Here is a 137,519-nt window from a genome sequence, read left to right as displayed (position 1 = left end):
TTAATTAGGTATAATTATCCTAAATTAGCAGCTACGGTTAAAGCACTAGAGAGTATATGGTTATAAAAGATCTAGGAAGTATAGGCCGAGGATCTAGACTTAGAGCAATATAAGTACTAAGAAGCCACGTATGTGCTAAGGGGAGTTATAAAAGAATTTATTAGAGAATTCTATAGAGGAATAATATAAGGACATAATAGAGTATAAGGCTTAGTGTTAAGACTTTAAGAAGAATATATTATTTAAGGAATCTAGGGACTAGTAAGATAAGTTATAAAGGAATATCTAGATTGCTAGAGAAATAAACTAATAAGGTATAAGCTATACGGGGGGCTATAATCTATTAAAATACTAGAAAGACTATAGGAGGTTATATTATAGGACTTTATTATAAAGTTGCTAAAATTAAGAGATCTTATTACCGGATAAGATTATAATATAATCTTAGTAATAGTGGATAAGTTAACTAAATAGGGCTACTTTATAGCATGTAAAGAAGAAATTTTAGCGGAAGATATTGCTAGAATCTATATAAAGGAAGTATTTATAAGATATAAAGCACTAATAAAGATTATATTGGATAGGGATCTAAGATTTATAGTAGTATTTTAGGAGGTATTCTTAGTAGAATAAGGGGTTTAAGCAGTAATATTAACTATATACTACCTATAGATTGATAGTTAAATAGAAAGACTAAACTAGACACTAGAGCAGTATCTAAGGCACTATATTAACTACGTATAGAATAATTAGGTATTACTATTACTAGTTATATAGTTTATATATAATATAACACTATAAGAAGGAATGGGTACGTTACTATTTAAGGCGAATTATAGATATAAGCTAAGAATATTATTATTACTACAATAAGTAAAGAAAATAAGTAGTATAGCTAAAGAAAGAATAGAAGATTTAATAAATCTTTATAAGAATCTTATAGAAATAGCTAAGCTAGTATAACAAAGAATGAAAAGATACTACAACGCTAAGAGATCTGAGGGACTAGATCTTAAGGAGGGGGATAAAGTATAGCTACTATACAAAAACTTTAAGAGTAGGAGACTAAGTAAAAAACTAGACCATATTAAACTAGGACCCTTTATAATTTAACAAAAAATTTTAGAAGTTACGTTTAGACTTAACTTACTAGAGAAGATAAAGATTTATCTAGTTTAATATATCGCGATGCTAGAACTAGTACACGGAGATATAGAACTACCCCTATATAAAGAGAGTATATATAAAGGGCAGGAAGAAGATAAATAGGAAGTTTTAAAGATTATTAGTTACGAGGATATTAATAATAAAATATAGTATAAGGTTAAGTAGATAGGCTATAATAAGACTACCTAGGAGCTACTAGATAACCTAAAGAACGCTATAAGAAAGGTATAGGAGTATTAGAAGAAAATGGGTTAGGTAATATTAATAAAGAAGGATTACTAAAGAATAAGTTACCTAAGGGGGACCTAAGAGGAACACCTGCCGAGGTATTTAGAGTTGTTTCCCTCTTAGCTAGAGGAGAATCTGTTCTTTTATTACTAAGTTCCTATAGACCTTATTTTATAAGTTTCTACTCCTTAAAATAGACCTTCTTACGAACCTTTTTAAGACGAAGTAGACGAGCTAAGGCAGCAATACGAGCCTCTAGGGCCCTCTGTTCTATATTATAAGAATATTCTAAATCTACTAAGGCTTAGGTTAGCTTACTATTAAGCTTTATAGCGGTAGATTAAACCTAGAACCCTAGTAGTAATTAATAAGGGAACTTAAAAACTACTAAGAGTAATAGGATATAAATACTTAGCGTTAGAAACAGAACGAATATCATAGCGTAATTAAATATTTACCTTAGTGCACTCTAAATAAGAGGAAGGTTGCTAAGATAAAGGACTTGCTAACATAATATAAACTAACCCTTCTTTTATATAATAAGAATAAGGAGATAGTATTATTTTACTAAGCGATAATATAGCAGCAATAGTATGGGTATAATATTGCGCTTATAAGGAAGAGGATGCTTTAGGTATAATAAGTAATAATATTAACCAAATTAATTAGGCGGATATTATACCTCTAGTAAACGACTTAGAGATATTAAGGATCTTTAAGGACGAAGATAAAAAGGAGGGAGATGGTGTTATGGACGCTTTAAGTATAATATTATAACTACTTAGAGAAGAGTTAGAGGAAGCTAGTTAGTTAAGGGAAGTATAATCTAGGATAGAGCCGGTAGAACTATATAACGAGGAATAGTAAGTAAGATTATATAATATTATACGCGATATACGCAGTATATAAAGGGAACGTACGTATAATATGTATAACACGTACTTTACATATAAGGAGGATTTCCTAGGAGTATAGATGTGTATTTAAAGGACTATAGTCCTTACCTAGATAGTTCCTTTCCTTATAGTAATTCTTAGAATATAATTAGAGTTAATCTATTAACTACTCTACCAGTTATTATAAGTTGTTAATTGTTAAGCGTTACCTATATACCCGGCCCAATAACAGGACCCACCGTAGTATTCCCTATAAGGTTCTGTTATATTTAATAAGTTAGTAGATCTTAAGCTTATAAGAGCTTTTAAAGATATATATTATATACTACCTCTAATAGAAGAAGACAAAGAATCTCTATATGCCTTTTATATTAAGTATCCTATAAAGTCTAATTAGGATATTATTAACTAAGTAGAAGATAGGTTTAATACTTAGGAGGTATTTAACAACTTATTTAAAGACTTATTTAAGGAAGCTGGCGATAATAGGTTTAAAGACTTTATAACTAAAAGGATTACCTTAGCCTATTATAGCACCTTCTTAGTAGGAAGGAAGTTTAACCTTAATAGTCAACTTAATAATAGTAAGCTAAAATTAGGCAGAATATGCGATATCAGACTATATAGGAAGAACTTATCTCCGCTACCTTAGTCAATCTAAGACCTTAATACATCAGGAAATTTTTTTTGGGGCTCGTTGTTGCGGTTTGCGGCAAATTGCCACAAACCGTACGGTTGCGGCAGGTGGATATGGTCGATAGCAATTTGCGCAAAACGCACGTTTTGCAACAAGTTTGCAGCACCCTAACAGCAATTTGCGTGTTTTATAATAAATTTATAGCACCTAATAGCAAATTGCGGTAAAATGCTACCCTATAAATAAATAGTGCGCAAACTGTACGAATTATACGAATTGTACGAATTGTAAAAACTGTACGAATTGTACGAATTGTACGAATTGTAAAAACTGTACAAATTGTAACTATATAAATTATAATTATATTATATAATAACCAAATTATCACATATTTCCATAGATTTCTGTAGTATACTTTTAAATATATTTATATTATAACTATATAAAATGTAGAGCTATCTACTTTAGGCGTTAAGGGGAAGCCTCTCGCGGAGGCTCTAAATCATCTGCCTACCTAACCTACCTGCCTGCCTGCCTGCCTGCTTGCCTACCTACCTACCTACCTACCTACCTGTCTGTCTGTCTATGGCCTACCTATCTGTGCCTACCTGTCTGTGCCTACCTGTCTATGTCACCTTGATTCGATCGATCGATCGAATCGTTATCGTGTTCGCTGGCTGGTCGTTCGAACGGTTGTCGTGTGCTCTGGCGACGGTCGTGTGGCGATGACGACGGTCGTCTAGCTCTGGCGACGGTCATCTGGCTCCGCGACGGTCGTCTGGCTCTGACGGTCGTCTAGCTCTGGCGGACGGTCATCTGGCTCTGACGACGGTCGTCCAGCTCTGGCGACGGTCATCTGGCTCCGGCGACGGTCGTCTAGCTCTGACGGTCGTCTAGCTCTGGCGACGGTCATCTGCTCCGGCACGGTCGTCCAGCTCTGGCGACGGTCATCTGGCTCCGGCGACGGTCGTCTAGCTCTGACGACGGTCGTTCTGCTCTGACGGTCGTCTAGCTCTGGCGACGTCATCTGGCTCCGGCGACGGTCGTCTAGCTCTGACGACGGGTCGTCTGGCTCTGACGGTAGTCGTCTAGCTCTGGCGACGGTCATCTAGCTCCGGCGACGGTCGTCCAGCTCTGGCGACGGTCATCTGGCTCCGGCGACGGGTCGTCTAGCTCTGACGACGGTCGTCTGGCTCTGACGGTCGTCTAGTCTGGCGACGGTCATCTGGCTCCGCGACGGTCGTCCAGCTCTGGCGACGGTCATCTGGGCTCCGGCGACAGTCGTCTGGCTCTGACGACGGTCGTTCTGCTCTGACGGTCGTCTTAGCTCTAGCGACGGTCGTCTGCCCGGGCGACGGTCGTCTGCTGGCTGTCGTTCTGGTGTCTCCTAGGTAGGGAGGATGTAAGGAAGGGTAAAAATGAGGTGGCTACCTAAGGTGTATATAGGGGGTATACTGGCAGAGGACGTTAGAGGCTATCGGGAATATAGCGGGACCCGATAGTAGTGTGTCGCGCGCACACACACAAAGCTTTGTGTAGAGCTTCGTGTAGAGCCTCCGTATGCAGAGCTTCGCGCAGAGCCTCGTGTAGAGCTTCGCGCAGAGCCTCGTGCAGAGCCTCTATATGTAGAGCTTTGTGTAGAGCTTCGTAGAGCTTTATGCAGAGCTTCGTGTTAGGCTTCATATAGAGCTTTGTGCAGAGCTTCGTGTAAGCTTCGTGCAGAGCCTCTGTACGTAGAGCTTCGTGTAGAGCTTCGTGTAGAGCTTCGTGTAGAGCTTCGTGTAGAGCTTTTGTGTAGAGCTTCGTGCAGAGCTTCGTATAGAGCTTCGTGTATAGAGCCTCTCGTGCAGAGCCTCTGTAACCTAGAGCTTTGTGTAGAGCCTCGTGTAGAAGCCTCGTGTAAAAGCTTCGTGTAATAAGCTTCGTTGCAGAGCTTCGTGTAGACTTTTGTGTAGAGCCTCTGTTACGCAGAGCTTCGTGTAGAGCATCGTGCAAAGCTTCGTGTAAGAGTATCGTGTATAGAGCTTCGTGCAGAGCTTTCGTACAGAGCTTCGTGTAGAAGCCTCGTGCAGAGCCTCTTGTTACCCAGAGCTTTGTGTAGAGCCTCGTGTATGGAGCCTTCGTGCAAAGCTTCGTGTAAAGCTTCGTGCAAGAGCCTTCGTGCAGAGCTTCGTGTAGAGCTTCGTGTAGAGAGCTTCGTGTAGGACGCTCTGTACCGCAGAGCTTCGTGTAGAGGCATTCGTGCAAAGCTTCGTGTAGAGCATCGTGCAAAGCTTCGTGTAGAGCTTCGTGTAGAGCTTCGTACAGAGCCTCGTGCAAAGCTTCGTGTAGAGCTTCGTGTAGAGCTTCGTGTAGAGCTTTGTGTAGAGCTTCGTGTAGAGCTTCGTGCAGAGCTTCGTGCACGAATTCGTGCAGAACTTCGTGTAGAGCCTCGTGCAGAGCCTCTGTACGCAGAGCTTTGTGTAGAGCCTCGTGTAAAAGCCTCGTGCAAAGCTTCGTGTAGAGCTTCGTGTAGAGCTTCGTGCAGAGCTTCGTGCAGAGCTTCGTGCAGAGCTTCGTGCAGAGCTTCGTGCAGAGCTTTATGTAAAGCCTCATGCAGAGCTTTNTATAGAGCCTCATGNAGAGCCTCTGCATTAGGAAATTTTTTTTTAGGCATATTGTTGCAAGCGAAAATTGGGGTCTGCAAAACCTGCGTAAGTCGCAATTTTGGTAATTTNTGGCGATTTGCAGCAATTTGCTACAAACACATAGATAAGGCAGGCGCGTGCATAGGTAGCCTATGTGTTTGTAGCAAATTGCTGCAAATCGCCGCAAATTGCCAAATTTGCGACTTACGCAGGTTTTGCAGACCCCGATTTTCGTTTGCAACAACGTGCCCAAAAAAAAATTTCCTGATGTACGCACCCTCTTTAAGATTAGTTCTAAGAGGCTTAATAAGCCTACCTCTAATCTTATTATTAAATAAGGTCATTTTAGGAAATAGATAAGAAGCATGTAAAGGGATAGTAGGTCTTTAGCTTAATATAGGTATTCGTCTATAAGACAGATAAGTATAGATTCCTCCAGAAATATAAGGCACGCTTAGTAGTATATAGAAATTAATAGGCTCTAGGAGACTTACCTATAAGAGCTACTATATTAGCGAGCATAACCTTCTAAACCCTTATAGTAATTACCATAAATTTAACCTAGAGACGATACAGATAGATATAGTTAACGCGTTTATCTATTACGATCTTAATAAGGTTATCTATATAAAGCTACCGCTAGGGTTTAATAAAGGAAAGATAGATAAAGTACTACGCTTAAGAAAAGCCCTTTACGGACTATAACGATCCCCTCTTTTATAGCAAAAGAATCTTATAAGCTTGTTAAACGAATTAGGTTTTAAAGAGGTTCCTTAAAAGCTATACGTTATACTAAAAGGTAGAATAGTCGTCTTCTTCTATATTAATAATATTATCTTCTACTACTAAAAGATAGATAAGAAGAAAGCTTAAGAAGCTATTAAGGAGCTAAGCAAGGAATACTAGATAAGTACCCTTAGAGAGCTAAAATAGTTCCTAGGAATCTACGTGCTACGTAATTATAGCTAGAGGCTCCTATAGCTATCCTAGGAAGCCTATATTAAGAAGATAGCTAACTAGTATAAGATAGATCTTAAGGGGCGTCTTCTAGATACTCTAATGGTAGAATTAAAACTCCTCTCTACTAATTACTAATTAATCCGTTTAACGCGTCCGTCCCCTAATATAGACCTATTAGTCCGTCCTATATCCCTACTAGCCTCTATAATACTATATTAGAGAAAATTAGGTTTAGTACTCTATATAGCCACTATAACACGTCCAGATATTACCTTTATAGTATTACGGCTAGTAAGGTTTAATTAGAACCTAGGTTAAAAGTACTATTAAGCGGTAGATAGAGTTATCTAGTACCTATATAGCACGAGGAGCAGAGCAATCTACTATAGAGGAGATAAGGAAGGAATATATGGTAGAGGGAGAGATAAAGGAATACGCGATAAAGGATAAGACAATAGAAGAGACGGTAGAGGCAAAGCGCAATCATTTATCTGTGCTAGCGACGCATTATTTACAGATAACTCCATTAATAGAAAGAGCTTGTAAGGATATATTATAAAGCTATTTAGGGGACTAATTACCTAGAGAGTAAATAAGCAGGGTATAGTTATAACGTTAAGCATAGAAGCTAAGTTATTAGCCCTATCGCAGACTATAAAAGAAGCTATCTTTATTAGTAGGTTATTTAAAGTAATAACGCTACATCTAAATAAGCCCTTAATTATTAACTGCGATAATACCTAGATACTCTAACTAATTATAAAAGATACGGTAAAGCTAATTACGAAGCTCTAATACGTTAACATCTACTAATACTAGTTACGTTAAGAATACGTAATAAGATAATATTAGGAAAATGTTTATGCCTCCTAATAGTACTAATAGGTTCCTAATAGCTCCTGTTAGGGCTGCTAGGAGCTCTAGGAGACACTTATACTCGGCTTTCTATTAGGAGGTCGCTCGGACCGCCTAGACTATTAGGACCTTTAGGACCTCTAGGACCTCTAGGACCTTTAGGACTATTAGGACCTCCAGGACCTCTAGGACCATTAGGACCTCTAGGACCTCTAGGACCATCAGGACAATTAGGACAATTAGGACAATAATTAAAATTAAAAATTTAAAAATAAGGTATATTAATGCTCTAGTATTCACAGCTAGCTAATAAGTATAAAAACCAGTTTAATTTTAGGCGTTATTCTATATATAAGGAATCTAAATAGTCTAAATTAATCCTTTCTGCCTACTACCTGTGTTTGTGTCTGTGTCTGTTATAGGAGCCCTACGTCGTTCTAAGGGGACGATCGCTCGGGCGTCGAGCGATTGATTGAGGGGGAAGCCTTCGCAGAGGCTCTAAATTGTCGATTGGCGGTATTCCCGATAATCTGCCGGTCGTGTACTGATTTCCTAACTAGGCCTAGTGCCTGCCTGCCTGCCTGCCTGCCTACCTGCCTGTCCTACCTGTCTAACCGTCTTACCTGTTTGTGCCTACCTGTCTATACCTACCTGTCTATATCTGCCTGTCGGTCCTACCTGTTTATGCCTACCTGTCTGTACCTACCTGTCTATGCCTACCTGTCTATGCCTACCTGTTTATGCCTACCTATCGTGCCTACTTATCTATGCCTACCTATCTGTATCTATTATTTGGGGGAGAAGTCGGCCCGATTAAAGGCTCTGCTTAATTCGATTGTGATTGATTGTATTGATTTAAATCGTTCTCTATAGGCGTTTGCTGGCTGTACGTTTAAATAATAGTCGTCTGGGGTGCCTCTCCAAGAGGCTCTAATTCGATTTGATTTGGTAATAGGGTGATATTAAGGCTCTGGTTCAATTCGATCAATTAATTGAATTAATTGTAGTGTTCGCTAGCTAGTCGTTTAAACGATTATCGTTTGGCTCTAGCGACGGTCGTATAGTTCTGGCGACGGTTTTCTCCTACCTGCCTACCTACCTACCTATCTGCCTACCTACCTATCTGCCTGCCTACCTGCCTGCCTACCTATCTGCCTGCCTGCCTACCTGCCTATGTTAGTATCTAATTCAATTTAGGGGAGGGGTCGGCCCGATCGAAGGCTCTAATTGATTTAGATCGTTCTCTACGGCCATTCGCTAGCTATATATTCGAACGGTGGTTGTCTAGGGTGCCTCCCTAGGAGGCCTTGGTTCGATTCGGTGATAGGCCAATATTAAAGCTCTGGTTTAATTCGATCGATCGATTAATTAAATCGTTCGTGGTATTCGCTGGCTGGTTGTTTAAAAGGTCGTTATCTAGTTCTGGTAATAGTTGTCTGGTTCTGGTAATAGTCGTCTAGCTCTAGGACGGTTATCTAGTTCTGGTAACGGTCGTCTGGTTCTAGCGACGGTTATCTAGTTCTAGCGACGGTTATCTAGTTCTAGCGACGGACGTCTAGTTCTAGCGATAGTCCTCTGCTAGCTGCCGTTCTAGTACCTCCTAAGGTAGGGAGGATGTAAGGAAGGGTAAAAAATAAGGTAGCTATAAAGGGGGTAGCTTGGCAGAGGTATATGTAGGGCTATTAGGAATATAGCGGGGACCCGATAGTAATGTGTGTTATGCGGAGCTTCGTATAGAGCCTCCGTATATAGAGCTTCGCGTAGAGCCTCGTGCAGAGCCTTGTGCAGAGCCTTTGTACGTAAAGCTTCGTATAGAGCTTTATATAGAGCCTCATATAAAGCTTTGTGCAGAGCCTTGTGTAGAGCTTCGTGTAAGCTTTATATAGAGCTTTATATAGAGCTTCGTGCAGAGCTTCGTGTAGAGTTTTGTATAGAGCTTTGTGTAGAGCTTCGTGTAGAGCTTTATACAGAGCTTCGTACAGAGCTTTATGTAGAGTTTTATATAGAGCTTTGTGTAAAGCTTCGTGCAAAGCTTTATATAGAGCTTTATGTAGAGCTTCGTGCAGAGCTTTATGCAGAGCTTTGTGTATATAGAGCCTTATACAAAGCCCTAGTAGTGTTGCTTAAGGGGTATGCATAAGGTGTTGCTTTGGGGGGTATCCTGCTAGGAACCTAACAGGATGATTAGGAAATACTAGTTTCCTATTAGGAGCCTGTCAGGACGATTAGGAAATATTAGTTTCCTATTAGGAGCGTATTAGGATGGTAGGGTCCTGTTAGGAGCCTATTAGGACGACTAGGACGTTTAAGACGTTTAGGACGTTTAGGACGTTTAGGACATTAGGACGTTTAGGACGTCCAGGACGTCTAGGATGATTAGGAAAATTAAAATCCTATTAGGAGCCTATTAGGAGCCTGTTAGGAGCCTATTAGGACAATTAGGACCTCTAGGAAAATCAAAATCCTGTTAGGAGGTCTCTAAGATCTTAGCACCCCAATAAAATGCTAATAAAGTGCTATTTTAATAGACAGCGATAAAGGAGATAATTGCTAATAGACTTACGAAGGCCCTACCTAAGCAGAGGTTTTAAAGCTTTGTTAATATAATTGGAATAGTAGATATTAAGGAGTAGCTAAATAAGGAGAAGCAACTAGAGGACCTAAGGGAAAAGATTAGAGCGAGACGGAAGGATTTAGATAAGATTATAGCTTATTTAACGCATTAATAGATATAAGAAGGTGGTTAGCTTCGTCCTCAAATAGGTTAAAGCTAAGGGGGTATATTAGATAATCTGTATTCTCTAAGGCGTGGGTTATATATATAAGTCACGTGCACTATAAATCTCTCTATCTTAGCTTAGAGCCCGAGGGCCCTAAGTCCAAGGTTAATTAACGATCAAGTTAAGATTATTAATTAATTAACCCATTTTATTAATGAATAGCTCTATATGCATTATCTAACACATCTAGCTTAGCAATGTTATGCTCTTCCTAGCATTTCCCTTTAACAACCTGTGTTCTAAAGCTGCCGTAAAGCTGTCTAGTCTAGCTGCATATAATATTCCACGCTATAGCCCAGATTGTATACAACCTTGATTACTTGGAGTTATAGAGTGTATAGTTGCCGCACTTAAAGTGACCGCAATTAAGATAAGCACGGAATAATTCCGAGTTTATAGGTCTATCTCCATAGATGCACTTAGTTAAATTAGAGATATACTTTTATTAACTACGTATTTTAACTTACATAGTACTATGCAACTAACTGTGGCATAGACTTATACGGAAGGAGAAAGCGGGGCTCTTAAAGGATATAAAGTAAAGGGAAAATAGTAGCCTTAATAGGAGAAGAAATAAGAGTATAAGTCCCGTACTTTTTGTGCCTTACTATAGGCCTACCTTAGTTATCTTTGGTGGGATAGTGTGCGTAATTAGTGGCTGTAGCTTTATTTTAGCAACCGTAAGTATACTATATAATGCGTTAGGACAGAATAATATAAATCTTCTTTACTTTTACGCAAATCTATAGCAGTTTCTGTGCTAAAGTGAACATTATGTAATACCTAGGAGGGTTTGTTGTAATACTAATAGATATTAGGCTAAATTAACTAAATACTAAGCGGGGCTAAATCCTAGAAAGATCCGCAGAATAAGCCTTACTATAGCCTACCTCGCAGCCTTACTAATAAATTATATCTTCGTAGTATATAGGAATTTTTATTGCCCTATTAGATTTGGAATATCTAATTAGACTTTTATAGGAGCTAATACTTACTAAGGCGTAGTTCTAAAAGTAAGCTAATTAAGACTTTAGACTTTAACAACTTTAATATAGGGTATACTCTAATAGAAGCGGCATACATTGTGTAGGCTATTATTAATAAGGAATTAGATTAAATATATCTCCGTAATAAATAACTAATATCTATTATAAATTGTTTTCTTAGCTAATATAATAACCCTTAATAATAGTGGTCTAGTAGGATACTAGGATAACCTTTTTACCTTACGGAAAACCTTTAGATATAAACCTAAGGATAAGTAACTCCTCTCTACTTAGCCTAACTCTCTTACTAATAAGAGAAAGTTGCTTATAAAGTTTTTTAGGGCGGAGAGAAACTCTTTATATCCGCTAGACGCATTTAAATATCTAGCTTTATACCGTTTCTTTTAAGATAATAATAATATAAGTAGATATAAAACACTATTTTTAACAAATAGTCTAAATAAGGTAATTCTTCTTAACGAGCAGAACGATTTAAAGAGTAATAGGAAATCTCTATAAGTATAGGATTCTACTAGAGAGGATGGGTACTTCTAATATCCGCCTATATTAGGAAATTTTTTTTTAGGCACGTTGTTGTAAGCGAAAATCAGGGTCTGCAAAACCTGCGTAAGTCGCGATTTTAGCGATTTGCGGTAACTTACGGCAATTTGCTACAAATATATAGGCTACTCGTACAAATTACTACAAATTACTACAAATATACAGGCTACTCGTGCAAATTACTATAAATTACTGAAATCGCGGCTTATACAGGTTTTGCAGACCCTAATTTTTAGCTGTAATAACGCGCCTAAAAAAAATCCTAATACTATAACTATAAAGCTCTATATAAAGCTCTGCACGAAGCTCTACACGAGGCTCTATACGAAGCTCTATACAAGGTTCTACACAAAGCTTTACACGAAGCTCTGCTCGAAGCTCTATATAAAGCTCTACTCGAAGCTCTGCTTAAAGCTCTATATAAAGCTCTACACAAAGCTCTATATAAAGCTCTACATAAAACTTTACACAAAGCTTTACACGAAGCTCTGCTTAAAGCTCTACATAAAGCTCTGCTTAAAGCTCTGCTCGAAGCTCTATACGAAGCTCTATACGAAGCTCTACATAAAGCTCTGCTCAAAGCTCTGCTCGAAGCTCTATACAAAGCTCTACATAAAGCTCTATACGAAGCTTTACTTAAAGCTCTGCATAAAGCTCCGTATAAAGCTTCGCACGAAGCTCTACACAAAGCTCCGCTTAAAGCTCTGCGTAAAGCTCCGCTTAAAGCTTTATATGAAGCTCTACACGAAGCTTTGCATAAAGCTCCGCTCGAAGCTCTATATAAAGCTCTGCTTAAAGCTCTATATAAAGCTCTGCTCGAAGCTCTATATAAAGCTCTGCTTGAAGCTCTACATAAAGCTCTGCTCGAAGCTCTATATAAAGCTCTGCTCGAAGCTCTGCTTAAAGCTCTGCTCGAAGCTCTGCTTAAAGCTCTGCTTAAAGCTCTATATAAAGCTCCGCACGAAGCTCTGCTTAAAGCTCTACTTAAAGCTCTATATAAAGCTCCGCACGAAGCTCCGTACAAAGCTTTATATAAAGCTCCGCTTAAAGCTCTACATAAAGCTCTGCTTAAAGCTTTATACAAAGCTCTATACAAAGCTTTGCACGAAGCTCTACTTAAAGCTCTATATAAAGCTCTGCTCGAAGCTCTACATAAAGCTCTACTTAAAGCTCTGCTTAAAGCCTACACGAGGCTCTGCTCGAAGCTCTACGCGAAGCTCTACTTAAAGCTCTACACGAAGCTCTGCACGAAGCTTTACATAAGGCTCTACACGAGGCTTTACGCGAAGCTCTGCGTATAGAGGCTCTGCACGAAGCTCTACTCGAAAGCTCTCTATAAAGCTCTATACGAAGCTCTATACAAAGCTCTATATATAGAGGCTCTGCACGAGGCTCTGCGCGAAGCTTTGCGTACGGAGGCTCTGCATAAAGCTCTGTATGATACATTACTATCGGGTCCCCGCTATATTCCCGATAGCCTCTACACATATACCTAGGTAGCCACCTTATTTTTTACCCTTCTTTCCTTATATCCTCCCTACCTAGGGAGGCACCAGAACGGCAGCTAGCTGAGGACCGTCGCCAGAACCAGACGACCGTCGCTAGAACTAGACGACCGTCGCCAGAACTAGACGACCGTTGCTAGAACTAGACGACCGTCGACCGTCGCCAGAGCTAGACGACCGTTCGCCAGAGCCAGACAACCGTCGCCGGAGCCAGACGACCGTCGACTATCGCCAGAGCCAGACGACCGTTGTTAGAGCCAGACGACCGTTGCCGGAGCCAGACGACCGTCGCCAGAACCAGACGACTAGACGACGTCGCCAGAACCAGACGACCGGTCGCCAGAGCTAGAGCCAGACGACCGTCGCCGGAGCTAGACGACTATCCGACCATCGCTAGAGTTAGACGACCGTCGACCATCGCCAGAGCCAGACGACCGTCGTTAGAGCCAGACGACTGTTGCCGGAGCCTAGACGACGACCGTCGCCAGAACCAGACAACCGTTCGACTCGTCGCCGTAGCCAGACGACCGTCGCCGGGAGCCAGACGACCGTCGCCAGAACCAGACGACCGTCGACCGTGCTGTCGCCAGACGGACCGTCGCTAGAACCAGACGACCGTCGCCAGAACTAGACGAACCGTTGACCGTCGCCAGAACCAGACAACTAGACGACCGTGCTGCTAGAACTAGACGACACGTCGCCAGAGCCAGAGCCAGACGGACCGTTGCCGGACGCCAGATGATCGTCGACCATCGCCAGAGCTAGATGACTGTTGCCGGAGCTAGACGACCGTCGCCAGAACCTAGACGACTGTCGACCGGTCGCCTAGAGCGCTAGACGACCGTTGCTGGAGCCAGAACGACCGTCGCCAGAACCAGACGACCGTTAACCGTCGCCAGAACCAGACGACTAGACGACTGTTGCTAGAACTAGACAACCGTCGCTGTCCGCTAGAACTAGATGACCGTTGCTAAAACCAGACGACCGTTATTAGAGCTAGATAACCGTTGTTAAAGCTAATATGACCGTCCGCTAGAACTATATAACCGTCGCTAGAGCTACCACAACTCGCTAGAGCCATACAACCGCTGCTAGAGCCAGATAATAACCGTTTAAACAACCAGCCAGCGAACACTATAAACGATTTAATTAATAGATTAAATTAAGGTAATATAGATAGGTAGGTATAGATAAATAGATAGATAGATAGATAGATAAACAGACAGATTAAATAGGTAGGCAGGTAGGCAGGCAGGTAGGTAGGTAGGTAGATAGGTAGGTAGGTAGGAAGGTAAGTAGGTAGGTAGGTAGGCCTTAGCAGATTGTTAGGAATACCGTTAATTAACGATTGGAGCCTCTATAAGAGGCTTTCCCCTTTACCTAAGTAGATAGCTCTATATTTTTATATAGTTATAATATAAATATATTTAAAAGTATATTATAGCAATCTATGAAAATATATAATTATTTAATAAATTTAGAAAATATTTATTAAGGTATTTTTTTGTTGCAAAACGTGCGAAATATGCGAAATATATAAAACGTGCGAAACGCATAGGCTTTACGTAAGGTACTGTAAAACGCATAGGCTCTGCGCGAGGTGCCGTAGGCTCTGCGTAGCTCTGCGCAGGTTGCTGCAAAACGTATAGGCTCTGCGTAGCTCTGCGCAGGTTGCCGCAAAACGTATAAACCGCTAACGACCATATACCACTGCCGCGATTGTATAGTTTGCGCAACTTGCCGCAAACTGCAACAATACGCCTAAAAAAAAAATTCCTGATGTACTAGTAATATTAAAGAGTTAAAAGCAATGCGGCTACCAGAGCTATTAAAAACACTATTAGCTTCTATAAGTTTATATAAGAGCTAGTTTTACTTTTTAATTTTACCCTTACTCTATAATAGAGACTAAAGCGGAATATTAATTAGTAAATAATATATGTTTACCATAGGCGGACTATTATATTCTCCACTTAAGTAATAACTTTTATAGTTTTATACTAAACTTATTAAGAGATTGCGTGTTAGTGCTAGCTATTACGGCCCCTATGCAAATAATACCGTCTCTCTAGTTATACTTTAAGTAACATTTATAAATACGGTCTTCCTTTAGTGCTAGGATTATAAGCTATACCTAAATTAAGACTAGAGACTAAGAGAATAACGCCTTTACTAACTACTTATAAGGGTGGCCACTTATATACTCTTAAGTTTTATATTCTATACTACGCTATATGTTATAGACCATGTATTACTAATATACGTAAATTAAATGGCAAACCATTAAGAGTATTAAGGATTCTCCCTTTTACTATTAGTAATAGTGTAAATGACCTATACTATTACTAGGCTTAACTTTCCTTCTTAATTACAGGAGTTAATAAGTAGCACTATACTAGCTATTGCTGCGTAGATATATATTTTGGCAGTAAACCTAACTACTAGGTATACTTAGAACCGCTAACACCTATAAAGCTAGTATTAGGAAGGCTACGAGAACTGGAGCGTCCCCTATGGAATCTATAAGAATTCTTTATATCTTATTATTTTAAATTAAGTAAGCAGTTACTAAGTCACAAGCGCTTATTAACTCATTTAAAGAAAGGATAAATGCCTATATAAGTAAGCCAGACTTCTTAGCTGTTAACTTTAAGATATTAATCCATATTTAAAGCGGGACGAAGCTTTAGGTTTTTTCCTTAATAATAAGAAGCTTAGCAGAACAGAAGAACTTATACGAACTATTTTTACGCTTTAGCGCTTCTATAACTGCTATACCCGTATAATATAAGTATAAGAGGTTTTTAAGCGTAAAGAGATTTAAGCATTCGACCTATGGGGGTTTAATGCTCTTTGTTTTTAGTAGAAGAGGCACTTATCTAAGATTAAAGGGTAAATCGCTAATCTATAATCTTGCACTATTTATCTTTACTAGCACTTTGTGCTTTTTAACGGAATAAAGGCTAGAGTATATGTAGTGTATTTATATACAGGAAATAAGGTCTAATAATATTAAGATTATAGGAGCATCGTCGCTAAGAGAAAGTGGCGCTTTAATACAACATAGCAATTTCCTTAAAGTCCTTACGCTAATAACTATGGTATGCAATTATATTTTAAGTGGCGCCTTACCTTAATTCTATAAAATTCTAACCTTTTTGTATAGGTTTACCTACCGTTAAGCTTAACAACGGTAATAATAGTATTTATCTTTAGTACTTTAAATTCTATTAACTTTAGTTAGGGTATATTTAGCATATTAATAGTTCTAGCTAATATCCACTAGTAGTGGTTTCTTGTTCTCCTTATATACTTATCTCTAGTAATAGCTTTAGGGGCGTTATATATTAACCTTTTTTAATTTCTTAAAAAAGCTATAATACCCTATAGCGTAAATAGAATGTGCTAGGATATAATAGATAAGAAAGTAGACTAAGTAATTATATTATTGCCAACACGGTCTAAGCGAGTCCGCCCTACTACGCGTTAGACAGCGGCATGCGATATTAAAACTCTTTATAGTGGGTAGTCTATTGCTTTTAAGGCTAAGGAGAATAAGACGATGCTGCTAGGTTATATATAACTGTTATAGGCGGTAAGGAAGTAAATCCTTATACTTAAAATTCTTAAGTTTATTTATACTTTTTAGAAATTAAACTCTTATATAATAAGATTATTCTAACTAATTACTTCTTTTTACCTTAATTCGAATCGGAAATTATCGTAGGCGATAAGGCGTTTATTAGTAACGCCTCTTTAAATCCCTAGCCTTCCTAGGTATTATCTTAGCCTTTAGGTCCTGCTTAACGTTAGTAGGTAATATATAGTTAGTAGTTAGCTTAGTTGCGACCGTCTAGGATACTAGGAGTAGCATGGAAGGATGTATTAGAAAGAGGAAAGGAGAAGCAAAAGCGCACTAATTATTAGACTCTAGGATCAGCATTTATAAGATATTTAATTAGATTGTCGTTTTTAATACCCTATATACTCTTAATAAATCTAAGCATATTGGTGCTAGTTCTGTTTAATAAGCCGGCCTAACTATTGGCATCTGCCGGCTCCCTATTAGTTAATAGACGAGTAGTAGAGAGCTATAAGTTGCTAAGCTGCTATAATTGCTTAGGATCTTAGACGGCTAATTATAGTAAGGTATCTGGATGTTAATAACTTATTCCTCTGCTTTAGATTACTTAAACGTATCCCCCGTAACATTGTCTTCTAAATGCCGCACTCCTAATAATAGTGCCGCCTTTAGTCGGCTGTACTCCAGGTAAATGCTCTTTACTCGGCACGTAAAACGCCGGTTGGCCGTTATATAGTCTTTTATTAAGAGCTGTGGCGCGTTTTCGACGTAATAGACTATGCGAGAGACCTCGTCCCTAAGCTTAACCAAAGGTGCTATAATCGGCTTAAGCTCGGAAGCTACGTCTGTAGCGGCAAAAGAGGAAAAGTGTTGGCAACCTAGACAAAGGATTCTTAGCGGGTGGCTATTTATAAGGGTTGAAGGTGCTCCTTAGTCCGTCAAACTGGGGTGGTAACAAGCTAGGCCGGAATGCCTCCTTCTCGCTGTCGCTAAAGGCATCCTCTTTATCATTGTCCTTATCAAACCCCGGTTGTCTCCTAGTCTTCTCTATCCGCGTTATAAATTTCGATTCTTTCCAGAGGGAATCCTTGGCTATGAGATTGTGCTCGTCTCCCAATCTTTAAATTAAGTCCACTGGCTTATTATAATGCGGTTAAGCTTCGCGATTAACGTGCTTGTCGATCTTGTTATTCTAGTACTTGTCCACGTCTGCCTGGAGTTGATAGCTGCAAGGTTCTCCACCACATAACGCAAGAATAGATGTAAATGCCCGAGTTGGTTTCGAGAGACGTTGAAAGTCGCGATTGCGGCGACGAAGAGATGCTGGGCTTTAGCTAGTCCTCGGCTGTCTAATGCGGGACTTGCTTACGGCATTAGTTTTTGTAACCGACTACGGTACCCCGCTAAACCACCACTGTTTTACTAATGTATCACCTTGACTCGCTCACCAACTCGCTTACTGACTTGGTCAATTACCCCTTTATTGTCTATACCTTTTATGTATATATTCTACCTAATTTCTATAAATTTACAATCAAGTCGCTTATTTAATTCTCCCACACTATAAAGCTTATAGTTTTAGTTTTCCGTTACCTTGACTAACGCTTTAGGTGCCTTTAAATTATCTACAGCCGAAGCGTCCTATACGTCTTAAGTTTGCAAACTCGCGCGATCTCGAGCTTATAAATTTAGCTCTATAGTCGTCACCTAGATATATGCCGCTTCGCTGCTTAAGCTGGCTAGGACGTTCCTAGGGTAACCTTTTACTTCGCGCTATAGAATAGTCTATTCTTTAGGTAACCGAATACTAAATTTACCTAGCTTTAAGCTCTATAAAGGCCTAAGTAGGGCCCCGAGTATAAGGGTGGAAAATAGATCGGATAACCGTCTCCTCCTTCCTCTTTTTCTTCTGCTACGTACCTGTTAGTAATAGTGTGTAAGAGGATTAGGTCGCATTTAGTTAAATAGCAAATAACTTACCTGTATATACGCCCTAGTCGAGCCGCTTTTAGTCGGCCTACCTAGAGTTATTGCTTGTCTTTGGTCTGCGGTTAAATGGTAATAGCATGCGTAATATTAAAGCGGATGGAAAGTAAATCGCGACTGACTTACTATTACTCCATATCCGCTGCGAGTAGCTTATTGAGCAGACGCTTATAGCGCTCCGCGCGGTACTAAACACAGTATAATTAAGTGATAGTAATACCCCTCTAATTATATCGCCATAGAGACAGCAGCGGACGCCTAACGAGTATATACTGTGGACCCTACCTTAAGGAATACGCTGGACGCCTTACTGCGCAGTCCGTGAATTATACGGCAATATATTAAACGACTACTAAAGTGAATATAATATAGTTTTTACGGCGAAGGCGGCGTTGTGCTATTAGGGTGGCGTCTATAATAAGACGACTATAATAACTTTAAAGAGTTCCTGGCTCTGTGGTCGCTGTTATAAGGTAGGGCATATCTCTCCTGCCTTGCTTAGCCTCGCTTTTATATTATTAATTAAGCTAGGTAATAGTAGAAAGAGATCCTCCGCTATCTGGTCGAGGCATTTACTTAATTAAGGCCTTAGATCTGGCGCCCATTCTGAATCTTGGGCAAGTTGTTTAGTCAATCTAAAGACGCCTTTTTTACCGCCCTCGTATGGAGCAGAACGCTAGAATCTACCGCGTGTTTCTAGCGGTTTTACGTTAAGAAGAACCTGTTGCTTAAGGGTTGTAGAAACTTTCTGACGCCCCTTTAGGTTTAGATATGTACCTAATTCGGCTAGAACGCGTCTTTCTACCGGTTTTTCTGTTCTAAAGCCACCAGAACGATCTTAACACTTTTTATAACTAAATAACCCCTAAGTCCTTTAGATTCTGGCTTGGCATTAATTACGCTATATAGATAATATAAAGCCCCAACATTCTACCGCGACTTACTATATTCCACGTTTCTACTTTATATAGCCTCCCTACGATATCTCAACTCTATAGATTCTTATACGCTATATAGCCGCCTATTACTTCAATTATTATAGTATAGCGTTAGTTGCATTCTAAAATCGGTCTAGATTAAAGATAGTCAAGACTAAACCTATTAAAGAAGGGCTAAAGCCTTTTGTAACTCTATTTATTTAGTTTCTAGGGAGCTAAACATTCCCAGTTCCTTATAAGTATTAGATTAGATATGTATACTTACTAAGGGTTTGTTTTAGAGCTCTTCTAATGCGTATGCTGCCGTAGTTGGCCCTTATTTAATAGCAGGGGTAGGTAAGTAACGAATAACTACATACGGCCAATTTATGATTAATTCTCGCATCTTTAAGGCAGGTAAAAATTATACACTCTCTTTCCGTATAGGATATCCTGTTACCTACTATTGCCTATTATCGGCGGCCATATTAAAATGTGTAAAAGTAGCCTAGTTAAAGAGATATACCGTCGTGGTCTGGCCTTACACGTAAGAATCTAATTAAAATTTTAAAAAGCTTACTTAGTATTGGCCCGCAGCTTAGTATCTTCTCTACGCGGCTTATAGATACCTAATATTCCGTAATCTAGATATATAAGAAGTTTGTAATGGACCGTTCCTAGAAAGCTCGCGCGGTGTCGAGCTGCCTTCTATTAAGATAGGCCTTCTAACTCATTCTCTTACGATAGGTACTGTGAAGCAGCGAAAGCGTTTAAATATATACTTAAAGCACGATTCCAGAGAACTACAGCTGAGATTAGACAAGGGGTTCTTAAGTATATATAGTAAGAGAAGCGGGTCTACGGAGGCTTCTATATACCTAATTCCTATAGCAAATTTTATCCTAGGTAGAGAATTTCTAGGTTTAGTAAGCTTGGCTTTTCAGAGCAGTTAATAGGCGAGATATTTTAGTGCTTGGATAAGTTTAACTAGGCTCTTAAGGGCAAGATTAGCGCATATATAGTATAGCGGCAGCTTACCTTACTAGATCTAAATAAAAGTATTATCTTTATTCTAGGGTCTTATACGCCTTTAGCTGTATTAGTAGTATAAGTAGTAGAGGATTAAGGAGCGTAGGAATATACCGATAATACTGTAGACTTAAATAGGACTTTTGTGGACCTATAGCCTTTTACTAGGTTAACTTATTAGTCAGCCTCGTTTAAGGTAGAAGTCTTACCTAGAGTAAATATTAAGGATTCCTAGGCGATGTCTAGTAATGCGCCGCACCCACTATCTCCATAGAATGAAGAGACTCTAATAATTATTGCGAAGACATTAAATTCTCTATACGTATTAACTATCTTAACTAATCCTACCAACTCCCTAACTATAAAAGACGACTAGAATAAAATTACTAAATTACTTAAGTTTATTCTTTCTAAAACGTATAAAGGGTTTTATAAGCAGGCATACTCTCTTATTTACGGCCTTCCTATTCCTTTCTACATATCTCTAGGATTATTGGCTAGATTCTATACTCCTTAGATCTACCTAGAACTAACCTATAAACGCGCTTATTCCTTAGCTTTTAGTACTTCGTCTATAGGCTTTCTAGCTTCTAGCGATGTAGATATAATATTAGACATTAAATGGGTTAATATAGATAACCTATATTTGCCTAAGACCTCCGAATAAATCTACTAAATATTTTTTAAAAAAATTTATTAAATATAAAGCGTACTATTATATTTATCTACTATATTAATTTTATAGAAATTTATTAAATATTAGGCTATCTAGAGGTAGTAGAAATATAGGGCGACCGTGTATTATATAGGACCGTGCATCAGATAATAAGATACGGTAATAGTACTATAAAGATGGAAAGAAGAGAGGGAATGTATAGACATAGTAAAAGTAATTCTTTTTAGGACTATGTTCTCTTGAACTAAAAAGGGGCACCGTTTAAAAAATAGTCGCCTATATTAGGAGCCGGTCTAGCATATAAACCCTTACAAGTTCTTAATATACCAGCAACTTTAACCGGGGGGCTGTGCTATGCAGCTAAAACTAGCAGCTAATAAGCGATTAAAATTGGCTCCGCTACTGCCTTTGGCTTACCTAAACCCCAACTAAACTTTACCCTGCTTACTCTAGCCTCACTAGCGCCCTTTTTTAAAGCGGCCTTACTTACCTCTAGAAACAGAAAGAGCCTTTAGTGAGGTTAATATCTGGGTTATATTTAATATGTAATATACTAGGGTTGGCGCGGCCACTTTACTACGCGAGGTGGTAACTTGTAAGAGTATACATATTGGGTCCCGCAAGTGTCGCGATAGATTCGCGATCACTCTCTGTCTTTTTGGCCGTATGGCGACGTGGAGCGGGACACGTTACATAACTCTCACTGTTTGCCTTATTGATTTTTACTACTTTATATACTGTCTTACTGTCACGGGACACCTCCGTAACACCTTACACACGTCCACCTGTTTCCACCAACTCAGCAAGAAGAGACCGACCGCGAGACGGCAATCTACGGCAATCTGCCGCATTCTGCTATATTCTGCCAAGTCCACCGAATTCTGCCAAGTTCTGCCAGGACCACTACCCAAATCCTATTCTATCCCGTGCACGTGTTAACTAAGCAACTAAGCTAACAATATATACCCTTTCTTCCCGTTTTCTTACCTTCTTTCCTTACGCAACGTCTTAACTTTATTATACAGTTTATATATATAGCTTAATAATATCTACTTCACTACATATTATCGTCGCTTATACTCACTCCGTGATACCTACCTTTTATATACTTTTTTTTTACCTTAATAGCTATTAATATAATATTTAATATTACTATAGTAATTATATAAGGAGTTACTTACGAGTAGAGCACTTAAAACGACACTAACTATTCTATAGGTTATTACTTTACTTAATTATAGAGTATATTCCTAATTCTTACAGACGCTAAAGAGCCGGCCTACCGTTGCGATAAATACCCTAGCGTTTTCTTCTAAGATAACCTCTTTAAGCGATATAAAGAGCGTTATAAAATAAAGGCTATTACTAGCTATAGTCGAGCCTTATAAAATTCAATACTAGTTATAAGGCGGAAATTACCACTAAATAAAAATTAATGCCTTTAATACTCCTCTAAGAAAGTTAAGTATAATAGTAGTAGTAGTAAACCTTGCCTAAGGTGTTTACGGGCGGGTTTATAATGCGTTTATAAATTATAAGTAAAAAGGAAGAAGTATAACCCGGAGATTTTCCTAAAAATATTAAAGGAGGCTAGAAAACTAGTAGTAGAAAAGATAGATAGGAGAATAACGGAAAATATTACGGTACCGTAACGGATCTAGTCAGGGGCTCGGTTAAGCCTTAGCATATATATTTAGACGTGTCCTCTTCCACCTTCAGCTCCTTATCTTAATATTTAAGTCTATAGACTACCAATTATATAGGCTTGCGCTCGTTGTATTAGAGTGCTAGAGTCTTAATTGATTAAGTCGCCGTTATAGAAAATAAGGAGGATAAATCGATGCTAGAAGTTTAGTTCCACTCCGCGTCTTTAAATTTATCTACCCTCCTACCTTCTTTAAAATCCTCTACGACCTTACCCTAATAACTACATTATCCGGAACTAAATTTTCTCCCTAGGCGCATCTTTTAGTGCTGTATTTGCTTATATATCCAAAGTTCTCTAAAAAGACCATAATATCGCCATACGGATACGGCTACCTAAGTAACGAGCATTTTGGCGATATAGTAAAAACTCCTTATAACGATACGGTTTTTTTTCGCCGTCCGTATCGTTATACTAAAAGTGTTACGGCTCGTACAAATGCCTCTAAACCAAAGCTTGTAGAATGCTGTATTACAAAGATACTAAGCTAAAGAGAAGGAAAAGGGGTCGCCAGGACCGATGTAAACAAATATATAGGGTAAGCCGCCAAGGCGCTAGCTTTAGGCGGGCCAATCGCAGGTCGGCAGAATATGGCAGAATTTGGCAGGTAACGTGCGATAGCGCCGTTACATCACCCCCCTCTTTGAAAGAAAGCCTGCCCTTAGGCTTAGTTAGAAAAAATAGGGTAGCACTAGGCTTACAAACGTAGGATTACAAAAATATAAGATAAGGAGACAAAAGGGGACACGAGTCCGTCCTAACTAAGTACAAAGGGCGATTATAGGCTAAGTAGAAGCACTAGGCTAGAAAGAGTAGCCGCTAAAAGTCTTAGCACGGATCTAACCAATTAGACAACTTTAACCGGCGGTCGAAGTTCCTAAACATCTGAAATTTTATGGTACTGGTAGAAAACGGTAGAATATGGCAGAATTTGGCAGATAGCTATATTAGGGCTTTAGGGCGTTTTTGTCCCTATATTCTTCCGGTAACTTATTGTCTTTATTATACCAGCATTCCATCTATTCGTCTAGGTACTTCGGGGGTCCAGGCGTATTAGGGTATTAGTTATAAAATTCTTTAAGCTTCTAGGGGCAGCCTATAAAGTTCCACGCAGGGTACTAGGTTAGGTTAGGATTATAGCCCTTCCATTAGATACGGTATTTTAGCGCTCCCCGTACTATCTTATAGGCCAGTATTTTATTAACCTCCCATTTATTATCACCGTTTACTTAAACTAGTAGGGGAGGCTCGTTCTTTTGTCCAGGTAATGGGTCATTTACAGCTTTCCGTAACTTGTCTAGCGAGAAGATAAGGTAAACCCTAATTAAGTTTGGGAGCTTTATCTTGTACAAGTTGCCTATCTTCTTAAAAACCTCATACGGTCCTGCTATCTGGTAGTCCAGCTTACGGCTAGGTCATTTAGTCCTTTAATTCCTTATTATAACCTAGACTATATCGCTAGGGGCAAAATTAGGCTCTTGACGGTGTTTGTTTGCCTACTGTTCCATTAACCTCTAAGCTTTTTCCAGGTTCTCGCGGGCTACCGTCCAGGCCTCCTCCAATCATTTAGCGTACTGTTAGGCCTTAGCATAGAATAGCTTCTCTCGTACAGTTTAGGGTTCTTCTAGCCTTTTCTAGTTAAAGCTTATACGGGGTAAGTATCCTATTTCTAGCTAAATCGGGGCAAACCCTGTGGAGTCATAGGGTAGGGTTACTTGCGCGTAGTCTATTAAGGGTAGTAGTTTAGACCAGTTGTCCTGGAAATAGTTAACAAAGGGCCTAAGCCTCTAGTCCAGGTACTAATTTACAATCTTTATTTAACCATCTATCTAGGGGTAATAAGCCGTAGAAAGCTTTAGCTTAATGTCTAAGATCCAGGTAAACTTATTCTAGAAGGCTAATATAAACTGCGGCCTATAATCGGATATAATAGTATCTAGTGGTCCGTAGATTCGGTAGACGTAATGGATATATAGCCAGGCTGCCTCTTTGGCATCAATATTCTTATAATATAGAATTAAGAACGGGCGTTTACTAAAGCGGTTAACTATAACTATAACTATATTATATCTGTTATAGTCCCTAGGTAGTTTATAAAAGTCTATAAAAATATGCTGCTAAGGGCGCTCTGGTATTAGGAGTGGCTTAAGTAGTCCTGGGGTCTTATCCCATAGGATTATAGCTTTCTAGCAGTCTTCGCAGTTCCGTATATATTAATTGATATCCGCAACCATTCTTAGCTAGTAGTAGCGGCAGTTAATAATTTTACGGGTCTTGTTCTTACTAGGGTATACCGTAGAGACTTAGTAATAAGCTTCGCGGATTAGTTTGGTCCGTAGATTGTTAATATTAAGGACTATAAGCCGCTCCTAGTATAGGAGCAATCCTTCCTCCGTCTTAAAATTGGGGTCTCCTTTCACGGCTTGTTCGCAAAGGGCCCTTAGGGCGTCAGCCGTGCGGTTTGCAGTTAGGAGGCGGTTAATTAGCCCTATTAGCTTATCTAAGGACTCCTCTATTGGTGCTAGCTCGTTTTGCTAAAAGTCTAGCTCCTTAAGGATCCGTAGGTCGAGCTGTTCTAGATAGAGGAGGGCGCGCGTCCAATATTGGGTTTTTAGCTTATCCTAGGGTCCTACGTCTTATTCTCTTCGGGTTAGGGCATTAGCCTTAGAGTTTTACTTGCTAGAACGATATATAATTATAAAGAAGAATTAGGAGAGTATTTCGGCCCACCGGGCTTATCGCCCTATAAGCTGCTTTATAGTTATAAAGTACTCTAGGGCTTTATAATCTGTATATATCTTAATTTGGGAGTTCGTACCTTTAAGCTCTATATACTATTAGGAGAGTGATCAAATAATAGCTAGCATTTCTTTGTCGTGTACTTCGTAGTTATATTTAGCCAGGTCTATTATCTTTAAGAAGAAAGCTATAGGGTACCATTTGCCGTCTAGATATAACTGTAATAGGATTTTTACTATAACCCTATTAGAGGCGTCTGTTTCTAGCATTAATTTAAGGTCCGGGTTATAGTGATAAAGGATTAGGGAAAAAATAAGCCAATCCTTTACCTCTTTAAAGGCCTCTATGCAGCTATTATTAAAGATAAAAGGCGTGTCCTTCCTGGTTAGTCGTATAAGAGGTTTTACTATAATTCCGTAGTCACGGATAAACTAGCGGTAGAAATTATAAAAACTAAGGAAGGACTAGATTCCTTTTACTGTATAAAAGGGCTTCTAGTTACGGATTGCCTCTACCTTCTCAGAGTTAACCTTAATTCCTTCCATAGTTATAATAAACCTAAGGTATTTTATACGTTTTACCCCAAACTCGTATTTCTTGATATTAACTTATAAGCCCGCGTTCCGTAGTCTCTCCAGGACCTTCTTAATATAAACTTAATGCTTAAGTTCGTCGTCTAAGTATATAAGAATGTCGTCTAGGTATGCCGTGCAGAATTCGTTGAGGTAATTAAAAAGAACGTTATTTATATACCTTTAGTACGTAGCCAGTCCGTTTATTAGTCTAAAAGGAAGAACTTTGTATTTATAAAAACTATAATAGGTACGGAACGTTATTAAATCTTTAGATACAGGGTCTATCCTAATTCAGTAGAAAGCTTGGCGGATATTAAGTTTGGTAAAGATCTTTGCCTAGCTTAGACGTGTAAGGGTCTCGTTAATTAAAGGAATAGGATACTAGTCCTTTTAAGTAATAGCGTTTAGCTTTTAATAGTTAATATAAAAACGAAGGCCTTTATTAGGCTTTTTTACGAATAGGATAGGGGAAGTAAAAGGGGCTTAACTTGGCTCGATAAACCCTTTATCTAGGTTGTTAATTAAGTACTACTTTATTGCTTTTAGCTTATCTATTAATTAATAGTAGAGGGGGCTATAGCCTAGCGAGTTATGGGCCTTTAATTAAATCTTATAATCGTATATCTGGTAAAGGGGTAACTTGTCTAAGGCCGCCTTTAAGAATACATCCTTATAGCCTGTATAAATAGTAAAAAGGAGGGGTTCGACTAATTCCTTATCGGTTTCCTTATCTAGCCTTTCCTCTCTATTATTAATAATTTAGTTAATCTTATATAGGCTCATTATAAAGACCTTATTGTCCTTCCGGTATATATTAAAGTAAAACGCTACAGCGCTAATTGCGGCAATGTCTACGGTAGGGGGGTTAACTGATAATAGGGGCGTATATGACTTTAGGGACTTCTAGGGTACTAGCGTTATTATTACTCCTTTTAGCTCCTGTTGTATCTTTCAGAGGTTATCCCTTATATCTTATTAATACGTTCTTTTCTATAACGGTTGGATCTGTGCGATTTGGACATTATTTACATTATTATCTATCCCGCTTCCGTACGTAGAGTCCTCTTTAAATATAGCGCTTTAGGAGAGTATCTTTATCAGTACGGAGTTCTTTCTAGCTTTATGGCGGGCGTCCTCTTAGGCAAAGGCTAGGTTATGGGCCCGGACATCCTACTAGTAGGTAGGGTTAGCCCTTACGGCTAGTGTCTTGCGGTTAGTTCGGATCTCCCTAACAAAGGAGGATAACCTTAGTCTATCCTCCGGCTAGACGAACCGTCTTTTTTATATATTTAACCAAATATTAAAATAGGACATCCATTTTCGTCTAAGGATTATATTATAGGACCCTAGGTCTAGGATGTAAAAGGGGATACCATATTAGCGTCGTCCGTTAAGAGCGATATATAACTTTAAGACGTGGGTAACGGGCCGACCGGCTTAGCTGTTGTAGCCCTTTACCTAAACAGGCTTCTCTAGTTAGATGGCTTCTACATTTAGAAACTTGGCAATATCATTCATATAGGCAGTATTTATAAAGGCGAAGCCATTTGCTCTAGTGTTAATAAGGGCGGTTATATTAACTCTATATCCATTTTAAGATACTGTACATAGAACTATAAAATACTTTCCACCTATTAACTAACTAAGATTAATCTCTTTAAGATCGATAGGGTACCCTAGGGGGGAGTCTTTCCCTAGGGTTCTTCTTTTCCCGACTTATCGGACATTTCTCCTTCCTCTATCTCCTTAATATCGCCTATATCCTTTAGCTCCGGGTAGGACGAGGTAAAGTAACCTTACTTATCGCAGTTAAAGCACATAGCCGAGGCAGGGTTGATTAGAGTATTACGGCGAATACTAGTTAATAGTGTGGTATATAGCTAGTCAGGCGAGGCTTATTAGTGCATAGTTATAACCGCCTTTGGTATAAGAGTAGTCGTAACTTATCTTCCTACTCTAGCTCCTGTAGGTATAGCTAGTAAGTTCCGATTATTATAGAGTTGCTTCTACCAATTAGGGTAGGCGTTAATCCGCTTTAGTTCTAAGTTTAATAATAGGTAATAAGCTGCAAGTCTTTTATGGGTTAGTAGGTTATCTAAGGTTACAGCAATCTTTTCTTATAGCCGGATTGTTAGCTTATTATATAGGTCTAATTAATAGTTCTTAAGGGGAACCTAGCCTTCTCCTGTAAGGTATAGGAATTGAGTTTAAAATTTGGCAAAGGGTTGGTTTAGTTTTATTATTAGGTGATTATAGTTATAACGGGCATCCCGTACTTTATTTAGGTTAATGTAGATAGCCGCTAGGTGCCGTATTATCTCATTAATAGATATAAATTGGATAGGGAAGTCATCCTTAAACTTGGCTTAAAGGTGCCGTTAGGCGTCCCTAGTGGTTCGACTAAAGAGGTAGAGCATTTTAGCTTCTTTAGAAAGGAAATAGTTATAGTTAACACGGAGCTTTCCTTATACTTAAATCCTCTAATTCTTAAAGGTAGGGTTTATCCCGTTAGATAGTGGTAGGGGGTTAGGGAGCTTAACGGACTTTAATTACTTCGTTATTATATCCGTACTCCCTGGTGTATTATATTTAGTAGAGTGAACAGGTCAACTAGGGCTTTAAGAAGGGGAAGCTAGGCTATTTTATAGGGCCGCAAGGCTTTCTAGGATCTCTTATAGGGTCTCTTATATATTTCTTACTTTAAGACGATTAGCTTCTTAGCTGGCTGCAAGGGCGCAAATCTACTCGCGTATGTTTACAATATCATTATTGTCTTCAATTTCTGATCCTAATTAGATCTTAGGTTCCTCTCAAATAAAGGCAGCTCTCTTGGATGAGCTTGCTTTAGGTGCCATTATTAGCTTCCTAAGGTTCGTTAGTATTATACGCTTTAGTTTTAATTCTAGGGGTACAGGTCCAGTCCTGTCTGGCTTATAAGGTGGGATATTATCTAGGCCTTCCCAGGCAATGTAGGGTTGTTTTGGTATCTAAGTATAGCGCGTTAATACGTCGTTACAGACGAAGTTTCTTTAGGGTGGGATATTATTAAGGCCTTCCCAGGCAAAATAGGGAGAGCTTAGTATAATGTTACGGCTTGTACAAATGCCTCTGAACCAAAGCTTATAGAATACTGTATTACGAAGATACTAAGCTAAAGAGAAGGAAAAGGGGTTGCTAGGACCGATGTAAACAAATATATAGGGTGAGCCGCCAAGGCGCTAGCTTTAGGCGGGCTAATCGCAGGTCGGCAGAATATAGCAGAATTTGGCAGGTAACGTGCGATAGCGCCGTTACAAAAAGTATTATTATATTTAGACTTTGTACGTAAAATATACTAAATGTTAAAATTATATAATAATATTGCATATCTATAAGCCCGAAGTTAGAATTAAGCGATTAGCTCCCCTAAAAAAAATAAAAATTATTGTCTACTTAGTATTTTAGAGTCGTCGTCTTTAGATTTAACGCTCGTGCCTTAATAGAGTTGTAATAACCTCTCTCTTACTATCCTCCTATTGCTCCTTATATAGACGAAGCTTTTATAAGGCCTCTATTACCTTATTAAGTTTAATTTAAGGTTATTAGGAGTCCTTCTTATCTATTTCTATATAGCGATCTAGCCTAGTATAGAGCTCCGCTACGTGCTTAATAAGATCTTTAGTAGAGTCTACTATATCTTTGCCCGGAAGATAAATAAAATTCTAAATATTTATAGGTTTACGGATCCTTTTGGTAGCACGTAGTTATTTAGCTATCTCTTATACTATATTAATAATTAGATCTATATAATTATAAAGGTGAGGTAAGAGGCCTTCTCTTAAGCTAAAGAGCGTAGATTTAATAAATTAACTGTTAATTACTTTTAGTATAACTTCCTTCTAAGCTATAATTACCTATTAAATAGCCTAAAGTATATATATCTACTTAATTGGATCTTAATCTTAGAGGGAGTACTCTTCTATAAATCTAAGCTAATATCGTCGATAGTATAACTTAAAGTTTGCTATAATTCCTTAATTAAGTAGCTAGTATATAGAGGTATAATTAGGAGAAAGAAACTCAACCTATATATTCTTAAGAGTATTATTTTTAGTAAGTGTTTAAATAGCTACTTTATACGCGTTAAAAATATTAAATAAAAGGAGTACTCTTCTACTATATATCCTTTTATTAAACTAGGTAAGCTATTTAGTTATAATTACTATTATTATCTAGGCCTTCTTATTACTCTTCTATATAATATTAAGCGAAGTAAATTAATATAAGCTTTTATAAAACACCGTGGCTAAGCTAAGGATCTAATTATTTAAAGAGGAAGCTTATCTAAGCTATCTACGTTAGAGCAATTAGCTAGAAAGACTCTTACTTTCTATTTCTTTATTCTAAGAGAGCCTTAGTAGCTAGTATAGTATCTAGTATAGCTTTCTAAAAGAGCCTAGTTGTAACGTTTCCCGCCCCAACGTCGCCATACGGCCAAAAAGACACGAGTGCTTGCGAACTTGTCGCAAGCGCGGCGGGATCTAATATATGTACTCTTACAATTGCCCTCCCCTCTGCGCGTTCGTCCTCGAACGCCAAGCCGCAGGGGGTCCACACTAAGAGTCGCACCATATATTAGGAGTCCCCAGTAACGTAAGCGATCGGAATCTCCACCGACGCCTCATCGCACGGATGCGCGTTAGACTGTACCAGAGCGAAGTGACCGCTGGGGATCGAACCCACGATACCTGGCCCCAGTAAGTTCGCAAGCACAATTGTAACGTTTCCCGCCCCAACGTCGCCATACGGCCAAAAAGACACGAGTGCTTGCGAACTTGTCGCAAGCGCGGCGGGATCTAATATATGTACTCTTACACTAGTCTTATCTATATTATAAATATCCTTTAATAGAAAAGATATAAAAATTACACGAAGCTCTATTATGCGATCTTTAGTACCTTCTATATTAACTAACACAGCCTTACTATATTACTTCCTTTTATAAATTCTATTATAAGATTTAAAACCCTTTAGCTACCTAATTAACTACTTTAGCTTAGGCGATTAAGCTAGTAAAGGTATCCGCTACTATAATTAAGATGCGGTAGTACGTATAAGATCGCCCGTAATAGGAATGCGTAAGATTTATAAGCGTTAGTACCACTTAAAGAGAGCTTCTTTAAGGAGAGGATGTTCGCTAGCTCGCTATCGCTCTCGCCCGCCGTATCCGCGTGGCAATTTAGCTAAATTAAGGTAGTTAAATTTATCGCTTGGTATTTCTAATATTAAGTATTAATTAATCTTTTAATAGAGGAAGTCGCTTGCCTATAAAGTAATTTATTTTTATAATAAGTAAGGGTGTTTTATATAGTAGGCGTATATTTTCTAATACTTAAACTTAGAGAATCTATAAAAACGTTACCTTTAAAGCTCTAGCCAAAGCCTTAATACTGTTCGGCGTGCATAGAGGCTAGCAGGAAGACTTAAGTAGAACATAAGGGACGTCGGAAGGCTCTTTTAAAAATATCACCAAATACTACAAAGAAACCTCGCGATAGTAAGGATTTGCAGAGGCGTAAGCATGCTCCAAGGACTCTATTCGGCTGCAGTGTTTGCGAAATACCGTTCTGTAGAAATGACGGCTGCTGGCTACCACATATTGAGCGACTCAACTCCAAAGATTAAGCTTATATATCAATTTGTATAATATTTGAGCAATACTACCAGCCTCGAATTCCTGAGCACGAGTTGTTGATTCTATTGATTTGATTGGCTGCCTCTTATCGATAACCGTAGGGCGAATTTCATCGTGCTAAGGGATAAGAGTTAAGCAATACCAAAAGCTCCAAATATCTGACCATTAGGGGGGAGTCTCGTGTTTTGATTGGTCAGATTCTTAGGGCGAAAACCGACGTTGCAAGGGATAGTTTTAACCAGTAGAACTAATATAGTCCTGGGGTAACTTACCGCAGCAGAAGAAATATGTATACGACGAAGTTTTCCCTAAGAACTAAACGGGAATAGCAGGAATTCTTGTGGGCGCCAAACTCGATAACGGTAACTTCCTCGGGCCGTTGGATTTTTTAACTTCATTAACAGCGAAGCTATTATCTCATAAATCAGACCCCCGGGGAGAAATTGCGCCACGGCGCAGCGCTACTCCTTAGCACCACACCTGCGAACTCCTGAGCCAGTCAGACAAGCGCACTAACTCCTGCCAAGTCCTGCAAGCTCCTGGACCAATTAGATCACACCAAGAGGAATTTCTCCCCAAGGGTCTAAGAGCTTATAGGCGCCCTTTATATGCGAAATCATTGTTTCTTATTAGGCGATAACTCTTCCATTATAACGCTCTATCTTAACCCTTTTATAACGTCTAGTTATTATAAAAATACTATAAGGTAGGAGCTCTTTAATTTCTCTATCTATTGCAATAAATAACGACGTCGTAGCTATATTAGTTAGTCGTATTTTCGTTGGTTGTATTTTCATTGGTCGTAAAAATCGTCTGTTGTAAAACTCGTCGGTTGCAATCTTACCTTACTGCTCTGCTCGAAGCTCTGCACGAGGCTCTGCTTAAAGCTCTGCACGAGGCTTTTCTTGAAGCTCTGCACGAGGCTTTTCTCGAAGCTCTGCACGAGGCTCTGCTTAAAGCTCTGCTCGAAGCTCCATACCTTATATACTTCTCTACGTCTAATTATCTCTAAAATACTACGAGCTAAAAGATCTTTTTGTTCTCTATCGCCTCTATATTATAGCAATATCATAGCTCTATTCTACGAGAAGTTAGATATAGGTAGTCGGTCAGTTTTAGTCTAGTTTTATTACAATTTTGCCTTACTGCTAAAACTTACGTACTTCTCTTGGTCTAATTATCTCTAAAATACTACGAGCTAAAAGCTCTTTGTCTTCTTTATTGCCTCTACGTTATGGCAATATTATAGCTCTATTGTGTGGAAAGTTGGATATAGGCAGTCAGTCGAGTTTTAGTGAAGATTCCGTTGAGAATCTAACTTACGTTTTGCGACGATGTATCTCGCCCCTTAGTATTCTAGATATAGGGTTATAGTATATATTTATAAAGATATAATTACCTAAAGAATCTATTACATTAAACATATATATTATAACTATTATGGTTGGGATATAGCTCGTAGAAATACACAAAATTCGATTTTTAAAACATTCATTTCGCACTAAAGCGACGCCCATAAGCTCTTAGACGCTTGACTCAGCATGCTCAGACTAAGAAACCGATGAATATCCGCTGCGCGGATTATCGAATATCCGCAAGCTAACCTATTCGATCGATCCATCTGTTTCTTAGTCTGAGCCACTTTGGTAAGCTTTTGGAAGCCGAGCCGCTCTGTTTATATGAGGCAAACCATTAACTTTAACGAAATTAATGTAAGCAACCGCCACGTCTATTATCCTGTTAATACTTGCATTAGAATCGCCTTAATCAGCTCTCTAATTAATAGATTTTCCAGAACCAACTGCCAGCTATGGGTGCATTTAAAAGGCGTCAAAGAAACCCCTCTACTTCATCTAGCAGGAGCCAGTCTTAAGCTTTTGATTGAACGGTAGATATCTGGGACATCTGCACTGTGTGCTAGTACAACTAGAATTTGAATTTAAGACGTTAGGTGCGCATCTTTGGCGTATAAGCGGTCTTTATTAATATCCGTAAGCGTTATATAGAGTTAATTTTGCGACCGTAAGCATCAGGAAATTTTTTTTTAGGCACGTTGTTGCAAGCGAAAATCGGGTCTGCAAAACCTGCGTAAGTCGCGATTTGCGGCAATTCGCAGCAATTTGCTACAAACACGCAGCTACTTATAAGTAGCCTATGCAAATTGCTACAAATACGCAGCTACTTATAAGTAGCCTATGCGAATTGCTACAAATTACCGCAAATTGCTAAAATCGCGACTTAAGCCAGCTCTGCACGAAGCTCCGCACGAAGCTCTGCACGAAGCTCTACACGAAGCTCTGCACGAAGCTCTAAAGCTCTACACGAAGCTCTACACGAAGCTCTACACGAAGCTCTACACAAAGCTCTATACGAAGCTCTACACGAAGCTCTATACGAAGCTCTACACGAAGCTCTACACGAAGCTCTGCACGAAGCTCCACATAAAGGCTCTGCACGAAGCTCTACACGAAGCTCTACACGAAGCTCTATACAAAGCTCTACACGAAGTTCTACACGAAGCTCTACACGAAGCTCTACATACAGAGGCTCTGCACGAAGCTCTGCGTACAAAGGCTCTGCACAAAGCTCTGCACAAGGCTCTACACGAAGCTCTACACGAGGCTCTGCACGAAGCTCTACACGAAGCTCTACACGAGGCTCTGCACGAAGCTCTACACGAAGCTCTACACAAGTTCTGCACGAAGTTCTACACGAAGCTCTATACGAAGCTCTGCGTACAGAGGCTCTGCACGAAGCTCTGTACGAGGCTCTGCACGAAGCTCTACACGAAGCTCTACACGAGGTTCTGCACGAAGTTCTGCACAAAGCTCTATACGAAGCTCTGCGTATAGAGGCTCTGCACGAAGCTCTGCACAAGGCTCTGCACGAAGCTCTACATAAAGCTCTATACGAAGCTCTGCACGAAGTTCTACACAAAGCTCTGCACGAAGCTCTGCGTACAGAGGCTCTACATAAAGCTCTACACGAAGCTCTACACGAAGTCCTACACAAAGCTCTACACGAAGCTCTGCACGAAGCTCTACACAAAGCTCTACTAAGACTCTGCACGAAGCTCTGCACGAAGCTCTACACAAAGCTCTACACGAAGCTCTACACAAAACTCTGCGCAAAGCTCTTATACAAAGCTCTATACAAAGCTCTACGTACAAAGGCTCTGCACGAGGCTCTACGCGAAGCTCTGCGTACGGAGGCTCTACACGAAGCTCCGCATGACACACATTACTTCGGGTCCCCGCTATATTCCCGATAGCTCTACACATAGGTAGCCACCTTATTTTTTACCCTTCCTTCCTTACATCCTCCCTACCTAGAGAAGGCACCAGAACTACAGCTAGCAGACGACCGTCGCCAGAACCAGATAACCGTCACCAGAACCAGACGACCGTCCCCAGAGCCAGACAACCGTCGCCAGAGCTAGACGACCGTCGCAAGAGCCAGACAACCGTCGCCAGAGCTAGACGACCATCGTCATCCAGACGACCGTCACCAGAGCTAGACGATCGTCGCAAGAGCCAGACAACCGTCGCCAGAGCTAGACGATCGTCGCCAGAGCCAAACGACTGTCATCAGAGCCAGACGACCGTCGCCAAGCCAGACGACCGTCGTCAGAGCTAGACAACCATCGCCAGAGCTAGACGACCGTCGTCAGAGCTAGACAACCGTCGTCAGAGCTAGACAACCGTCATCAGAGCTAAACGACCGTCGTCAGAGCTAGACGACCGTCGTCATCCAGACGACCGTCACCAGAGCTAGACGATCGTCGCAAGAGCCAGACGACCGTCGCCAGAGCTAGACGATCGTCGCCAGAGCCAGACGACTGTCGTCAGAGCTAGACAACCGTCGCCAGAGCTAGACGACCGTCGCCAGAGCTAGACGACCGTCGCCAGAGCCAGACAACCGTCGTCAGAGCTAAACGATCGTCGCCAGAGCCAGACGACCGCCAACCGTTCGAACGACCCAGCCAGCAAACACTGAATGATTCGATCGGTCGAATCAAACCAGAGCATTATTATTAGTCTATTACCGAATCGAATCGAATTAAGCCCTCCTATGGAGGCACCCCAGACGACTACCGTTTAGAGGTAGTATAGATAGATAGGTACAGACGGTAGGCATAGACAGGTAGGCATAGACAGTAGGCATAGACAGGTAGGTACAAACAGTAGGTATAGACAGGTAGGTACAGACAGTAGGCATAGATAGGTAGGTATAGGTAGGTGGGTATAGACAGACAGACAGACAGATAGATAGATAGGCAGGTAGGCAGGCAGGCAGGCAGGCAGGTAGGCAGGCAGGCAGGCAGGCAGGTAGGCAGGCAGGCAGGCAGGCAGGTAGGCAGGCAGGTAAGCACTAGGCCAATCGACGATTTAGAGGCTCTAAGTAGATAGCTCTATATTTTATATAGTTATAATATAAATATATTTAAAAGTATATTATAGCAATCTATAGGAAACGTGCAAAATATATAAAATGTATAAAACGTGCGAAACGTACGAAACGTGCAAAACGTACGAAATGTATGAAATGTACGAAACGTACGAAACGTGCAAAACGTACAAAACGTACAAAATGTGCGAAATGTAAGGGCTACGTACAGGCTTCGCGCGGATTGCCGCAAAAAATATAGGCTTCGCGCAGGTTGCTGCAAACTGCCGCAAAAAATATAGGCTTCGCGCGGGTTGCTGCAAACCACCGCAAACCGCACAGGACCATATACGACCACCGCAACCGTACAGTTTGCAGCAAATTGCCGCAAATTGCTGCAAACCGCAACAACGAGCCAAAAAAAAAAAATCCTGATAAGCCCCCTAAACAGAAAATTCTTCTCTAGCAATAGCAGCATTATAGCCGCGATAGATTAACTAGCTATAAATAGTATTACAATAAGCAGCTATCTACTCCTTAGAATTAAAGAAGATGATTATTTTTAGAATTAGCTGAAGCTAATAGAGTGGGTGGTTGGGGTTAACGCGTTATTAGTACGGATATTGCTAATTGTTTACTTTAGCAAACCGTGTTACAGCTATTTTGAAATTAATGTTAGGAACGGGAAGGTAGGGAGACTTCTTATATAGACCATTTAATTCGCCGGAGCTTAGTGTATAATTAATGGATTTTTTAAGCTGCCTAAACTTGTCGTAAGAATAAAAAGTGAATATCTGTAATATTAGCTATGCGGATATGCCGACCTGCTTTACAAACGTCGGCCAAAGTGTCTCAGACCATACAGGGACAGATGGCCTAAACTGGTTTAGTGCTATCGGGCCGGGTTTATCCGGCCTCCCATTATAGTCTGAGCATGCTGAGACAACTTAGACGCTCCGTAGAAGATTTTGTCAGGTGACAGGGGTGCGCAGGGGGCTGAAATTAGTGCGCTGTTCTAATTGGTCTAGGAGTTAGCAGGAGGGTCTATGCGTTACCCCGTGTTACGGAACAAATCTTTTGCGGAGCGTCTGATTCATGAGATAACGAAGCTATCGCATATAGTAAAAGGGTTCTGTCGTGTTATAGGCTAGTTTGAAATTAGTCATGTGACAAATTCGTGTCCAGGCTACAGAGCCTCTCCGGTTTTTCTATGGGGACTCACGTTAGGTTCAAAGCCTGTCTTACCCTGAGCGTCCAGATATCTCCATCGCGTAGTTCATATCCGAATGTCCAGCACGTCCATGTGGGCTCACAGCTCGGCGTGGTCCGCAAAAAACTCGGCGTGGTCCAAAAGTTCAACGTGGTCCGAACTTGCAAACCAGCTTTTGGACCACGACCAACTTCGGACCACGCTGAGCTTTATGCATATGCAGCGCATATACAAAAAATTAATTATTTTAGAATTAGTAAATGAATAATATTATATAATATTAAGAACATATGCTTAGCATATGCTAAGTATATACGCTGCATATGCTAAGCATATACTATAGTATAGCCTACTTTATAGAATAGTAAGTATATATATAATGTCTTACGTCGTTATATAGCTATAAAAAAAATAGCAGTTATTATAAATATATTGCAACTACAGTAGGACCTAATATATATACTTTTATAATATACTTACTATTTTATAAGGTAAGTTATATTATTATATATACTTACTATTCTATAATAAGATACACTATAGTATATACTTAGCATATGCAGCGTATATGCTTACTATTCTATAGGTAGGCTATACTATAGTATATGCCTAGCATATGCAGTAGATATACTTATTATTTTATAGGTAGATTATACTATAGTATATGCTTAGCATATGCAGTGGATATACTTACTATTCTATAAGTAGACTATACTATAGTATATGCTTAGCATATGCAGTGGATATACTTACTATTCTATAGGTAGACTATTCTATAGTATATACTTAGCATATACAGTAGATATACTTACTATTCTATAGGTAGATTATACTATAGTATATACTTAGCATATGCAGTAAATATACTTATTATTCTATAGGTAGACTATACTATAGTATATACTAGGCATATATGGGGCATATACTCCTAATAAGCCGTTTAACTATCGCAATATATGCTTTATACTTGTACGTGCATATGCTTAGTATATGCACTGCATATTTAGTGCATATGGTTGCTAAGGTAAATTGTGGCTACCGATGCGCGTTCTGTATGGGTAAAAGTTGAGTACCGCCGACCTTTTTCCGGTGGCTCCATCGGTGACCACGCTCAACTTTCGCCGACCCCATCGGCGACCACGTTCAACTTTTCCGTGACCACGCTCAGCTGCACCCCCCGTCCATGTCCATGCGTCGTTTGTTTCGACGGCGCCGCAAAAGCCCTGCCGGCGAGCATTTGAACGATCCCTCCACCCCCGCAACCGCGTCAACCACAGCTCCAGCTAGTAACCCGTCTACAAAGTCCTTTCCCTCAGGCATCAAGTTACTCCATGAACCGGAAAATAGCATTGTAGAGTGAGTTAGTATCTCTGCCGTCAGAAATAAAGCCCAGTCATTTTCAGCTACTTTTTTATGCTGGAAGTGAGCGGTTACTTATAATAAGAACATCGCTGGAAACTGCTTAAGGCTCTAAATGGCTAATTGATATATTCTGCATAGTATTATCTTCGTCCACGGACTTACTGGAGATCGCGAGAAGACATGGAGGGCAAAGGATACCGCTTCTCCATGGCCGCAGACGTTGTTGCCAGACAAAGTCCCTGACGCCCGCATCCTTACGTTCGGATATGACGCCTCCGTGGCAGACTGGCGGGGAATGGTGGCTCAGAACAGGATCGGAAACCATTCAATGAATTTGCTGACTGCCGTGGCCACATATCGAGAGGACGACGACACTGTAGGCTTTCTATCAACGCAATTCTGCTCTAGAGCTGATATGTGTAGAACGACCGTCCTATCATCTTTGTCGCGCATAGTTTAGGAGGGCTTGTTTGTGAGGATGTTAGCTTTTCTACTCTAACAAGTTATCACCTAATTTGACTTACAAACACTTCAGGCTCTTGTATCCTCAAGACAGCGGCCGGAAAGACATCTGCAGAACATTCTTGACCTAACCCGCGGTATCATTTTCCTCGGCACTCCACACCATGGCTCTGGGCTCGCCAGGTGGGCTGAGATGTTAGCCAAATCGATTGGCCTCATTAAGCAGACGAATCCTCAAATTCTACAAGTGCTTAGAAGTGATTCCGAAGTCCTTGCACGGATACAAGACAGCTTTCATGTCATGGTTAGGGCTCGTAATCAAGAAGGAATCCGACCGATCGAAATAACCTGCTTCTATGAGGAATTGCCTTTACCAGGCATTGGCTCCGTAAGTAAATCAGCCCCTAGGTGGTGTACATATCAGAACACTCTAATCTAATCTATCTATATCTCTAGGTTGTTCCACTTGATTCAGCCATCCTTCCCGGCTACACACCAATAGGAATCCATGGCAACCATATGGATATGACAAAATTCGAGGATGGAAGTGACCCCGGCTTCAAAGCAGTTGCAGGAGAGCTTCGTCGGTGGGTAAGGGGGCTGGATCAGTCAAGGATATCCGACAGCGGGAAAACCACGTCTGCCAATACTGCAGACGCTTCTTGTACGTAGAGGGAATTATCATGTGTTGCGAAACAGAGAGCTTATTATTGTAAATCTGGTAGTGCCTAAACCATCGTTTACGATCCCATTTCAAAGAGATATCATGTTTATTGGCCGAGAAAATGTAATGGCAGAAATCAATAAGAAGTATGAACAGACAACGTTGCAAAATCACACCCGGTTAGCCCTTGTCGGTCTAGGAGGCGTGGGGTAAGCTGTTCCATTCAGCATCGAGCTAGAAGGCAGGCTAAGTCGTGTTTAGGAAGTCCCAGATTGCTATCGAGTACGCCTACAGAGTTAGAGATTCCGCGCCGCAGACTTCGGTGTTCTGGGTACATGCGAGCAATGCTGCCAGATTCGAGAAGGACTACAGAGAGATCGCTGACAAGATTGAGCTTCCGGGGCGAAATGATCCGAGGGCTGACATCTTGCGACTGGTTTCTGGGTGGCTCTCCAACGAGAAGAATGGCCGATGGCTTATGATACTAGATAACGCTGATGACGATGACGTTTTCTTTCATTTCGACGGAGACACAGAACAAATTACGCGGGCAGACAATGTCACCAGTAGGAAGATGCCTCTAGCAAGCTTCCTTCCACAGACTCCGAACGGATCGATCCTTGTTACTTCGCGAAACTTAGCCGCAGCGACGAGTCTAGTAGGAATGGATGACAACGTTATTCGCGTGGAGCCGATGGATGAAGGAGATGCACTGGCACTGCTAAAGACAAGGGTTCCGTTCGACGAGCCATCCAAAGGCAACGCAAAAGCGCTCGTCCAAGCCCTAGAATGCATCCCTCTTGCAATCACTCACGCCGCCGCCTATATTCGGATGAGAGAGCCAAGGGTTACAATTTCGACCTACCTCAAGCTATTCCGCGAAAGCACAGCAAACCAAGCAACCCTTCTTAGCAGTGAAGACGCAAGAGACCTCCGACGAGACCATAGCATACAGCATGCGGCTATCACAACATGGCAGATCTCGTTCAACCAAATCCAGAAAATCAAACCGGCAGCTACTGATTTGCTTGCGCTCATAAGCATGTTCGATAGACAAGGGATTCCGGAGTACTTGCTTCACGACAACACCAACCAGCTGCAATTCGAGGACGCGATAGCGCCGTTAACAAGCTTTGCCCTCGTCCGGGCCCAGGTTCAACAACAGTCATTTGAGATGCACCGTCTAGTGCAGCTGTCGACGAGGAAGTGGCTCGAGCAAAACCATCAACTGGAAAAATGGAGAAAGGAGTCTGTCAGGATTATGGCCAGGGTCTTTCCGAGCGGAGAGCCTGAGACATGGACAGACTGTCAGGTGCTCCTTCCGCACTCAAAGGAGGTTCTAAGCCACGCGTTAAATGACGAAGATAAGGATGAGGCGTTACACTGGGCAAGTGTTGCTAGAGATACTTTGCGGTACTTATACCAGAGAGGTGAATATGCAGCAGCAGAGCAGATTGGTCGAGCCGCGGTAGAAGCAATGGAGAAGGTGCTGGGGCCAGAGCACACGGATACGCTCGCTAGCGTCAGCGAGCTTAGCTCGGCGTTAGAGAGATTGGGCAAGTATAAAGAGGCGGAAGCAATGCATCAACGAGCGCTAGAAGGAAGTGAGAAGGTACTAGGGCCAGAGCACCGGGGTACGCTTATTATCGTCAGCGAGCTTGGCTCGGTGTTAGAGATATTGGGCAAGTATAAAGAGGCGGAAGCAATGCATCGACGAGCTCTAGAAGGAAGTGAGAAGGTACTAGGGCCAGAGCACCAAGATACGCTTGTTATCGTCAGCAGGCTTGGCTCGGTGTTAGAGAAATTGGGCAAGTATAAAGAGGTGGAAGCAATGCATCGACGAGCGCTAGAAGGAAGTGAGAAGGTACTAGGGCCAGAGCACCGAGATACGCTTGTTATCGTCAGCAGGCTTGGCTCGGCGTTAGAGATATTGGGCAAGTATAAAGAGGCGGAGGCAATGCATCGACGAGCGCTAGAAGGAAGTGAGAAGGTACTAGGGCCAGAGCACCGGGCTACGCTTACTATAGTCAGCGAGCTTGGCTCGGTGTTAGAGATATTGGGCAAGTATAAAGAGGCGGAAGCAATGCATCGACGAGCGCTAGAAGGAAATGAGAAGGTACTAGGGCCGGAGCACCGAGATACGCTTGTTATCGTCAGTAGGCTTGGCTCGGTGTTAGAGAAATTGGGCAAGTATAAAGAGGTGGAAGCAATGCATCAACGAGTGCTAGAAGGAATGGAGAAGGTACTAGGGCCAGAGCACCCAGATACGCTTACTGCTATGGCTTATTTAGCGTCAGCATTTTCGAATCAAGGACGATGGAAGGAAGCCGAAAAGCTAGGGGTGCAGGCACTAGAGATTACAAAGAGAGTATTAGGGCAGGAGCACCCAAACACACTAACTATTATGAATAACCTTGCTATTACGTGGAAATCACTGGGCCGCAATAGCGAGGCTTTAGCGTTGATAGATGAATGTGTCCAGCTCCAAGAACAGATATTAGGTTCCAATCATCCTTACACAGTATCTTCACTTCGGATCTTGAATAATTGGAAGACGGAGAACTTGGTGCTAAATTCCTAGCACAATCTGCATAGAAGAAACAAGCACCTCTTAAATTTTAACAGGCTTCTTTGAATGTTAATACTTTTATTGATATGCAATGAGCAGAGAAAGTCGCAAGGACAGCAGCATAGTTTCGCAGCGATGGCTCTTCCTTCTGAGGCTTCCACCGTGGTTGAGAAGCGCTGTAAGAATTCCAACAGCTTCCACGAGGGGTGTCGAACATTGAGGTCACTGTCAAGTACCACCTTATGACTCACACCCTGTTTCTTGCCATCGTATGTCTTACTATCTATTTTCTATTACCTATTTATTACCTATCACCGACTAAGTAGCAATGTCGACCTGGTGGCGATTAAGTAATAGTTCCAAATCGTCGTTAGTGTCGTCGTTAGTGTCGTCGTCAGTCTTTTGCCCTAACGCCATGTATATAGAGAGCTTCTAGAGCCAGCTTCAATCGACAGAGTTCTTATAATTAACTTATCCGTTCGATAGTTATAAGCCCAGGCCATTTACTGCATTATCTTTAATTTGAAACCCTGATTACCCTATTATTAACTAAACAGTAGAAGCCTTAAAATATCCTCTTAATAATCCAAAACCCTTATTATAACGTATATTGTGATCCTAGCAGGCCCAAACAATTAGGACCAATAGATTAGTGTTATTAAGTATAGAGCTAACGGTAAGAGTATATAGGAGTACATTAATTTAGATATTAAGAAAAATAATCTACCTAGATATAGAGCACCATTAGAGCTATTACCATTAGTTATTAATCCTTAAAAGACTACGTTCTTAGCCCTTAATAAAGGCGAGAAGGAAGAGCTTTAAGCTTTATAAAAATAGTATAACCGTGCTTATAAGCGGTATAAGAAAGAGGAAGCAGCCCTTAAGTCTCTACGCACCTATATTATTAGCACTATTTCCCATAACTATATTAACTACACCTTTAAAGGAAATACCGTTTATAATATCCTTGTGTTACTTAAGCAGGCAGTTACTCCAACTAATAACGCTTAGAAGGTTAATTTAGCTACCCAATATTTAAAAATAAAGAAAGCCCCAAAGAGTTAGAATATTAAGAAGTGGCTTTATAAGTGGGAGAAGGTGTATAATAACTATAAGAAGGTTAAACTACCTAAGGTAGACGGTAATTAACTAGTTAAGGACTTCGTGTATACCGTCGAATCTGTCTTATTAGGATAGTTAGAATACTAAAAAAACGAATTATAAAACCTTAAGAGGAAGAAGGAAAAACTACCTACCCTTTAAGTTATCATTAAGGTCTATTAAAATTATCGTTAATTAGACTTATTTTAGAAGGTAAAAAGCCAGTAGGGCTCCTATATAGTAAGCTTTAAAGAAGAGCTAATTAATAAGCCTAAATTAGAAACTAAACCGGAAGCTAAATCTTTAAGAAGGTTAGATAAGGAATAGATAAAGCCGTGCCTATACGGATTACTATACCCGTAAAGGAAATGCTTCTACCTTATTAAGTTAATTTAACCGTTAGGTTAGAAACTAAATAACTTAAAAATATAGTTAGTAGAGTAGAAGCTTACTAAGGCTTTACCTAAATTTAAGGCCTTAATTAACTAATTAAGGAGCTAAGCCTTATCTAATAAGAAGCTAAAGAATATAGAGAATATAGAGCAGAAGAGCTCACCTAGTAAACTATATAGAAGCTTTACAGTTAATTAAGCTGGAGCTTATATTACATCTAATTACGCTCTCCGTAATAGTGTAATTCTTAACCCTATAATAACCCTATATATTATTAACAACCAAGTAAGGTTTATAGGTGAAATCCGACTGGCTAGTGATTAGTTATATATAGGATCCGGTATAGAAACTATTAAAGGCTTTAGAACAGCTAAAGTTACAATTATTACCCTATTAGAAAAGTAGAAGATTTATTTAAATAAGGCTGCGTATATACTAGGATTTTATATAAATCTGGTTTATAATTAAAGACTTAATAAAAAGGGTGTCTTTTGGTATAATAAGGGCAACTACCTTTACCGTTATGGTGGCGAGAAGTTCGTATATTGCGGATATCACCATGGTTAGATAACCCTTAAATATAACGAATTAAAGCCTAGGACGGAGGACGCGTCCTTTGCGGCTAAATTAACGGAACCTTTACTAAATTAAAAGGTAGATAGACGGCTTTGGCACAGTTAACTCGGATACGCAGAAAGTACTATAATTAAGAGATTACCTAAAGAAGTGACGGGGGTAATTATATAAGGCCCTATAATAATTAAATGCAAAACCTGTATAGTTAGTAAGGCTTATAAGGTAATATTAAGAAGGGCACCTATAGATAAGGCGATAAGACCTTTCTTCTATATACATGTGGATTTAATTTAGGGAATTAAAGCCTATAATAAACATAAATACGCAATCTATTTCCTTAACGATTTGGTTTAAATAAATAAGGTTAAGATATTTGTGTAGAAGTTATTAACCACCTAAGCAATTATTAAGTATTATAATGTAGTTAAGCGACGCTACGGCTTTAAAGTTGCTATAATTTATATTAATAATAAGTTATTGCTTAAAAACAAATTCGATAACTAGATAGCTAAAAAGGGTATTATAGTAGAGTACTTAGCTCTAAGTATACTAGAATAGAACGGTCCTGCGGAACGTTTTAGGGGGGTAATTATAACAAAGTCTTAATATATGTGAATTAAAGCACAACTACTAGAAGAACTTTGGCCTAAAGTCTTTAAAGTAGCAGCGTATATAACAAATAGGACACTAAGTAGACGACTTAACTAGAAGACGCCTTTTAAAAAGCTTTAATTAGTAATAGGCCTGTTACTAACTAAGCCGAATATAGCTTACCTACGCGCCTACGGCTGTAGAGCCTACCTACTTAAGTATAATATTCCACGCACTTAAAAACTTGCTCCTAGAGCCTATATTAGGTATCTAGTAGGGTATAATTTAATAAATATCTTTTAAATATATATACTAAGCAAAAAGAAGGTCATTTAAATAAGAGACGTTACGTTTAATAAGCGGCTTGTCTATAATAACAGCTAGCCAGATCTTGCAAATTTGCTTTAAAAAAAGGCCGATTAAATGCTAAAGGTAATTAATATAATTAACCCCAATAGAACGTTTTAAGAGGACTTAAATAAGGATAAAGATAATAAGATTTTTAATAAAATTTGTGTGGACACTAATTAAAATCTATAGGTGGATTCTAGTAGAAATCTAAGATAAATTGTTGATTATAAGCAGCTAGATACTTAAGCTAATAACTTAATTATAGCAGATACCTTAAAGAACGATCCTCTACCTAGCCTTCCTACATTAGAATTAACGCTAGAACCTTAATTAATTCCTACCAATTTAAGCTCTTTAAATACCTTAAGATCCTCCGCTCTATCTACCTGTTAATACCCTAGTTTTAAGTATATTAAAATTAATCCGGAGAAGTTAAAGAAAAAAGACTTAGCTAAGGTCTCTAAGGACAATATTATATAAGAAAGAAGATTAAAGAAGCTAACAAAGTAAAATAAAGCCTATTTAACTTACCTTAAAGAGGTAGATACCTTCCGACCGTTTTAAGCAGCCTTTTATGTAGGGCTTAAATATTAAAAGAAAATATATCGTGATAAGCTTCTACCTCCACCTAAGAATTAGAAGAAGCTGCTAACTTACTAGTATAAAGCAGAGTTTTTAGTAGCTGCTATAAAGGAGTATACAGACCTAGACAATCGTAGAACGTTTAAAGCCGTAAATAAGACACTATTAATTAAAACGGTACCTATTACCTAGGTATTTACCTATAAAATAGATATAGATAGATACCTGATAAAATTTAAAGCCTAACTTTATATTAGAGGTAACCTATAAAAATTAATCTATAAGGATACCTATATAGTAACTCTAGCAGCTAGAGTCTTTAGAGCTCTCGTAGCAATTATTATAGCATTTAATTTGGACGTTTAGTAAGGTGATACTATTAATATATTCGCGAATAGCCTAATTAACGAGATAGTCTACATTAAGTGTCCAGATGGATTTGCTATTAAGGGTAAATATCTACTACTACGTAGAGCTCTCTATGGACTTTAACGATTGCCACGTCTTTAGTATAACAACTTTAGCAATTAACTTATTAAATTAGGGTTAAGGCCTGTTAGTAGAGAGCCGTGTCTCTACTATAATAACTTACTAATTATATTCTTCTACGTAGATAATATCTGCGTTACCTCTACTAAAGAAAATTAATTAGAACTCTAGAGCTTTAAGGAAGCACTTATAAAGAAGTATGAGATAAAGGACCTAGGAGAACTATCCTAGTTCCTAGGAATTTAAGTCTTAAGAGATAGAAGTTAAAGAAAGCTATGGCTCTGTTAAGACTCCTATATTAAGAAGATCGCTAATGTATTTTACCTAACTAATATACGCTTAGTTAGTATACCTATAAGCACTAATAAGCTCCTACTTAACCCAGAGGAAGCTTTAAAGTAGGAGATCTACGTCTACTAAAGAATAGTCGGATTACTACTCTATATGACCTATATTATAAGACCTAATGTAGCTAGAGCTTTAAGCAAGCTATCGGAGTTCCTATAAAACCCCTTACCTCTTTATAACGCCGTAGCTTAATGAGCAATTGTATACCTATATTAGAATAGGACTTTAGTAATTAAATACTTAGGACAAAATATAGGAAGTTAAGCCTTTACGGGGGCAAGCGACGCGGCGTTTAGAGACGATTTAATAAGCAGACGTAGTACGGAAGGATATTTATTTACCCTATTTAGAGGAGCAATTAATTGGCGCTCTATAAAGTAGACGCTAGTAATAAAGTTAAGTACAGAGGTAGAGCTTACGGCTCTATCCCATGTAGGAACTAAGTTAATTTAGTAGAGTTGCTTCTTTAAGGAAATTAAATTGTCCTTAGATAAGGAATAAATAATTAGCTATAATAATCTATAGATAATTAGACTGCTTATAAAGAACGGACAAGAGCTTTCTATAAAGCTTTAACACGTTAATATATACCACTACTAGCTACGCTAAGAAGTACGTAATAGTTAAATTAAAATTAACTGGATACCTACCGCTGTAATAGTTGCAGATGGCTTAATAAAGGCCCTACCGCGCCAGAAGCACGAAGCCTTTGTTTAATAATTAAATCTTATTAATATTAAGGATCTAATTTAATTTAATCTAGATGATATTAGATAAGGTAACTATATGGATTTCTTTAACTTAATACTAAATTGGTATCGTGACTTTTTCTATTTTCTATTTAGCTGCTCAGTCTTGACTAAGCAGCTGGGGGGGTGTGTCAAACATTAAGGTCACTGTCAAGTACCACCTTATGACTTACACCCTGTTTCTTGCCATTGTATGTCTTACTATCTATTTTCTATTACCTATTCATTACCTATCACCGACTGAGTGGCAATGTCGACCTGGTGGCGATTGAGTAATAGTTCCAAATCGTCGTCAGTGTCGTCGTCAGTGTTGTCGTCAGTCTTTTGCCCCAACGCCATGTATATAGAGAGCTTCTAGAGCCAGCTTCAATCGACAGAGTTCTTATGATTGACTTGTCCGTTCGACAAGGGGGAAGCCAGTTTCGCTAGCGACTATACTAGGATACAGGAAATTATGTCGAAAGAAATTTGCTTTTCTGGGGCACTGCCATATGACTTTCGAGTTCGCCCTCCTACCCTGGCTGAATCGGAAAGGTATTATGCAAATGTGTCGAGAGCAAGCTGGTGATAGGAGGAAGATTCTCGCGCCCAGTCCGACACGAAAGAGAAGATGCGTGTCGGAGGCTCGGAGCATCAAATCTCATAAGGCGAAGGAACATTAGCCCACTCTGGCGTGTTGGCAGCCTTCAAGGCACGATACTCCTTGAAGAAGGCCCCGAATCTTTCCTGAGTGATCTCGGCCAGTACCTGCTCTCTGTTCATCGTGATAGGAGAAGGTGCTTCCCGAGACTCATCGAAGTACAGTTTCAGCTTGAACTCACAGAAGAAGGTCAGCGCCTCGACGTGTTGTGGTAGGAGCGGTTTCTTGTCTTTGCGAACCACGAAGACAGTGTCGATGTCCTCTGCCCATCCTTTGTATGGTCTGCCCCACTCTTTCTCTAAGGCAGGGTTGCAACAGAGCATGAGGTACACGGCCGATTCCTCTAGCTTTGGAGCAACCTCGTATTTGACTGCTCTGTGGAATGGTACTCTCGAAACTATTATATCAAGTCCAAGACGGCTGGAGATAGGAGAGACAGGGGAGACGGTCGGATTCGTGAACAGAGGATGGCCTGGTGAGACAAGCAGACGTTGGTACTTCGGAGCATTATGCTTTATTATGTGAAAGTTGCCGTTGATGCGGACGCCTTCGACCTTGCCCGGTGGATTGTTCGACATATAGAAGAGCTCGGAAAGACAAATTGTATGCTTATATGCCGAGAACCACTCTACGATGTGTTTGAAATCGGTCATATTAATGTCCACTAGCTGACCTGTGTCTTCGGATGCTCCTAATTCACCATAAACAATTACCGAACCTCTCCATGGAATTGGTGCAAGACCCTGCGTGGTTGCAAGAATACCGCGGTTAGGCAAAAGGTGCGCAGAGTCACCAGAACCAACGACCAGTTTGCATTTCAAGTCTCTTTGGAGAATCTTGCAGCGCTCGACAAACTGTAAATGGCTAAAACCAGTTTCTTTGTCCCGAAAGGCTTCGAAAATGGGAATATCTCCGTCGTCCTCGTTTTCTACGTACGGAAGCCATACCCACTGGGGCTCATCCTTAGAAACCGGGAACCAGATTGCACGCTTCGTGAGAGGATTTGGCCGTTCACCCAATGTTGCGAACTTCTTACATAACAGCTTGTGAACTGGCCAGTCCACCTTCTGGCACGATTTCGAGCAATATTGAATGCTCCTGCATTTGGAACACACTTCGGATGCCGCTTCATTGCACATTGCACATAGTTTTTCAGCTTGATTTAGGTCTCCATTGGTGGAGGCATCAGTCGAATAATCTATTGCGTCCGCTTGGTCGTGAATATCAGTCATTGTTGCTTCCATCCTAAAGTATGTGACGTGCAAGCTTATTGTGATTGTTTGTGCTGTTCAACCTTTCGATTGCGAAGCTGCAACTGTCAGTGGTGATTTTAGTCATCACGAGCCTCAAGATCTGCTCGCTAATACGTACCAACTGCGAGATCGTGGTGCTGTTTAACTGATTCCTTGAGAGGCGGCCCAAAGAGTAGCGGCGACTCGAAATTGCGATAGCGTGTGAAGAGACTTTCCGCTGCGCCTTGTGGAGGCCGAGGCTCCTATCGACGCGTATTGAATATTCGATACCAGGAATATTGTTATGCGAGATATTTCTTGAAGAAAGTTGGAGGGAGATCGGAACGTGAATCAGCAATGAAATCTTGGGGCCGTTTTGGTAAACGCGGTGAATCGAAAACAATGAGTTCCCGAAAAACAACTTCGAGTGAATTAAAGTGAAGTAAATTGTCACTATCGGGGGGGGGACTGTTGAACAATATGTCCAACTGTCCTTTATTGACTGGTATCACATACATTTATGTGCCAAACCTGGGTTCTATGACTTGCGCGAGGCATGTGCTGGATAGTTGACTAACATCTCGATAGCTATAGAGTAAAGATACTTAACATGTGCCAGAGATAAAGAATGATACGGAAGCGATAGAACATAGAGGAGATAGGATACCGTGGTATACTTCTAATTAAATCCACAAGTTCCGGGGCCATGGGTATGTGGACTGCAAGAGTCCGCTAGTTATGGGATAAACTCTTGTCGACCTGGTGCCGATCACTACTGTATTAGAGTTAGATCAGGGGTGCCTGTGACTCATCCACGTGTATATATAGCGAGAGATATTGTTAGATAGATTATACTTAGGGAGTTAGCTATACTATATGCTAGTATAATCGCATTTAATAAATACAAATGTAGGTAATTCTCTATAATACAAACGTGCAACTATAATCTAGGTGCGTTTGGCACTTAAATAGAGCACCTACCTATTTATTATTAACTCGATATTAAATAGATATAGAAAAGAAAGTATATTTAATATTACCCTGTACAGCGTCTCCGCCTCCTCGTGCTTGCCTCGCTCAGACAGCACCCCCGCCAAGTTGTTCATGCTCTGCAGCGTGTCCAGATGCTCCAGAGTCAGTACCTTCTCCCGTAGCGCCAGCACCCGACTCAGCATGTCTTCCGCTGCCTCATACCTGCCCTAGCTCAGTAGGATCAATCCGAGGATATTTGCGCTCTACAATGTCCTAGTGTCATCTCGACCAAACAGCCCTTCGTGGATTTTCAACGCTATCGCAACCATCTCCTCCGCCTGCACAAACAATCCCTGCCGCCATGCGTACCAGCCAGCGTGACTCATCGACAGCGCCCACTCTTCGTCTCGTTCATTGTCCATCCCCTGCTGCTCCATCGCAGCGAGAGCGTGTGGAAAGAGAAGTCGACATCTCGGCCAATTCGTGTACTCTCCAGTCGGAAACTCCAGAGACATCGCCCGGACGAACATCGAGCGCCATCTGTCCTCTGAACCTGCCGTCCTAAGCCATATCCGTGTCGCAAGCTGGACGAGCCCATGCATCTCGAACTCGTCTTTATCTTCGGCGGCATTGAGCAGCGAGAATTGACGGAGCATAGCTATGTCCTCCTCCAAGTCGACATTTCCACCTGCCAGTCCTGTGCTTAATAAAGTATCTCGTCCGTCTGTGTCTGTATAGTGACGGATCATGAATTCAGGGTATCCCTGCCGGTTGAAGAAGCTCGTGAACGACAGCAAATTTGCTGCTGACGATCGCTTGTTGTGTGATACTCAAAGGAGATCTGCCAGGTGGCGAGCACAGATTTCTGCGCTTCCTCGTCGCGCCTCATATCCGATGCCGCCTTCTGGAGCAGCTGCACCTGTCCTTCAACTCCATGAAGCTCGCTGAGGTACTTCGCAGCCGACATGCGTGATCCTAATCGATTTATGTAAGCCGCTGCTTGGATGATAGCAAGCGGGATGCAGTCGAGAGCCTTGACAAGGTATATCGCGCCTTCTTGCGGGCCATCTCTCAGCTTGTTCTGCGCAAGCGTAACAGCCTCGCACTCGCTCATTGTGCCGATCTCAATGAAATCCTGTTCACGGCCGACGAGTCTCCGTGCAACATTGGTATTCCGCGAGGTGACAGGACTGCTCCATGCTCGTTCTGCGGTAACGACGACGCCAGCGACATGCTCTTCACGTCATGCTGAAGCTCGATCGTAATGTCGTCATCGACGTTGTCCACTATCATGAACCACCGTCCATTTGCTTCATTGCAGAGCCATCTGCGGACGAGCGGGACAGTGTCGGCCGCGATGCCCAACTGAGAAGACAAGCCAACTCTTTCTGCGATCTCGCCAAATGACTCCTTGACCCGCGCTGAGTTGCTTGCGTGCACCTAATAAGGCCAATTGCGCCGACGCATGAAAAGGCAGAACAACTGTTCGGCATGGCCGAGAGAGGTGCATTAGCTTCGAGTGTGGTGTCGTAAATGAAGGACCGAGCTCGCAAAACGCCAAGCGTTGCAGACTGCAGCTGAGCAGGGAGGCTCATCGGCATCACATGCATGCGGCACGAACAAGATGTGGGTGTCTTGCGGAAGAACCAAGACCCATGCCATATAGAAGGTGTGCTCGCGAGGCAGATGAGGCGGCAGCGGCGACGATGCCGCTGTTTCTAGGCCAGAGACGTGAGGAACTCAAACCAAACGTAGCGACACCTTTACCATATATACCTGATGGCAATAGCACCAGCGCGTGACGCTACACGAGGTGTGCATCTCGGTCGACGGCATGCCGGCAAGCATCGACGGCGAGATCAGCGTGAACGGCTTGGACAAGGCGGCGAGCGGGCGAAGAGGCTAGCAGAAACGACATCGAACACCAGGGAGCGATGTGCTGGCAGTGCGTTGTGTGTAGGCCGCAGAAACGTGAGGAGGCGTTGAGGGGTGCGTGGGCAGGCGAATACATAACAGAGAAGAGATGGAAGCAAAGGGTGGGAAGAGGAGTACTATTCAGGGCGAATGAGAGGGACGAGCCGGTCGGAGCAGACAGATGCCGTGTTGGAAAGCTGCCCTTCTCAGAGGGCCATCTGCCGTCTGGTTGAATACAGGGTAATATAAAGTTGAGGTGGCAGGAGTTTTCGGGAACGTGGCTGACGCTGCCGAAACAATTAAGTTTGGCGAATGGTATGTACTTAGGCTTTCAGGCAAACAATCATGCAATATATATTCTCCGATTTATTTATTGCGGCTCTGAGAATATTCTCCACACCACGAAATCGTGTATTCGCCGCATGCACTTTATGAAGTCATATAGTTGTGTTACGTCAAGCACTTCTGAGAGACCATCCACCAAGCAAAGGACTACAAGAAGCTGTCGCTAGTAACCATCGAGCCATTTTATGGACGTTCGGTCGCGGACACTGTGATCCATATATGACAATCTTGAAGCTATGGAAACACTCAAGGACGTTCTCCAGCATCTCATCTTTCCGTGGCTGTTCATGAGCATATCCTCCAGGCGGATTCCCTACACAATTCGCACCCTTATTTCTGAAGGTCGATGGCAGACCTTATTCTGCCTCGATGGTTTTTGTGATGCGCTCTTTGGCAACTTCTGGGCGGTCGTGGGACCGCAAGTCAAGTCAAGCGCCGAAGTGCGTGTGATACCCTTGCTTGAAGGCAGAGTGCGAAATGCCAAAGTGTCGGATCACGTCGTGGGCAAGCCTGTATCGGGGCGAATCTTGGAGATTGGAGCGGGCACAGGCATGTGGGCAGATGTGTTCTTGAGGATCGACACCACTGGGCAACATGCCGGTACCGAGAACGCCAATGGTCCCACGACGCGGAGAAGAGTGGCAACTCGCGGTATCAGCAAGATCTATGGCGTGGAACCGCATGCTCAATCAGTGAAGGCTCTTCGACAGCGCACGAAAGAGCTTGGCATGGAAGACATGTACGAGGCTATACCTGTGGGCATCGAGCAGCTTGATGACCCGCGTGCGACCGGAAGCGCGACGACTATTGAGCCCGGTAGCATTGATTGCATTGTTTCGATATTGTGCTTATGCAGCATACCTGATCAAGAGAAAAACATCAAGGCTCTGTACAAACTGCTCAAGCCAGGTGGTCGGTGGTACGTTTACGAGCATGTCAAGGTCAAGAGAGGTGGGATATTGCTTGGCTGGTACCAGCGTACGTGTTTCACGGTATATTGGCAGCAAGACTGATGTATGGCAGGCTACATCAACTTTTTCTGGGCCTTCTTCTTGGGTTCATGTAGATTATGCCACGACACGACAACGCACTTGAAGGAAGCAGGACCGTGGTCTAGCGTTGACCTAGCACAGCCGCCTGACGAGCCAGCATACAAGATGCTACCTCATATTCTAGGAGTCTTGACGAAATGAGTCTCCTTGGATACCATGAGCAGAGCTTGCTATGCCAGACATTTTCGATTCCTCTACCGTACGGTAGAGGAACCGTTGCCGGATTCCTGTAGAGAACCTAGTGTCCTAAGTCTTGTTCTGAGATATTGCGTTAGCTGTGTGGATATGTCTCAGTGCGCGCTTCCATGATCGCAGAATCTAGCAAACTGAAAGATGAGTCGATCAGGGAAAGACTAATTACATGATTGGCTAGCAAGATATCCTGACCCCAACATGGCACGCACCTGCGCGCCCGAATCAAGTGTAAGCTGCCAAGCTTACCCCGCAATTCGCAGCAGTATATTTGCGCTCCTTCATTATGGTCTTGCCTCAAACTTCAATGTTCATTATGATGGGCTTTGCTAATGAGCCTGAGATGGCTGCAATCGCGAAATCATCCCACAAGCAGTCATACTTTCGATGGATAACTGCCGATTGGATTTGAATCAAGCCCTTGTGGCGCAGGCTCCGCTAGCAAATCTTCTTCGCAACCTACTATCGGACGGAGAACAGGAGCAAATAAAACAACAATTCGACCATGAATGCCGTCGAGACTCCCAGGTGTTGTGGAGTGGCGTACCACGCGAAGTGGCTCAAGCATGGGCGGACAACAGGAAACTACAAACCCTGACAACAGCGATGGGCCCATTAATGGATACACGGCACCCATCCTGCTTGAAGCCGAAAAAGTCACCACGTCAATGGAGTATCTATATGAAGGGCGCTTCTGCTCTGTTTGCGTGTCACATAACAAGAAGCTCCAAAGTCACCGTGCTTTCACCACCTCCACCAGAAAAGCTTAATCCAAGTGGGCATACTAACTACCAACTAATTGAGGAGCCCATCTTGAAGGGAATAATCGGTGGCCACTCCGTAGGATGTATTCAAATGGTGCATCCAACTGTTGGAGGAGCAGAGGAGTTTAGCTACCAAAGCTGGCCGGTCGACAGAACTGAGGAATGGACTGAAAATTTTCCACATCCGACTATAACGCGCATCTCTTGGAGAACAGTGAAGATACAGCCAGAAATGCAGCACATTATAGCAATTGTTGCCGTTGCCGAAAGGTGCCTTTTCTATGCGGAATCTGTGGCAGGTCTCCCATCTCAAGTATTCGCAGAACAGAATGCATCTACAGAAAAGAAGCAAAAGGGAAGTGAAGCCCCAAACAAGTGCCTATCGCGTGTGTATACTAATGCGCTACAGGAGACTAAGCTAGGAACTTCTCAGTTGCAAGATAAGACGCAAGTCGTGAAGAAGAAAGCAAGAGAGGAGAAGGTGAACACGAAGAAAGCAAAGGAAGAGAAGGCGAAGAAGGCAAGGGAGGAGAAAGCAAAACGGAAAAGGGTAAACGAGGAGAGGGAGCAGAGAGCAAGAAAGGAAAAGGCAGAACGGAAAAGGGCAAACGAGGAGAAGGAGCAGAAGGCAAGAGAGGAGAAGGCAAAACGGAAAAGGGCAAACGAGGAGAGGGAACAGAAGGCAAGAGAGGAAAGGGCAAAACGGAAAAAGGCAAACGAGGAGAGGGAGCAGAAGGCAAGAGAGGAAAAGGCAAAAAGAAAAAGGGCTAACAAGGAGACAGAAAAAAAGGCAAGGATGTTATGTAGAGCCGCATTGTAGTAGTTCCCAACCTTAACAAGTTTATGTAAAAGGAGGAGATTACACCAAAGTCATTGAGGTGTTCTATGCCCAGTGGCCGTTAGTATGCGTATCGAGATGTGGAGACCCCACGTATGCCACGAGAGAGAAGACCAACCCTATATCTAGCCAGCATGTTCTTCTTCACAGTAAACAAGCGTGAAGGGCATTGCATTGCTATTTGCAGAAAGAAAGAGAAGAGCTTTTCAACGTAACTCTTCTTCTCAGATAGTGGCAATACCACGCCAGGATTCTCACCGAGACCACGACCTTGCCGTGCTTGCTTTGCTTGGCTGCGACGACCCTTCATCCGAGCACCACGTGTGTTACAAGGTGCCATTACTATCGGAGATATGAAGGCAGCACAATCAGAACAGTTTAGGAGGCGAGCCGATGTATGTGCGGGTGCTGCAGAAGGGCACTGAGGCGCCTCGGGCTCGTCTTGTCAACGCGTATTCTAGCGTGTAACTCGGTGAGGAGAGGTTAAAGTGTTTGCACATCCTCACATGGCATCAAAGTCTAGTAGCTCGCATAGGAATATGCATAGTACCGCGAGTCATTGTCTAAAGCTCTTCGCGCCTCGTGGATACATATAAAAGCTGGCTGTTGAGAGGTTAAGTCTCAAAAAAACCAGCAACAGAGCCAATTTAGTCCTTAGCGGATTCCGCCTATCTCGAAAATGTCCTATGATACAACAATACCATTGACAATAGCCTCTAGTCTATATGAGATAAAAAAAATCAAGACTAACGTTATACCGCCTCAATTCTTGACGCCTCAGTCCCTACCTCCACAGGTATGTTGTCTTCAATGCATCTCTACCTAACAGATGGCTGTAACCATACACTTGTGACTCCATAGTTGCGAACGGATTCAAACTAGCGTGATAATCCGTAGACTGTTTCTGTCGCCTGGCCAAGCTTCTCCATCCATGATTCCGTGAATGTAACCATGCCCGACGAGACGGAAGTTGTCACCGACGGGTGACAATATAAGCGGCATGTTCATGCCCGAAACAACGGCAACAACATCGGCTATAGTAACGCCACCTTAGGCGGTTCCCATTCCCTTGTCTGTCAAAAAGAACTTCTTCCCTCGTGAAACATTCCATGCTTGGTAATGAAACATTCGAAGCTCAGCATCACTTCCTTCTCCGCCAGGGTGGAGAGTCCTGTCGCACCAGATTCTGTTCATCATGTCCCTAAGATCTTGCCTTTCCTCTTTCAGAACCCGTCTATTTCCTTCTAAAAGTGCATCATACCATTTGTTGAAAGCAGAAATCTCTCTGTCGATCTTCCCCGGTTCAAGACGTGAACGACGGGATTCCTTCTTCACGAGAAAATTGGGTGAGTCTTGCAGGACAGTGTAGTAGAATTCGCTAGTGGCATTAGGACGGACGACATTGGCATGAATACATTGCGCCCACTCGCGAAAAACTTGAAATGCTTGCCATCGGTCTTCGGCCATTTCGGGATAAAGATGAAATTCCGGCTCTACGCAGGCAAGGAATGGCGACTTCTCAGAGAACGGCATAACTCGGCCAACCCAACGGATGACATCAACAACCACGCCACGTAGTTTTAGAGTCTGTTGAGTGCTATCTATGTTGAACAGAGGGTCTGGCGCTCCAGCGTTGAACATATCGGCTAACGTTACTGGCGGAGTACTCGAATGGGAATAGCTATGCTCATAATCGGGTACCCAAGAGGGAAGGACTTCATTGCGACTTGGCCTGCTGACTTCGTATAACATGGTAAGACTGGCTTCGTTTTCCATTATAATTTTCGTCACTTCGGAGTATAACTGTCGCAGATCTTTCTGGTAATCAGGTGGAGGCATGTAAAGATCAAGAAAGAGGCAGATCCCATAAAGACCAAATATTTTGTCCCTTGAATCGCTGCATATTCTGTTCCGTCCGTAGCTGACAGTTTCTGATAGTTTTGGCCTCTTGTCGTTGCCGGGGTCGAAGTGGAAAAATTGCTGCGAGGAGTCCATAGACCACGATGAACGCCAGTGCTGTATTTGCGACCGGACATTTATGAAGGCGCCGAGGGCGTCATCTAGAACAGTCCAATGCTCAAATGGGAATGTGCGCATGACTTCCATAGCACATATAATCTGAGCCCACTCGATCTTCCTATCTCCATAATAGAATGTGGCGGAATGCGGACTTAGTGCAATCTCCTGCAGTGTCCATACTCGGCTGAACCACGGATGACCAAAGAATTCTTGCATCAAACTCCACTTATGACCGGACTCAATCGACTTTGGTGGCTTTGAGCCTTCCAAGATATTAGCCTCGTTAACCAATAGAATAGCCGGCTTACTTTTGCGGACATCATCGAATAATTTCTGTAGATCCGGCCGAGCTGTAGTCGTAAGATTATGATTTGCAATCTTCTTGATATACTCAATCGCGAGTAAACCATCTCTTGTCACGCTTTTCCCAAGACACACAAGCACTCTTTTGGCGAGGGTGTACACGTATCCCATGTACTCAATTTGACGCTGCTTTTCCTCGCTATCTGCTTGGTTGATACAGACAGCGTCCATCCATACGTAACGATCTTCATGAAGAAGTCGTACTCGGCGGAGTGCTGCATCGCTGTTGGCGGTAATATCCAACTTTGAAAGCCCGTCATATATGCTGCGGCACCAGATGTAGTGGGCAGGAGAAGGATTTTGCCCTTCCCATGTGTACGAAATTGCCTCATACTCCAATATCGGGCCTTTCCTGTTGTCTAAGTTGGTGACGAAAATTTCGCATCGGAGCGCTGCGGAAAAGTCCCTTGAAGGCTTCAGCCTGATTATTCTGGTCACAAGACCAACCTTTGGCAGAGGAGCATAATTGTATTGCGAGTCCATCTGCTTGGGTCAAGACGTTAAGAGGGTGAATACTATAAGAACATGACATATGGTGGGGTAGTCGAATGAAAGACGAGGGAGGAAGAGAAGTGGTGGAATAAGCTCAAATGAGAACTTACTCGCTGTCAGCCGCCGTCTATTTATCGCAATAAAAGAAAAGCTATTAGGCGCTGTCCGAAGCCGGACAGATGTCCGGTCAGCGACGCTTGAGCGTTATTTACTTTCTTATAGTCAACGGCGATGTGGGGTTTCAATTATCCTGGGTACTAGCTACTTTACCTGCCTGGTTACGCTTGTTGTGCGTATTTGACGTTGCGGAAATCGTTGGGGGCGTGCCGAGTAGGCGCTTTTAGGATAGTCGAAAAGAACGAAATGGAGAGGCGAATGGTAAGTTTAAAATTATCTTCACATCCGCCTACTCGGTTTCCCAACTCTTCGACGCCCTTCAAATGGATGAAGAGGGGAGATCTTGCTTGGCTCGCCGCACGTGGTCACTAGGATGTTGCGCGAGGAAAGGCCACTTTGATTGGAGTCTTTGGAGGGTACCAATCAACGAGAAAAGACGGGTGAAGTTGCACTCTACGGCGGTTATAGGGCTGATGACGACTTCCTAGTTTGTTGGCAAATTTTCATGTTCGAATATGGCCCTCAGAACTTTATTAGGAGCAATGACAGCTAGATGGGGAAGCTATGCAACCTAGGATCTTTTTACGCCATGAAGAAGGACTCAAAGAGCTTGACCACCGCCTCGCGCCCGCTCCCTGGCGCGTACTAGAGTAGCATTCCGACCGAATAAGTCTCTTGCCGCCTCGTACCTGTGATTTGCGGGTCACTGCGACATTGTTCGACAATCTGAGCCCATTGCGCTGCCGTCATCAGCCGATAGCTTCATTGTCTTGCTATAGACCGGATCACTCAGAGCCACCACAATTACATGTCTAGAGTCGCTACAGTAACTTCCTGGATGCCTTCATTTTCTTTCCTTTCGAAGGTGTAGCCCAGTCCCATTCATCACGAATCTCTTTTGTACCCAGCTGCTGCAGTTTGCATGCATCTTCAACCTTGTCGGATAGTGCTAGAGGCTTCGTGCCGCTAGTCTTCGCTGGCAGGTGTGGAGATTGAGGACTCAGGTTGTGAGATGGTATCTTCCGATCTTTTCTCTTCCGCTTTTCCGCTTGTGCTAAGTGAGTTCTCTGTGAAAATGAATGTCAGCGCCGTGATCAAACATCAATGTAGACGATAATCGCGGAAACAAGGCAATACTCTGAAAGATAGATCAATCGGAGACTAAAGCATACCTACAATGATGGGCCGGTGCTTGTTCAGACGTTTAAGATCGCCTAATCCTGCTTCAAGGACTGCTAGCCTCTCAGAGCACCGTTTTCGCTCGGTAGAGTACCCTTCACTCTCCATCGTAAGACGGTTGATGTCCTCTTCCGCCATATCGCATATTGATTCTGGATGGAACAGCGACGGCAGTTGTTTTAGGAGGCAATCTTCAACGGCAAGGACGCCAACATCATCAACGACATTCTTTAGAGCAACCTGAAGAGCATGTAAGCGTGGGCATTTTGGCTAAATTAGACCTGCTAACCTTGTAGTATGCTTGCATGTAGTCAACTGCGAGGTCACTTGCGTGGCGCTCCATATAAACTTCGGTGCGTTCCTCCAAAAGCGGTAGGAGTTTGGATAAATCTACGGATCGAACTCCGTATATGTGGTCTGCGTTAGCGAATTCCTTTAAGATCGTTTCGTAGCCTCGCCGGCGTCTATCAGCTTGAGCTTTTCGCACATTATCCGTTAGGTAATGATTGTATGTGATCGGATGACTGCTGTAATGTGGCTCAAGTAACTCAGTCACCTTTTGATCAAGGTTCTTTTTCAGGGCATCAATACGTTCGCTAATGATCCGAAACATGCCATCTGCAACCTCGTCAACAGCTACATGATTCAAAATTGCCTGTGCCGCTTGAAACACGGCTTGAAGTATGGCGTCCTTTGCCTCTAGCGCGATACCTTTCCATGGATGGCACTGCTCGCTGAAGAGTTCGCCGATGATGAGAGGATTAAAGGTACCTGGGAGTTCGCAGCCTCTGCTTCTTCGCATTAACTCCTTAACCTCGTCGATGTAGTCAGACCGAGATATCTCTCTCGGGGAGGTTTCGTCATCCGGCTCCTGCACCTCGTCCACCAGAGGATCCCTATCGACAATGACGCGCGTCTGTCCGTCTATACGCATTTTATCTTTGAAACTGGTCAAAGAATTCTGCACTACGGCTCGCAGGCGCTTCTGATACCCGTCTTCGGTTTTTGCGCTCCCGAAAAAAGGGTCATTGTAGATCCTGTCTACAGCAGCCTTCATCAACGTCGAAAAGTCATTGCTAACGGAAAGCAGATAGCGACGCCGCTCATCAAAAGTCGTACGGGGAATACCAAGAGTTCCAAGTCGGCGCTGGCAATCTGTTATGCCTAATTCGACATCTCGAATGAGGTTTGGCAGCTGAAGCAGGATCTGGTCTTTCAAAACATTGCTAAGTCGCTGCCGCAGTGACTTAACACTAAGGTGCGCCGAATCCATCTTTGTCCATATTCCCCTGGCGAAGAATTCCTCCTCGTCATTGTCACGCTCGGCCGAGGAAGCATGTCTCGTCTCATAACTTCGATTCTTGAGAACATGCCAGCCAAGTCGAAACACGACGTCTTCATTCTGAGCTAACCTGGAGTATGATGCTTCACTGTCTGATCCAGCACTCAGCGTGTCTGGTTTCGTGATTAGGCCGATCGTCCGTGTTCCCTTCGGATCTAGCTCTTGAGCCAACTCGGTTACGTCTTGCAAGTTGATATCACTTTTCGCCGAGACAACGACCAGGATGATACTTCGTGGTCTCCCCATATAGCTACGTACCATCTCCTTGACTATAGCCGAATCTGCAACCGATTGATCCTTGTTGCCCGCTCGGAAAAGTCCTGGAAGGTCGACTATCGTGAGATGCGGCTGTGTGGGTCCGGACAGCTCCAAGAGTAGGATATCCGTGCTGAAAACCTTAGCATCATATAAACCCATCTCTTCCTTCGCTTTCTCAATAACACTTCCAAGGTCCGGTTTGACGGGGTCAACTTCTGGATGAAAACGAGAAAGTCGCTGCTTCTCGTCTGCTAATCTCTCCGGGCCAGGAATAATCGAGACTTTGATTCCAACAGCATCGTCCCGACGAAGTATAAGCTCCGTCGCGAAACGAGTGCATAGATTATCCTTTGCTGGAAACGACATGCGCAATATCGCCTCAAGCGCAGAACTCTTCCCACTTGATTGATCTCCGCAGACAACAATCTCGGGAAGGTCCACGTATCTGCTCACGCCTCTAGAACGAAGCCTGTCAATGGCATCTAGAAGATCCCGATGGTCCTGTGACTGGAGAGATGTGGTACTCATTGTGAAATATTTGTCGCGTGGGCGATGAGATGGAACCTGAAATGGAGAGCTTGACATAACTTGAGTTCGCCAGGAAACAGATCCAGGTCATGGTGATACGAAAGACGTGTCCTGCGTAACATTTTATCCGAATTGCAAAGGGTCGACTCATGCCCAATAACTTGGTGCACTTCATCCTAAGAGACATTCTCGGGGAGCTTAAAAAATGTGTGGGTGCTTGTCAACCGGGAACAGCAAATCGTGACCGATGCCTAACACTAACTCATACTCATTAGAAACTACATCTCGGAAAGCTAATATTTTTTTAGGACCCATGAAAGGCTGCGGTGCATGCACTTGCCCAAGGAAGACGGGCATGATTTATGGTAACTTACTTAGTGTTTTAACATTGCGCGACCATGGCTGGCGCTGATGACCGAAGCGGTTTTACCTAACGGTGGGGAACCGGCCCGCTTGACTACTGTGGGCTGCAGCACCGAATGTTTAGAGCGAGTTTGGAAAAACCTCGGGATTTCTCAAGAGCCTTTCGCTAGTTTATGGCTCAAAAATTTTCGCTTCTAGCAGCCACTTCGTTTGCTAATTAGTTATTATTTTCATTGTGATCTCTCTATTAGAACTATCATTTCTTCTTCAGTTGCTGTTCCTGGAATTGGCTTAGAAATATACGCGTGAGTGCTAAGATTTTCCCCACCCTAGAGCTACGGTGGGTTTCCGCTAGCACAGTTGTTCACATTTGTTCTTGTGATGCTCTCAATTTTAAAACACGACTTGGACAATGACTGGGTCTACTTTGCAAACTGCTCTTGTTGGTATATCCGCTGCTCGTGAGTACGTTCCGAACCATGTTGTCGTCGTCGCCGCGAGTCAGGCAAAGACATTTGCAACAGAACAAGTGCCGAAGGCTGCTGGTGCAGTGAGTTCACTTCTTGTGCGAGCGATCATAGACCAAGGGTAAATGCTATCGTAGATTGTCAACTCCGCGCGAGAAAATCCCGGTGCTACTGCTGGAGTTATATTAGCTACTACAGGCTTAGCTATTGTAGCGGCACCTGCAGTTGTATCTGCACCAACTCTATTGGTCTCTGGGTTCGGCAGTACTGGTGTTGGAGCAGGTACGTTCTTGTCTTCTGCATTCAAGGCTCGACTAAGCCATGTGAAGGCACAACTGCCGCCGGTGCTCAAAGCAGCATTGGAAACGTAGTCGCGGGTAGTGTTTTCTCCACACTTCAGAGCGCTGGGACAGGCGGTGCCGGATTGGCGGTTGTTAATGGAGTGTACAGCTTGGTGGTGGCGTAATGGCAACAGTCGGTTCAGGCGTCGCATTTTGTAGATCAAAATTGTGAAGTTTGTTGCACAGTTAGTCGGAGAGCTTTTGAGGAGATGGCACGACAGTCAAGAGTTTTCAAGAGTGCGCGAAGAGAGTGAAGCAAGTCGGGCACATTCTGATTGTACTTGTAAGAAGCGACTAGTCGTTGATGATCAAATTCTTAGTTAATCTAACATCACTGAAAGGCTACGGGTTCATCGTGTATACTAACGTTCGTCCATGACAAATGAAAGCCTTATCATCTAGAGTAATATATGTGGTAATGTACCATGCAAACGGCTCCTAGCACAGCAATCTCTTCATCATATGCAACAAACTTAGCCACGCCAATTCCGACCAATCTTCATCCCAAGACTCTGCAGATATGAGAACAGCGAGCCTTTTGCTTAGATGAGGAGGAGGTTCTAGAAACGGGACCGTGAGCAAGACTGAGTAAGAGCATGAGCAGCCCAAGGCAGTTAGATTTGAGCTTGAGTGACCATGATTGAGCTTGAGTTGACCGTGAGCGAGCGTGAGTAGAGCACGAGTTGAGGCGGTGCAAGAGTGAGCTAATTAAGCCGAGGTTGAGCCGGCCGTATTTTTGCTGGGTTAACGTGGCTGTATCAACGGACCAAGTTGGGACATGGGTGCGGTCACTTTGTCCTAAATAATAGCCTCATTTTCTTCGTAGATCAATCTTTACACGAGTTCTTCATTTCACAATCGAAAACTCCAGATATCTTATAAAGGCTGAGGGAATCACGACAGCCAAGGCCTCCCGTAACCTCACATTCTGCTCTCATGCGTTCTATCTGGAGCCATGTTGCGGGGCAACGACTAAGCGAGCTGTCCTCGTTCACTGCAACTCGCACATATTCCTGACGTAACGAATGAGGTGATAGGGCTGGCTTGGATAAATTCAATGAATGGCATAATAGCTGGTATGCATGACTGTAAGGGCCCTCTATATTATCTCCTTTGCTCTTTAAGCGTTAGATGAGAGATGTTTGGGAAATAAACGTTGGAGATTCTGATAGGATGCATTCGGTGACGAGCCGATATCCAAAATTTCCTATTCAAGTTAGCCTGTTTCCTGGGTACGAGCGCCGGTCAAAGTCTGATCTTGGAAATGATACATTTTCCGAGACCTACAGCAATAAATCATGCGGCACACAGCTTGAAGAAGGATATCCGCTCTGTAGCTGTATATGAGGTTGTCTGGTGCTTAATCGGTGATCTTCGTACATTTCCAGCACATAACGTCGAAATGCTCTGCATCGATCAACTATGAAGCAATATAAAAGAAAAAATGGAGATTGATAGTATGCTTAACAATCAAATGCAACCAAAGCTGCAGTTCCGGCACGATAAATTCCCTTTCACTCATTCATTCCACTCCCAAAAACGCCATAAACGCCGCGCTGAAGCCCAGTCCACCAAACCCCACATGACAGTGGTATGCATTTATCAAACTCCTGCCCTTTTCTCAACAGTGCTGATCTCACGGCGAAACGGCCTCCCCTCATCCACAATAACCTGCTCATCCAGTCTCTTCTCAGTCTCGCCATACTCGAGCCGCTTCCATGTCGATATCCGTGCTTCGTTTGCGTCGATCTCGAACACTCTGATGCGGCGATGGTAACCGTCATATCCTCCATATCCTCCAAAGCCAGAGCCGCCGGCGTAGCACATCCACAGCTCGGGACGGCCCGTCTTGTCGTTTTTGGAGAGGGCGCAGTAGTCGTTGACATGGTCATGGCCACAACTGACGGCGAGGATACCTTCTTCGACAAGTGCATCTTTGAAGTGCGAGTTGAATCCCGGAGCGGTGACACCTTCTTTCCATGTTCCAACTATTTCATTGGATTTGGAAGCATATTCAGGGAGCGGGATGTGGATAAATGCCATATCGAGGTGGATGTGGGTGTAGTGTTTATGGGCATCTTTCAGGTTCTGTGCAGCGTCTTTGAACCATTTGATTTGATTCGGTTTGAGCCAGTCATAGCCACGGAACTGGCGTTCATCCGGAGAATATCCGTGCGTGTCCAGGAAATAAAGGGTTAATGCGGAATGTTTGTTATTTCCGTGGGCGAGCACTTCAACGTAGTAATTTCCAACGCCTTCGATAGTATTTGGACCAGCTTCTGAGAGTGAGAAAGGGAGAGATTCAGTAAGAGACATCATGGCAGCCTTAGAAAGAGATCCTTCATCATCGTGATTACCGAAGATGGTCGCGTAGGGAATTTTGCGTTTGATAAGTGGTTCGGCGAATTTGAAAATGGCCTAAGCAGGCGTAAGAAACATGTGGAATTGGATAGATGTGGGGCTTAAAAATTCATGACTTACACTTTGAGCATCCGGGGCCGTATCTCCGTTGACCTGGTCCCCAGAAAGAACGACAAGATCTGGATGTTCTTGATCCAACACCCTTTCAACAAATTCAAGCGTCCTAGTGTCAGCATCACACCTGTCTCCGTTATGGCCTGCAGGTTCAGGATCTCTGCATACACCCAGACCAGTGCTAAGGTGTAAATCGGACACCTGCATAATCTTGAATTTTCCATCTTTTCGAATCCTCGGCACGGGCTTCTCAACCTTATGAGGGGGTCCCCTGCGAACTGTAAGACGAGCTTCCTTCACCTCTCCAGAGGTATCCAGTTGGAGCGCATTCTCCTTAATCTCCCAGCCAGGCCGTGGTTCGACAGCATCGGCGCCGAATAGCACATCGACGGCTGTAATGACGGTCTTGGAGTCGCTAGCATGTCTTTTTGCAGACCTCTTCAACCATACTCCAGCAGGACGTGACTCCCATTTTTCAGCACCCTGGCCTTTCTCACCCATGGCAGGATCTAGCCGGCCGATCCTAACATCAAGTATGACTTTATCTTCATCGGTAAGTTCCTCCTCTCGCTTCCTTTTGATATGCACATATGCCTTTGAAACCCAGCCCGTATTGAGGTAGAGATCCTTCTCTATGCGGTGCCATTTATCTGGGTCGAGTTTACAGCTTGAGAGTGGATTGAGTGTTGAGCATGTTTGGACAATAATATCAGTGATGACGAGGCCTTCGTGGTGGAGAGGAAGATGGCTGTGGATGGATTGTGGAAGCACGCGGTAACGGTTGTCGAGGAAGAAGACGAGAAGAAAGACGATAAAAGCGAGGAGGCCGAGCTGGATACCCGTTCGAACCTTAAGGCTAATTAGCAAATACATTAGTCGTCAAGGGAGTGGTGGGCGTACAATTCTCCTCGTCATGGTGTCGCAAGTTTGCCTGGCTCGGGGGTGAGCTGGCGGAGAGGAATGGAGTTGTGCAGCCTCAGATATGTCAGTGTGCCTGAATCAGATAGCTCGCCATGCTTGATGCCGGCTTGCTTAAGAATATTTTCAGTGTATGTAGAAGAAAGCGGAAATATAGAGGCTGCTTCGTGGTGTCTGCATAAGACCTGTTCCCTTGGCTGACACGCGGGTGACAGGAAATGTGACCTTGGGAACGTCAAAAGTCGCCCAACTCTACGGATTTATTAAGCCACAATAACGTAGGTTCTCCAAATTTCAAATAGATAAAGGCGTTAAGGTACCTTAAAATATTATACCTGTGTTTTTATTATTTTCTATCTTTTATGGTTGTCATATTATTAAGCTGTAAAGAAGATGACTACTTTGAAATACCAGTTTTTGGTCACCCGCGTGGCTGATTACCTACCTACCCTTGTCCACTGCCAAGACAAAGCTTCACATGAAAGCTCCCCTCCCAATCAGGACGACAATAAGTAAATATCTGAACAGCTATGATAAAGTCTCTTCTACCCTTCTCAAAAACATCCCTACGGACCCTCCGGGTATGCAGGGGAAGGCCAATGACTCTCTGCCACCGATGCTTCCGCAATCTTGCCACCGACAGTAGAGTCTTCGAAGGTATGCACGTTGATCACACCGCAGCTTTCTCTAGGGGTCTTCTAAAACCCTCCACCCCCCGCTGACAGCCATCCGCAGAAGGTGATATAGCACTTGTCCGCGACAAACTTGACACCTCACACGATGGCCATCTCTCCAGACCTCTCCATCCTACGAAAACACTTGAAACACACCGAGGTGTTATACCCCACACCGAGATCATAGGCAAACGAGTCCGAGATCTTGTAAAGACAACAAAGGGCCACGAATACCGTATCCATGAACCCACTCTATCAGAGTATGTTCGGTATACTCCGCGTTCAGTCACACCAGTGAGTTTCTATAAATCTGCGATCTGGCACATTTATCAATTATAGATGTAGTGCAACTAGAACTAATCTCCAGATTAGATATACCCTCAAGATGCCAACGTTATAGTCTCACTACTCGACATCCATGTATCTCCCAATAATGACTCCGCGCCGCGAGCGCCTCCGCTAGAAATACTTGAAGCTGGCACTGGTCATGGAGCGCTTACCTTACATCTCTCCCGTGCGATCCACGCCGCGAACCCACCCCTTCCCTCACCTCCGCCTTCCTTCGATAGCGAAGACGGAATGGAAGACTCCGTGTACCAGGGCGAATCTGTCGCTGATCCCCAATACTCCGACCTCGAGGCTTGGAGGAAGCGGCGGCAGGCCATAATCCACACGCTAGACATCTCCCCCCATAACACGAATCGCGCTAGGAATGTTGTAAAGAGATTTCGCAGAGGCATGTACGCGGGAAACGTCGAATTCTACGTTGGAGACGTCTCGGCATGGATCGCAGCGCAGACGAAAACACGCCAGACGTCCGAGCCGTTCTTGTCTCACGTCTTGCTGGACCTGCCTAATGCACAATCCCATCTAGTGAATGTAGCTCCAGCCTTACACACTGATGGGGCGCTTGCGGTTTTTAATCCAAGTATCACGCAGATTGTAGAATGCGTTGAGATGATTCGAGACCTGAAACTTCCCTATTTGCTTGACCGGGTTGTCGAACTCGGGGGGAGTACAGCTGGTAGGGAATGGGATGTCCGGTCGGTCAAACCACGCGCGGCTCTGAAGAAAGAAAACGGATCGGCGAATTCATCGGACTCTCTAGATCTTGATAGCGACAGTTCTATGGGTGTGGATGATCAATCGGCCCATGCAATTGAAGGATATCCTTCTAGGGACAAAGAGATTGCTAAAGATATCAGCCAGCGCAAGTCTGATTGGGCTATGATCTGCAGGCCAAAAGTTGGGTATACGGTGGTTGGAGGTGGCTTTTTGGGTATCTGGAGGAGAATGAGGGAGAGCACACCGGACAGAGACATGGAGACATGAAACTCTTGAAAGTGTTTACATAGCGGGAGAACCTAATACCAAAGTCTGATCTATGGAAGCTTTTTTTTTTTGCAAGTCTTTTGCTCGTGAATAGTCATCTCTCATAAAACACATATCAGGCCCTTGGCGAATCTTTATCCTACTCTAGGTTTCCTGATAAATTCTTCATAAATAGTCTAAGATACGACGATCACTCTGACGGATCAGTGCTTGAGACACCAGATCCGTCAGATGACTAGGCACGTCACTCAAAACTTTACAGAACTAAAGCCCTCGAGAGATACTTCAGAGTTACGCATCGCGCGAACTGAGTATCTTTTAAAGGCCTTTCTAGATTTATCTAGAGTATGGTGTTGCAGCAACGAAACGAATGCCCCTTACCCTTCGTCTCCCCCGCGCCAACCTGGCGCAAAAACCAGAATCAGCTTGAGAAATGTCCTAGAGACGCTATCGCTACTTTCCCTGAAGGGATATCTCTTCCGGAGACCCTCGTACGGCTTCGAGTTTTTCCCGTCCTGTGTCGCATATATAGCAACACAAGGGGGAAGTGAGTTCTGCTACATCAAATGCCGATGGTCGAAGGGACGGGTCGGTCTCCAGCATCCGCCGAATCAGATTTGGAGCGGCTCCGGTGGGAAAACATTTGTAGCGTTCGTTAGCGAAAGCCCCATACTCTACTGCTATACTTGAGATGCTAGATAGGCTTTTTCCCACCAAATCGTTAAAATGGCTTAACCAGGCCTGTACATCTGGGATATTGGCCTGGTATGATATGCACCCATTTGTGTTTTTGGTGCGAAGATACTTCAATTCCTGTAGCATGTCTTGTCCGGATAAAGACCAACCAATGGTGGCAATAATTTCCAGGAAAACGCACCCAAGTGAAAAGATATCCGCACTGGGACCACGTCGTTTTCCCTCAATCACTTCCGGCGCTGCGTAAAGCCGTGTGCAAAATGTAGGAGAGTCCGTCTCAGAGTCCGCTATGGATTGATAAGCGCGGGCGATCCCGAAGTCGGCAATGTAGATCCGATATTTGCACCGGAGGGGTAAATCCTTTGTGATTTGCCGTACCAGGAGGTTTTTTGGCTTGATGTCCATGTGCTTGGTGACATTGGCGTGGAGATACCGCAAGGCATTCGATAAACAACCAATGAATATGAACAAATGAAAACACTTCCAGTGCGAAGCTTCCGATAGGGGATCAGGAGCGGGGTCGACCACCTCGTCGCTAGAGTTTTTTGTTTCGATAATTGAATCTATGAACGTTTCTAGGTTGTACTCAGTCGCGGGGTAAAGAAGAATCGAGAGATCTTTGCCCATGATATACGTGCCTATTACTTGTATCAAATGGAAATGTGAGAGCCGTTGCAGATGCTCTACTTCTGTGACCGCGTCTTCACGCTTCATGTGACGACCGCACTTGATTGTTTTACGAGCAAGACGAATCCTGCGACACATAACGCTTTCAACGACTGCGTTAGCGGTGGTGCCAAGTATTCTTTCAGCTTTTAGTGGTACCAAATCAACTTCATCCGGATTGAATTCAGCATGTTGACCTCGCCCTGACCAGTTTTTCTCATCCAATGGATTTGGTATCATGCCTCTGCCTTCAAGATGGTCGTACCAACTACTGCGAGAAGGTTTCTTCACAATTTGAGGCAAGGCGGGGCGGTTATCCGTTTCGTTATTGCGACTTCCTTCGAGAGTGGAGCTGGCGGTGAAATAGGTTGCAGTGCTGCTAGTGTTTGCGGTGACATAGCTTTTATTGCTCTCGGTTTCTGAAATGATGTTGGCTCCTGAAAGGATGTTGGCTCTTCTGCGTTTGCTCGGTTTTCTAGATCTTTTGGGAGGGCGACCGGCTGCAGTATGTAACTTCGAGAGAGCTTCTGGGTGAGTATAAGTGGATGATCCGAAAGCACTGCAGGGTACATTGCGAAAAAACATACTGGGTATTGATTGGGTACCAGAAGGGAAACCCAGACCGAGGGATTCCGAATAGTCGGTTCTAGCCGACTCTAAACTGGTTTTGCTCATTAATTTCTCCAAGATATTAATGTCTGGTGAGCGATCTTCCACTGTAGGTTGTCCCATATGTTTATGTTGATGGTCCATTAAATCTGTGTGATGCTCGTTTATCGGTAGAGACGCTGTCAAAGCATTCGCAAGATTGTGGGACGATACACTGTCACGAATGGTAGTCATGGTAGTCAAAACTTTTAGATATCGCAAATAAGTGTATCTTCCTCGCGAAGCTGGGGGGCAATTGGCTTGATAATGTCCTTTATAAGCGATGTGAAAGGGAGACAAATGGAGGTTGAAAGACTAATGCGAGCACAGAGGAGGTTGCTGAGTTTCAACCTTGCTGCATGTATTTCTTGGACATCAAAAGGCAATGTAGCTCGACGCACATTTCCTCCACATGATCGTCCATAGTGGAGAAATCTGCCTAGGCTGATCCCCAAGAACTCCGAAGTCAACCTTGCGCCCATGTGGTGTTGGCCTTGTACAGGCGGGTCTCACACTACTGCATGGCCGTATCTCCGCGTTCACCAAGGCTAATCCCGTGCCGGACGAATGGACTCGCACCTTCTCGTGGTGTCCGGTGTCTAGTATCTTTACCTGTCGGAGTGGTGAACCGACTTGTATTGAGAAGCTAAGACGAGTTCGAGTGGACGACGACACGAGCGGCCACGCACAATAGGGGGAGAGAGAGGAAGGCAGTCTCTCATCCACCGATCGNATCGAATCCGACGCGTACACAGGGTCTATACGAACACGACTCGACCTCGATCCGAATACCTCGAACCTCAACGCTCAAGACTACAGCCGTCAACGACTTAGAGGACGGCCGTTGCACTGCTAGCCTACGACAAAGAAAAACCACGTTTTGGTGTCAAACACCGTGGTTTTAGCGGCGCTGAGCTGCTTACCCACAGCCCCTGCCTCTATTAGATTCGCCATCCTTTTGATACAAATACACGCCACGGTACGCAAGAGGTGGAGGCCTCGACATTACTACTTAGGGGATATTTAATTGGGGTGGAGTTGGTATACAGTACGTGTGGCTTTGGATACACTATACGGCAGAAGTCCCCTTAGGGGGGTGGAATATAATAGAGAGAGTGATGGTTTCCTTTGTTTGGTTGAGTTGTTGTTTGTAGGCAAGCTCTCTATATAATTCTACCATAATGGAAGACCTGGCATGGCGCTTGATGGCAGCTAAAACGGTGTATGATTTCAAAAAAAAAAAAGGCTAATCTCGTCCCCCCGATCTTCCTCATGCGCTTCTCAGTTTCCGAGTCTAAAATTTCGTACTCGTAGTTTTTATTGAGATACGTGCCCGCAGTACCTCAAACAGAATGTAGAGGTAACGTGCTCCACCAGCGAGCTGCGAACCCCAAAAACCACCAAAAATTGGAAAAGCTGCACCTTGATATCTCAACAATGGCTTAATAATAAATTCCAAAATTTTATAATTAGCCTTTTATACCTATTTTAAACCTCTTATTAGATTTAAAAAGTAATCTATTAAATAGCTCTAAAGATATTGCAATTTAGCTCAAGATTGGGGGCCAAAACCCGATATTTCGATAGCGGTTAGGCTTGTTACGCTGGAATTTTATTAAAAGTCTTAATGTAGGCACAAAAGGCTAATTATGAAATTTCGGAATTTATTATGGCCACTGCTAGCCATACACCCCCTAAATGATACGCGTACACCCCCCAATTGATACGCATAACCCCCTACCTTATTTGGTTTAGACGCTTCCTTATTAAGTTAGATGCTTCCTCATTAAGTTAGAATATCACGTGCGTTCGACTTGTTTGTGCCTCAAAGTGCGAGCCCATAGTATTTCGCTCAAATGCTGAGGGCTCTCTACGAGTAGATCTGTCAACGCAATTAGCAATTGTAGAGCTAGTTGTAGAGTTAACTAGCCGACCGCCGCGACGCTCTACAATCGCGGGCTCTTGGGTGGGTTACCGGGCGCAGGCCCGGGCGCGGCGCGAAGCAGAGGTGGTAGCACCCAAATCAGTTTGCGCGACGCCTCACAAAGTACTGTGTAATCCAATTAATCGACTTATGCGCGATCCAAATTTAGACTCTACTACTTATACCATAACTAAAATCAAGACTTGATCGTGATGTTGCAGTCATAAAACTTACATGGCGCGTACTTTGATTTTCGCGATGCAGGCGCAAACAAGTCAAACGCACGTGATATTCTAACTTAATGAGGAAGCATCTAACTTAATAAGGAAGCGTCTAAACCAAATAAGGTAGGGGGTGTACGCGTATCATTTAGGGGGTGTATAGCTAGCAGTGGCCTTTATTATTAAGCCATTGTCGAGATATCAAGGTGCAGTTTTTCCAATTTTTGGTGGTTTTTGGGGTTCGCAGCTCGCTGGTGGAGCACGTTAGACCTATCCCTTCAAAATGGGCACTCAGGTTATCGATAAGAACTAACCAATTAGAATAGCTGAAATCGGTGCCCGTGCTTAGAAATTTGGTGGTGTTCCCGCACGGACCACTTACTCTGAGTATCTAAAGCTATTTGCGAGGGCTTAAAGTTACACTAAATCGGCTCAACGGCTTGTGTGACATTAGTCATAGGCCTGGATGCAGCATATTGTAATGTCAGCCCGCAAGGTCAAACTAATGGTTGGATTACTTCGATTTGTGGAGATGCAGCCACCTTCAAGACCCAATATCTGTATTATTATAAGTTAGCATAAGGTCTGCACGTGTTGCGCGTGCCATCCAATAGGTGAGCGTCGGTCATTCTAAGCTAATGTTACGTTTTGTTTCGGAGTGACGTGCTACAAGGGTGAAGCAGTTGATCCACGATACATTATTGCATTGAGTTTAAGCATGCCCCGTGATGTCATGCTCTCATAGATCTCATACCCTGCAGGTCTTCTAGCATTCTCACCACGCTCGGCAAGATCTTATCAGCACTCTCACTACATCTGACTGCCAGACTACCGGTATTACCCGGAGGGACGTCCGAGAAGAACGTCTCTTCGCCACGCACTCCACCAAGATTCAGAATCCCGATCGGCATGCCGTTCTCTTTCGCCCGGTTGACTAGCCTCCATGCCGAATAGGTTGCCAAGCTACTTCCAACAACCAGAATGCGGCTGGAGCTGTCAACGGCTTCCTCGGCAGCCGTTTTAATACCAGGAGGTATTGACTCTCCAAACAGAACGACAGCAGGTTTCAAGATGCCACCCGTCGAGGTATCCATCCAAGCTCCATCATTATCCACACGCACCTCAGCCTTGCGACCGCCTATGAGCGTCGGCGGGTTTTCTAGACACGTAGGACAAGCTGCATAGCGGAAGGAGCTGTACGGCGCGTTTGGGATATCGACGTCGCCATCCGGGTTGGTTTTGAGGCCTCCCTTGCGGCGCTCCTCAGGATTTTCGGTATCCAGGGCACCACTGGCGATGATCTCTTCAAGAAAGGCAGCCCAAGCCGGATTGAGGTTCGCAAGCTGCCTCTGAAACGCCTCTCTGGAGTGTTCGTTGCGGCAGGTAAGGCAGACAATGGAGCGCAGGTACCCGTGCAGCTCGAGCGTTGGAAGCTGCGGATGCGCTCTCGGATGGAATGAGTCGACGTCTGGTTGCTATTGTTAGTCGGCTTAGCGCTGTGGCTGGGAGAGAGGAAATACTTTGCGTTATGACACTGCTCAGTCGCCCCAGCTCCCCAAACCTCTTGACTGCCCAGTGGGCTTCATTAGGTTTCGCCTTATGTAGGTTTGTCCACCCTAGGAAGCTGCGTGCCCAGTATCTCTTCCGTGCTTCGTGACTTGTGGTGAATTCGTGGTAGTAGACTGGCCGATACGCCTTGTTCAGCATATAGGTGCCGTTTGTACCACGATAATCGGCAAGTCCTGACGCTACCGAGATACCTGCACCAGTAAGGAGAAGTGTCTTATCATTTTGGGCCTCATAGTTCTTCAGCTGTGGGGAGGACGGTGCAGAGAGGAATTCGGTGAGGGCGGCAATGGCTCCACTAACTGTGCTCGCGCTTTGAGGGATTATTTTTGGCAACGGCAGGGGGTCAGTGTACGGCACACGCAATAGTGGCATTCTTGTGGGTAAACATGTTGGTGTTTGGAGCAGGCAGCCAATGTACGTTGAAGGTGGGAGCGTCATAGAACGCTTGTTTCGAGATAAGCGTTCTAAGTGGCCGGCAAGGCCGAGCTTCAGCCGCATCTTTATCAAACTTGAACCACATGCAATTTCAATATTAGGTGTACAACCTGCAAAGACTCCGCCCCAATGTGCCAATCTAGCAGCAGAAAACCAGCGATAAACCATCGCCTGCTGGTACTCATACAGTAAACCACCCGACCGTTCCCTAAGTTGTGCAAGAAAAATTCGTGTCGACATCGAAATCAAGAAGCAGGAAATTCGTAAACCAGCCTGACCAGCAGTACTGGTGCATTTCAAGGCTGTTGTGGATATGCCGGGGAAAGCGATAGCATTGACTGAATGCTTGGCCCGCCCCGCTGAAGCGAATAGCCTTCCTGGGCCTGTTCGACAGATTGCGCCGCGTCTGGATGGCCTTCATCTAATTCGTTCTCAGCGTCCGAACAACCGATGCCGCTGTCGCCCTCATAAATACCTCGCTCCTTCCTCTGCGCGGAACGATGGGCTTGCTGGAGATTCTTAAATCCTTTCTCCATGCACTGCAATTGAGTTAGTGCCATGCGCCAATGATTAGTTCCAATTGTAGGAAGGGAGAGCAATAGAACATTGAATACATACCTTAGCTTCCACCGTAGTCCATTTTTCGCCAACCCGACTAGCCAATACGCTCCACATCTCGCGCCGCACATTCATGTATTCGCTTGCAAGGGTCTCCAGCTTCACTCCTTCCCAGTCCTCTGCATTCCTCTTCTCCATCAGGCGTTCGTGTCGTTTCCGACACGCATTGGCCGTTTTTGAAGGAAAGTGCTTGGATGCGATGGGCTGCCAGTTAAGCCCAGACGCTCGAGCGTTCATAAGAGTTTCGTCGTCCTTTGCGGACCACGCGGCCGCCGACCTTGTAGAGGCAGTGCTTGCGGCGGCGGTGGCGGTTGTCATTGATGCAGGTCGCTGAGAGTTCGCCGCCTTGACTTCCTTTGGCATGCTGATCATGAGGACTAACGGGAAGCGAGAGTGGGATCGGTAGGGTTTGTTGGTCTGGACTTAGGGAGCGATTGAGGCGTGTGGGAGGTTTAAAGCGAGAGATACTCCGGTAATTATGATTAAGTTGAAGAACAAGTGAATGATTAATCCCAAGGCCAAGGAAATGATACTATGAAACGGTAGGAAAGAAGCGAGAGGAGGTGATTGCTGCTGTTATGTCTGAGGCATCTGAGGCCCAGCTGAGGTCGCGGGCGTGACTTTATAGAACTATCATAGCATTCACGACACCCAAACAAGAGCGCCAAAAACGGTCAGGATTCCAATGCCCGCCATCGGAGAAAATGATGAAACAGCGTCAAGTTTCTGTAATCGCCGATGAGATTTAAACATCGTGGTCGAAAATCCGTGAAACAGGGCAACGTAGGCGCGCTACATGGCCATCACTGGCGCTTCGTCGAAAGCCTCTGGGGAAAGCAAATTCAGGTCTCTTGAGTGGCCTGCGACGGATCGCGGATGGCTTCCCGTTCCCCCCGGGCGACGGAAACATCTGGCCAGGCGAAGCGCCAGTTTGAGGATCTTCTGAACAGTATTGCGGCTGTAATCTAAGAATATAATGCTTGGCACATAGAGTACGCTCGGCGGCTAACGACCGACCATGTCTCTGAATGGCCGACAAATTAAGACCGCCAGCGGCCTGCACGCAGGGGTAAAAGGAAGAGACGCTGAGTGGCACTTTGCCGAACACTGGGTCTCTAAAAAGAGGGTGGTCTGTAGGGCTGAGACCATGTTAGGCAAAAGGCGTATGCGGCTCAGTTNCATGGTCCATTGGGCCAAGACCCATCCAAACCGTGATGCCAGCAGGAACCATTGTCTAACCGCGGAATTGCCAGGCTAAGTTCATGAGGGTGCAATGACCGAGACATGATCGACAGCTAAGGGATGCATCTGCTGATGTTTTGAATCGAGCTGCGGTGCAGATGCGGAGTACGTGCAGATGGCGATGGCGATGGTGTAGTGGTGTTTCCTGTTTCGTGCCGACAAACAAAGGCACGTGGGGACAACACCCAAGGCACCATCACAGACACCTCGGGAACCGGCTCGAGCGCCGCATCCTAGACCAACAAATGTCCCAGCCTCTAACGTGGAGACGCAGGAACGCTGTTGAACGCTGATGACAGCCATCTAAGCGCCTTTGTGGCACAGCAGACCTGCCTCGCTACCATTTCGAAACGGTTTTACTTTGGGTCGCCTTCGTTACAGGGCTGCACCATCTGCACCTTCATCTTCAAGCTTGATATCTACAGCCTGTTTAGCTCATCATCTCCCCTGGCGTCCTCATGAACGAAGTTACTGGGTAACAACCAGCAGTGAATCATAATATAACAGCACAGTCACAGCAAAAAACATTGATATGTGCAAGGATGCATGCCATTGTAATCGCACGGGCTGGACAATTCTGCTAGAGACATAAATTTGTGCACACGCACCAAGAGAGGCAAATCGTGAAGCGTTAGGCAAACGCTTGCCGATCACTGTCCACCTCGTCTCGCCGTTGTCAAGAATATTTAGACTTCTATAGTCAATATGAACCAACGGATTCCAGGATCCGCTCGAAACCCAACCTGCATAGTAGCTGCTCTTATGATTTGTCTTTGAATATAGCGATCAAACCGGTGTGCTCTAAATCTGTGGTTTGCCACCGGCAACGATACACTTCATGCATAGCAATCAGGTTGGGGGCCATCTGGCCATCCTTCGACCTCGCTCTTTACTCAGCCCCCCTGCATCTTTGGAGACCACTGGCGCCTCGTGTCAGATCGATAATTTTGGATTCAGAAAAGACTAAAAGCGGGATTACTTGCAGCCTTTAGTTGGGCATCACGCTGTCTCAAGTGTTGAGCCTCCAAATCCAAACGTGGACTTCCGAAAATCCGAGCAGAGAGATGAATATCGCAAGTAGACCCAGCATACCCAGGTGTATCTTCAATTTTAAAATCTTATTGGTATCTGCATGTAATGATTGGAGCTTTATTTTCACACATGGCTAGACATTCCAAACCCTCTAAACCCTCCTTGCTGGCTAACCCCTCCTCGCCTCCCGGATGGTGAACCTAACGGCTGCACGAGCTTGACCTCTTGTTCTCGGCTCTTCATCAGTAGCTCAAAGGCTAACTCCGCGGTGTCTTTAACTGCTTCTTTAATCTCTGGCCAATCAAGAAGGTCCATGTTCATGGAAAACATATCCACAACAACATCGCGCAATCCCCTATCCTCATCGACAGTTGTTTTATAGACTGTCCGAATAGCAGTCGGAAATTCCTTAACTCTGCAATTTCCCTTGGCGCGGTTCTGAAAATGGTCTTGCGCGAAGGCTTTCATGCCTCGAATATTATACTTGTCGGCTAGGCTGTACATCTCGGCGTGGAATACGAGAACTGCTTTTTCTAAACTGTCTTCAAAGTCCGGAAGATCGTATTCGAGATGATATAGATACTGTATCATAGCTTTGACAAGGGCAGGTTTGTCCTCTTGTAACCGAATTTCTCCGTTGGTGGCCTCCTATTGACGTATCATTATGTTAGGATTTCATATATTTAACCCTAGCGTATCCTATATCTATCAGACCCAGTCAGAGCGAACTTATGCACACCTGGCCGAATCTGCATGCAGCAGCGAAGAAATCAGACTGCGAGCAGACGATCGCTTTGTGGACCTTGTGTACATCGTTTCCGCAAATAATTTTGAAGTCGGAGTAGTCAGAAGACTTGTATAGGCTGTAGTGGCGATGTTGGCAGCATGCTTGTCAAGGCACATACGGGAGAAATGAGAAGGCGCAGTACTTACGCTTTGAGGCCTTGCACGAGCTCCGCTTGTTGTATTGAGACAACCATTTGACTCAAAACTCTTGAAGTTGGAGCTGGATAGGTCCCGTAGAAAAAGGCGGAACACTAAACCTCCGCAAACAATGCTGATATCAAATAAACAATCCTAGATAAGGCGTGACGTCGTGATGCAGGGTACCTAGTTGCGGATTGTGGGGTCCCGCTGGCAAGATTGCGGCACGCGTAAGCGTGTTTTGCGCTTGAGGTCACTAGAGAATGCCGTATCTCTTTGGTCACCTTATCTTCTGCTCTCTAGTGCCTCTTTTCCTTGTGCTTCATGTCGTTGACGGCCTTAGTATCTTATTTGACTACCCTAAATATCAAATTAAGACAGGAGACAGAAGGTCATTGCCCAATAAAGTGAATAGCAGCTGAGTAAATGCATATAATATTTCGCACCTAGGTATCACATTCCCGCCCCGCGGCCACCCCAAACCCAAAGCCAGAACACTCCGAAGATGACCCCCTTTGAAGCAATAGCTTTCAAGCAAAAGCAGCAGGCAGGGTTTACTAGCCCCTCATCTATCAAAAAGCCGCATTCTATTCCGTTCATTTTCAACAAAGCGCCATCTTTACACGCCAAGTTAAATATTTCCACATGAAAGAGAAAGAGAAAGAGATTCACGACGCCGCGCCCCTACCCACGCCGCAGATGCAGGAAAAGAAAAGGGAAACCCGTTCTGAGCTGGTTATGAAAACTGCGTATTATCGCCTCCCCCCTGTTGGTACACCGTCGGGTACTGCGTTTCGTCCGGCCGGAACAAGACGTCCCTCCGCCGCGCGCTTGGCGGATACGCGCCCAGCTCTTCCTCTTCGGGCTGGCTGGGCGGCAGCATTGCCTGCATGTATTCGATGTCCTTGATGATATCGTTGAAGGCCACTGTGACATTGTGGATAACGGAGTTGCGGTTCCACTGGCCGCGGTTCCTCCAGATTGTGTCCATGAGCGCCGAGTTGACCTGTTCCAGCTGCTCGACGGATAGACCCGAGCTGCGTCGCACGAGCTCTTGGTGTAGATCTTTGACTTGGATATTGTCGATGATGAAGCGTGGTTGCTCGTTGTTGAGGATTGATGATATGGCTGCTTGGCGTGGTGGTGCGGGCATTGAGAACTGTTGCTGTGAGGATTGCGATGGCTGCGAGTTGGACATTTGACTGCTCAAGTATGTGTTCTCTGTAGGAGTATTAGAAAGGGATTTATGTATATCAGGTCTTTCATCGGTGAACTCACCTTGCGTATCAGGGATCTGCGACCCGCCACTCTGAGGCGCCATGCTTGCGAAGTCGGGAAGCTGTGCCGAAACGCCATTTGTGCTCTGAGTGTTGAAATTTTGCGGTCCAGATGAGCGGTTTGATCCACTCCTTTGGCCTGACGTTGTCGTCGAAGCACTATTGTGATACTCCCCTGGATGGGAATTTGGTGCCACAAAAGTCCGGCCTAATACTTGAGACCTCTGCGTGCCATGTCCACTGGGCGGCTGGAAATCGTGGGACTCGCGTGGGCCAGATCCAAGATCTTGACTGTCCGTCATATGAGTGTCTTCATCGCCACGTGTGGCTACTGTTGATCCGTTGCTCTGGTGTCCGTAGCCATCCCCAGTGCTAGTGCCGTTGGAGAGCAGGCTCTTCTTCGGATAACGAATTGGTGTTATTGGTGTTACAGGGGGTAAAGTCTGGGGTCCTGGAACTTGTTCTCCAAGCATCACTGGCCCTGAAGTCTCAGTTGTGGTACCTGAGACCTGTGGAGGAACATTGGTTTTGATAACTGGGACTTCTTCGCCCGCAGCTGTGCTCTGTTGAGCTTTCTCGAGCGCCTTCTGAGCTCTTTTTTGTTCTCGAAGAAAAACTGCTTCACACTCTGCTGCCAGAGCTGGATTGGTGCTCACGATTCCTGCCGTATCTACTTCCACATTAGACAGCATCTCGTTTGCTTTAATTGTCCGATCGGGATCTCCCAAAATCCTTGCATCCTTTGCTAAGGTCTTGATATCTGTCAGGAAGTCCTTAGCCCTCTTATAGTAACCGTTGGAAAGACGCTTCTCTATGATGGTCAGATCTAGATTATAGTAGAAATTGCCTGATTCAGTGTGCATTAATCCTGGGATGCCCTTGCGATCCTTGGCAAGCTCAAAAGGTCGGTATATGCCCTGTTCTTGATGCTGTTCTTGTGGCAAGTCTGTGCCGACAAAGTTGGGGTTTTGTTCATCGTACAGGTATAAAATTTGGCTCTCATCGATGATAGGCTTGAAAAACTTCCGGTAAGTCTTCTTGAGCTGTTCCATGATTGGTTGAATCTGCATTTTCAGCATATTCAGTGTGAGCCTATCCTGCTTCTTTTGCTGTTTGAGTTGGTCAGCGGAAAGCGGTGCCTCCTTGGCGGGTAATGCTGGTGCCACTTCAAGTTCGGGGAGTTTTCGTTTTTTCCTGTTGTCTGGATCGGGGAACTCAGTTGGCCGCATGCGAACGTATGAGATGAGCCCTTCAAAGAACTCTTCACGTGCTTTCTGCAGAATTGTTAGTTCTGTACGTGCGCAAGCTTGATCAGGAGTGCATACCTCGTTGGGTCTTTCGAGTTTAAATTGGTTCTTTGTGGAAAATCCAAAAAGATCGCGCAACATTGCAGGATCGGGCTTGTCGGAGTCGCTCGCCAATTCTAATATACCAAGGACAAGAACGGGATCGTTTGGCGGTAGAGTACGGAGAATACTTGTGAATGTCTTGATGACTTTGGGCTCAACAGTCTGGTACCAAACATCCACATTGGGAATGTAGATTACGCTGGGTTTATGTCGCCGGACTTCTTTGAATAGTTGGATAACTGCAGCTTCAGGAGACTAATAAATGATCAGTACTGCGTCAAAGAATAAAGGTTCACTAGACAATTTACCCTAGCAGAGTCCTCGAGAAGAGTAGGTAAATCGAAAGATTGCACGTGAAGACCCTCGAACTTGTTGAGAAGAGCCGAGCCGAGATACTGCTGGCCCATGCCTTGCAACCCGGTGATTAATAGTCGTGGTCTGAAAACTCTGGCACTATCAAAAGCTGATTGGATGTGTTAGCGTACTATTCTAAACAGAATGTTTTGCAGCTCACCTCGCTGCATCGTCTCACGCTCAAATCCTTTCTCATCATCGCGATCATCGAATTGTGCTTCTTCCAATGCTGTGAGTTTCTTCTTTTGAGGGATGATCTCATCCAGAATCTTCGCAATCTTCTCCAACGGAGAGCGTAGCAAAGGTGCGATGCCTTTCGATAATGGCGCGGCCCCGGACGATACTGTTCGTTCTGATGAAGGTATCATTTTACTGACTGATATCATGAAATCCTTAGCTAGCACCTTGATAGTGCTAGGATCGATGACGAGTTTCTTGTCGGATTGGTAGATTTGCGGGTAAGTTCCTTGGACAGCATTGAGAGCTGCTTCGGTGCAGAGAGCTCTAAGATCTGCACCACCGTATCCTTTCGTGAGTTCAGCAAGTTGGTCTTTAAACTCAGGTTTCAGCGGTGGGTCCCAGTTCTTAGTATGGATGTCTATGATGGCGCGTCGACCCTCTACATTGGGTAGAGGGAAGTAAAACTCTCGATCAAATCGTCCCGGGCGCCGCAGAGCCGGATCAACGGAATCAGGACGATTAGTAGCGCCAATGACAATGACTTGTCCACGACCGTCCATGCCATCCATAAGAGCCAAGAGAGTTGCCACAATTGAAGCATGGATCTGTTCCTGCTTACTCGAGCGAACAGGAGCAAGACCATCGATTTCATCGAAGAAGATGATGCTAGGTTGGTTCTTCCGTGCTTCTTCAAATAGGAGACGAAGTTGTCGCTCGGCTTCACCAACCCATTTACTTAAAGCATCGGCACCTTTCCGCATATAGAACGTGACCTTTTTGCCCTGGGAACTAACGCTTGATGCAAGAGCGCGCGCGAGCAATGTCTTACCAGTACCCGGGGGACCGTGGAATAAGACACCTCGTGGAGGAGTGACATGAAAGCGCTGGAATACTTCTGGGTAAAGAAGTGGAAGAGCAACCATCTCTTTAAGTTGGTTAATGTGACCGTCTAACCCACCAACTCCCTCAAAATTGACATTCGGGTCCACGCCGAGGGGGTCAGCGTCAGCAAGTGCTTTCTTGTCTTTCACTTTACCGAAATTAGCTGGCCCTCCTCCAGAAGCAGTCGCCTGCTGTGGATCGGCATTGTGAGACTGAGGAAAGAGTATGTGGGGGGCTGCGGCTGTTGGTGTCATGCCAACAGCCCCTCCCATGCCGCGTGGCACACGTTGTGGCATATCGTCGTCGCTGCTATCCGAATCGGCCCCTCCTGCTGCACCTGCTCCCTCAGGTCCAAACGGTACTGATTCACCCCCTCCACCAAACGGTCCTTGAGTAGAGAAAAGACTCCGGTAAGCTGTGCGCCCACCCTTGGTTCGCGTAATGGGTATTACAGGGGCAGCTTCTTCGTCGTCAAGTTGCTGAAGAGCCTCTGGGCGGAAAATCCGATAGTCAGGTGGAGGTTTATTGTTACGGTCACGTAGTTTAGGTGCACCATCATAAATGAGGTGGTCGTCTGGTGGATGGCGTCGAGAAGTACGGGCTCGCTTCCTAGAGGTGAGTTCTTGGGCTTCCTCTGCTAGCTCTTCGGGATCGAGTTCGCTGTCATGGCCGCTATCTGAGTTTCGCCGGCTACGTTGTGAATTTCGTGTTCTGCCTCTTAGACGGGCAGATCTTCGTCCAGAACCACTTTCGTCTGATGAACCTCCACTCCTATTCTTTGAGTGGTCAGAATCGGAAACATCTTCCTCTCCTTTCTCTTCTTCCGCAGTAGGTTCGAAATCGCTGCTTTCGTCTACGCCATTCTTTCGCCTCCTAGTCGATCGCGACGATGGGGGTGGTTGTTCCGCTTTTGTGCGAGACTAAGTAAATTGTCAGCGAATTTTTCGGGCAAATGAGAACCGAAAAGGAAAGGGTGAATGAAGATCAACCTAAGCAACCGGTGGGGAACTCACTCTCAGATTACGGCCACCCCGTGTGACTGGACCCTCATCCGTGTCTTCAGCCTCGCCTTCATGATCGGACTCCTGGATAACGGCATCCATCTGGACATCCTCATCCACTTGCACCTGAGTCTCAGATCCGGCGCGAGAACCTGGCTCACTTGCTTGAACCTGAGCGTCGTCTGCGATAATATCATCTATGATGTCATCTAGCGGGCCTGGAGTATCTTGATGTTCCATGGAAGGGCCGGAATTTTCTTGAGAAGCTTCCATAATGGCACTTGGGAGTGTCTTCATGCCTTTGCCTCCTCGAGTGTGACGCGCGGATTGAGGTTCAGGGCTACGAGTTCCGGGGCGAATAACAACCGTATGCTTCCCAGAGTCAGTAAGAGCGAGGATCGGCTCCTCCTGGTCATGAGAAAGGCGACTGCTACGTCGAGCACCTGTTATTTCTGGGGTTGTTCCACGGGCCAAGGACCTGCTTCCCGTTCGAGCCCGCGTTGCGCGGGGCGGAATATTGCGCTTCATTGGTATCTTTATAATCAAGGATTTCCTTGGCCGAGCTTTACCTTTTGGAGTGGGTGCAGGATCGTCGTCGTCTTCCGGAGTTGCTTCCTCGATTTCGTCGTCGCTCGGCTCCTCGTACTTGATGTTCTTCTGAGCTGCGCGCCGGACGCTTCGTCCAGTATTGGGATTGATTGGAATATCCTCTTCGGAAGCTTCCGATGCAAATGAATCGTCATTTATCTCATCTTCATCATCTACTATGTCATCATCTGAGTCGTGATATTCCCGACGTTGTCGTTTATTCGGTCTCCTCTTTGCACTTGAGGATGGCTTCGATCGGCGCTTTTGAGGTCTTGGTGGAGATTCCTGGCCCCAGTCTAGGTCTTCGGGATCAGAAGCGGTGGGATCAAGTTCTTGTCTGCGTTTGTTACGGTGCGACATTGGAATGGGTTCGCCTTAGAGAGCACGAGGTGAATTCGTATCTGCACCACGCGGTCGTTAGTGAAGTGCGATCAATCAAAACAATAGGGCATTCTAAGCGGATACGGCGCAACAAACACCGTAGAAATGTCACAGAAAAATTCCGACTTTATATTGACTCACTCTATGCGACCACTTTCTCGATGTTGCAGACACCAGGGGAATAGACGTACACGACGCCCTAGGAGCGCAGCCCCAGCGAGCGAATGTTGATCGAACGGACTGACGCGCTGCGCGAGCGGAGAACGAATAATTTACAGCCCCAGAATCATTACAAACAGTACTACAAGAGTATTTGAATGACAAGATGGCCGAGGGAGAGATGTGTGTCGGATGGTGATGGATGGGGGGTTGGACGGGCAAGTTTCGTTTTGGTGTTGGTGACTGGGTTGCCTTCGCAATCGCGCTAGCAACGCCAAGCCTCCTATCTTCTGCCGCCTTCAAACCACGGCCCAAATTCGCTCGTTGCATCACAAGAATATGCTCTATTGCAATTTGATCACCACAACGCTGAGAATATTGAAATTTCACCGCTTTTGACTCCGAATGACGTTTCCGCTGCAATGCGATTTGAATGCACGCTTCAAGCAGTTAAAATCCCAACTTTTTCGACCTCCCTCCGGACTTATTCAATAGCATCTAGATGTATCAGTACCACTCTTTCACTTCCCAAGTTGCCCGTCGATCACCTGCAGGAACCGCTGAGGCTTAAAAGCTTAATGTCGTTAAGGCTCGTCGTCGTCGTCGCTGGGTTTGTGGGGAAGCTCCAAAGCACGTGCACACACGTGGTTCTGGCAGCCGTCCTTCCGTCTGTCAACCCGCAAACAAAGCTTTCTGCAATAAAATTTGTAACCCTTATGCCTCTTTACTGCTACTTGATGATATTTTTTGAAGTTTTCAATGCGACATGAAAATTGCCGCTTTGCACACCGGAAGGAAGCTCCGCGATCTTGCGTCTTGTTGTCATTTCACTCCACACTTAGGTCATCAGCCCGTGGTGTCGGTGCTTTTGCGGGATGATGGCTCACTCATTTTGGAATTAATTAAAGTCTGGTGGAGGTGGATGACTAAGATGATTTGGTGTTGGTGTTTGTGTTGGTGCTGTTAGAACCGAAGTTATCGCAGGAATCGCACTCACCGACCCCGCTCCCACAGGTCAAGATATAAGGCAGGGTATTTATGCCTATCTGATGATGAAATTGCATGCCATGACTGCAATAATACTATTTTAGAGTTAGAGCAGGGCTGAAACTCTCATATCCTTGACCTTATATGGTCAAATATTCTTCATATATATTTTGGGCGTGGTGTTGTATTCTACTTGTACACATAGGAGGTGAAAGAGAGCCAATTTACGAAGCCAGGCGTCTCTTTTGGAATATATCACAGAATCTAATATACAATCATTTTTATATTCTTCGTTAATCCTCGAAATTTTCATGGGGCAACGCTTTCCGATCTGCAGAATGCCTTAGGCTTGGAAAAATTCCCTGGGCTGTAGCCTTGCACCAGAGGAAGGGCAAACACTCCAACCAAGTACACGCATTGATATATATCAGTTGTTGGAAACGCTTTCATGCAGGCCTCATGCTTTTATGGTAATTTTACATAACAAATATCTACGGAGAATCGCAGTGACATGACTTAATCTACGAAGTAGCTTATTGTGTATCATAGCGCAAGTTACGCACATCCGTGAGCATTTCTGGGTCCCAGTTTTCTTGTGAAGTACAGAACTAGCACAGAAGATTTCCTAACTCCTTCACCTCGATCATCTTTTCAAAAGCTAAACTCTTTGGAGGCCGAAGTTTAGACGTACTTCCTTTCCCCTAGCTCTGGAGACTTCGGTTTGTCTATGTAATTTGAGCTAAGTTATTAAGCCTTCACGGCCTCAAACACCTTTGGTGGTAGGTTTTAATGCAAAAGAAGTATCAAGATCTTTTCGCTTTTTCTTCAGGGATATACATGTGGTTTAGCATTTTGATTGCAGCGGCATTGTGAGAGTTATCGAATAACACCGGGCTGGTTGACCAAACTATTCCATCAGTCTACATTGATTCTTGGTCTTTTGTATGCTTATATATATTTACAGTAGTAATGCGAATCATAGTGTTAATGCACAGTATACAGTGCCTCAAAAGGCAAATTTTACATTAGCAAGCTAAACGTGAAATCGTACAATCTCTCAGCTTTTTTGACTGCTATTGGGTGAAGTGAGCTCACAGCGCTAAGTATTTATTATAATTTGAGCCACTTTCAGGGAATGGGCCAAGTCCGGCTTAGCCCACTTCAAACTATACCGATTAGCTTGTCGAGTACTGCAAGTTCATTAGAATTTGTAGGTAATAGTGGAAATAAGTGGAACATACCTCGTCCCTCATCTAACAGCCAACCCGACGTGTCAACCTTCCATCTTTTATTCCCAACATCCAAATAAACAACTCCAAACCTCGTAAATGCCATGCGCGTATTAATGAACCACTTAAACATCAGGCGGCTAAGCCACCTCCCTGTTATAATAAAGGGCCTAAACAGCACAAACTTATTCTCCAGCCCAACCCTCAAATTCCGCAATTTTTGCTCGTTCACAGCGCGGAACAGCAGCGCCATGGGCGCAACTCTCGCTGATAGAATTGCTTCTCCCCTCTCCACCACCATGATCTGCGGCCTTGTAAAAGGTATAGGGATTACCTTCGCCTCGATTCTCAGTTTTACGGGCGTGCCAGCCCGACCGGGTACGGCTTGGATCGACCGCACAAGTCCTACAGGAGACGCAATAACGTACATGCCTAAACCAGCCAGCAAAAAGGCAATGACACCGTAAACAGGCCCGACCCAGAAGGGCTGCTCTGCTGGCAGATTCAAGTACATGTTATTGAACGTCCACACCGCACCGCTCGTGAGCATGAACGCAGCCGAGTATGTCGCCATTATCAATATTCCGCGGGGCGGCGCTTCATATAGCAGCGTCGGGGATTTCTGGGCTTCGACCGACCGTAGCACAGGATTCGAGCTAGGGAAACGGGGTGGAGGGGGGTTGGCAGGCTTGCTTTTAGCGGCCTGCTTGGATGCAAGTTGCACTTTTTGAGCGCTTCGGGCAGGCTTCAATATAGTCTTCGGGGAAGCCAATTGCCTCAAGATTGAAGAGGAAAAATAGCGAGCTTGATCCGCTGGATAGGAAGTCTGTGCCCGACATGGTAGAGCAGCTATTCGAAGGGAAGGCGGGAGGTGGAAGTAGGATTGTCGAATAAAGCCTACACAGCCCCGGGAAAACGCGGGCATTCTACGATTTAATTAGCGTTTCAATTGATCACAATTATTGAGCACTGTGTGTACCTGAAGTTACGCACGGCAGTAATGACTGTGATGTTGTAGCAATGCCTCGTCCCAAAAAGATCAGCTCGACTTTCGATCCGGCCTACGGCGGCCGAGATTGTCCCGCGCGGACCTCCGAAAGTGCCCAACAAGCTCACAGCTCTTCAGCTTCTCTCCTCAACACGTTGCGCCATCCACCCTTTCTTCCAGGTAGCTCTCAATCGGCGGGTCTCTATGGCCTCAATTGCTACGGCATGTAGGCTGTCAGCGCGAGTCGCGGGGCGGCAGCTGCGACAACATGGCTCGGCCAGAGGTAAGGGTAATCAGTTTCGGGATTGTATTCAACGCTGACGGGAAATTCACAGCATTCCATGCTGCACCTGCGAGTCTGGCAGCTCATAGTTTCACCATGCCTGCGTTGTCTCCAACAATGACCGAGGGGAATATCGCAGGTTGGAAGGTCAAAGAAGGTATGGAATGACTGATAACAGCATCTCATTATAGGAGTAGCTGAGACATGCCACGCGCAATCGAGGAATTGTCTAACACGTTGTAGGCGACTCCTTCGTAGCTGGGGATGTTCTTCTCGAGATTGAGACGGATAAGGCACAAATGGATGTAGAGGCCCAAGACGATGGTATCCTGGCAAAGATCACGGTAGGATGCTAAATTACAAAATTCAGATGGACTGTGCTGACCAATGCTTTAGCAAGGAGATGGTGCGAAGGGAATTGCGGTCGGGACTAGGATAGCTGTCATGGCTGAGCCTGGGGACGATCTTAGTTCTCTAGAAATTCCTCCAGAAGAGGCTGCATCTCAGCCAAAGGCAGAGGAGAGCAAACCGAAAGAGGAGGCTGCACCACCCTCACAGGCACAGAAACTCTCCGAAACCGCCGCAAAATCTTCATCGTCTAAACCCGGCGCGGAGGGACTTGGAGGCAAAGCCCAAAAACAGACGTACCCTCTGTACCCCTCTGTACTACATCTCCTTCGTGAGAACGGGTTACCCAAGGAGGAGGCAGATAAGATACCCGCCAGCGGTCCCAATGGACGGTTGCTTAAGGGTGACGTTCTTGCCTACCTTGGCCATATTGAAAAATCATATCCAGCTGAACAATCAAAGCGGATAAGTGTACTGGGCCACCTTGACCTCTCCAATATCAAAGTGGTTCAACCAAAGAAGGCACCAGCACCAGAGGCGTCTGCTCCAGCCGCAGAGGCTCTTCCAGTGGAAGAGTTGAGTACTGAGATTGCAGTCCCAATATCTCTCACAGCTGTTCTAGCGTGTCAAAAGCGTATCCAGGATTCGGTTGGAATCTTCTTGCCACTGTCGACTTTCATTGCCCGGGCTACTGAGCTTGCGAATGATAACCTACCCCGATCAAAAACAGCCAAACCATCCGCGGATGAACTTTTTAATGCTGTATTGGGTCTTGACAAGGTTGCTGGAACGAGCCCCTCAAGAGGACGCTTCATCCCACAAGTCACCGCTCTTACGCCTACTTCCTTGCGGGTTACGAAACCGGTTGCGTCAAAGGCTAAGCCTGACGTTATGGACATCCTTTCTGGAAAGAAGACGAGAACCCGTGCTTCAAAGGCAGCATCTGTTATCGCTGGTGAAGGTGTTGTCGCTCCAGTAAACGTTTTCAGCGTTAGTGTACCCAAGGAAGATGAAAGGAGGGCGAGAGTCTTTTTGGAGAGAGTCAAAAGCGTGCTTGAGGTCGAACCTGGGCGTCTTATTTTGTAAGCGGGAATTTTGGAACTCGCGATGTAGTCTCTGCTGTATAATACTACATGATGCTTTTACATGCGACGCCACTTGTAGACAAATTTTGGGTTAAATTTTCATATTTACGGCGAAAGGGAATATTCTTGATATGTTTGCTTGGTTGCCAGTTCCTAGATGTCATTCAGAACGCCATATGTGCTGAATAAGTGATTGGCTAAGAGCTGGGGATCACTTCATGCATAGTGCTCTGCATTCTGCATGTGTTTCAGCTCACTGCGCAGAAGCCCACGATTTACATAGTGTTTCAGTCTGACCATTTGATACCGCAAAGCGGCTCGTACCGCGTCGCCCGAAAGTTGCGGACTTGCCCGATGAGGTATTTCGAACATCTCGCAAGGCTGGTACGATCATGTTTTCAGGATCAAAGTTCGTCCAGGGCAGGTAGAGCCGGACAGTGGCTTCTTCCACGGAGCCGAACAACTCCGCCCTATTTCCCAGAGCCTGGGATGCACAGCTTGACCCCAAAAAAACATGCACACACTAAAATGACACTACGCGGCGTGTCAGTCAGGGTCGCCGTCTCACTCAGCCAAAGGATATATCTGACAATTCCGAGATCCGCACAGAGCCTCAGCAGATTGCCAGCAGAAGAGCAATTTAAATGCGCCCCCAGTCCCGCGGCGTCGAGCGGCGTCGAAGGCGTGCCGTAATTTATTCCCACGTCCCTGGGCACGAAATGGGCAAATCGCTGCAGGAACTAAACCCAGAAGCGACCGATCCCATCTTGGCGGTGTAGGAGTAACGATTGGGGGTTGCAGAAAACAAACTACGAAAACGGTTTTTGCGCGTGGGTTGTTAAAAATTTCACCCGTCAGCTGGAGCGTCTATTGAGAGGACGCTGACTTTGTACTGACCTCCCGTTCGTGTCCGCCTTGCTTCTTCTCCCTCATTTTCCCCTTCTCCGGGTTTTCTTTGCCCTCGACGCTATCGATTAGCGCTCTAGCTTCGTGACTTAACCCCCATAATTCAATTTTTGTCCGTGCTTGTTGGTAGCTTCGTTGCAGCTCGCGCATGTCGCCCAGACCCACCCGTCTCCTTCAGACCGCATAATACCTTTCGCTGGCACTCGCTACACGTACTTGAGCGGAGCAATAATCATTGCCATTGTGAGTGAGCTCGTCACCTGGCAGTAGAGCTCCGACGTCATGGCCACAGTTAAGGAACAGGTTGGTGAGGCGCTCCTGGGCACAACTCAGGAGCCGCAGTTGTCACAGCAGACCATAGCTATCTTCATGAAGCATGCGGTGAAGGATGAGCAGACGGGCGAATATTATCTAGGCGAGAACGAGTTCATTGACGCGGTGGCTCCGGAGAGCGAAGACTATGTAATTTGCTCTGATGACCCGCTGTGTGAAGCAATTACTGACGAAACTCCGTCTCTAGCACAAAATCAAACGGAGCCAGTATGGGATCCTCTTCCACGTGGCAGACCGTCGGCGGACGGGAAAAGTGACCCTACATGACTGGAGCAAATTTGAGAACCTCCTGGCAAAACCTGACGCGGAATACGAAATCGCCTTTCGTCTCTTCGACGTCAATGGAACTGGGTTGGTGAAGTTTGATGACTTCCAGAAGATATACAATGCGCACAAGGGAGAGGACAGTATACCGTTTGATTGGAGCTCCGAGTGGGCGTCCTTGTACATTGGGTCAAAGGAAAAGCGGCACACCATGACCTACCCACAATTTTCGCAGATGCTTCGAGGACTACAGGGCGAGAAGGTACGGCAGGCTTTCTTGTATTTCGACAAGAACAATGATGGATACATCGAGCCCGAGGAGTTCCAGCGCATAATACTGGAAACGGCGGCGCATAAGCTGTCGGATCACCTACTCAATAATTTACACACCCTCTGCAATATCTCCGCTGGAAGCAAGATATCGTATGCGAACGTTCGAGCTTTCCAGAACATGATACGGGAGATGGATCTGGTTGAGTTGATCATCCGGAACGCGACTAATAAGAGCAGCGACGGCAAAATCACCCGAACAGATTTTCTTAATGAGGCGGCGCGGATAATTCGGTTCTCTCTTTTTACTCCAATGGAGGCTGACATTCTCTTTCATTTCGCTGGACTGGACGAACCCTCGGGGAAATTAGGTCTTACCGATTTCGCGAAGGTCCTCGATGCTTCATGGCATAACGCATACGCAGTGAGTTCGGGGGCGGTTGGAGCTGTGTCGGACGTAGGACAAAAGGCCCTTACAAGGACGAAGTCGATTCTCCATCATGTCTTAGAATCTGTCCATCATTTCGCGCTAGGGAGTTTGGCGGGTGCTTTCGGTGCCTTCATGGTGTATCCGATTGACTTGGTAAAGACGAGGATGCAAAATCAGAGAGGTCACCGAGTAGGAGAGAGGCTATACAAAAATTCTTTGGATTGCGCTCGAAAAGTTATTAAAAACGAGGGAATACGAGGGCTATATTCGGGAGTGCTGCCGCAACTTGTCGGTGTCGCGCCAGAAAAGGCCATCAAACTGACGGTGAACGACTTGGTTCGAGGGAAATTCACAGACAAGAAAACAGGTCAGATATGGTGGCCATGGGAGCTGGTAGCAGGCGGTACTGCCGGTGGATGTCAAGTGGTAAATACGCCTCCAGTTTACCGATCCCCGAGGTAATAGCCGGGGCCACAGGCTGACCATGATTATCACAGATTTTTACAAACCCTCTCGAGATTGTTAAGATTAGATTACAGGTTCAAGGCGAGGTATCAAAGTCGGTGGAAGGTGCGCCGAAACGATCGGCGATATGGATTGTCAAAAATCTTGGTCTGGTCGGTCTATACAAGGGTGCTAGCGCATGTTTACTACGAGATGGTAAGTTAAACACCCCGTAGCATATATCGTAATTGGAGCTTACTATTAACATAGTCCCTTTCTCTGCAATTTATTTCCCAACTTACAACCATTTGAAGCGTGATTATTTTGGAGAGAGCCCCACTAAGTCGCTAGGGGTACTCCAAATGCTTACTGCAGGTGCTGTCGCGGGTATGCCTGCGGCGTATCTGACAACGCCATTTGATGTCATCAAGACGAGATTACAGGTAGAGGCTCGAAAGGGCGAAGCGCAGTACCTGAGCCTGCGTCACGCCGCGAAAACGATTTGGCAGCAGGAAGGCTTCAAGGCGTTTTTCAAGGGCGGGCCGGCACGTATTATGCGATCATCTCCTCAATTCGGCTTTACGCTTGCGGGCTACGAGGTGCTGCAGAGGACACTCCCAATGCCAGGGCATGCTGACCAGGAGGGCCCGAGCGGGCATATCGAACCGGGCGTCGGATTGGCAGAGGCTAAGGCCCCGCTGCCGTACCTTCGCAGCAGGAATGCGTTAAAGATCATCCTCGATTTAGACGAGAATTTTGGGCGACCGAAATTGCCGCAGGGCAAGACATGGAGCGGCATCCCGGGATTCGGCGGGAAGGGTTTGGCGTGAGAAGCTGCAGCACAGCAATTGGAAGAGGAAAAGCAGCTTGGGGAGGGTAAAATGGGATTGGGTGGGGATTGGGTGCATTCCTCGTATGGAAAATGACAAAAGGCGCGTTAAGCTTTATCAGCCAGTCATTTTTTTTCGGCGTTCACGTCAGTTCGTGGGGTCTTGGTCCTTCAGCCGCATGAGGTGGACGGGAGTAGGGAACAAAGGAGCGAGGGAGCGAAGGAAACGTTTCCATGGGGCTGGCGTGCAAATAGAAGCACTGTCGCAATAACTTTAGAACTAGAGACGCGGTGTAAGATAGACAGCGGCGTGTGCGGCATGTGTGGCATGCGAATTGGATGCGGTTCAGTTTAGGATGGCCGCTGGCCGGCGGGGAAAGGACGTCCAGGCGTCGCACCCTCGTGTCTCCAATAAAGCGGGGCTGTGAGGCTGATGTTGGTGCGGTGAGAGTGAGCCCTTGGAGCGTGCTCTGCCGAATGGCGGCTCAAGTCCGCCTATGTATCCAACCACTGATCGTCTGAGACTGCCAGGACATCTCCATCTGACTGCGGCCCTGCAGCTGCGCCTCGACCCGCCCAACGGACGCTCCACGAAGGACTGCGTCTGCGAGGAGACGTGCTTCGTCGTCCCCCCTTCGCCGGAGCCGTTCTCCAAGACCACGTCGCCCACGTCTCCCCTCTCTACCGTGCACGGCCTGCGCTGCGTTGCTGCGTTGCTGCGTTGCGACCCGTGTGCACAGCCTCGCGATAGGGCGACTCGTGCGTCCTGCGCCGCGCCTTCTGACAGCCCACTCTCCCCCCACTACAACCAGCTCCCAGCCTGGCGAGCTGGCCTTCCCCGGCCTCAGCAGTCCAGTCTTCGGCGCACCTAGCACTTCTCGATTCAGTTGCCCATGAGTCTGATCGTGCGACTTCTTGCCAGAGCCCTAAGAGCCCGCTTGAGATCGACATTTAAGCTTCCCACCGCCTTGAGGCTGAAAAGTAGTTCGTCGCACCTTCGGTACGTCAAATCTCATGCCTAGCATGCACTCGACAGAGCCGCCTTTGCGCTTTATTTTCACTTCTCCATCTCCCAACCGCGAGGTTTATCTGCTGTTGTCATCGCGTGCTCTCTTTATTATTGTCTTTATCTATATGAGGAACTCTTCAAGGCAGCTAATAGCTATCATCCCGTCTCTTCCGCGCATATTCATATTCTGCTCTTGCGCTGATATGCGATGAACAAGACAGCTCTCTGTTTGTTTTCTGTGACAGCAATTTCTCTCCAATTCAGCGCTTCTCTTTGAAAGCCTTTGAAAATTGACCAAAATATTCTTTTCTGAAAGCTGTTGGTCTTCGTATTGCAGTTTCCAACGTTCACTTCGCAGCTCCGGCTAACCCAGAGCCTTGCGGTGCAAATAATCGGTGAAGATAACCTGCTGACCCCCTTCAGAATACCACCAGAGAGACAGAAATACCCCATCCTCTGTGCCACCCAGATTTCTAGCGACTTGAGTCCCATACAAGCTCCACCCGTTCGACTCTGCGTGAATCACTTGAGCAAATACTTCGGGGCTCTTTCCTGACGGCCAACGGCTCTGGCCTAACCTGCCTGTATATGCAGAGGCTAGGCTTGCCTCGCCTCTCACAGCAAGCCGGCGGATGTCCAATTACGAGTCGGACGACGCTTATCCTCATTCCCCTGGCCTTAAAGCTGTCCGTGTAAAGGCAACTCCCTCCCCGTCGCCTCCACCATTCATTCCACAGCAAATTACAATACCGAGCCCTGAGAACGTCAGTCCCCACTCCTTGAAGAAACGAAAGAAACCTAATCGGCGTAAGACCCGACCTAGTCAAGGCGACACCGTCCTGATCAATTTTATGGACCCAAACCGACCTGATATTGCAAGACTCGTCGGCGAAAGAGCATTGAATTCAGACTCCGGTTCCGAGGCGGACGACGAGGAGATGGAGGAGAGGGAGAGCGAGCCAGCATCGGATTCTACGCTTCAGACCGGTCCTAACTTGGCTAGCCTGGACCTGGTTGGCATAGCTCAAGAAGCGCTTCAAAGTACCGAAAATGCCTCCGTCCCAGCAGATACGAGGATACCCCAGCCTGTGCCCAGGGAGCCTGGAGAGAAGTCCCAAAACGATAGTAGGCCACACATCAAGGGCGATCAAGATAATGCGGCCTCGAAGAACCCTTCTGCAGGAGCACTAACAAATGGCGTGCTATCCAATACGAATAGAGTAGGCTCGAATCAGTCGGGTGGCAACTCTTCCAAACTGGAAGCCACGTCACCGAAGCTGACTGGCGATCGCGCCGCACCACTTGTGAATGGCTACCCCCACAAGGATTCGTTAGCAACATCACCGAACCTGCGCGAATTGACAATACCGCCGTCGAAAGGTTCTCCCCGCCAAACACTGCCAGCGTTACAGAACCCCAGCTCGCCCTCATGGGACGGGCCGAACGGATCGCCGAATCAGGGACAAAAGCTCCCGGGTTTCCGCCAGCTCAGCGAACTAGCTGAGGCCGCTAGCAATGAGCAAAACGAAGCAAGGGCCAATGGATATCACCCCAATCGACAGTCATTTTCCTCGACAGGCCAATCACCAACCCTGGTCAGTAGGCATTTTCCAACGAGTACACAGAGATCACCGCCGGGCGCGTTCCCTCCTCTGAGCGCAACATCACCAATAAGTACACACAGCGACATTTCGCAGGACCCCTTTCGTCAGGGTACCTTTCAATTCCTTAATAATCGAAGGCCGTCACAAGCGTCAGAAAATGCGTCATATCCGTCAGGTCTACCGTCTGCCTCAACAGGAGACAGCTATCCAAGCTCTGATAGTTTCAGCCCTGCATCGCAGGTCGCTCCCATCGAGGGCCATTGCATGAGCATAGACGGTGCGGTAAATCGGAAATTACCACCACCAACGGGTCCGCACATTCAGCATGTCCCTCCGCACGGCGTTGGTGGATTCAAGTGTGAACATCCTGGATGTTCAGCAACGCCATTCCAGACCCAATACCTTCTTAAGTAAGAGCCATTTTTGTCAAACCTCCTCCAACCCAAACTTCATCTCCCATCCGATCCTAGCGAGCTTGCAATATTGGTCAAGAATGTCTTTAATTCTCGTCCAGCAGTTCGCAAAACCCGTCACTAACCCTTCTCCTCAACAATTCTAGTTCGCACGCAAATGTCCATTCCCAGAGCCGTCCACACTACTGTCCCGTATCGGGCTGCTCGCGCGCAGAGGGTGGGAAGGGCTTTAAGCGTAAGAACGAGATGATTCGGCATGGCTTGGTACACCAGTCGCCTGGATACGTCTGTCCATTCTGCCCGGACCGCGAGCACAAGTATCCGAGGCCGGACAATCTGCAAAGGTATACTTCCCTACTTCTCATCGATAAGATAGGTCGTTGTGCTAACAGTTGGCGTTTTTGGTTTCAGGCACGTTCGTGTGCACCATGTTGATAAAGACAAGGATGACCCACTGCTCCGCGAAGTTCTCGCACAACGGCCTGAAGGCGGCAGTCGAGGGCGGAGGAGAAGAGCAGGTAGCTGATATTCGGCCTTCGCGTTCACACGTATCCAATGCGTTTCCTGTTGATGCTCCCGCCTCCGACATAACGATGTACGAGGGAGGCTTTTCCACTGGCGTTCTTTCCATCCCGTTCTTCCATCTGTACGCCGCGGCGGGGAACGCCGCGGCAGGCACAATTTCCTGCTATCTATCTACCACTTTATCCCCGGTGTTGGAACGGCGTTATCTATGGCATTTTCCCCCTGCCTTGTCTGCTTTTGCTTACGCGGTTTTTGGGACCGGGGATGAGCCATGGCGATGGCTCTATTCGACGACCGGAAAAATCAGGCAGGGCTCGCCATTCGTATCTATTTCTTTCATTTTCGGCCTCTACATTCTCCGTTTCCCCCCGCCGTTATTTACCTCATTTCTTTTTTCCTTATCATTTTTACTCATATTTTTGTGCATCATGTTAGGTGTGTCTGTCTGTCGCTTCAATATATACCAGGCGTGCGGGGCGGCCTCGAGGGTTGCGGGAGTCCCAGTTATGGTGGGTGGGTGGTGGGTCAGGGGAAGGCGCGGTCGTTTTTACGCTGTCAATACCTCTGTTTTGTTCAGTCGCTGTGGTTTTCGTAGGTACGGAGGCCGAGGATGTCTCCTTTTGCAAATAGCAGATAGCGCGCGCTGCAAGGAAGCGTCGGCGCCGGGCGTGAGAAATCCAATTGCGCGCAGTTTGCGCGGTATGCCCTTTACTGGTACCTCTCCGCTTATCACAACCCCCAGCCTACACGATGCTGTGCAGAGAAACGCGAGTCACGATGCACATCACGGCGCGTCGAAAGAGAGACAATGCATTTCACCCCATCCACAATATTTTATTCAAACTTCGGGCACGCCCCCACCCCCTCGCCGTCCGCTGTTAGCTCGCTCTAGCTACTTGTTATCTAGCCCCCCTTTCCCGCCCCTTGTCCGCAACGAACACCCCAGCACGCGAAACTCAGTAAACCCAGCAAAAGAAATCGAGAAAGCATAAAAACGCCACGGTCCTGATCCCGCCCGTCCCGACCCGTCTAGCCGCGGCAAAAGCAAAAAATATGGGTCCCGACACTATGTGATATGATGTAATGTGAAGAAAAAGTGACGAGGCGCAACCCTCCCGGATCCGAGCCGCGCAAAAACCGCCCAGTGAATGCGGAGAGAGAGAAAGCAAAGCAGGCAAAGTGCAAACCTCCCGAGTTGAGTATTGTTGAAAAATATCAAGGGGGGAAAGGGGGGGGGCGCTAACTGGCGCGCAGACATGCAAACTGAAATCACTTAACCAAACCCAAAATCATGCGTACTCCAATCCACCTGGTTTCCTTTCTACGTCTTTTCTTTAAATGAGAACCTCAGACCCGATCTTCGGCAAAATCTAATACCTCGCAGTCGTCCTCGAAGAACCCTTCCTCGCCCTCCTCGCCCCTCCGGACTCTGCGTCGCCGCGTCGTCACAACAACTTGCTCGACCTCCTCCTCGCCATCCCGCAGCACGAGCTTGTTCTCCACCGCAGCCGCCACTCCGCCCTCGAGATCGTCGTCCGCGTCCGCGTCAAAGACCTGTTGCGCAGGGGTCGAGATGCGCGTCGCCTCAATATCATCGCCGAACACCCATGCGCTGCTGTCGTTGACATGGTGCAGGATCTGCGCTGGCAACTGCGGGGGTTGATCCCACTCATTGTGGTGCTCGTGATGCTCGCTACCGCCGACGGAGGGGTTGAAAGTGAAGCGCGCAACGCGGCGGTCCGTGTAGAAAGGCTGGTAGGGCGGATTAGTCTCGATCTCCGAGAAGCTCAGGGGCACGGGCGCCGCGTTGCGCTTCCCGCCGACACCGGCCCTACCGCGACGGGCTGGCAGCGAGCGCGGTAGCCACTCGCCGTAGAGGTCGTGCGGAGGCTCGCCGGGCTGCGGGAAGAGCACGGCGGCGACGGCGGGCGCGAAGAGCGTGGCGCGGACGGGCGCGAGGCCGAATTCGACCACTTTGCGCTTCGAGATGGACGTCGAGTTTGCGCTCTTGCCTTTCCCGGTCGCCGGCCGCATTTGGACTTTGTAGATCTGCAGCACGCCACCCGAGACGAGCGCGACGGAGCCGCGGCCTTTGCCTGTTAGCCATCGCACGCTGTTGGGCTTGACACCTGTGTGGGACGGAGGAAGAGCGAGCTTATTGTCGCCGGCATGCCGAATGTTGTTTGTTGCAACGCCGATAGACTTGCCCAAGCCTGTTGCTACAGCTTTACTACTCTTGGCGCCCGCAGCAGGCGTCATGCCTAAGCTGCTGAAGGATGGGAATCGTGATCCTCCATTGCTAGCACTACGGGAGCGGACCGCATTCAGGAAAGGCTTGGCAGTGCCATTTAGAGCTTGCATTGCAGAATTGACTGCGCTACCTGCGCGACCGCCATTGGGAGTATGGTTGGGTGCTTCGTCTTGCTTGGCTCTGGTGGTCAGGCTAGTCTTCCTAATCCGGCGAGAAGGTGGCCATTGGAATGCGGATGCTGGCATGAGGAACATGTGGACTGTGCCTTTATCGGTGATCACTGCTAGTCTGTTTATTCGTGGAGTGGACCAGGCAACATCTACAACATTTGCCACCGTCATGCGGGCAAATCGGGCAACTTGGCGGACATGGGGACCCGAAGAAACCTCTCTCATGGATTTGCGGGCTTTCCGATGATTCATCCGCTTCAGGTCCCACACATCTTGAAAGTCGCCCTTCTTACTCACTGTCATGAGCATCAGACCGCTTGGCGAGAAAGACAAGAAGCTGGATCCTAGGGCCGCCGGTATGGTAGCAACCGGATGTAGAGCGCTCTTATTCTTCGTTTCCTCGACGTCGAACAGCCTCTGGAGATCGTAGATCGAAATGACTGTTGAGTCCGTCCTAGTCTGAGGGCCGGTCTGGTTGTGACCATGCGTGGGTGGGAAATATAGCTGTTGCTGCATAAGTGGGTCTCCGCTATAGTTGACCCCGTTTATATTTCCATTCGTTGGTGCAGATTTGCCCATATAACTCTTAAAAGCCTGTATTCCCTTCTCCGTAGCCCACCGTGCACCTTTGATGGCAACTTGAGTTCCTTCTCTCGTGAGTCGATTAAGTAGTCCATCGGTCTCCGGAGCATCGACAGCACATGTTGGGGATGGCTGTGGCGGAACAGTATGGTGGGAAATGCCTGGTGGTTTCTCATGAGACGGTGAGGTCAACACTGTCCCATTGAGAGGGAACAGAGTTGTCGAAGCAGGGGGTAGCACTGCAAGCCAACGATTACTTAGAGAAAACACAGGGACCCCATATTGTTCCGCGATATTGTCTNCATGGCTATTAGCCTCAGCCGAGCTTGAGGCACTTGAGGTTGATCCTTTGTCCCGAAATTGCACAAATGTCCAGACCTTTCCAATGCACCTAAAGTTCTCTGGATGGGCCGGATGAATTCTTGTGTACGGAGCAAAGATGAAAATTTCTCCACTTGCACCAGAAGCCACAACAACAAACTTGCCGTTCGCCTCAACTACAAGATCGCCGATCGGTGGAGGTGGTTGAAACATAGGACTCTCGATAGGGCTTGTAATCGGCACTACAGGGCTCTTGTACAGAGTGGCAATGTGTCTCCTTTCTTTCAAAGAGTACACTTCGACTGTGGTTTGGTAGTTTGATATCCTGCTTGCCGCGTCGTTACCCTTGCTAGAGGCTGGTCTGCTTGGTGATGACCCATCGTTCTCTTCGGTGACCACTTCCGAAGATGAGCCGCTGACATTCTGAGCGTCCTTTACTTCATCCATCACAGGTCCGTGGATGGTAAGAGCAATAAGAGGTCGGGACGAAGCTAGCAAGTCTCTTCTCGACGTCCAGGGGAGTATCTTAGCACCTATTACACTTCCCCTGAGTCCCTCTAACCGTGCCACAATGTCCATGCGCCCCTCCTCAACCTTGAAAACCTCCAGGCCACCTTGGTAGCCAACCAGAAGCACGTTTTCGACGGATCTTGACGACTCATCTCCAGCCATGCAGATTGTATCGAACCCACAGAAATAGCTATTCTCACCCGGCGTTGTACCTTCATTTTCAGTTGGATTCAACCCCATATCGAAGTCCGGCAGACCGTAGAAATGAGCCTGGGGCTGATGCGGAAGAGGCGGGTTGGTTGCAAAAGCTTGTCGAGGCCCATACTGAGAGAACATTGAAGCTCGTCGATCTCTACCAGGGGATTGTTGAGGAGATCGTTGCAGACGACCTCCGAAACTAGGATAGTGATTCGGGTGGCTCAAAGGTCTCATCCCGGGCGCTGGAGGTGAATGAGACATGGCACCTTGACCGTAGCCTCCTTCACGGCCTCCAGGCTGAAGGTAGTTTGGAGGTGACCCGCTGATGCTAATTCCGTTGCTTGGAGGTGGTTGGTTTGCAAAGAAAGGTAAGGATTTGGTCCATTCACTAGTATAATGTGCTGCTGCTGAAGTGGTAGTGCCGAGAGCCGACAATAGTGGCGAAGTAGTAGCATTATATGGATGTGGTCCAGGAGGAGAAGCTGAAGGGTATCTGACAGCAGTTGGCGGTGATTTTGTTCTAGAAATCAGAAGTTAGTCGTATCAACAAGTAAAAAGGAGCTTGTAATAGAGATGCAAGGCCGCGTGGAGTACCATCCATCACCGAAGACCATTTTCGCAGCGAGGAGTATGGCCCTTGCACCTCCATACTGCTCTCGTTTCCATGATCATACATCGGGCATTATCCCGCTTTAAAGATGCACGGAATCCAAGCCCATGTACATCGGTCTTTTTTCCAAAGTAACAACGCATTCGATAAGCACTTACAACTCTCGCGGATATATCCTTGTAACTCTCTCCCCGTACCTATCTCTTCTTCCCAACTCATATCTTGAAATATTGCGACCTCGTGATTGTAAATGATCCAGGGCCTTTGGGCGACTACGCTGATACTGATGGAGGTGGCCAAAGTTCGGATGCAGACTCGTATGATCAGCCGCGTTATCAGGCGAAGGGCTCATTCAAATAGATTACTGAGGTTCAGGTCTGTCTGTCGTTTATACTTGGTTTGAAAGAGTAAGGAGTGGATATCGGGTTTACGGGATCGAGGCGGGAGGGATACCGGTCGGTGAGGGAGGCGGTACCTGAGGAGCTAAGGTTTAAGACAAGGAGTGATGCGTCACAAAGCCGATGACAGGGCCTCGTGTACGTGGTGGCTCGTGCCAGATCAGAGAAGACACGTTTGACAGGCAAATGTCGGCGCCTGGTGCAAATAAGCCCTTCGAGCTGTGATGCTGGCCTATACAGCTGTGACGGCTTCGCGGAGAAAAGGGCGGGGTGGGTGGTGGGGAGCTTGTCGCGGCGGATAGTCCTGCTATTCAACGGCAATGGTTGTGTCGAGGCGGGGTTGGGAAGAATAATAGAGCACGACGTTATCAGCGCACAGCTCTCTGTGCAAATATGAAGCTTGGAAGAAGTGTTGGGATTTGTATACAGTAAGGGTAATGTATCTATCAAGGCCTTCGTTGGGGGGGCAGGAGGGGAAGCATGCAGCCAAGCTGCAGCGTTCCTATCTCCAGCTGCGGGTGCCGGCGGAGACGATTGGTGGGGTGGGGCGCGTCAAAAGGGATTGGGAGCAACTTTGTACACGACAGCTGTCGTTAACGAATAATGGGAGAAACTGATGGAATACCAGTATCCACGTTCTAACTAAACCTCGATTTCAATGATTCTCAACTTGGTCTCGTGTCCTGGGCTAAGAATTGTCACTCGCCATTACACAGCGCCCGCTCCCTATCCCTAGCCTCACCCCGGAGAGCTGTCCTTTCTTTGTCACCTGCAACCGGCGTCTTACTCCTCACTGACAGAAGTCACGTATACATTCCACGTGCTCAACAAGTGCTTGCGCTTACTTCAAGCGTCTTACGCCATGATGAATAAAGGCAACCACTTAGCTAGAAGCTTCCAACATTACCATCAAATCCGATATTGACATATGAAAGAAGAGGAGTAAAATAAGTGCAGAGTCATAACATCACGCCCAAGGGCGCTCCCAACTTATAAATGGCTGTCCTAAAGGGCGCAGTGCCGCCCTTCTTATGAGCCTTGCTGTACGATCTTAGGGGAACATCTCGACCCATCCTGCAAAGTGAGCGCCCGGCAAAAGCAAGGAAATTTAATATGCTTGCTAGCGTTGTTGTTCGAACATGCCAAAGATATGGTGGGTATCCACTAATCCTAACATCTACTCAGACTTTCTATTATTTATCAAGCCCTACTAAAGTATGGCGTCCAGTTTCCGGTAGTACAGAAGCCACCTAACAGGCGCCCAAACTTATGATCTACCAACATAATACTCATTGGTAGGCTCCAGCCTTCCACGTTCAAGTTTCCTATATCCCTACTCCTCGTGCATGGAGAACCCGCTCCAGCGCACTTCGAGTCATTCGCGTACCATGATCTCCGGGCCTACGTGGAAGGTCCCGCCTTGACGGACAACCGACTGCAAACCCGGGCTAGCTAGAAGATGCTGGCGGATCCGAATCAAGTCCTCAGTCGTGGTCTCCATAAACCTAGACGCAGGAACTGGGTGTACTAACATGATATTGGAGTTTCTCGGGTCTAGGTCTACAACGATATCGAGATTGGGCTGATGGGATCGATGTTATCATCGTTTGTCCAAGGAATATGTAGCATTTTGGGTGATTTGAAGGTAGCCCTCTAAGTGTGTTGCGGTGCTGCAGAACTGTACAAAGGCTTCTTAACGATGTCTGTTGGTTTGGAGTATTTTTTACGGTTGAAAATGACGTATAACTAGATGTTAGTTAGGAAAGATATGTTTCAGGACTACTTGAGGAAATAATTCGGCGTTTTTTTAACCCCCAGAAGCACTACTTTAGCGAATACCGTTTCTCTAGGCCCTCAAAAAAAAACCTATAATAGTGAAATTAATAGTTGATATATATGTCGATCGAGTTGGCAATGACGTAACAGTCGTCATTATCGACGTCAGCCTTCGCCACCTATTTCATGTATATATAATCTCTTTTCTTCGTAGATCAATCTACATACGAATCCTTCTTTTATGACCTCATTTTACGGTCGACAATATGTCTAAATATGTGTCGTGTTGTAGTCTTCAAAAGAAGACCGTAGAGTGTGCGTGCGCCAATCAAGTTGGAGGTACTAATCAACGTTGTCATCGTCCTAATATTTAGGAAGTAAAGGCGCTACATCATTGCGATAAATTAGCCTGTTAAACAGTCTGCGGGCTGCGCGTTTAGATCAAGTTTATGTATCGGGGCGTGGTAATGGTCTTCTAAAGGTCCTTAGAGGGTTATCTACAGTATTAGTTGCTTCAAAAACTGTTACAAAAATTACCCCTCGCACCCCTCTTCTTTAGGAGCAATGTACCGTCAAACGGGAAATGACTTAAAACTATTAACAGAAACATACATACAAGAAGTTACTCACACACCCCTTGCCACACTGTGGACCTCGGATAACCACCTAAAGTGCTTTAGAAGAAATGCAAAGGAGATAGAATTTACTTTTAAGTACCCAAAGCACTTTACCAGGTATAAAAGTATTTCCACAAAGCAGATATATACTATATCGTAGATAAACACTTCTAAATCTAATAATAACCCACTAGCTTTATTACGGCTTTATGTACCCTCTGCATCGTTTTATAGATAACGCAAAGAGTATAAAGTTCGCGAGACGGTAGGACGTGGGGAGTCTCGGTTTGGAGGACGACACAATGGACTTACTAACCGAACGACTACATTAATACTTCCAGCTTTGAAAATCCAGATAGTCATTGAAGGACAAATAACATGTACATTAGAATAATGCCAAACATGTCTATATCCCCTTTCAGCTGCCTAACGAAGGTACGTTGTCTAAGGAGTATGATATGTGCAGTAGTATGCTAGGTGTAAGTAATGCAATATGTGTTTAAGTTCTGTGAAATATCCGAGTTGTATAATATGTCTCTTTATATACGAAAGACTGTCTATAGAACATCAGAAGGGAAATGTGTCGATCGGTAGTCCGTGCACCGATTGTAAGAAAAGAAGAACTCGTGTAAAGATTGATCTATGAAGAAAAAGAGGCTATATATACATAGTGTAGGTGTAGGCAATAGGGGGGAATAGGGGGTACACAATACATCCGAAATAGGGTGGTAGTACAACCTGATTCAGATCGACAAAATGCCTATCGCAAGGTCATGCCGCCTAACTTACTGTGCTGAGTGATATGAATTACCAGGGATGTGTATTAATTGCTCAACACTTCTTGAATTAGCAGATTCATGGATGGTACTTGATGCCACGTTTATTCTTGTAGTCATTTATTTTTGCACTCGAACAAGAACCTTGTCTTTACGAGTACTAATTTGCAGCTCTTCCGTTGTAATGCATGGGCAGGTCCAAACTGCCCCGCCAACGCGGAATATGGTTATTGAACGGTAAAGTTGGATATCGTAGCAGGCCCGCGATGCTGGTTAAGATGTTGAGCATCATTTTCCTTTCGTAAGCGAAGGTTTGTTGCTTTGCGCAGTTCCGGGCATTGACCAAGCCGTGGTAGTGTGGCGTGTTGTCAATCTGCGGAGAATTTTGCACAGGGGCTTTCGACCCACTTGCTAAACTTCTTGTGGTGGCGGCTAACGTTCTCATCCTTGGCGATTCTTCAGTCGACTTACATGAACGCGCAACCCTTAAGGCAAAGCTGGACCAACCAGGAAGGATGGTGTTTCAATTCCAACAAGGCGCATTCGCGATGGTGGGGAAAAACGCTTTGCCCCGTTGCTGGCGAACCACCAATGTTCCTGAACCTCACCTTCGACTACATCTGTTGGTACAGCGTCAAATCTTTCAGGAACCCTCGGGCCGACATATCTACTTTTGAAAGAGCAATTACTTAAGTGTTCCACATGTAGACGGAAGCATGGAAGATTCTGCGGTATACTTGTGCCACACCATCTTACGCAGTCACCAGCTAACAGAAAGTCGTACAACAGCACCATCATCGCCATCACCAGCCCCATCACCAGGACAGCGGATTCTCGGAACCGCCTCCTTACTATGAATCAACTATAGAAGTCGCAACAAATAACCCTCTACTATATCATGAACACCAAAATTACGGTACATCACCTTTCGACGAGTCCCAACGAGAATCTCAAACGCTGCCGCCCAGGGTTGGTTTTCTCATCATAATAGCTGTCCTGCTATGGACATCTTGGTGTGCGCTGAACATATTCAATATCTTTGATGGTGCGCTGGGGCATAAGAAACCCTCAGGTTTATACGGGCATGGACGAGGATTCTAAACAGCTCTTCAGTCCACCTGATCTTATTGGTATCCTAATCTTCTAGGTTGTGAGAAGCATTGGTTAATATAGGGGATTACAAGGAACTCTATATTATAAAGAGCAGAATAGGAAGGAGAGGAAGGTCGATTGCACTGCATTGCAACCTAGTGAAGAACTCTATATATCTAGACAAGCCAATCACATCCCAAGACTTACTACTTACGGCAGGAACGCAAGGATAGATTTTAAGCATCTTTTCGTTCATAATGCTACCATAGGGTAACAGTAATCCGAGGCTGGAACGAGAGCTGCGCGTCTAACCAATCAGAACTTCCAGTGTAACAAGACCGAAAATAGATTGTTGGGTTTAGCGTCTTTCAGCTTCGGCTAAATAGTAAACGTCGGGCAAATATTAAGCACATCAGTTCGTTATTGTCAAAGTTATTTTCTCCATTCATGATTTCGTACTTTGACTGCAATGACCAAAGCGTCTTGACGTTATGGGATAGCTTAGTCGACTACGTTAGTGAAATTTTTATCGTTAATGGCTTCTCTGCATAGCCCCTCCGTGGCTTCGCTAGCTCCTCACGACGTTAGTGATTGTGAGCCGGATGCAATTGAAGGCGCTTTCCTTCCGTCTTTTGGGCAGAATGACCAAGATGGTAATTATACCTTTAATTCATTTATTCCGCATTATAATAAAAAAATCTCTTCGGAATCATCTTATCATGATATAACTATTCGAAATGGAGGTCAAAGATCATCCAGTCCAGTTACGCTGGCCGGAGCGAGCAAGGGTTGTTCGTTACTACAGCATATATCGGTCTCTACGCACGAACTGGGACTTCCTGGAGACGGTCAATCCGAACGAGACCTGGATAAACCAGGATTCGAGGCCATCACGGGCAGGCATCGAATTGGTATGCAAGCTCTTCTTATCCTTGCCGCCAATTCCATGATCATCATCATAACCATTGCTTTTCTATGTTTTCTATAGTTTGCACAACGAGACAATAGGAACTGGCGAAATATCATTGTGTTTAGATACGCAACTAGAGCAGTACCGATCTCAACGCTCGTTATCTGAAGTTCAGTGGGATTCTAGGGAGCTATCTGTGTTGCCATGCTCGCTGCGCTTTCTCTCGAATCCAATAGGATCAGACTCATTGATGCACCAGCTGTTTCCCGTTATGCGCATTGGCATGGCTTCGGCTTGGGATTTGCTACTTCCGATGATCAAGGGCATCTCTCTCACGGACTCCACTCACCGCTATGGCTATCCTACACTAGCCTTATTAATTTTTTGCACGTCATCTTTGCTTCAGCTCAGTTCCACTGTGCTCTTGTCCGATGTACGACTCGGTTCATTAGCCGGAATCACCGTACAGAGCAAGCCTTTCTATGATTTCGGCTATGATACGTCTTCCCTCTAGTGGCCTAGTCCAGAAGGCTAGAGTTTCTACCTGCATGCATCTTATCCCACGATAAGTCGGACCACAACCTGGCTGAGAACACCTAGGTATTTTCCTGCCTTTGCGGAATATACAGAATCACCGACTAATCAGAGTGGCGTCGATGATACTGGCGTTCTCTTGCGAGGATTCCTTCCTCTCACCGACCAACAATCTCGCGAAACTCTGCGGAACCATTCCGGAAAGGCAATGATGCTGGATGCGCGTGTTTCATGCCAAAGACCTATTTTCAATGATATCTCATGGGCGTACGGCGGCGCTTCTGTCGGCAACGTAACTGGGGCTCTCTCATCAACGATAGATGCTCCTATGCTCTGGATACCAAAGCGTCCTATTCCCTTCTTCTGCCAGTTCCAGCCTGTTGGACAAAGCTTCGCTCTTTGTCAGATTGAGAGCTCTATTCGAACAATCGTTAGCGATGAACGGAGGACAGAAGGAGGCGCATTATTGGGCCGATTTGCGAATACGTCAATCTCACAACTCCAGGCTAGATCCACAGATGACATAGCACCTCCATGGGGAGTGGAGTTCTTGATAATCAGCGTATCCGACGGACCTGGGTATGAGACTATTACAAATGGATCGTCAGCCTTCAGCAAAATGGATTACGTAGCGCACGATGAATGGCTTGAGGTTGGAACCATGCAAGGATGGCACAATTACACCTTTTCATTTTGTTACGCTGCTTGGGATACTACTCGTTTAAGCGTCGATTTCTCCAGCACTAGCAACCGTACAGAGCCTGTTGTTCGATTTGATCTCAATTCATCAATGTACTCTTTCACAGAGATACTCGATCAGCTCGGCCACAATCCAAATAAGTCAACCTTGGAGGAAAGAGGGGTCATATCCATGGCTAAATCCCGATCATGGGTATCCTCAGACGATGACGTGTTTCCTTTCCAACTTCAGCCATTCATACGAGCGCAATCCGATATCGCCGGTCTTCGAAGTCAAGCTGAAATTGACTGGAGTTATCCACAGCCAAATTGGACCACTCTACTATTTAATGATCCAGGGCTCCATGAAAATCGGCCTCTGCACCTCCACGCCGTGGAGCCCGGGAACCTGGCAGACAGCTATCGGCGTTCCGTCAGGGTCGTGCTAATAGACTGCTAGAGCAAACGCAGAGACGTGTGTACGGTGGCGCAGCGCGGGCGCGGCGACATGGTGGTATCGTGAAAAATTTTCACTGGGAGGGTGAGCCCTAACGAGAACTCAACATAGCTACTACGTCTTTATATATATTCTAATTAATTATTCGAAACACGGCATCTACCTCCGGTGTCCCCCCTTCCTCCCGTACGGTATATAATTACACAATACGGCACCTATATACGCGGCACGGCAACTAAACGAACCGTATACGCCCTAGGAAGTCTATAATAAGCCTCTTATTCCCTATCCTACCTAAACAGCCTAGACTTATCGCGCGGTATTCTGTCTTCCTCTATACCTTAATCTACCTAGCTATATTCTGGTACTGTTGGCAGCGTAAGTACTTAGGTATAGGGGCTTAGTGCACCCCTACTACTAGTACTAAGCTAAGCGCACTTATTAGATGCAGGAGATAGGGAATAGGGGATCTAGGTTGGGGCCCTAGGATAACACACCTAGTTCTATTTTAGTTTAAATTCGTCCCACTGTTCCTTTGGGGTGGAAATTATGCTGCAAGCAGGAGGACTGCAGGCGTATACACACAGGGCATTTAAATGGGAGCAAGGGCAGGATAACTTAAATTTACGGCATTTACAAATTTAAATGAAAGTATGGTACGAATGGCAGACAGGGCAATATAGGCAATTTGGAGATCAAGTCTTGGTTCAGGAGACTGTCTCCGAGCGGTGACCTACGGTGCTTTTTCCTCCCGTTGATGTAGTACAGGTGCTACCTAGAGGGGTACATGCTGTATTACCACTCACGTCTCCCTTGGAGGTTTTTTTGTACCTAACTTAACGGTATTCGTCTGCATGGACCCAGATGGGGACCGCATCAGACATTAATCAAGAATAAATATAAATATTTAATGATCCAATTGTACGGTCCATGCTCCCGCTCGCCTCCAGCTCGCACGGTCAGGTCATCGAAGCTGACCCATCTATCTCCGGAATTTTCCACGCTTCAATGGCTACCAAAGGCTCCGTCGCACATGCGCTGTCCTCCATCATCACAGTGCTTTCGAGCATGGCATACTATGATCAATTCGCGCAATTCGTGGCGGAGCAAGTCTACTTCACTACGGTGCTATATCCGTGCTCTGCGAAAGGACTTACGGCACTCATTGCTGTTATATCCGTGCACTTTGTACTTATTACAACAGTAACAGCGCTGTTTGCGACGAAAACATATTGAGAAACTCATGGCTGAACATCGCGCAAATGGTCAATGCGGAGACCGTACCTCTACTTCGGAAGAGTACCATGAGCACAGATGCAGCTATAGAGAAGATGTTGGAAAGGGAAGGGAATAGGAATGCCAGAGCGAGAATCTTCGAGCTCGGAGACAAAGTCCAAATTAGAGCCGTGGGAGTGAGACGGCGACGAGATTTCTACGCAGGTTAACCTGATGGGTGGAGCAGGGTGTTCGACCTTTTTTTGTGTATTTCGGCTCCCTACGCGTGAGGGACAGAGAAAACGCAATAGAGCAATTTCGAAGGGATACGAGCTCAAAATAGAATATTATCCATTACTACTTCTGATTAACGGCTCCTACGAGAGAAACTCCGATTCCAGGCCGGCTTAGTGCGTTTGAGGGTGTTCAGGTAAGGAGACGGGTAAGGAGACCTGGGGTTCGATCTCGGATACTGGATCTGGTCGACATACAGACTAGGGGGCTTAACCCCTGACCCTTGACGAACCAGGCCGGGAGGAACCGAGTGAAGAACCACCAGGATAGATCGAGAATATCCATTCAATTTGAAGAGCAGCAATATATCTGTGAATTTGCAATTCAGCGCGAAGGGTGAGCCACTTCTGGTAGGGTTTGAATATCCTGGCCATGTTAAATTTTGAAGTAGCTAAGCAAACCTTGGAGGCTATCTTATTATTGCGGTAATTACTATTTTAACTCAGGTGCTCCATTACAGACCCTTTTCTGGCCTTCAGCTGACCCTCAGCTAATCTTCAATATCGTAGCTAGGTCATTGGTACCTTGAAAAACGGCGAAATTGCCGGATGAAAGCCACGTGCTGGGCGTAAAGTATCATTTGGTTGCGTCTCGCTCTCGCCATTTTGCTTACCTCATCACTAGTGCCGACTGGCGTTACTACTTCACGGGCAACGGCCTCATGTGGAGGGAGTTTACTTACCATTTCTCCACAGGGCGTTGCCGCTCCCTAAACTTTTTGGCCTTCGCGACACAACATGTCCCTCGGTGAAAACTTTAGCTTAGCCATGACCGCCATGGCTTGTACCCGTAAATATCTTTCCACCGCTAATAGGCTTTATCGGAAAGACTATCCGGGAAGCATGCATCTACCATGCTGGAAACAATAGTGAGTGAGAGGCTTTTTAAGAGAGACGATACTCAAGAATATAATAATACTCTATCCCACGCTTTACAACTCCCGAGAGCGTCATTTCCATCTCATCCTTTCTTTATCATAGGATCTTTTTTTCTTGTCACTCCTTGGTTGCTCTTACCAAAATATTTTCAACATGATGAAAACTACGTTAATTCTTGTGTCAATGCTCTCCTCATTTCTTGCCAGAGCCGCTCCGACTAGATCTTTGATTGAACGAGCTACTAACCAGTCGACTCATGTTATATACTTCCCTCCCTTAGACTATTCGCCCCACCCCGTGTAAGGATATCTAGGATATATCTATTTTTACTCGCAGTGAACTTACATTTGAGGACATCTAGTGGTATTCCCTATACGATTCAAAATACGTCTACAGAACCTTGGCTACATCTTGTCGAGCCTTCTTCCCCTCGCGTAAACGTGTTTGCAACTAAACCTACTTGCTCAAGCCTCTCTCCCTCTGGCTCTTCTCAATTCTGGTATGAAGCGATAACGCATAATGGCCAATCATCCTTCATGAACTCTTCATACAAAGCCAATTATAAAGTCTTTCGAAATGTTGTCACCGACTATGGTGCGGACAATACGGGCATTAAAGATGCGTCTAGTGCTATCCAAAGCGCAATCGCTGGTATGCATTTACACGAAATGGCTTATAGGAGATTTGCGCTGATCTGCCCGTAGCTGGAGCAACAAATGGTCCAAGCCGAAGCTCCACCTCCATGGGTACCACTGGCCAACCCGCTGTTGTGTACATACCAAGCGGTACTTATTTGATGGAGGACAGCATTCAGCTCTATGTTGGCACTGTGATCATTGGTGACCCACTTAATCCCCCAATTCTAAAAGCCAGCTCCAATTTTCCAAATGATCACATTGTCTACGGAAAGGATCCGAATCACGATGGAACCATAAATTTCTATATAGCGTTTAAAAACATTATAATTGACTCCACTAGCGTTAGCGGGTCCACAACAATCACCCTTATGGACTGGACCGTTAGTCAGGCCACTCAGCTTACAAACGTGGTTTTCAACATGCCAGACAACTCTACCGGTCACACAGGGTTGAGTACGACGTATGGATACAATAGTAACGTTATTCTAGTAAGTTATGCGCCTTCAAAATGTGTCTTCAAATGCTAATTCATTCACAATTAGAACGATCTAACTTTCTACGGCGGCGTTGTTGGTATGAGTCTCAGTGGCCAGCAATGGGTTTTCAAGAATATTACAATTATTTCAGCTACCACTGGAGTAGTAGCTGGCGGAACGAATCTCGTCTTCGTGGGCTGCACATTTAAAAATGTGGAGACCGGAATTAATGCCACCGGCATCTCTGGATCGCTCACTCTTATAGACTCCACTGCATCTACCCTTGGGAGCCTAATCACCTCCTACGATTCTGGGAATGCAGGAAATTCTATTATTCTTGAGAATGTGGTGAACGGTGGAAACACTGTGACCCTGGGCAGTAGTGTTGTGAAAAGCGGAAGTGTAACTGGTACGTGGATACACGGCAACTACGTAAGTAAGATTAATAGTTGCCAAATACTCTACTTAATAACCCAACGCTCTAGTATGCTCCGGGAAATGCCAATGCACGGCACGAGAAGGGCCATTCTACAACTACTCCACGATCTTCAGTTCTGATATCAAATGGAAACTACTTCACCATGCGACCCCCGACCTACCAGGGCTATTCGGTATCTCAATTTATCAACATCAAGAGCGTTTCAGCGTATCCAGTCTATGGCGATGGAGCTACGGATGATACTAAAAACATCAACGCCATCTTAAGTCATTATGCAGACTGCAAGATCATCTACTTCCCAGCAGGAACATATATTGTCACCAATACTATAATTGTTCCGGCAGGCTCTCGCATTATTGGCGATGCGTACGGATCTGCTATTAGTGCTGTTGGCTCGAACTTCCATAACCCAAATGCGCCTACAACTATGGTCCAAGTTGGGAACCTTGGTGATGTAGGAGTAGCTCAGATTAGCGACATGCTGTTCACAGTCGCTGATGCCCTTCAAGGGTGCAAACTAGTAAATCTCCCAGCTGCTTCAAGCTGTCAATTCTACAGTTCTCTTTGCTAACTGCTAGTCATAGGTCGAAGTTAACATCGCGGGCAGCACGCCCGGCGACGTAGGTCTCTGGAACTCCCACTTTCGTATCGGCGGTGCGGCTGGTTCCAAAGTCCAAACTAACTGCGCCGGGTCTCCCGACATTTGCAAAGCGGCATGGGGCCTCCTCCACCTCACCAACACGTCCTCCGCATACATTGAAAATATGTGGGGGTGGACCGCAGACCACGACCTGGACGGTAGCCACGGCCAGACGATCTCTACAGGCCGTGGCATGCTGGTTGAGGCGACGAAAGGAACTTGGCTTGTCGGTACAGCCATGGAGCACCACACGCTGTACCAGTATAATTTCGAGTATGCGTCAAATGTATTCAGCGCTCTGCAGCAGAGCGAAACACCGTATTGGCAAGGCCCTGGGAACGATCTCGCTCCGATCCCTTGGGCTAGCAACCTCATCACGTCCGACCCGACCTTCTCGAACTGCGGAACATCGGATGCTACGTGTCGCATGGCGTTCTTTGAGCGCATTCGCGGCTCCTCTAACCTCTTCCTCTACGGTGGATGCGTTTGGACGTTCTTCAACAATGGAGGGAGCTGCAATGGCGATTGTCAGCAGAATGCTATCCGAGTGCTTACATCGCAGGGTAATATCTATCTCTATGGGACGAATGTCAAGAGCGTGACGAATTTGGTCGTAAGCACGGACACGGACATTGCGACGGAGAGCGCGAATGCAGGTGGATGGGGAGGCGTTGTTGCAGCATACGCTTATGATGCGTAGGTGTGAAGATTGGGGAAGAGGCAGGGTAGGCAAAAATCTAATCTTATCTCGATACGATCGATGATCCGCTATCAATACGATATCTCGTATTGCATTAAAGTATTATAATATTCCTTGGCATTCCCCATAACATTTTCTTTTATTAAATTTACTACTTTTTTTACTAAAATATTAGCTTTAGAAGCGGATTTATCTCTTTTTTTTAAAAATACTCCTAGTTTAATTAAGAGCTTTAGTATATAATAGGCTTAGCTTTAGTCTTTAGTTTATAAATTTACTTACCTACTATATAAAACTAAGCTAGTATATAATTAAAAAAAACCGAAGGCTTATATACTATAATTAGTGCAAAAGTTACTTAGCACTATTAACTATAAATATTAATAAATACCTTACAAAAGACTACGCAATCTTTATTAACTTAAAATAGCTTTATATAAAGTAGTAAGCACTTTAAAAGCTTTAGAAACTTTAGGTATAAATAGTATTAGAATTTAAAATAGATAAAGTTAATTTTATAATCCTTATAAAGGTTCTAAATAAGGAAGTTATCTAATAGGGGACACCCCCGTAATACTTTATACACGTCCACCTGTTTCTATTAACTAAGTAACTAAAGACCAACCACGAGACGGCAATTTAGCAGCAATATGCGGCAATCTAACGGTAATCTGCTATATTCCGCTATATTCCGCCAAGTTTTACTAAATCCTATTAAGTTCTACTAAGACTACGACCTAAACCCTATTCTGCTCCGTGTATATATATAAGAGGCCAGTCTGACCGGAACGTATAATTATCTAATCGATAGTGTAGAATAAGAGTTACAGGTAAGTAGAAGATAAGTTAAGGTAGAACGATCTTTACGTATAAAGGACAAATGCTTTCTAACCTCTTCTATTTAGAGACTAATCGCTAGTTCTTCTCTAGAGGAGAACTAGCTCCCTATATAATCCTTCTAAGACGCTAGTAAAACCCTTTACCCCTTATCTGTCTAACCGTGTCTTTTAGGACGTAAATAGAATATAGATAAAACCTCCTATTGTTTTATCTGATATATACCTTCTAGGGGATTCTGTTATAATTACCTCCCCTTTAAGGGTCTTAGTCCTTTAAGACTTCGCCCCTACTAAGCTTTTATAAAGTTCCGGCTAAAACTACTAGGAGAATTCTTAGTAAAAAGGTACTCTATAATGCGGCTTATAGACGGTTCTTTACTAGCGTAAAACCTTACTTCGTTTTCGGTTCCTCCGCTTTTCTTCTATTATAGCTCTTTATAATACCTTTATAATAGAACTATAATAATAATAATAAAAATTAGATGGGATTTACCTTTCTTATTATAAGAGTTTGTTATAAGTTAATCTAGAGGTTATTCTATATAACGCGTCTACTAGCCACTATTCCTATTTACCTAAAATAGGTTCTAATAATAATGTCTTTATTTTAATTTTCTTTAGTTTATAAGCTGTTGCCTCTTACGCGTCTTTTTATTAATAACACTATTCGTCTTATTTTTTAGCAGACTGTTTTTGCTATATCTTAGCTTTTAGCTTTTATATCTCTAGCTATTCTTTTATAGCTGCTCTATTCTCTTCTTACGATACGTTTATAAGTAATAGAATCCTTATTTTATCTCCGTTAATAATACTAACTTCCTATAGCATTCTCTTATAATAGCTTATAGTTGTACTACGCGTCTCTAGACCAGCGGCGGTGTTATTTTAGTACTACCCCAGACTACCTCTATTGCTCCTACGGTAATCTCTCTAAAGTACTGCTATTATTAAGTTTACGCGCTTACGCTAGACCTGTTCTACGCCTATAAGATACCTTACTCTAGTAAAAACAAATCTAAGTATTTCTATTGCCGTAGTAGGAGAAAGACCTATATTCTAGTATTTTCCATTCTATCCTATTCTAAATTTTACTAATTATATTAATCCCCGCTATTTATGCGCGTAAGACTTATAAGCTCTATTACGCTATTTAGGATTTCCGCCTATATCTAAATAGTAATAGACGGGGATAAAAGGTATCTACCCTTACTTATAGGCTCTTTAATTTAATAAGGGTCTCCACTGCTATAGAGACGCAATAATCTTAGATATATAGTATCTAAGAGCGTATATATAAGCAGTTTACCCTTATAAATAATAACATTTATACTCTTACGCGTGTTACGGCACTTGGCAGATCTTCGCACCGGCAAGTTGCCATAGATTGCCGCATATTGCGGTCACGTGACGCGAAGATCTTATAAAACATCGAACGGCGCTGCTCTTCTTCTCCTTTCCTTTCCCTAGCTTTAGATTCTTGTTTATAGATAATCCAATCGTACAGGCTTGCGCGTCCCCTTTGCCGTGCCTATGCCTCGATTGACTAAGTCACTAACATTATCTAAAGCTTACTCTACTCTTTCTTCCTAAGAAGGAACTTAAATATATTTATAAGACTACAAATAGGACAAGAACACAGAATAGGACCCTAAGGATATTACTAGGACCATAAGGACAGGACCTAAAAAAAAAGAATAGAACCCTAAGGAAAGGACCTACAAGACACGCACAGACCAGAACCCCTAAAGAAATTACCCAGAATTACCCAACACCCCTACTACTATGCCACGAAACACAGCAGCAGGTAAAGCAGCTATAGGACCCTTAAATACTTCAGACAAGGAAACAATTAACGTTTTAACCCCCCAGGCGGAGCTTATGGCTGCTAATACCGAAATTAAATAACTGCGAGAGCTGCTTAAAGCCAGAGATACCCCTATATCTAATAATGAGTTATTATTAGACAACTAAAGACTTACTATAGTCCTTTAGGCCCTATCCTAGCACCTTAGTGGATCTACTAAGGCCTATATAGCACCGAAGCGGTTAGCAAAGGTTACGGACCCCCTACTACTTACGGACGGAACCAACCCTATATTTAATAATTAGAAGCTTTAATTATAGGATAAGCTTAAAGTTAATACAGACCACTTCCCTAACGCCCGAGCTAGAATGGCCTATATCTTTAGCCGTACTAGCGGAGATACCTAGATGTATTTACGCCCGTAATACACCAAAGACTTAGCAAACCCCTTTATCTCTAAAGAAGAAATAATTAAACACTTGTCTTCTATTTATAAAGACCCTTTTAAAGTATAAAACGCCCGCCTTAGCTATAAAAGCCTAAACATAAAAATAACGGAGACCTTTTCAGCCTTCTAAACCCGCTTTTTATACCTAGCCAAATAGGCCTAGATCCCCTAGGAAGACCTACTGCTAGACCTCTTTAATAAGCTTACCCTGGACCTACAGCGGGCCGTATTACTAGCTTATACTACGGCATAGACGTTAAAGGAACTTACGGACCATTACCTAGCTATTAATTAAGGCCTCTATCGAATTAAGGCACGCGCTAATTAGCTAAAAACTAGAAACCTTACAACCTAGGCTATAAGTACTGCAAGTACGGCCTGTAGTGCCCCAGTATAATTGGCAACTCCTATAGTTAACCTGGCAGCTAGCCGCGCAGCTACCCCTACTGCGGGCCCGGTGTATACACGGCCTATATATAGCGACCCCTATATATAGGCCCTCAGCGATTAAGGAGCTTACTTCTTATACGGTTAAATAGGCCACCCTATAAGGAACTGCCTAATAAAGGTAAAGACAAATAAGGTCTTATTAATTTAGGAGGATAGTATAGAGCCGGAAAAAGAGGAACCCTAAAGGAAGACTCCTCTTTAGGGTTAAAAGGGATTAATATATTACATATTAATCTAGATCGGCTAGTTAGTAGAAGAAGCTGTACTATCCCTTATACTTTATTTCGCAATAGATATTAAGTTTTAACCTCTGCTTTAGCTAACTTAGGAGTAAATGCCTTTACCTTAATTAACATAAACTGCGCTGTAAAACTGGCTGACTTTTTAAACGCACCCCTTAAAGAACTGCCTAAACTAATCCCTATTCGCGGTTATAACGGACGGATAGGGCTACCTATTATAACTATCCTGCGGATCTACCTCCGCGTTAATAGATGAAGGTAGTATAATATCCCCTTCCTTATTACGGACCTTAGAAGCTATAATATAATCTTAGGGAGAAAATAGCTAGCCTATTTAGGCTTATAGCTTAANNTANNGAANAGGNAGCTTATNTNGCCNAAAACTATACCCCTAACGCCTTCCTTTATAAAAGAGATCAGTATTATAATGGAAAACCTTATACGGCCGCAGATAAACATCGTTTACTAGGCCGATGTAATGCGTAGGGACTAGGCTTTTAAGAAGGATATATAGCTTAATCCGCAACGGATCCGTATGCTACGCCGCCCCTAGACTGCCTATATTACACTACCCGCACTAGAGACTTAGGAAGTTGGTAGTGGCCTAGCTAAGTCTCTAATAGAGAACTTAGGCCCTACGCAGCCATAAAGGAAGACTAGGGATATTGGATAATACACCAAATTAATAAACCGGAAGGATAACTTACGGAAAATAGAATGTGAGCTAAGGAAGACTATAAACCCTATACCGTAAAATACGGCCTAATAAATATCCGTAAAGAAACCCGCGGACCTCCCACTAGTTAATATCTGCTATATTAGCGCTATAGGATTCTACCGGAACCTGATTTAGCCTAATACCGTTACCTTTATAACTAGCTTATATAAAATTAATTAAATAATTAAAGAGAAAGAAGCCCTAGCCTAAGAGAAAGGCGAGCTTATGGATAAGGAGCTAGTAGAATAGAAACTGCCCTATTAATACTAGAAATTTAAAAACACCTTCTCTAAAGCAGCGTCTAATATACTCCCGCCTTACCGACCGTATAACTATAAGATTAAAATTAAGCCGGATAAGGTAGTTACCCTTAGCTATAGCCCCCTNNAANAGNAATCTANTGCNNAATTNNANGCTATAAAGTAGTATCTTATTAATAACCTAGATAAGGGCTTTATTAAGCCTAGTTAAGCCCCTTTTAACTTACCTATTCTCTTTACTAAAAAGCTAAATAGAGGACTTTGTTTCTATATTGACTACCATAAGCTTAATAATTTAACCCTTAAAGACCGCTACCCACTACCTTTACTTAATAAGACTTTAGCCCAAATAAGTAGAGCTAAAATCTTTATAAAGCTTAATATCCGCTAGGCTTTTTACCGAATTAGGATAGACCCTAAATTAGAAGACCTTACTATATTTCGGACCCGTTACGGAACGTATAAATATAAAGTACTGCCTTTTGGACTAACTAACGGACCGGCCATATACTAATAATATATAAATAATGTACTATTTAACTACCTCGATGACTTCTATACCGCATACCTAGATAATATTATAATCTACTCTAAAAATAAACTGGAATATAAAGAGCATGTCTATAAAGTCCTATAACGGCTTTAGGAAGCTGGCCTCTAAGCCAATATTAAGAAGTTAGAATTCAGTGTTAAGTATATAAAGTACTTAGGGTTTATTATTAGTATAAACGGGATTAAAGTAGACCTAGAAAAGACAGCCGTAATTAACTAATAGGTACCCCTAAGGACCATAAAGGGGGTATAGTTATTCTTAGGGTTCTGTAACTTCTACTAACGCTTTACTAGGAACTATAGCAGGATTACCCGGCCACTAAGCCTACTTACCTATAAGGACCGGCCCTTTTACTTTAACACCGTATATAGGTAGGCCTTTAACGAGCTTAAGAAACGACTGGTCTCTGCTCCCTTACTCGCCCACTTTAACTTAAAACGGCCCTTAATGCTAGAAACCGATGCCTTAGATAGTATTATAGCTGGCGTTTACTCCTAAAAGCAGATAGACAGAGAATGGCACCCTATTACTTACTATTTAAAGACTATAGTAGATGCTAAGCTAAACTACCCAATTTACAATAAAGAAATACTGGCTATTATCTCTAGCTTTTAGCACTAGCGAGCCCAACTAGAAGGCACCCCTAAGTCTATCTAGGTAGTTTCCGATTATAAGGCCTTAAAATATTTTATAATAATAAAGGCCCTTATGGCCTAACAGGTATGCTAGGCGGACACCCTATCTTAGTTTAACTTCCTAATTATATATAGGCCAGGCGCTACTAACCGTGCGGACGCTCTTATAAGGCGTAAACAGGATATAAATAACTAGACAGCCGTAAAGATCTTATTACGGACCTAAGCGCTACTACAACTAGAGCACCTTAACCCCTAGATACGGGTAGAACTAAATACAGACTCTTTAGATATTAAGATATGCCCAGTTAACTCTATGGAACTAGACCTTATTAATAAACTGCTATAGGTAAACCGTATGGCCCTTTCTCTATAGGAGTACTGTGAAAAGGCAAAGAACGTTTCTAGCCTATAGTCTTTTAAAAGTGGACTGCTTAAGCACCGCGAACGGCTAGTAGTAGTAAAGGAACAGAACTTGCGGACTTGGCTTATTGCTAAAGTACATGCCTAGGTCTCTACGGCCTACCCTAGAAAAAATAAGACCTATAGGATTATTAGCGACCGCTACTACTAGCCCGGAATAATTATAGATATTAACCGCTATATACGGAACTGTAATAACTGCTATAGGTCTACAATTCCATAAGATAAAACCCTAGGACTATTAAAACCCCTTCTAATACCTAACCGCCCCTAGTAATATGTCTCTATAGACTTTTATAAGCTACCTCTAGACCGTAATAGATATAATATAGTTATAATCCTAGTTAACCGCTTCGGCAAGCGCCCGTTTTTAATTCCCTATTATAAGAATATTAATGCTAAAGAGGCGGCCTAACTGTATATCTACTACGTTTACCAAATTTACGGACTACCAGATACTATTATATCTAACTATAGGCCGCAGTTTATATTAGCCTTTTAGAATAAGTTTACCCGGATCCTAGGTATTAAGCTAAAGCTTTCTATAGTATATTACCCCTAGACAGACGGTTAAACAAAGATTGTGAATTAATACTTGGACTAGAGACTTTAGCCTTTTATTAACTACTTCTAGGATAACTAGGCTAAACTATTACCCTTAATAGACTACGCCTAAGCAACCCTACCCCACAACTCTACCGGATTTGCCCCTATTTAACTAGAAATAGGTTACCTCCCCCGTATAAGCTTTAACTGGGAAAGACCAGAAGGGCCCTAGACCGTACGCGAAAAACTATCTTATAAGGAAGCCTAGCAGTACGCTAAGCGCTTAGAAGAAGCCTAGAAAGTAGCCCATACGAACCTAGAAAAGGCCTAGAAATTAATAAAATAGTAGGCGAATAAGCATAGGCGCGAGCCTAACTTTACTATAGGCGATATGCTTTAGATTATAATAAAGAACTAGAAGATAAAACGGCCTAGCCGTAAGCTGGACTATAAGATAGCAGGACCGTATAAGATTCTTAATAAAGTAGGTAACTTGTATAAGGTTAAGCTTTTAGACTTAATTAAAGTTTACCCTATCTTCTTACCGGATAAGCTATAGAAAGCTATAAATAACCTACTACCTGGATAAAAGGATAAACCTCCCCTACTAATTTAAGTTAATAGCGATAATAAATGGAAAATTAAAGAAATACTGGCCTATAAACTTATAAAGGGAACGTTAAAGTATTATATTAGTTAGAAAGGATATAACCTAGACCCTACTTAGTACCCTATATAGAACTTTATAGGTAGTCCCTATAAGCTTTAAGAGTTCTATAGCTATTACCTTAATAAACCTAGACCGCTAAAGTACCTAGACGAGTGGATAGAATGCTGGCATAATAAAGATAATAAGCTACTAGAAAAACATAAGAACAAGAATACCCTAGAAATTTCTTAGTCACGTAAGGTCTTAAAATATCCAGGAACTTCAACCGGCAGTTAAAGTTGTCTAATTAGTTAGATTCTCTTACTAAAACTTTTAGCGACAAAGCCTAAGGGCAGGCTTTTTTAGAGGGGGGGGGTAATGTTACGGCACTTAGCAGATCTTCGCACCGGCAAGTTGCTATAGATTGCCGCATATTGCGGTTATATGACGTAAAGATCTTATAAAACATTGAACGGCGCTGCTCTTCTTCTCCTTTCCTTTCCCTAGCTTTAGATTTTTATTTATAGACAATCCAATCGTACAGGCTTGCGCGTCCCCTTTGCCGTGCCTATGCCTCGATTGACTAAGTCGCTAACAACGCGGGCCTTTCTGGCTAGGTAAGTTTCTCTAGTAATAGGTATTACAAACGCTTTAAGTACGATATTACGACTACTAGAAGAGGAGTTGGAAGCAGCTAGTTAGTTAATCGAGGCACGGTTTAGGATAGAGCTAGTAGAACTATGTAATAAGGAATAGTAGCCGAAGTTATATAACGTGCTACATATTAAACGAGAGGGGTAAGAGGAACTTATGTACCTTATATATAAGGCGTATATTACATATAAAGGGGATTTCTTAAGAGTATAGTTGTGTATTTAAAGGACCATAGTCCCTATCTAGATAGTTTTTCTCTTTATAGTAAATCTTAAAATATAATTGGAGTTAATCTATTAGGCAACTACTCTACTAATTATTATTACGTTGTTGACTTCTTGTTTACCTATATACCCGGCCCATTAATAAGTCTATTATAGTTATTACTATAAGGCTTTGTTATATATTTACTACTAAGGTTATAGTATTAATAAAGTCAAATAACATGCTACTAAAAGCAGTAGCCACAACGGCGTTAACGGTAGCAACTACCTTAGGATTAAGTAATAATACTAGTATAGCAGATACTAACTCTTAGCTAGTTACCGTTAGACAGCTATAGGAAATAGTTAATTAATTAATAAATAATAATAGGATATTTAAAGAAAGGATTAATGGAATCGGAGTAGCTAAGGTTAAGTTACCCTTAATTAAGCGATTCTTAGGGGAGAAGTTAAAACTTAAGGGATTTCTTATATAAATGCACTTTAAGGTTACGCAGGAAGGAGTTAAACTAGGAACGCTTATAGATTAAGTCACTTACGTAGAATTATTCTTAATAGTGAGAGCACTTAAGTGGTTTAAGTCTTACCTTATAGAGGTATAAAAGTATAGTATAACAACCACTAACTAGGAGGTATAGTATATATTCTTAAGTTAAAACAGGTTTATAGAACGCTTAACGTAGATATTTAGAGACCTAAAGGTAACTACTATAGCGGAATAAAAACTTTAAAACCTAGTATAGAGGACTTTAGTAATTAAATATACGATATAGTTTTAAATATTAGTAATATAAGTTAAATAGAATAATAAGGCGCTTATGGCATAGTATAAGTAAGGACTTAAGGTAAAAGTCTAGGACGTAATTATCCTAATAGAAGACATCAGGAAATTTTTTTTCGGGCTCGTTGTTGCAGTTTGCGGCAATTTGCGGCAAACTGTACGGTCGCGGCAGTCGTATATGGTCTTGTGCGGTTTACGCATTTTGCGGCAAACTACACAGAGCCTGCGTATTTTGCAGCAACTTGCAGCAAACTATACAGAGCCTGCGCATTTTACAGCAACTCGCAGCAAACGCGCAGAGCCTGTGTATTTTACACGTTTTATATATTTTATATATTTTACACATTTTACATATTTTATACATTTTATATTTTGCATATTTTATATTTCTATATAACTATATAAAATGTAGAGCTATTTATTAAGCAATTAAGATAAGGGGGATACCCTTTACAAAGGCTCCAAATCATNAATTGGCGGTATTCCTAACGATCTGCTGGCTGTGTACCGATTTCCTAACTAGGCCTAGTGCCTGCCTGCCTGCCTGCCTGCCTGCCTGCCTGCCTACCTGTCTGTCTATCTGTCTGTCTGTCTGTACCTGCCTATGCCTACCTGCCTATGCCTACTGTCTATGCCTACTATCTGTGCCTACCTGTCTGTGCCTACTGTCTGTGCCTACCTGTCTGTACCTACCTATCTGTGGCTACTGTCTATGCCTACCTGTCTGTAATTTGGGGGAAAGGTCGGCCGCGATCGAAGGCTCCGGCCTGATTTGATTAATCGATTAATCGTATTAATTCGAATCGTTCTCTACGGCCGTTCGCTGGCTTGTATATTCGAACGGTGGTCGTCTGGCTCTGGCGACGGTCGACGGTCGTCTGGTTCTGGCGACGGTCCTCAGCTGGCTGCCGTTCTGGTGCCTCCCTAGGTAGGGAGGATGTAAGGAAGGAAGGGTAAAAATAAGGTGGCTACCTAGGGTATATAGATAAGGGGTACACTCTTGGCAGAGGCACGTGTAGAGGGCTATTGGGAATATAGCGGGGACCCGATGCAGAGCTTCGTTGTAGAGCCTCCGTATGTTCGCGCAAAGCCTCGTGCAGAGCCTCTGTACCGTAGAGCTTCGTGTAGAGCTTCGTGCAGAGCTTCGTGTAGAGCCTCCGTATGTAGAGCTTCGCGCCAAAGCCTCGTGTAGAGGCCTCTGTACGTAGAGCTTTGTGTGTAGAGCCTTGTGTAGAGCTTCGTGTAGAGCTTTATTATAGAGCCTCATGCAAGAGCCTTGTGCAAAGCTTCGTGTAGAGCTTCGTGTGTAGAGCCTCGCGCGCAAAGCTTCGTGCAGAGCTTTTGTGTAGAGCTTTGTGTCGAGAGCTTCGTGCAGAAGCGCTTCGTGTAGAGCCTTCGTGGCAGAGCCTCGTGTAGAGCTTCGTGCGCAGAGCCTCGTACAGAGCCTCTGTACGCAGAGCCTTCGTATAGAGCCTCGTGTAGAGCCTCGTGCAAAGCTTTGTGTAGAGCTTCGTGTAGAGCTTCGTGCAGAGCTTCCGTGTAGAGCTTCGTGTAGAGCTTCGTGTAGAGCTTTGGTGCAGAGCCTCGGTGTAGAGCTTCGTTGCAGAGCCTCGTACAGAGCCTCTATACGCAGAGCTTCCGTATAGAGCTCCGTGCAGAGCTTCGTGCAGAGCTTCGTGTAAGACCTTATGCAGAGCCTTGTGCAAAGCTTCGTGTAGAGCTTCGTGTAGAGCCTCGCGCAAAGCTTCGTGCAGAGCTTCTGTGTAGAGCTTCGTGTAGAGCTTCGTGTAGAGCTTTATGCAAAAGCTTCGTGCCAGAGCTTCGTGTAGAGCTTCGTGCAGAGCCTCGTGTAAGAGCCTCGTGTAGAGCTTTATGCAGAGGCTTCGTGTAGAGCTTCGTATAGAGCTTCGGTGTAGAGCTTCGTGTAGAGCTTCGTGTAGAGCTTCGTGTAGAGCCTCGTGTTAGAGCTTCGTGCAAAGCTTCGTGTAGAGCTTCGTGGCAAAGCTTCGTGTAGAGCTTCGTGCAGAGCCTCGTGTAAAGCTTCGTGCAAAGCCTTCGTGTAGAGCTTCGTGCAGAGCTTCGTGTAGAGCTTCGTGCAGAGGCCTCGTACAGAGCCTCTATACGCAGAGCTTCGTATAGAGCTTCGTGCAGAGCTTCGTGCAGAGCTTCGTGTGTAGAGCTTTGTGCAGAGCCTCGTGCAGAGCTTCGTGGCAGAGCTTCGTGCAGAGCTTTTCGTGTAGAGCTTTGTGCAGAGCTTCGTTGCAGAGCTTTGTGTAGAGCTTCGTGTAGAGCTTTATAGTATTTTTATTGCGTTTTTATTGCAGCCGAAAATTAGGGTCTACTTAAGTCGCAATTTGCGGCGATTTACATGGGTAGCCTATGTATTTGTAGCAAATCGCCGCAAGTTGCCGCAAATCGCTAAAATCGCGACTTACGCAGGTTTTGCAGACCCCGATTTTCGCTTGCGACAACGTGCCCAAAAAAAATTTTCCTGATGGATGCGGATACTTTTAGGGATTTAATTAATTAAGTAATTAAGATTAATAATAGGATCTACTAAAGAAAGTAGACTAAGAAGGGTTAGGATAGAGTTCTATAGTTATATAAGGCGTAGAGTACGTATTAATAAAGTTAAAATTAGAAACTATAGTATAGCGTAAAGCTAATAGACCTAAGTAGTACTAAAGAAAATAAAAAATAAAAAAAGTAACTATAGAAACCTAGAGGACAAAGATTAAGTAATTAAAGGTTTAAGGAGTAGAGGCTAAACTAGGGATTTTAGTAGTAGAAGATATTTAGGCGGACTCTATAGTAAGAAAAATAGTTTAAAAAAGGAGCTTATATAAATTGCGGAAAATAAGGTTATTATATTAAAGACTATAAAAGTAGTTAGAGTTACTATATAGTAAAAGGAATAAGACTAGTAGAAAATATATATATATATAAAGGGATAATAGTATACTACAAGGAATAAAAGAATGTTTAATAAAAAGTTTTGCGTTCTATTATAACAATATATATTAAATTTAGGCCGTCAAAAACGGACTCTGCACCTATACGTAGTGACAGCTATAAACCTAAGTCTTTGAAGTTTAGACTTAGAGCCAACGCAGAGACGTCGCATAGCGTGCGATATAACCTAGTGGTGGTAGTTATAGGTATTATGGGCGGTAGTAAAAAGTTTTTATATAGGATGGTAAGATCTTGAAAACAACCACTAAGTGCCCCTTATAGCAATAACAACAACACTATTCTCCTATTAAGGCACCTATACGATCCAACATAGATACGCAACATTCGATAACATCCCCTAACCCCTAGTAGAGAGCATTAACGACCTTTTACGTTAACGAACGAGTGATTGCGAACGAGTAACGAGCAAATATACGGCCCCTCCTAACCCCTAGGGCAATCGCCCGCGGAGCATACGGTCACTCGCCATTAACTATTAAATACTACCTAGCAGCCTAGATAACACCGTACGGTTTTCCTGTCTCCTTTTAAGGAGTAGTAACCCTTGGCGAGGGCCTAGTAACTAGGGCCTAGGCACAAAAGATACTCAGGCACACACATCCCGCTCGCCTTTTAGTATAGTAGTTTATAGATAAATCCCCCTTACGCCTTTAATAGGCCTTAGGGGGGGGGGGCATAGCGTATATGGTAATAGTTAATAAGAGATAGCATATAGGGGGTAGTTAAAATACGGAATATAACCATAAGTGTACAGCAATCGAACGGTAAGGCCTAGCTAGGACGTAGTAAACCCTAGCTAGGATAAGCTAGAGAAGGAAGCAGTAGTTCCTAAGGAGTTCAAACATCTAAGGAGGACAGGACGTAGCCGTAGGCCCATAGGGCCGCCGCTATGGACAAACATAGCAAACTGGGGTTTTTTATCCTACTAAGGTGGCTTATAGGGTTTTTCCTCCCCCAAACTGCAGGGTTTTCTTCCTATAAATTACAAGTTTTCCCCCTATGACGGAGTAGTCTGCGTGGGCCTAGATAGGATCCGTATCAGACGTTAATTAAGAATTACTACTACTACTATATATTAAATTTATAAGGACGCTAAGTATGGTATAAGCTATTAGCTATAGGAGCTAAAATTATTAAAGTTTAGAGGAACTAATAAACTATCTCGCAGATTAGATATTAAAGATAATAAATTTAATATAGGCGAAATATTCTATAATAATAAGGTAATAAGGGCAGCTTACTAGGAGTATATAGACCTTAAAGATATTATAAAAGAGGTAAAGGATAATTCTACTATAGAATAGGGAACATAAGTAGGGATTAAAACCCCACTAAATATAATATCTATCGCTTTATAAGACGCAAGAGAAGTAGGATAGTAAACTACTTCGGCACTTAATAAAGGCAAAAGGCTAAAGGCTTAAGATTCTTAAGAAGAGATGCGAGATATTTAAGACCCTTAAGAAGGGATAAGATAAGCTTAAAGACCTATAATAGACGATAACCAATAGAGCAAAGTAGTGGCTTAGTTTAGTAATATATAAATAAGCTTAGGACGAGGTTTCCTAAAGGTATAAGACTCTTAAAGCAAGATAAGTGAGATTTAAAACTCTTAAGATAAAATAAAAATACTATAGAAGCCTAGTTAGACTAAGGCTAGAGCTAAGCTTAAGATAGAAGCAAGCTTAGGATTAAGAATCCTATAGGACTAAGATTTCTAGATATAAATAAGGACTATTAAATAAACTAAGATTAAGAAGCAAGAAAACTTCAAGGATTTACTTATAAGGCGAAAACCAAAAGAAAATATAAAGGAATTTAGATAGAGAATCCTTATATAGTAAGAACAGAAACTAGACTAGAGATCTAATATACTAGGTTATATAAGGGACAGAGCACCTATATAAAGAATTACTAATAGGCCTAGGGTAGGTATATTAAGAGCTAAGTAGCTTACTAAACTAGAAGATAAAGAGGATTTAGGAATCCTAACTAGGTTTAAAGAACGATATATAAAAGGCTATTATAATATAGTAATAAGAAAATACTTCCTTATGGATAAGCCGTATATACTCTAATAGCTATACTAAAAGTAGTATAGACAGCGATATAATAACGAGTGGGAAGATTTTTATATGTGGTTAGATAAATAAGTTATCTAAAACTACCCAATTATAAAGAAGGCTATAACTTATATTAAGGGAGCCTTAATTATAATATTAAAGGATTTAGAGGAATAGTTAGAGGATTAGAGAAGCGAGAGATGTATCTTAGTACCTGTAAAGAAAGTTATAACGTTTAGATTAATATAATAGAGGCTTAAACTTAAAGATAAAAATAAGTTAAGAGTTAACCTAAAGCACCTAGCGCACTATACGTTATTATAGATAGTATATATAGATAATATATATAAGATACACAAAAATCCAAAAGAAAAGAATTAGAAGTACCCTATAAGGATATATTAGGTACTAGATAAGCGATAATATAGAAATACTAAATATATATATAGCTGGTATCTAGTAGAAGTTTAAAAGTTAAGAGACTTAATACTTTAACTAGGAAGATTCCTTACGGAAGAATGCTTAGATGGATAATAGTAGTGGGAATATCTAAATAATACGTGTCTATAGTATATAGAGGGTAAAAAATAAACTAGGTATTAGCTAAAGAACGAGCTAAGTATATAAGGATTAAATAGCTAATAGTTAGGAAAAGTGGAGGCCTATAGGACTAAAGGGAGCTAGTAGTAGAGCCTTAGACCCTTAAAGGAATTTAAAAACAACACCTAAATTTATAAGTTAATTGGTAAGATTAACAGTTTAAGGTACTAATAGATAGTAGAGCAACTAGGAACTATATCTTACTAATAGCGGTTAAAAGAATAGGATTACCTTATATATAGAAGGAATAACTTTACTTATTAGTTATAATTTTAGGAGATCTAATAGCCTATAGAGGAGGGATTATTAATCTTAAAATAGGACCTATTTAGATAACCATTAAAGGAAGATAAATTAAGATGTCTTTTAATATCCTACCGTTAGGATAGGATAAGGCAGTATTAGGTATACCTTAGTTATAGGAATATAATCTAAAGATTAATTAGGTTATAGGTTAGGTTAATATTAGAGATACTTAATAACGTAAAATATAACAGTAAACTAAGTTAGTATAGTACTAAGTTGGAGCGATATATAAAGAGACTGAGCGAGGCTTAAGTTATATACTAAAAAGATACTATAAGTATAGTAAGAAGCTATAGAGCCTAGAAAGTAAAAAGCTAGCAGATTATATAGTATAGGACTATAAGATAGGGTTAGAACTAGGAATAAGTTTAAGGTTCTTCCTAACCTATAAGCTTACTTAAGAGGAGTTAAAAGCACTTAAAGAATTTGTCTAAGAGAACTTATAAAAGGGATATATTAAACTATTGCAGTTATTAGTAGGATATCTAGTATTGTTCATACTAAAGAAAAACGGAAAACTTAGGCTATGCATTAACTATAAATAGTTAAATAGCATTACTTAGAAGGATAGGTATCCTTTACTCTTAATTAGCGAAATCTAAAATAGGATAGGCAACGCGTAAATCTTTATAAAGATAGATCTGAGATAGGCATACCATTAGATTAAAATTAAGGAAGGCAATAAATAGAAGGCAGCCTTTAGGTTAAAAGAAGGACTATATAAACTATTAGTAATACAGTTTAGGTTAATAAATATACTAGCAACGTTTTAGAAATAAATTAATAGTGTATTAGAAGAATACCTTAATAAGTTTATTATAGCATACCTTAACAATATTATTATTTACTTAATAACTAAGAAAGAATATAGGGAATACGTTAAATGGGTTTTAAAGAGACTATAAGAAGAATAGATGCTAGTAGTAATTAAGAAATATAAGTTCTTTATAAGGAAGACCGATTTTATTAAATTTATTATTAAACTAGGTTATATTAGTATGGACCTAAAGAAGATCGAAGCTATAGTAAGTTGGCAAGAACCGGAGAATGTAATATAGTTAAGGTTATTTCTAGGATTTTGCAACTACTATAAAAAGTTTATAGTATAATAGTTAAAGAATATTAAACTATTTACTAGGCTTATAAAGAAAAAGGAACTATAGGTATAGGGAAATAAGTAAAGGAAGCTGTTTTAAGAACTTAAGGAGTTATTTACCTAGAAGCTAATCCTTAAGATCTACTAACTAAGACTAGATACGGTTATAGAAATAGATATATTAGACTTTACACTAGGAGTATATTTATTATAGAAGTATAAGGACGCATAGCATCTAGTAGTATACTATAGTTAAAGGATAACACCACTAGAGTTAAACTATGATATCTATAATAAGGAGTTATTAGGTATAGTTATAGCATTTAAGGAATAAAGAGCATTCTTATAAGGCACAAAGAAACGATTTATAGTTAAAATAGATTATAAGAACCTAACGGGGTTTCTAATAACAAAAGAACTTAATTAGAGGTAAGTTAGATGGGTAGAGATACTTATAGAATACTATTTTAAGATTTAGCATACTAAAGAAACTAAAAATGTAAGAGTAGATATATTAAGCAGAAAAGCTAAACTATAGAGTAATAAGGAGCTATTAGGAGTAATACTACGCAAAAATAAAGACGGATTAATTAGGTATAATTACCTAAAGATAATAGTAACTTAAAAGGATAACAAACTAGAGAGAGTCTATAAGATACTAGAAAGCTTTTAGGTATAAAGAATTCTAAAAGCATAACTAGAAGATCTATAGATAGATATATATAAAAATTAAAAAGTAAAGTATATCCTAAAAAGTATAGCAGAGTATTTTGTGGAAGATTTCTATAAGGGAATAACTTAGGGATATAATGGAGCAACAGGCTTAGTATTAAGACTTTAAAAGGAATATATTATTAATAAAATCTAGGGTATAGCCAGAAAAGTAATAAAAGAGTGTTTAAATTATTAGAGGAATAAACTAATAAGGTATAAGCTATATGGGGGGCTATAACCTATTAAAATACCAGAGAGACTATAGGAGGTTATATTATAGGACTTTATTATTAAGTTACTAAAGTTAAAAAATCCTATTACTAGATAAGAGTATAATATAATCTTAGTAATAGTAGACAAGTTAACTAAATAGGGCTATTTATAGCATATATAGAAGAAATCTTAGCGGAAGATATTGCTAGAATTTATATTAAAGAAGTGTTTATAAAATATAGAACACTAAGTAAAATTATATTAGATAGAGATCTAAGATTTATAGCAGTATTTTAGGAGGTATTATTAGCGGAATAAGGAGTTAGAGTAGTAACTTTTACTATATATTATCTGCAGACGGACAGATAAACGGAAAGATTAAATTAGATGCTAGAATAGTATTTAAGATATTATATTAATCACGCGTAGAATAATTAGGTATTATTATTACTAGTTATATTGTCGGTTTCACAGGGGGGTGGCCTATTAAGAGTATACTCTTGTTCTAATGGTTTGCAAATAGGTTGTCGAAAGCAGAGGATCGTAAGGATCGCAGTGCTTAAGTAGGGGGCTAATGAGTCACCATAAGGGTGACTAATCAGAGACACGCGACGACGTGATATACATTCCGACACTGGCAGTTCTTTCTTTGTGCGTAGAACGGCCATCCTAAGATATACAACCACGTAACCTCTGTACATACACTCTAACATAACCTCTGTCCATATATTCCGACACTAGTAGTTCTTTCTTTATGCTTATAGCGCTATAGGAAGGCAGTAGAAGTTAATTAGCTGTAGGTAGGGCAGTAAGGTGTTAGTTAGCTGCAGGCAGAGCAGCCGAAAGTCAATATAGTACTACAGGCAGGGCAGCAAGGTGTTGGTTAGCTGCAGGCAGAGCAGTAGAAGGTTGATTAGGTTACTGCAGGCAGAGTAGTAGATAGCAGTACGGTGCAAGCGTTAAGTGGTGATAGTAGGTCGAACGTTCGGAGCTCGGTCTATCAGCTAGTCGATAGATAGTAGGCATATCGGCGCTATCGTAGGTCAATGGATCGCAGGTATATTGGCACGATCGGTTGGTTGATGGTATATGGCAGTACGGTGCCATTATTAAGGGTTCGTAGCTGCCGCAGACGCCAGCAGATTTAAGACGGTAGAGGATAGGGAGCGCGCTGGCGTTATAGGCGCGCTGTTGACGTGATTTTTGACGTGGCAGATCTGCAAGGTAGTAGACGGTGTCGGGATTGTAGGTAGAGGGTAGGGAGCGCGCTGGCGTTGTAGGCGCGCTGTTGACGTGATTTCGACGTGGTAGGGTGTCGAGAATGTAGGAATAGCGTGCTGGCAGAACTTTGAGAGTCTGGTAGAGCTGAAATTGTCATAAGATAAGGGCGCGCTAGTAACTGCTGTAGATGCTGATAGAGGAGTATAAGGGCCGGAGAGCGCGTTATTAACGTGATTTCTTGATAGGTTCAGTAAAGAAGTCGAGTTTGACGTTGCGCAAGAGGTAAGGGGTAGTTGCGTAGGAAGCTGAGGGGAAGTTAAGGAACGCGTGGTCTTCTTTATATTCGTATAAGGAAGTAAAGGTGGCAAGCTTGCGGTAAGCGTGATGGACGTAGAATTAAGGGCGGATGAGGCTGTTAATTCCTTAAATATCTTTTAGATTCTTTGCTTGTGTAAGGAGGAAAGAAAATATCTGATATTCCTTAGTATAAGGTAGTTCCGTAAGTTCGTGTAAGGAAGTTGTAGAGGCCTTATCTCTTCTGAAAAGACCTTGTCAATCTATGGTGTAACCTGTGAGGTTAACCATTGATTAATGTCGGTTTCACAGGGGGGTGGCCTATTAAGAGTATACTCTTGTTCTGATGGTTTGCAAATAGGTTGTCGAAAGCAGAGGATCGTAAGGATCGCAGTGCTTAAGTAGGGGGCTGATGAGTCACCATAAGGGTGACTAATCAGAGACACGCGACGACGTGATATACATTCCGACATATATAGTTTGCATATAATATAACACTATAAGAAGGAATAGGTATATTACTATTTAAGGTAAATTACGGATATAAGCTAAGAACATTGTTATTACTGTAGTAAGTAAAGAAAACGAGTAGTATAGCTAAAAAAAGAATAAATATGTTAATAAATCTTTATATAGACCTTATGGAATTAGTAAAGGCAGTATAAGAGAAAATAAAAAGGTATTATAACGCTAAAAGATCTAAGGAACTAGATCTTAAGAAGGGAGATAAAGTATAGCTACTATATAAATTTTTTAAGAGTTAACAACTAAGTAAGAAGTTAGACTACGTTAGACTAAGACCTTTTAAAATNATATAAAGAATTTTACTAGTTATATTTAAGTAGAACCTACTAGCTAGAATAAAAATCTACCTTATATAGTATATTATAATATTAAAGCCAGTATATAGGAATATTAAGCTACTAGCCTATAAAGCAGATATATATAGAGGACGAGAAGAAGACAAATAGTAAGTTTTAAAGATTATTAGTTATAAGGATATTAACAATAAAATATAGTATAAGGTTAAGTAGATAGGCTATAATAAGACTACCTAGGAACTACTACAGAATCTAAAAAACGCTATAAGGAAGGTATAGGAGTATTAGAGGAAATTAGGTTAGGCAGTATTAATAAAGAAGAATTGCTAAAAAATAAGTCACCTAAGGGGGACTTAAGAGGAGTAGTTGCCAAACTACTTAGATTTATTTTCCTCTTAGTTAAAAGAAAATCTGTTTTTTTATTGCTAAGTTTCTATAAACCTTATTCTATAAGTTTTTACTCCTTAAAATAGACCTTCTTACGAACCTTTTTAAGACGGAGTAACTAAATAGACGCCGCAATCTAGGCATTTAAGGCCCTCTACTCTACATTATAAGAATATTCTAACTTAGTAAGAGCCTAAGATAGCTTACTATTAAGATAAGTAGCAGTAGATTAAATATAAAACCCTAAGATAAATTAACTAAGGAACTAGACGACTATTAAGAGTAATAAAATGCGTATATTTAGTATTAGAAGTAAAGCAAACGTTATAGGACAAACAAATATTCGCTTTAGTGCACTCTAAGTAAGAGGACGGTTATTATAAAGATGGGCTCGCTAACGCAATATAAACTAACCCCTTTTTCGTACTGTAAGAATATAGAGATAGTATAACTTTACTAAGTAATAATATTGCAGCAACGGTGCGGGCACGACGTTAGGCGTGTAAAGAAGAAGAAGCTTTAGGTATAATAAGTAATAATATTAACTAAATTAATTAGACCGATATTATACATTTAGTAAATAACTTAGAGATATTAAAAGTCTTTAAGGATAAAGATAGAAGGGAGGGAGATAGTATTATAAACGCTTTAAGTATAATATTATAACTACTAAAAGAGGAGTTAAAAGTAGCTAGTTAGTTAATTAAGGCACGGTCTAAGATAGAGCCGGTAGAACTATGTAATAAGAAATAGTAGCCGAAGTTATATAATATGCTATACATTAAACAAGAGGGGTAAAAGGAACTTACGTACCTTATATATAAGGCGTATATCGCGTATAAAGGGGATTTCTTAGGAGTATAGTTATGTATTTAAAGGACCATAGTCCCTACCTAGATAGTTCTTCTCTTTATAGTAAATCTTAGAATATAATTAGAGTTAATCTATTAGGCAACCACTCCACTAGTTATTATTACATTATTGACTTCTTATTTACCTATATACCCGGCCTATTAACAAGTCTACCGTAGTTATTGCTATAAGGCTTCATTACAATACGTTTAGAAACTACACTAATTTTCTTAGCTAATGGCTTTCGGATCCCTGCTTAGACACTAATTTAGAGCCTAAGGATACTAAGAATAGCGACAAAAGTCTAGATAAACGTTCTCCTCGCTAGTCTCCCGTCTATACTAGTCCTTCTAGTACCTATTATTCTAAGAAGAATATTAGTGGAAGTGCTAATACTTTTAGGGATAGAGGAGCTAATAATACTGTTAATAATAATATTAAGATGGAAGAGGAGGCTCCTATTACTACTGCTAGTATTTAAGTTGTTATCTAATTTTTTTTTCTTATAGAATAGCTTTATATGGTGCTTCTTGGGTGCCTTTAGGATGCCCTATTATTGGGAATTAACTTTATACTTTAGGGATGCTTTATTTTAAGCTTCGGTAATAATTTATATAAAGGTAGTACACTACTATAATCCCTATATATAATAAACGGGTAGTATTCCTATAGGTGCTTTACAATTTCTTAAAATTTTCGATTCTTTATAGGCTGTCTTTTTACTCCTCTCCGTACTATTAACTCTACTATATATCTTTAGTGCCAGACTAGATACTCTCCTTTTATTCTTAGGGGATCCCTTTAAATCCCTAAGACCTCTTCTTATAGTGCTACTACTTATTCTTAAACAGCGTCTTCTTTAGACAGTATCCCTAGTAGTTCTCCTATAGATCTTTATAGGCTTCCCCTTATAGGGTCCTAGAATCCCTATTATAATAGCAAAACGTTTTTATTTTTAATGCCTATGCTTAACCTTATAGTTTTAATTTTATAGGGTCTTCTCTATTGTTTTATCTATAGTATATTTAGAACCGTTGCTAAATCTTTACCTTTAGTCCTTAGGAAGGTTTTAATTGCCGTATTCTATCTTAGTTAAAGGTGCTCCTTAGGTTCCTAACTGTTATACGCCTAGGAGTACCCTTCCTAACAAATTAAGAATTCGCGCTTTTTCTATCGCCATCTTTAGTCTAGAATATCTTCTACATTCTATTCTAGTTCCCTATTAATTTTACTAAGTAGTAGCGGTTCTATACTGTTTCTTCTCTAGTATAGCTCTAGTAAGGAAACATAAAATATAGGATATATTAGATATAATTTTGGCAATTCTAATTTATAGGCTTAATTTCCTTTAGTTTTCCTAACTATTTTAAAGGGTCCGAGCTACTGGTAATCTAGCTTCTTCTTAATATATTTTATTCGGATATTTTTTATAAATAGTAAGACTTTATCTCCTATCTTAAATTCTTTTAGTATATATTTTTTGTTATAGTACCTTTTTTGCATAGCCTGGGTGTCTAGTAAGTGCTTTTTAAGTTCTTCTCTACGAATTCTTATTTACTTAATTCTCTTAGACGCTGCCAGTGCCTCCCTTTTAGAAATAATGTCCTTAACGTTTTAGGGGTTATTTGCTTTTACCCTAAATAATGCTTATATTATATACGTATTACGCTAAAGCTAACCACAATGTCTAATTATCCTATTAATAATTAATAGAGTAGCGGAGGTAGTGTTCTAATAACGCATTTAGACGCTCTGTTAGCCCATTTATTTACGGGTAAAAGGTAATACTTATTGTACAATTACAGCACCTAATATACTAAACGCGTAAATACGCGTTCGGTATACCAACTACTTGTTTACAAAGCACTAACTAATTAGGGGGAGGGCGCGTCAGTATATAGACTACGTAGTCTACCTTAATAGAATTAACAGTTATCACTATCTAAAAGAGCATACAATATAACGGAACCTTATAGCAAGGACTACGATGGGTTCGTCAATGGGCTAGGTGTGTAGGAAATGCAAGTATAAAAGCCAACAACGTAATAATAACTGGTGGAGTGGTTGCCTAATAGATTAACTCCAATTATATTCTAAGAATCACTACAAGGAAGGAACTATCTAGGTAGGGACTAAGGGTCCTTAAATACACAACCGTACTCCTATGAAATCCTTCTTGTACGTAATATACGTCTTATCTATATTAAACGTAACATCCCTTATATTTAACGCAGCCAATATATTCAACCATTATGTAACTCGCTTACTATTCCTCATTATATAGTTCCACAGGTTCCATCTTAGTCCGTGCCTGTATTAACCAACTAGCTTCTTCTAACTCCTCTCCAAGTAGTTATAGTATTGTACTTAAAGCGTCCGTAATACCATCTCCCTTCTCTTTATCTTCGTCCTTGAAGATACCTAGCATCTCTAGGTCATTTACTAGAGGTGTAATGTCCGTCTAATTAATTTGGTTAATATTATTGCTTATAATGCCTAAAGCAATTTCTTCTCTCTCTTAGGTTAAGCGTCGCCTTTGTACCGTCTCCTTAATACTGTCACTTGGTGAAGTAATAGCGATCCCTTGCTCTTATTATATAAAAGAGGGGCTAAGTTACGTTGTAATCGCGAGTCCTTCCGGTTGCTAACCCTCCTCTTATTCTAAATGCACTCGCGCTAATATGCGTTTATCGTATAACGTTTGTTCTACGTCCAATGCTAAATATATGCGACCTATTACTCTTAATAGTTGTCTAGTTCC

At 43.6% G+C, this 137,519-nt stretch overlaps 26 protein-coding genes across 26 annotated transcripts; 13 read left to right on the top strand and 13 right to left on the bottom strand.

Moving 5' to 3' along the window:
• Positions 1–38,871: 38,871 nt before the first annotated feature.
• On the top strand, positions 38,872–40,178 carry K441DRAFT_596857 (uncharacterized protein; the record flags this gene model as incomplete). Its single annotated transcript, XM_067645039.1, has 5 exons — positions 38,872–39,038; positions 39,183–39,420; positions 39,468–39,524; positions 39,580–39,894; positions 39,963–40,178. The coding sequence occupies 5 exons, from the start codon at positions 38,872–38,874 to the stop codon at positions 40,176–40,178; spliced, it is 993 nt and encodes a 330-aa protein (XP_067496460.1).
• Positions 39,928–42,945, top strand: K441DRAFT_21356 (TPR-like protein). Its single transcript, XM_067640549.1, has 2 exons — positions 39,928–40,379; positions 40,432–42,945. Exons 1-2 carry the CDS (start codon positions 40,273–40,275, stop codon positions 42,749–42,751), a joined length of 2,427 nt encoding a protein of 808 aa, XP_067496459.1. The 5' UTR covers positions 39,928–40,272; the 3' UTR covers positions 42,752–42,945.
• Positions 42,946–49,182: 6,237 nt separating this feature from the next.
• Positions 49,183–49,707, bottom strand: K441DRAFT_486745 (uncharacterized protein; the record flags this gene model as incomplete). The annotated part of the gene is made up of 1 exon (XM_067641945.1): positions 49,183–49,707. A coding segment is annotated over one exon (525 nt), but the record flags the coding sequence as incomplete, so codon positions are not given.
• Positions 49,708–50,741: 1,034 nt separating this feature from the next.
• Positions 50,742–51,880, bottom strand: K441DRAFT_682966 (uncharacterized protein; the record flags this gene model as incomplete). The annotated part of the gene is made up of 4 exons (XM_067651645.1): positions 50,742–50,771; positions 50,835–50,988; positions 51,136–51,463; positions 51,577–51,880. The coding sequence occupies 4 exons, from the start codon at positions 51,878–51,880 to the stop codon at positions 50,742–50,744; spliced, it is 816 nt and encodes a 271-aa protein (XP_067496457.1).
• A 1,381-nt stretch (positions 51,881–53,261) lies between these two features.
• Positions 53,262–54,218, top strand: K441DRAFT_596911 (S-adenosyl-L-methionine-dependent methyltransferase; the record flags this gene model as incomplete). The annotated part of the gene is made up of 2 exons (XM_067645040.1): positions 53,262–54,003; positions 54,049–54,218. 2 exons carry the CDS (start codon positions 53,262–53,264, stop codon positions 54,216–54,218), a joined length of 912 nt encoding a protein of 303 aa, XP_067496456.1.
• Positions 54,219–54,656: 438 nt separating this feature from the next.
• Positions 54,657–55,211, top strand: K441DRAFT_596829 (uncharacterized protein; the record flags this gene model as incomplete). The annotated part of the gene is made up of 1 exon (XM_067645037.1): positions 54,657–55,211. A coding segment is annotated over one exon (555 nt), but the record flags the coding sequence as incomplete, so codon positions are not given.
• Positions 55,212–56,421: 1,210 nt separating this feature from the next.
• K441DRAFT_701585 (uncharacterized protein) lies at positions 56,422–58,300 on the bottom strand (the record flags this gene model as incomplete). The annotated part of the gene is made up of 3 exons (XM_067653351.1): positions 56,422–58,153; positions 58,199–58,240; positions 58,282–58,300. 3 exons carry the CDS (start codon positions 58,298–58,300, stop codon positions 56,922–56,924), a joined length of 1,293 nt encoding a protein of 430 aa, XP_067496454.1. The 3' UTR covers positions 56,422–56,921.
• A 10-nt stretch (positions 58,301–58,310) lies between these two features.
• On the bottom strand, positions 58,311–58,958 carry K441DRAFT_623844 (uncharacterized protein; the record flags this gene model as incomplete). Its single annotated transcript, XM_067646060.1, has 2 exons — positions 58,856–58,958; positions 58,311–58,736 (listed from the first exon to the last, which is right to left on the bottom strand). A coding segment is annotated over exon 2 (426 nt), but the record flags the coding sequence as incomplete, so codon positions are not given.
• Positions 58,959–59,335: 377 nt separating this feature from the next.
• On the bottom strand, positions 59,336–62,519 carry K441DRAFT_709621 (interferon-induced GTP-binding protein Mx). Its single transcript, XM_067653861.1, has 3 exons — positions 60,331–62,519; positions 60,035–60,281; positions 59,336–59,929 (listed from the first exon to the last, which is right to left on the bottom strand). Exons 1-3 carry the CDS (start codon positions 62,224–62,226, stop codon positions 59,829–59,831), a joined length of 2,244 nt encoding a protein of 747 aa, XP_067496452.1. The 5' UTR covers positions 62,227–62,519; the 3' UTR covers positions 59,336–59,828.
• Positions 62,520–62,730: 211 nt separating this feature from the next.
• Positions 62,731–63,724, top strand: K441DRAFT_671561 (uncharacterized protein). Its single transcript, XM_067650438.1, has 3 exons — positions 62,731–63,082; positions 63,137–63,281; positions 63,329–63,724. Exons 1-3 carry the CDS (start codon positions 62,945–62,947, stop codon positions 63,463–63,465), a joined length of 420 nt encoding a protein of 139 aa, XP_067496451.1. The 5' UTR covers positions 62,731–62,944; the 3' UTR covers positions 63,466–63,724.
• Positions 63,725–64,651: 927 nt separating this feature from the next.
• On the bottom strand, positions 64,652–67,044 carry K441DRAFT_623837 (phosphoesterase-like protein). The gene is made up of 3 exons (XM_067646059.1): positions 66,716–67,044; positions 65,822–66,664; positions 64,652–65,758 (listed from the first exon to the last, which is right to left on the bottom strand). The coding sequence occupies exons 1-3, from the start codon at positions 66,728–66,730 to the stop codon at positions 64,943–64,945; spliced, it is 1,674 nt and encodes a 557-aa protein (XP_067496450.1). The 5' UTR covers positions 66,731–67,044; the 3' UTR covers positions 64,652–64,942.
• Positions 67,045–67,247: 203 nt separating this feature from the next.
• On the top strand, positions 67,248–68,860 carry K441DRAFT_671559 (S-adenosyl-L-methionine-dependent methyltransferase). The gene is made up of 3 exons (XM_067650437.1): positions 67,248–67,390; positions 67,469–67,701; positions 67,780–68,860. Exons 1-3 carry the CDS (start codon positions 67,333–67,335, stop codon positions 68,737–68,739), a joined length of 1,251 nt encoding a protein of 416 aa, XP_067496449.1. The 5' UTR covers positions 67,248–67,332; the 3' UTR covers positions 68,740–68,860.
• On the bottom strand, positions 68,757–71,206 carry K441DRAFT_649342 (kinase-like protein). The gene is made up of 2 exons (XM_067646940.1): positions 70,689–71,206; positions 68,757–70,628 (listed from the first exon to the last, which is right to left on the bottom strand). Exons 1-2 carry the CDS (start codon positions 70,942–70,944, stop codon positions 69,193–69,195), a joined length of 1,692 nt encoding a protein of 563 aa, XP_067496448.1. The 5' UTR covers positions 70,945–71,206; the 3' UTR covers positions 68,757–69,192.
• Positions 71,207–73,625: 2,419 nt separating this feature from the next.
• K441DRAFT_682957 (DHS-like NAD/FAD-binding domain-containing protein) lies at positions 73,626–74,835 on the bottom strand (the record flags this gene model as incomplete). The annotated part of the gene is made up of 2 exons (XM_067651644.1): positions 73,626–74,362; positions 74,415–74,835. 2 exons carry the CDS (start codon positions 74,833–74,835, stop codon positions 73,626–73,628), a joined length of 1,158 nt encoding a protein of 385 aa, XP_067496447.1.
• Positions 74,836–75,194: 359 nt separating this feature from the next.
• Positions 75,195–75,879, bottom strand: K441DRAFT_682956 (uncharacterized protein; the record flags this gene model as incomplete). Its single annotated transcript, XM_067651643.1, has 2 exons — positions 75,195–75,437; positions 75,517–75,879. 2 exons carry the CDS (start codon positions 75,877–75,879, stop codon positions 75,195–75,197), a joined length of 606 nt encoding a protein of 201 aa, XP_067496446.1.
• Positions 75,880–77,849: 1,970 nt separating this feature from the next.
• On the bottom strand, positions 77,850–78,902 carry K441DRAFT_671554 (uncharacterized protein). Its single transcript, XM_067650436.1, has 3 exons — positions 78,724–78,902; positions 78,530–78,653; positions 77,850–78,438 (listed from the first exon to the last, which is right to left on the bottom strand). The coding sequence occupies exons 1-3, from the start codon at positions 78,768–78,770 to the stop codon at positions 77,914–77,916; spliced, it is 696 nt and encodes a 231-aa protein (XP_067496445.1). The 5' UTR covers positions 78,771–78,902; the 3' UTR covers positions 77,850–77,913.
• Positions 78,903–79,046: 144 nt separating this feature from the next.
• K441DRAFT_649334 (AAA-domain-containing protein) lies at positions 79,047–85,076 on the bottom strand. The gene is made up of 7 exons (XM_067646939.1): positions 84,868–85,076; positions 83,770–84,746; positions 81,855–83,676; positions 81,649–81,803; positions 81,317–81,595; positions 79,993–81,265; positions 79,047–79,935 (listed from the first exon to the last, which is right to left on the bottom strand). Exons 2-7 carry the CDS (start codon positions 84,703–84,705, stop codon positions 79,451–79,453), a joined length of 4,950 nt encoding a protein of 1,649 aa, XP_067496444.1. The 5' UTR covers positions 84,706–84,746; positions 84,868–85,076; the 3' UTR covers positions 79,047–79,450.
• Positions 85,077–85,237: 161 nt separating this feature from the next.
• Positions 85,238–85,787, top strand: K441DRAFT_21074 (uncharacterized protein). The gene has a single exon (XM_067640539.1). It carries the CDS (start codon positions 85,308–85,310, stop codon positions 85,653–85,655), a length of 348 nt encoding a protein of 115 aa, XP_067496443.1. The 5' UTR covers positions 85,238–85,307; the 3' UTR covers positions 85,656–85,787.
• A 1,246-nt stretch (positions 85,788–87,033) lies between these two features.
• On the bottom strand, positions 87,034–88,026 carry K441DRAFT_691409 (uncharacterized protein; the record flags this gene model as incomplete). Its single annotated transcript, XM_067652480.1, has 3 exons — positions 87,034–87,062; positions 87,114–87,405; positions 87,436–88,026. The coding sequence occupies 3 exons, from the start codon at positions 88,024–88,026 to the stop codon at positions 87,034–87,036; spliced, it is 912 nt and encodes a 303-aa protein (XP_067496442.1).
• A 428-nt stretch (positions 88,027–88,454) lies between these two features.
• Positions 88,455–90,016, top strand: K441DRAFT_671551 (uncharacterized protein). Its single transcript, XM_067650435.1, has 3 exons — positions 88,455–88,529; positions 88,616–88,716; positions 88,769–90,016. The coding sequence occupies exons 1-3, from the start codon at positions 88,469–88,471 to the stop codon at positions 89,804–89,806; spliced, it is 1,200 nt and encodes a 399-aa protein (XP_067496441.1). The 5' UTR covers positions 88,455–88,468; the 3' UTR covers positions 89,807–90,016.
• A 642-nt stretch (positions 90,017–90,658) lies between these two features.
• Positions 90,659–93,716, top strand: K441DRAFT_623817 (mitochondrial carrier). Its single transcript, XM_067646058.1, has 4 exons — positions 90,659–91,173; positions 91,232–92,434; positions 92,506–92,668; positions 92,723–93,716. Exons 1-4 carry the CDS (start codon positions 90,994–90,996, stop codon positions 93,280–93,282), a joined length of 2,106 nt encoding a protein of 701 aa, XP_067496440.1. The 5' UTR covers positions 90,659–90,993; the 3' UTR covers positions 93,283–93,716.
• Positions 93,717–94,754: 1,038 nt separating this feature from the next.
• On the top strand, positions 94,755–96,968 carry K441DRAFT_20957 (uncharacterized protein). The gene is made up of 3 exons (XM_067640533.1): positions 94,755–96,304; positions 96,409–96,651; positions 96,719–96,968. The coding sequence occupies exons 1-3, from the start codon at positions 94,923–94,925 to the stop codon at positions 96,831–96,833; spliced, it is 1,740 nt and encodes a 579-aa protein (XP_067496439.1). The 5' UTR covers positions 94,755–94,922; the 3' UTR covers positions 96,834–96,968.
• A 1,211-nt stretch (positions 96,969–98,179) lies between these two features.
• On the bottom strand, positions 98,180–101,826 carry K441DRAFT_691405 (uncharacterized protein; the record flags this gene model as incomplete). Its single annotated transcript, XM_067652479.1, has 2 exons — positions 98,180–101,384; positions 101,672–101,826. 2 exons carry the CDS (start codon positions 101,824–101,826, stop codon positions 98,180–98,182), a joined length of 3,360 nt encoding a protein of 1,119 aa, XP_067496438.1.
• Positions 101,827–107,207: 5,381 nt separating this feature from the next.
• Positions 107,208–107,671, top strand: K441DRAFT_20893 (uncharacterized protein). Its single transcript, XM_067640531.1, has one exon. The coding sequence runs from the start codon at positions 107,294–107,296 to the stop codon at positions 107,555–107,557; it is 264 nt and encodes an 87-aa protein (XP_067496437.1). The 5' UTR covers positions 107,208–107,293; the 3' UTR covers positions 107,558–107,671.
• A 504-nt stretch (positions 107,672–108,175) lies between these two features.
• K441DRAFT_671546 (uncharacterized protein) lies at positions 108,176–108,899 on the top strand. The gene has a single exon (XM_067650434.1). It carries the CDS (start codon positions 108,197–108,199, stop codon positions 108,713–108,715), a length of 519 nt encoding a protein of 172 aa, XP_067496436.1. The 5' UTR covers positions 108,176–108,196; the 3' UTR covers positions 108,716–108,899.
• A 2,034-nt stretch (positions 108,900–110,933) lies between these two features.
• Positions 110,934–114,196, top strand: K441DRAFT_649322 (glycoside hydrolase family 55 protein). Its single transcript, XM_067646938.1, has 6 exons — positions 110,934–111,398; positions 111,461–111,750; positions 111,804–112,225; positions 112,280–112,645; positions 112,699–113,172; positions 113,237–114,196. Exons 1-6 carry the CDS (start codon positions 111,253–111,255, stop codon positions 113,990–113,992), a joined length of 2,454 nt encoding a protein of 817 aa, XP_067496435.1. The 5' UTR covers positions 110,934–111,252; the 3' UTR covers positions 113,993–114,196.
• Positions 114,197–137,519: the final 23,323 nt, after the last annotated feature.

This window comes from Cenococcum geophilum, assembly GCF_001692895.1.
Source record: "Cenococcum geophilum 1.58 unplaced genomic scaffold K441scaffold_102, whole genome shotgun sequence".
In the NCBI taxonomy this organism is placed as follows: Eukaryota; Fungi; Ascomycota; class Dothideomycetes; order Gloniales; family Gloniaceae; genus Cenococcum; species Cenococcum geophilum.
Note: the sequence above shows the minus strand (reverse complement) of the source record. Positions and strands in the feature narration are given on the sequence as shown.

Bases quoted from the DNA above. Each gene is read 5' to 3' on its own strand.
- K441DRAFT_21356 (XM_067640549.1), top strand. From the start codon at position 40,273: ATGTTTATTGGCCGAGAAAATGTAATGGCAGAAATCAATAAGAAGTAT. The intron at 40,380-40,431 runs GTAAGCTGTTCC...AGTCGTGTTTAG, and splicing joins GTCGGTCTAGGAGGCGTGGG to GAAGTCCCAGATTGCTATCG.
- K441DRAFT_709621 (XM_067653861.1), bottom strand. From the start codon at position 62,226: ATGTCAAGCTCTCCATTTCAGGTTCCATCTCATCGCCCACGCGACAAA. The intron at 60,282-60,330 runs GTTAGCAGGTCT...CATGCTCTTCAG, and splicing joins ACATGCAAGCATACTACAAG to GTTGCTCTAAAGAATGTCGT. The intron at 59,930-60,034 runs GTATGCTTTAGT...TCATTTTCACAG, and splicing joins GCACCGGCCCATCATTGTAG to AGAACTCACTTAGCACAAGC.
- K441DRAFT_671561 (XM_067650438.1), top strand. From the start codon at position 62,945: ATGACTGGGTCTACTTTGCAAACTGCTCTTGTTGGTATATCCGCTGCT. The intron at 63,083-63,136 runs GTGAGTTCACTT...ATGCTATCGTAG, and splicing joins TGCCGAAGGCTGCTGGTGCA to ATTGTCAACTCCGCGCGAGA. The intron at 63,282-63,328 runs GTACGTTCTTGT...AGCCATGTGAAG, and splicing joins CAGTACTGGTGTTGGAGCAG to GCACAACTGCCGCCGGTGCT.
- K441DRAFT_623837 (XM_067646059.1), bottom strand. The intron at 65,759-65,821 runs GTAAGTCATGAA...ACGCCTGCTTAG, and splicing joins CGGCCCCGGATGCTCAAAGT to GCCATTTTCAAATTCGCCGA.
- K441DRAFT_671559 (XM_067650437.1), top strand. From the start codon at position 67,333: ATGACTCTCTGCCACCGATGCTTCCGCAATCTTGCCACCGACAGTAGA. The intron at 67,391-67,468 runs GTATGCACGTTG...AGCCATCCGCAG, and splicing joins CGACAGTAGAGTCTTCGAAG to AAGGTGATATAGCACTTGTC. The intron at 67,702-67,779 runs GTGAGTTTCTAT...TCTCCAGATTAG, and splicing joins CTCCGCGTTCAGTCACACCA to ATATACCCTCAAGATGCCAA.
- K441DRAFT_649342 (XM_067646940.1), bottom strand. From the start codon at position 70,944: ATGACTACCATTCGTGACAGTGTATCGTCCCACAATCTTGCGAATGCT. The intron at 70,629-70,688 runs GTATGTTTTTTC...ATACTCACCCAG, and splicing joins TGGTACCCAATCAATACCCA to AAGCTCTCTCGAAGTTACAT.
- K441DRAFT_671554 (XM_067650436.1), bottom strand. From the start codon at position 78,770: ATGGTTGTCTCAATACAACAAGCGGAGCTCGTGCAAGGCCTCAAAGC. The intron at 78,654-78,723 runs GTAAGTACTGCG...TCGCCACTACAG, and splicing joins CTCGTGCAAGGCCTCAAAGC to CCTATACAAGTCTTCTGACT. The intron at 78,439-78,529 runs GTGTGCATAAGT...ATACGTCAATAG, and splicing joins CTGCATGCAGATTCGGCCAG to GAGGCCACCAACGGAGAAAT.
- K441DRAFT_649334 (XM_067646939.1), bottom strand. From the start codon at position 84,705: ATGTCGCACCGTAACAAACGCAGACAAGAACTTGATCCCACCGCTTCT. The intron at 81,804-81,854 runs GTGAGCTGCAAA...ACATCCAATCAG, and splicing joins GCGTGAGACGATGCAGCGAG to CTTTTGATAGTGCCAGAGTT. The intron at 79,936-79,992 runs GTGAGTTCACCG...ATACTCCTACAG, and splicing joins GCAGATCCCTGATACGCAAG to AGAACACATACTTGAGCAGT.
- K441DRAFT_21074 (XM_067640539.1), top strand. From the start codon at position 85,308: ATGCGATTTGAATGCACGCTTCAAGCAGTTAAAATCCCAACTTTTTCG.
- K441DRAFT_671551 (XM_067650435.1), top strand. From the start codon at position 88,469: ATGCCTGCGTTGTCTCCAACAATGACCGAGGGGAATATCGCAGGTTGG. The intron at 88,530-88,615 runs GTATGGAATGAC...AACACGTTGTAG, and splicing joins AGGTTGGAAGGTCAAAGAAG to GCGACTCCTTCGTAGCTGGG. The intron at 88,717-88,768 runs GTAGGATGCTAA...CCAATGCTTTAG, and splicing joins GTATCCTGGCAAAGATCACG to CAAGGAGATGGTGCGAAGGG.
- K441DRAFT_623817 (XM_067646058.1), top strand. From the start codon at position 90,994: ATGGCCACAGTTAAGGAACAGGTTGGTGAGGCGCTCCTGGGCACAACT. The intron at 92,435-92,505 runs GTAAATACGCCT...TGATTATCACAG, and splicing joins CTGCCGGTGGATGTCAAGTG to ATTTTTACAAACCCTCTCGA. The intron at 92,669-92,722 runs GTAAGTTAAACA...CTATTAACATAG, and splicing joins CGCATGTTTACTACGAGATG to TCCCTTTCTCTGCAATTTAT.
- K441DRAFT_20957 (XM_067640533.1), top strand. From the start codon at position 94,923: ATGTCCAATTACGAGTCGGACGACGCTTATCCTCATTCCCCTGGCCTT. The intron at 96,305-96,408 runs GTAAGAGCCATT...ATTCTCGTCCAG, and splicing joins CAGACCCAATACCTTCTTAA to CAGTTCGCAAAACCCGTCAC. The intron at 96,652-96,718 runs GTATACTTCCCT...TTTTGGTTTCAG, and splicing joins AGGCCGGACAATCTGCAAAG to GCACGTTCGTGTGCACCATG.
- K441DRAFT_20893 (XM_067640531.1), top strand. From the start codon at position 107,294: ATGCACCAGCTGTTTCCCGTTATGCGCATTGGCATGGCTTCGGCTTGG.
- K441DRAFT_671546 (XM_067650434.1), top strand. From the start codon at position 108,197: ATGGATTACGTAGCGCACGATGAATGGCTTGAGGTTGGAACCATGCAA.
- K441DRAFT_649322 (XM_067646938.1), top strand. From the start codon at position 111,253: ATGATGAAAACTACGTTAATTCTTGTGTCAATGCTCTCCTCATTTCTT. The intron at 111,399-111,460 runs GTAAGGATATCT...GAGGACATCTAG, and splicing joins GACTATTCGCCCCACCCCGT to TGGTATTCCCTATACGATTC. The intron at 112,646-112,698 runs GTAAGTAAGATT...CCAACGCTCTAG, and splicing joins CGTGGATACACGGCAACTAC to TATGCTCCGGGAAATGCCAA.